This window comes from Miniopterus schreibersii (genome assembly GCF_964146895.1).
Source record: "Miniopterus schreibersii genome assembly, chromosome: 18".
Classification (NCBI taxonomy): Eukaryota; Metazoa; Chordata; class Mammalia; order Chiroptera; family Miniopteridae; genus Miniopterus; species Miniopterus schreibersii.
The window spans coordinates 28,018,941-28,162,407 of NC_138121.1; the positions used below are offsets into that span (position 1 = coordinate 28,018,941).

At 49.2% G+C, this 143,467-nt stretch overlaps 2 protein-coding genes and 1 pseudogene across 3 annotated transcripts; 2 read left to right on the forward strand and 1 right to left on the reverse strand.

Moving 5' to 3' along the window:
• The first annotated feature begins 12,042 nt into the window (after positions 1 to 12,042).
• JPH3 (junctophilin 3) lies at positions 12,043 to 90,633 on the forward strand. Its single transcript, XM_081118001.1, has 5 exons — positions 12,043 to 12,800; positions 40,660 to 41,437; positions 82,502 to 82,626; positions 85,399 to 86,282; positions 88,771 to 90,633. Exons 1-5 carry the CDS (start codon positions 12,419 to 12,421, stop codon positions 88,849 to 88,851), a joined length of 2,250 nt encoding a protein of 749 aa, XP_080974127.1. The 5' UTR covers positions 12,043 to 12,418; the 3' UTR covers positions 88,852 to 90,633.
• Positions 90,634 to 98,586: 7,953 nt separating this feature from the next.
• On the reverse strand, positions 98,587 to 141,091 carry KLHDC4 (kelch domain containing 4). Its single transcript, XM_081117618.1, has 12 exons — positions 140,932 to 141,091; positions 137,930 to 138,021; positions 136,400 to 136,478; positions 135,690 to 135,788; positions 126,229 to 126,365; positions 112,301 to 112,393; positions 111,009 to 111,168; positions 103,718 to 103,793; positions 101,816 to 102,024; positions 100,783 to 101,182; positions 99,738 to 99,848; positions 98,587 to 98,850 (listed from the first exon to the last, which is right to left on the reverse strand). The coding sequence occupies exons 1-12, from the start codon at positions 141,028 to 141,030 to the stop codon at positions 98,678 to 98,680; spliced, it is 1,728 nt and encodes a 575-aa protein (XP_080973744.1). The 5' UTR covers positions 141,031 to 141,091; the 3' UTR covers positions 98,587 to 98,677.
• Positions 126,422 to 127,196, forward strand: LOC308547966 (centrin-2 pseudogene; annotated as a pseudogene). The gene is made up of 2 exons: positions 126,422 to 126,463; positions 126,730 to 127,196. The product of its transcript is annotated as a centrin-2 pseudogene (transcript).
• Positions 141,092 to 143,467: the final 2,376 nt, after the last annotated feature.

Sequence of the window (143,467 nt, forward strand, 5' to 3'; positions counted from 1 at the left end):
CTCAAGAATCCATTGTGGGGCACTAGACAACACCAATATCATTGGCTCAAACACCCCCCCCCCCCCCCGTCTTCAGGGCTCTCATTTGGGAAGCAAGGCCACCATGCTATAAAGACATAGAGCAAAGTGACCAGGGTAAGCAGTCTTCTCAAAGAAGGTGGGTGTGTTAGTTAAGGTCCTTTAGCAACAATACCAAAAGCACCACCAACAAAAGAAAAAAATAAGTACATAGGGCTTCATCAAAATAAAGAACTTGTACTGAAAATAATAGACACCGCATAGAAAGTGAAAAGACCACCCAAAGAAGAAAATATTTGCAAAGCTGATGGATCCGATAAGAGATTTGTATCCAGCATATATAAAGAACTGTAACTCAGTAATAAAAATATAAATTTAGAAAAGGGCAAAGGACTTGAGTACATATTTCTCCAAAAGAAAATATACGAATGGCCAATAAGCACATGAAAAGATGCTCAACATCACTAATCACTAGGGAAATAGTGCAGCTGGTCTGGAAAAGTCTCGCCGTTCCTCAAAAGGTGAAATGGAATTTCAGTAATTCCAACAAAAATGAAAATATATGGCCTCAGAAAAACCTGAATATGAATGCTCATAGCAGCACTATTCACAATGGCCCAAAGTGGAAACTACCCAAACGTCCATCAGCTGATGAATGGATAAACAAAATGCGGTCCATCCATACAATGGAATATTTCTTGGCATTAAGAAGGAACGAAGCCCTGATACATGCTATAACATGGGTGAGCCTTGAAAACATGCTGAGTGAGAGAAGACAGGCTACAAAAGGCCCATAGTGTTTGGTTGCATTTATAGAAAATGTCCAGAGTAAGCGAATCCGTAGAGACAGGAAGCAAAGTAGTGCTTTTCAGGGGCGGGGGGAGGGGAGCAAGTGCTAATAGGTACAGGTTTCTTTGGGGGTGAGGGAAAGGTAAAATTACACTGGTGATCATTTACATCGTTTATGATTATGCTAAAAACATGGAATTATACGCTTTAAATGTATGTATTATATGGTATGTGAATCATATCTCAGTAAAGCTGTTAAAAAGCATCCTTTTGCAGTTACTAAAAAGCCCATCTCAGAGTGATGTAAGCAAAAGGGGAATGTGTTTGCTTCTGTACTCCAGTGAGTGGGTAAGTTCAAACATAGGTCTACCTTCGGGTAATGCTTGATTCAGGGGTTAAAACAGGTCAGCACTCGGATGGAGACTACCCAACACATGGGCCGAGGATCAGGGAGCAATCTGGATGCTTTTCCCCAAGTAAAGTGTAACAGATGCTGAACAGCCCTACGTCCATTGCAAGCTTAAGTAGGCACGAGAGGCAGCAACTAGAAAGGAGAGGCAGGCCTTCCTGGCTCCGTCTACGAGGAAGGCAAGGTTGGGGGACAGAGCTGGGAGAGAGAAAGAGCTATCTCTAGTCCCAGTTACCTCTGAGTCACCTCACGATCCTGAGAAAATGCTTTACCATCTTATTCATTCAGTTACCCCGAATCATATTTACTGAGCACTTACTATGTACAGACACTGAGTTGGGATAGAATGTGAACACATCGGTCACGGTCCCTGTCCTTAATCATCTAGCAGAGAATGCTGCTGATGAAACAAACCTGGACCACACAGTGTGCCAATGCTCTGAGTCAGAAGGTCCAAGGAGCCCTGGGAGAACAGGGCAGGAGCATCCACCCCGGCCTTGGATGGGGTAGGGGGTCAGGTAGGCTTCCTGGGGAAAAGGCATTACTAAGCTGAGACATGAAAGAATGCACCAGGCAGGGGGAACAGAATGTGAGAGGGCAGAGGCTGGCCTAGGCAGGATGGGATATAGGAGCAGAAAGTAGAGAGGAGAGAGGGAAGAGGCAGAAGGGATAGGCAGGCGCCGGTCAGGCAGGTCTTGTCAACCATGTTAAGGAGGCTGGATGCTATCCTGAGGCCAGTGGGCTTTGATGAAACCCATCACTGATAGATGTGAACTCACCTGGCCTGGTCTGCACAGCAGCTGGTCTACTCTGGCCAGGCCTCCAATCTACTACTGTGACTTCCAGATTCACCTCCCCGACCTCTGAGCCTCCGCATGCTGGCTTTGACCCTCTGATACACCCGTCACACTGTGGCAGCTCAGCCCCTGCCCGCAGCCCTTGCCTAGACTCGGTGGCTTTCATCTTCCTCTCTGATGAACCAGCAGGTCCGTGGGCCTCTTCCTGTCACCGCCTGCTCACTAATCTTCCATGGGGATGGAAAAATCAGATACACGGGAGATAAGAAAAAGCCACGAGGAAACCACTAGCTGCCTGGCTCTAATGAGGTCTAATCACACTTATTAGCCCTGGGAGGCAGAGAAGGAGGAAAGAGAAAAAGGCAATGAAGTCGGAAGTGTTTTTCTGGATGTCTTTATGCTTCCAATATACCACCTACTGAGCAGCAAGTGTGAGTGAGGCCTCTGTAACCTTCCCCACTCCTCTGCCTGGAGACTGTGTCCCCAGGTGCCATGTCTGTGATATCAGCCTGTGTCATACAAGGTCCAGACACAGATCAGAAGCAGCCACAGCTGAGTGAATGTCTTAACAGCACCTCTGGGCTCCACAATTCACTTATGTGACAAGCTTCAGTTGAACAAAGGATTAGGGAGTGCTGACTAATCATTCATTTTTTCATTCGTCATTTACTCAAAATGCGATCATCGAATTCCTAGTGTGTGCCAGACATCGTGCTGGGTGTCGAGGGGGAGGAGAGGAACCTGACAGGGTCCCACCTTGCAGCGCTCCCTCTCCCCATGTGAGTGGATGAGGCCATGAATTTAAAGGTAACTGCATGGCAGAGTGACATATGCTATAATGGGAGGAGCACAGGTGCTTAGAGAAGAGGCACCTGGCCTGAGGAGTCCCTGGAGAAGAATATTTATGGTGAGTCCTGAGAGTGAACAAATGTTCCTGGGCAAAGAGATGGGTGCACATGGTTCAGAGTGCATAGACCAGCAAGAGGAAGCAGTCGCTTGTAATACCCCCACACTGGAAACAAGCCAGATGTCCAGTTACAGAGAATGGATATTCATAAAAGGGAACATTACACAGCTAAGAGAACAAATGGACCCCAGAGATGCACAACCATATGGATGAACCTCAAACACAATGTTGGCAAAGAGAATGCATATAGTATAATTCTAATCACATAAAGTTCAACAACAGGCAAAACTGAACTACAGTGCTTAGGAATACATATACACAGGTGATATAATATAAAGACAAAAAGATGACCATAAATTCAGATTAATGGTTTTGTCATGGGGATGGAGAAGGCTATGATTGGGGAGGGGCACATCTTGGGTTCTGGGGGTGCTGATCATGTTCAATTCCTTGGCCTGGGTGGTTGTTTGTGGGCATTTGCTGTATAACCATTCATCAGATTGTGCAAATATATGGCTCGACCAGACAACAGTTCTTCTTACACAATGAAAGGATGTTTATACCTGAGATAGAAGAGTGTGGTGGTTGCAAGCCCGTGCTCTGCTGTTAGCAGCTTGGGCTCATTTCTATCTTGGGCGAGTGACTTGACCTGTCAAAGCCTTAGGTTTCCTCATCTCTAAAATGGGGATAATAATGGTACTAGCTTCATAAGGTTTTAGGGTTAAATGTGATAGCTAATGTAAAGTGCTGAGCACGGAGCCAGGAACATCAATGTAAAATTAATCACCATCAACATCACCATCCTCCTCACCATCACCACCACCACCACCACCACCATCCTCACCATCACCATCACCACCACCACCACCATCACCATCCTCACCATCACCACCACCACCACCATCACCACCACCATCATCACCATCATCATCACTATCATCATGACATCACCACCATCATCATCACCATCATCATGACATCACCATCACCACCACCACCATCATCATTACTATCATCACAACATCATCCTCATCACCACCACCATCTTCACCATCATCATGACATCATCACCGTCATCACCATTATCACCATTATCTTCACTATCACGACCTCACCACCACCACATCCTCTCTTTTTCCTTCTTGCTAATTCATCCAAATCACTTCTTCATTATCCTCCTCTTCATCCTTTCCTCTACTTCTCTCCATAATTGTCTTCATCTAGAAACTGAATGAACAGTGACAGTGCTTGTTTGGGGTCATAGATGATTTTAGTTCTTGGTAAGTAAGGAAGTAAAATTATGCCTACCATTTTTTTCATAGCTCTTCCCTTCTCAATGTCAAATCATCTGTCCCATCGACAGAATACATGTCCCAATTTTTGATTCAGAATGTGCTTCCTCTACTTGCACTAGAAATGTCAATTATGGTTTCTTCCTGCTGTCCTAGGCAGGATGCCACTCCTTGACCACAGCTGGCTAGGTGAGGAATGAATACCTGACCTGCGTTGGCCCAAGCAGACTCTCCCAGAAATCAGGATCCATAGAGTCCAGGTTATTGACTATCAGGGTGTTGGACTGAGAGATGCTGGAAAGAGCAGACTGCGGCAGAGAAAACTGGTGTATGGGGAGCAGAAACATAAAGCATACAGGCCAAGAGGAGAGACAGTGGGGCCCAGGAAAAAGAAAAAACTTGGGTTCTGACTTTTCAGTTCTTGGTTTCTGTCCAGTCTGCTTTTACCTTTATCCTTGAGGTCAGAGAGGTCCACCTCTCTTCCAGTAAATTGCCACACTCTCATCCCTGCTGACTTATTAATTGCATAATATTATTCTTTAAATGTATCTCCCCCACTCTTTATTAAAAAAACTTGGATAGATTTATTTTCAAAGAAAACTTTACATTAGCAATCTAAGTAGAAAAGCTGTAGCATGATATTCTCAGAAGGAAACTAAAAATAAATACAACAAATAATAATAGATATAGACATCAAAAATAAAAATTAAATAGTAAATATAAGTAAAAAATAAGCCTCATTATTTTACAAAGTGTTTATCTAAGAAATGCAAATTAAAATCACAATAAAATACCATTACACATCCACTATATTGGCTAAAATTAAGAAGACTGACATTACCAAGTGTTGGTTAGGATGTGGAGCAACTGGAACTCTCACCCTCTGCTGGGGGAGTGCAAATTGCATCAACCATTTTGGAAAACTAAATACTAAAATTAAATATACATCTACCCTATGTCCCAGTAAGTTCACTCCTAGAAGTGACACGTAAAAGTGTTCACAGTAGCTTTATTCAAAATAACCCCAGATTGCAAACAATACACATGTTTATAAGCAGGGGAATAGATAAGTAAATTGTAGTGTATTCAATGAAATACTATACAGCAACGAAAAGAACAAAGTGCTATTATACATTACAAATCAGATGAATTTAAGACATAATGTTGAATGAAAGAAGCCATACATAAATGTATGATTCCATGTGTATGAAGTTCAAGGGTAAGGCAGAACAGCTGTACCTTGTGCTGTGTGGAGGGAAAGAGTGATGGGAGGTGCACAGGGAAACGTTCTGTATCTTGAACTAGACGCTTCTATTATTGTCGCTTCACTTGATACTTTCCAGGGCTGGGCACGAGGCAGAGCCGAGTGGCAGCTGTGGTGGCAGAGTACCGTGACTGCTGTTATTGCTGCTAGCCCCTGATGTCATGGTTCTAGTGGCTCAGCTGGAGAAGATAGTTTAGGAATGAGGGTGAAGGTTTACTGAGGAGAGTAGGGTGGAAAGGGGTGGCTATATGCCTGCTCTGAATCCACATTGGCACTTACTGGCAGGTTAGCTTTTTAGCTCATTTGCCCAAGGCTCTGACTCTCACCCATAAAGTGGCAACCACCCTAGGGGCATATGTGGCTTGGGCGAGGTAGGGATCTCGAGAGCCCAGCTCACAGCAGGCACCCACTGGCTGTCCTTATAAAAGATGGTCAGGGATGGGCGTTCCTGGCACTCCTGGTGGAGAGGACAAATAGAGTGCATGAGGCCCAAAACGCTTAAACTTGGAATGCCAAGGTTGCAGAACCATTTGTTTAATAATTGACTTGCCTATCTTAGGCAAGTTGCCCCTACTACTATCTGCTCTCTGCCTCAGTTTTCTCATTCATAACCCAGGGATAATAACATCCTCTAGGAACCACTTATTGGAGATGTTATGAGGAACAAATGAACTAAAACTGGAAAATGCTGGGATAGTGCCTGGCAAACAGTTGGCAGTCCTTTTCACCACTGTTATTACTAGCATTTCCTGGGACCAAGATGTGGGCCTAGGGAGCTACAAGGTAAGGGAAAAACCACACCCAGCCATGTCTTAGAGTTGAATTTCAAAGCTCAGATTAAGGTTTTTCAAGTTTTCTCCTTCAACCCTGGAGCTGGTCAGCAATTAATCAAAAACAAAGGACTCCTGCGCCTGACGGCTGGGCTCTGGCAGTGGAGAACAGCCCAGAAGTGAGAGTCCCCCCAATTTCTCCTTGCCTTTTGGGGGTCAAGCCCTGGTGCTGACACCTGCTAGTTGTCTGTTGCCTTGGGCCACTCACTTGACCTGCCTAAGCCTCAGTTTCCCCAGCTTTAAGAAAAAAAGATGCTTTTAGTCTGAACCCCAAAGGGTTGAGACCCTTATGAGCGCCTCCAAGCAATTGTCTCTTCCCTGGGCCTCGGTATGGACAGGTAGAGAGTTACAACCAGAGGCTGTGCAGTGGTGGTTTTGGAGAAGAGAACGGGGTAGAGAGGACACAGGGCACCCCCTGCAACCCTGGGCCATAGGCAGCTCCTATAACAGATGACCATCTTCATTCTTGGGAACAGCCATCCCTGGAGAGGGAAGGAGTAATAACAACTATGAGTTGCTGAGAACCAACAAGGTGCTAAGGACCACGCAATACCTTTCCTACCTGTGTCAAGTTGGTTACTTTTTGCCCCAACCCTATGAAGGGGGAACAGGTGTTGATGCCACTTTAAAGATGAGGAGAGAGAGGCCTGGCCAGTTTGGCTCAATGGTTAGAGTGTTGGCCAGCAGACAGAAGGGTTGAGGGTTCGATTCCCGGTTAAGAGCATGTACCCCGATTGCATGTTTCCTGTCCCCAGTGGTGCATGCGGGAGGCAGCCAACTGATCGATCTCTCTCTCTCCCTCCCTCCCTTCCACTCTTTCTAGAAGTCAATGGAAAAAATATCACTAGGTGAGAACTAAAAGTAAATAAAATAATAATAATAATAAAGATGAGGAGAGAGGCACAGAGATACCCCATAACTGGCTCCTAGCAAGTAAGCAGCTGAGCTGGTTTTTAAACCCAGGCAGCTAAGGGGACTGACTGCATGGATGAGATAGGGGACATCCTTTCTAACAACGACTCTTGGCGCTATAGCCATGTTGACCTCTCACATTTGCATGAGTTTGTGTAAGGGGATCAGTTTTGGGGTGCCACAGGACTGATCAACCAAACCCTGGAACTTGCCCGAGGAGACAACAGAAAAATAACCCCTCTGAAGGCTCCCCTCAGCAGCTCCATGCATGCCACACACACGGCCCTGATGACTAATCCGTGGCACAGAGACCATAAGTAAACTCAACCACCACATAGCAGTGCAGGGTCACACTGGACTGCAGGAAGAGGGGGGACTGAGGGCTGAGGAAAATTCTAGAACTATGGAATCGACAGACCAGGAAAACCACCTGGTTTCCCATTTTATAGGAGAAGACACTGGACCTTGGGAAGCTGGTAGACTTGCCCAATGTCACACAATAAGTTAGTGTCAGAACCAAAATAAAAACCCAGGTCCCCCAGTGCCCAGAGGGTATTATCCCTATCACCAAGCTATTTACCTTTACCTCTTGGGTTGGTAATTTGTGCAACAAAAGTGTATCATACACCCATTGTGTGCCTGCTACTGGGGGAGAGAGTAAACCACAGAGATGTGGTTCCTTCTACACAAAGCTTACAGCTTGTTCTCGTTACTATTGCTGCATAACAAACCACCCCAAAACTCAGTGACTTAAAGCAGGGTTCCACGGATTGAATGTCTCACCCCAAACTTAACATTGAAGCCCTAACCCCCAGTGTGGCTGGATTTGGAGTAGGAAAGTAATCAATGTTAAATGAGGTCTTAAGGGTGGGGCCTGATCCCGTAGGATTAGTGTCCTTATAAGAAAACACACCAGAGCACTCTTGCTCGCCTATGCTCACTGGGTGTCTCTCTCTCCTTCTCTCTCCTGCCTTCCCCAAGGGTGAGGGCACAGTGAGAGACAGCCATTTGCAAGACAGGAAGAGGGTCCTCACCAGAACCCAACCCTATTACACCCTGATTTCAGACTCCAGCCTCCAGAGCTGTGAGAAAATAACCCCCCCTTTATGTTTTTTTGTTATGGCAGCCCGATGAGACTAACACTACACAGAGCTTGGCAAACTCTTTCTGTAAAGAACAAGATGTTAAATATTTTAGGCTTATGGGCCATATGGTCTCTGTTGTAATGACTCAACTCTGCCATTGTTGTGGGACAGCAGCCATAGGCATATGTAAGTGAATGGGGGTGGTTGTGTTCTAATAAAACTTTACTTATAAAAACAGGCCGTGGGCCCGATTTGGCCCCTGAGCTGTAGTTTGTATGACCCCTAGCTTAACATAACAACAGTCACTAATTTTGTTCAGGAATTGAAATTATGATAAGATGTGGTGGGGAAAGCTCCATGGGTGGGGTCTGTGCTCCATGTGGTTCGCCAGAGCTGGAGGATCTAGTTCAAGATGATGTACTCACATGGTTGCTAATATGTGCTGGGCTGATTGGGAGTCCAGCCAGGGTTGTGGGCTAGAGGTCCTGTTTCTCTCCTTGTGTGCCCCTCCATGTGCTGCTTGGGCTTCCTTATAGCATGGTGACTCAGGTCCAAGCTCTAGCATCCTGAGACCATGAGGAAGAAGCTGTGTCACCATCAATGCCCTGACCCTTGAAGTCACATTGTGTCACTTCTGCTACACTCACCAGCTGACCCAACCCTCAGCAGGAGGAGTGTCCATGTCACTTTATAGAAGAGTCCCCAGAATGGGACATCTTGATGCAGAGTCAGGGTAAACACCGGCACCGACAAGACAGGTAACTGTAGATTGTAGCTTAGTTCTCTGAAGGAAACAAGCAGGCTTCTGTGGAGATAAAAGGAGGGTGTCTTCTCTACAAGGAAACCAGAAAACTTCCCAGTTATGGTCATGGGAAGGGGGAGAAGGAAATGGCAATATAATGCCTAGAGGCAAGAAAGGTTACAGGCTGGAAAGCCAGACCGCCTGGGCTGGAATCCTGCTGGGTAATTATCTTCCCCTTGGCCAGACACTTCACTTAGGTAGGCTCCAAGTTGGTCTTTATGAAAAGAGCGTATATAAGCCCAGGTCCCCCAAGGAGTGCCCTTGGGATACTAATATGAGGTATTCATCCCAGAGCCTGATGCACACAGCCATGAAATTCCGCATGGTGGTATAGTTTCTTGGTTTTCTCCCTGGTTTTTGTTTTGAAATTGCTGGGTGGTACTATGTTTACAGCCTTGGAGAGTTTCCTTCAAAATGAAATCAATACCTCCAGCCCCATTTTATGGCAGATTCATTTCCAAATTGCACAAAACGAATGCCTCTAATATCTGCATTTCAGACAGTAGAGTCTGTCATTGCTGGAGCCGATCCGACCATGCACAGGAGAAGAGGGAGGGTCAGCTGGGGGGAAGGTATGTATTACTTAGAGGTAGAAGGTGCTAACCAGGTGCTTGGAACCAATCACCACTTTCCAAAAAGATCTCAGTTGCAATCCACTGCTCCTGTGAGGAAGGGCTGCTGAATCAGCAAAAAACCAGGTTGGATATAAAATGGAAGGAAGTGCAGAGTGTGCAAGAGAAACAGTGATTTGATGTCAACAGTGTTTGGGAGGAGCAGGCTGAAAGCTGGGGGTCCCATGTAGGAACCCATGACCTTTGTTTCCTAATAACAACATAATTTCCTGTTTCTTCAGTGCTTACCATGAGCTGGGGACCCAGCTACTTGAATTCTCACAGCAACTTTATGGAAACTACCATTATGCCCATCTTACCAATGAGAAAACTGAGCTCACAGATATTAAATGACTGCCCAGAGTCACACAATTGGCCAACCCTGGAAGCAGGATTTGAACCTGAATCTTGTAAGGAAAATCTGCAGCCCTTTTGTCTACATATTTACTATATGTAATTTTTCATTTTTACCAAACAGCCTTGAGATGCTATTTCATACCCATTTAGATTGACAAAATAAAATAAATGGAAACCTAATAGGAAGTCCGATAATACCAAGTGCTGACCAGTAAGTAGAGAGTCACAAGTGCAGGTGCACTGCAGGGTTAGAAGGAAATTCTCCAAGTGTTCTGAAGAGCAACGTCTATGTCCAGGATTCGCTCCATCCAACAATTCCACCCCCCAGGCATTCAGAGAAGCACAGGAAGACAGGTGCTTTGAATCTTTGTAACTACAAATCACAAAGCTAAACTGAAAGCTCCCTGAACAACCCTCCCCAGGGGGTGCATGAAGAGGTGACTGCCCTCCAGGCTGGTGGCACTTTAGGGAGGGGGTTTGGGTACCCAGGGCAAGACAAGAAGTCAGAGCTTCAACTTTGGGGGTCGGAGGAGGGCTAGTCTTCCAGTGAGGGCCTGTTTACCTAAAGGTGGGAACAATGCGAGCAAGATAAGGCTGGGCAGAGCCCCTGGCTAATTGGAGGTTTCAACTGCACCCCTTCTGCGGTGCTAAATCTCAGGCTCCACTGCCTGGTTTGCAATTCCTGGCTCAAGGCAGCTCGAGTCACCCGCCCGCACCCCAATTAGCCTGGACCCTGTGCAGTGTCCCCTCTGCAGCACTGGCTGCTGCCATTTGCCACATGCGCTCCGGGAGAGCTGGGAACGCGGGCTCTGCCTGCGGATTTATGGTCCAGGAAATGCATTTTAAATTGGTCCCAGGATACTCGGATCCAGGAATCAAGACAGCATCTCTTGGGGGTGGGGATGGGGGTGGGGGTGGGGGTGGGACTATGTGTGGAGAGAGACCTAGTAACGCCGGAGTGGAGATTCCACTTTATTCCCAAAGCGCGACCACTCCCGGAGTGGGGGGCTACCTGTTGTCCAGGGCGCGGGGAAAGGACAGGATTGGGGTATATTTACTCCAAGATATGTGCGTGTGGCCGGACTTTTTAATTTATAGGGAGGGGACATGTTTTCTGAGGCGAGCGCCCCCCTGCTTCCCACATCTGGAACTAAACCGCTTGTAAGGAAAGGACGGATTATTTGTCTTAGGGGAAACCACCTGTGGTCTGCCAAGAGCCTCTCCAGTGAAGCCAGGGGCAGTCGTCGCGGACCTAGGCGCAGGGCTGGGGATCAGAAACATTCGGGGCGCCCCCGGACCCGCGGGGCCTGCTCAGCCGGGCTTTACCCGCGGCTCCTGGGAGGGGTAGAGAGCGCCTTGGGTGCTAGGCGCCTTCCCATTACGCAGTTCCTGTCCCTTTAAATCCAAGTCCCGGGAAAGGGGGGGCTGGGGTGCCCTGGCTGGACCCCGATTTCCAGGCGGGCACGAGCAAGGGGGGGAAAGCCTAGCGGGCCGGAGCGCCGGGTGGGGGAGAGGGCGGGGCGCCTTGGGTCCCCGCCAGCACCCAGAGCCCTCTGCCAGGCCCCGCAGCGCCCCTCTTCAGGCTGCCGGCGCGCCGGGGGCGGGGGGCCAGGGCGGGGGCGCGCGGGGTGCGGGCGCGCGCCGCGCCGGCCAGAGCGCGCAGGCCGGGCTCGGAGCGCACGCCGCTGCCGCCGCCGCCGCCACCGCCGCCGCCCGACCCGCCGCATTGCTGCTGCTGCTGCTGCTGTGGCTGCTGCCGCCGCCGCCCCGGCCCGGCCCGCGGCCCCCAATATGGTGCAGCCGCCCGCGCCGCCGCCCGTGCCCCCGCCCGCGGGCCCCGCCGCCGGCCTCGGGCGCCCGCAGAGCGGCAGCCGCAGGTGGAGGGCTGCGCCCCGAGCCTGAGCCTCCCTCCCCGCGCCGGCCTGCGCGGCCAGCCCCGCGGGCTCGCCTCTGAGGGGCACTTGGCGCTGAGGTGGAGCCGTTTGCACCAGCGCTGCTGCTCCTGCCCCCTCCCTCCCTTCCTTTCCCTCCCCTCCCCTCCCCTCCCCCTCCCTCCTCCCCTCTGGTCCTGTCTCCAGCGGGAGCGCGAGACGCTGGTCAGGCTCCGCGGCGCAGCTCAAAAATGAATAATCGCCCCCGATTGACTTAAATTCCACCGAAGCCGGCGCCGCGGCCGCCCGCCGCTTGGGATCTGCTCGCAGTGTGTTTGCTTTCTCCATTCTTCCTTAAAAAAAAAAAAAAAATAGCAAAACAAAACCAGCCAGCCAACCAAGAATCCGGTTTGTTGATCGCCTTATTTTTTTTTTTTTTCACCGTTTGCGGGATTTGCAAACCGAATTACATGCATGTCCAGTGGGGGTAGGTTTAATTTTGACGATGGAGGGTCCTACTGTGGAGGCTGGGAGGACGGCAAGGCGCACGGCCATGGCGTCTGCACCGGCCCCAAGGGCCAGGGCGAATACACCGGCTCGTGGAGCCACGGCTTCGAGGTGCTGGGCGTCTACACCTGGCCCAGCGGCAACACGTACCAGGGCACTTGGGCGCAGGGCAAGCGCCACGGCATCGGCCTGGAGAGCAAGGGGAAGTGGGTGTACAAGGGCGAGTGGACGCACGGATTTAAGGGGCGCTACGGGGTGCGGGAGTGCACGGGCAACGGGGCCAAGTACGAAGGGACCTGGAGCAACGGGCTGCAGGACGGCTACGGCACTGAGACCTACTCCGATGGAGGTAGGTGCGCCGGTGCGGCGGGCCGGGGGCTGGGTGGAGGAGGGACCTTCTTTTTGCCTCTTGTGTTTATCTCTGGAGAAGTTGAGCTTCTCCCTCCAGCGGGGCCGTGGGCACCTGGGCATTTCCTGGGGTTCCCTGGAGGCCCAGCTGCCCTGGCTACAGGTTGCCCCACTGCTCGGTGGGGGATAGCACCCCTGTGCCAGCTGAAGGGTGTTGGGGGCTTTCCAGGAGCAGAGCCAGGCCCTTGGAGCTGCGGAGTTGAGCAGGGTGTCGGTGCATCATCCAAGAGCAGGCCAGAGACCTGCGGAAAGGCCAGACTGGGCCCACGGCCTCCTCTAGGACCCACTAAGGGTGGTGGGGGGCTGGGAGAGGGCCCCCTCCCCTTGCTGACCGAGCTCCCTTGGTGTGGGCCTCCAGGAGTCAGGCCCCAGCTTTGCTTCTTGTTTTCCTGCGGTGCCAAAGGGCCTCCCTCAGACCTGATCAACTCAAGCCAATGGAAAGGGAGCGATTGGGAGAGGTATAGGTGGGGGACATGAACCCAAACCAACACAACAAGGCAATAAACTTCTAGGTGGTTGGATGCGGGCTAGCACTGTTGGAAGGGAGGGAAGGAGGGAGGCCCATCTGTTTAGCGAGAGCCCAGGAATCTCGCCGTTCAGTGGCTGAATCATTTTCCCCATTAGTTCAGGGAATGCTCTGTGCCTTCATTCTAAGATGCCACCACATTCAGGGCTGAGCTGGTGCAGGAAGCCAGGGAGCTGCCCACCACTGTGCTGTAAGATGATTTCTGTACATGAAGCTTTGGTGGTCCTGCAGCTACCCCCAGTCCCAGACACTCCAGTGTTCATTCCTTGGTGCATTTGAAAGGCATGGAGCATGTACCGTTCCTGGAAACCAGACCCCAAGCAAGCCTGCTCTCTAGATGCAGCCCCCACCCCCACTCCCACCTCCATCCCACCTCCTCCCCAATCTGGGAGCTCATCCTCAGAAGCGGCTAGGTAATTTTTCAGGCAGGATAAAGGAGTGGGGCATAGCAGTGACTTATGTGCTTCTGGTGGGCATAGAAATCATGAGTGTATGTGTGGTCTTCTCCCTGCCTGCTCGCTGCCTCCAAGTCTCATGAAGCAAGTGCTAAACACCTGCTCCCTGGCCACATCCAGGAGTGACAGAGGGCTGGAGAGTAATTATTATTTTGGCTTATGCAACTGAGAGGCAGGGTTCATTATTCCTCAAAGGGGAGGAGGCGTGGGGGGCAGTTAATTATATAATGCTCCTGCCTGTCACAGCCGTGCCCAGCCCTGGTCCCAGGCGGCCTCTTCTGTGCTGTTGTTTTCACTGATCAGGTTGGAGAGTTCCCTGACCCTGGGGCGTGGGGGCCAAGCAAGCAGACGGACCTTCTGGGTTCCAGGTCGTGGGCGTGTGTGTGTGTGTGTGTGTGTGTGTGTGTGTGTGTGTGTGTGCACCCATGTGCAGGCACAGCAAGGTCTGGGCGGCAGATGTGGGTGGCTGAAGTGGGTGGTTGAGCAGCCTGGCACTCCCAGCTGGGCGCTTTGGGAGCCCAGGAGCAGTTGTCACCTCAGGGCTCAGGCCAGGCTGCTCTGCAGATCCATCTCTCCATAGGTGCTCCCAGATGTACTTAAGCCAGGACAGTGGCTTCACGGTCCTGTGCAGGGGACCCTCACATGGGAGCATGCGGAGGAGAGGAGTCAGGAACTCCCCACAATGTCTAAGGGTGAAGTATAGCACCCCAGTCTGCCCACCTTCCCTGGACATCTTCAGTGGCCTGCGGAATTCTGTCCATCGTTCAACAAGTATCTACTGAGTGCCTACATTGGTCAGGTGCTCTGGACTCTGGGAAAAGAGCAATGAGCAAAGCAGACAGAAATCTTGGCCCTCATGTAGCTTCCATTTAGAAGGAAGGGTGGTAATTACGTTTTGATTACTGGGGGAAGAGAGGATCTGATTCTGTGGTTGGCCATGAGTTTAGGGTCCGACATGTTGATGTGAGAAACGCTTCGTTTATTGGATTTGTCCTCGGGTCTCTTTCCCTGTCCAACCAGCTAAGCAGTGTTCAGCTCCCTAAGGCCCTTCCCCTCTTCATCTTGTTTGGGTGTCACATGATGGAGGGGTTCATATTCATTTTACAGGTGAGAGTAGGAAGGCCCAGGGGCCAACCCCCTAGCCTTTGGTGGCAGAGTTGAAGGTCTGAACCCCGATCTGTCCTCATCACACCACCTGTATGCCAACAGAGGCAGACACACTGATGCAGGGTGCCGGGGCCAGCTGCTCCCTTTTGGTTTGTGCCGGGGCATGGCGGAAAACGAAACTGACCCTTCTGGCCTGGGATAATCAAGCCCAGACATCTGGGGCCACTTTGCTGGAACATGGCCCCACTTCTCATTAGGAGGCCAGTGACTGTGGAGATTGTGTGCCTTTGAGCAGTCCATCAAGCCGGTAGAGCCTAAGTGGGGTGTTGTAATCTGCCTGAACAAAGCAGCGGGTCTCTATGCCTTCTCCCCCATCAGCTGGTGGGCTGTGATGGGTCTCCCTTCTGAGAGGGCAGAGCCTTTAATGAGTTAATGGTTCAACCCAGCTTTTCCTGTGCACAAGGGATGGGAATACTGGGCAGGCATCAGCAAAGCTCCCAAACTTCAGCCCAGCTCCTAGTGCTGACTTGGGAAAACAGTGATATTCATGAGTAATGCACAAACAGCAAATGTATTCTACATTTAGCTGGAATTGGTATGGAATACATTTCAACTGGAGACACTTATGCCAACAACTTTTCCTTCAGGTTCACAGTCCCCTGAGCACAAGGCAGGTGTTGCCCATTGAAGTGAACTGAGCTGCTTCCACAGTCTGTTGGGTGACTCCCAACAGAAGATGGCGAGGCTGGGGGTGTTCGGTGGCAGGAGCTCCTGCTGTGGAGTTTATAGCTGTTGTGCTTGAATTCCTGCTATGCCTTTGCTCTGTGACCTTGGGCAAGTTATTTAACTTCTCTGAGCTTCTGTTTCTTCACCTGTTCAAAGAGTTGATAATAATACCTGTAAATTTGGTGGATTACTTGAGGTGGTGTACATGCTATCCCAGTAAGCATTCATTATTATCCATCACTAATTTTATTACAGTTCAGATGCAATGAATTTCACGTGTAACGATTATTTTTTTTTAGAACCAATAGCCAGACATGACAATGATAATATTGAAAAGGATACTGTATGGCAATATTAAACACTGCGTGCATGGCATTAGGCAAGTGTTTGCGTGAATTATAGCACTTAATCTCTGTACCTTTCCAGGATTTTGTCCCCCATTTCCCACATTGGGGAGTAGAGGCTCAGAGAAGGCTGGTGCGCATTGGGCCACACCCAGATTCACACTCAGGATGGTGATTCCGGAGCCGGTGCTTTTGTCAGGAGCAAATCTCTCTAAACTGCCTGGTCCAAAACGACCTCCTCCTTCCCCCCTCTTCCTCCACACCCATTCTTCTCTTCTGGGTGCAGCAGCCCAGACTTGTAGGCAAGTGCATGTTCGCAGCACATTCCCCTGCCCCCCGCCACTCCTGTCCCACCGAGTCACATTGCCTCTTCTCCACTCGCTGGACCCCTGTGCTAAGCCACACAGGTAAATATTTCCTCCTGGGTCCTGAGTACACAGGATTCCTGGGACCAAAAGTTACCCCCCGCAAATAAACCCTCCCACAGCCTGAAAGATATGAGTCATCTCACACACCCGGCCTCTCCCCCTCATACACAGATTCCGATCACCGGCCCAGATCCCTCCACCCACACAAATCACACACGCCCACAGTCAAAATTCAGATCTCCCGGCGCCTGCGCGAGCAGGCGCACAATATACCTGTCACCCAGAGACGTTTACCATCCTGTCCCCCAAAAACACAGCCACGTGCAGCCTCCCAGCTTTGTTCTCTGGCCAAGTACTCCAATCCCTACTGATTCCTGCTCCTGAGAAGCAGCCCTCCCTGTGAAGGGAGAGCACCAGCCCTGGAGGAGGGCTCAGATTACAGATGGAGCAGACTGCTGCCTTCCCACTTGAAATCCATGGCTATGCAGTGAATGCCCCTTGTAAGGACGAAACCCCTCATCCAAACAAAATAAACCACCGTTGGGCATATTTTTGGTACTTAGCCGTGGATACGTGGAAGTAAATTTTTTTAAATCCAAATGCCCAGGTTAGGAGGAAGTGGGGCCCATCAAAACTCCTTTCGGAAACAAAAAGAATCCAGCACTCAGCTATGGTAGATAAAAGCATCATCTCCTCAGAAATTCTCTTTCAGCCACGTTGGGGAAGGAGAAGGTCCCACGAGGTGAAAGCAGAAGGTAAAAGCAAATAACTAGTTCTTTGTTGCCAATAATAGCTGAGAAAGAAGTGTTACTGAAGACTCCCTCACCCGGCACAGCCCTGGAGCAATTTGACGGGCTTTATATTAGGAAGCCTGACGGGGCTGGTGAGGAAGTGAGGATCAGCACCCTCCGAAAATAGCCACTGCAGCGGTAGTTAGCGAGTAGCCCCCAGCTGACGTTAACAGTTAGCGCAGCTAACCTGATGAAACGGGACTGTGGGCCCTCCTGGCTAGAGAGAGGCAGACCCTGGAAAAACAAAGGGGGGTGGTGGCTGTGGAGGGAGGGCCAGGAACCTCTGCTATTTTTTTTTTTCTTCAAGACTCCCTTTCTTCCTCAATTTCCCTCAGGCTTCCAATACTCTAAAGATAACTAGCTGCCAACTCTGAGCTGGTAATTTTGTATATAAAGCTCATCATGTCCTCAAATGACTACAAGATATTGAGAGTTGTGAGCACGAGAAAAAGAGTGGTGTTTGTTTTAATTTTCCACGATGGTCCATCCCCTCTTGGATCAGCCGCTCCCCCAATTTGTAGTTTTCTGGTTTGTGAGAGGCCACGTGGTAGATGAAGGTGAGCACAGTGGGGTTCGGTGATGCCACAAACAGGCTGTGTGGTTTAGACCAAGGGGCTGGCTCTCTTGGGTCCCCCTGTCTTCATTTAGGAGCGAGCCGTCCCTTCAGCACCTTGGAGAGCACCCCCACAAACTGCCTGGGCGGCTGGCTTTGCTCTAATTCTCTCCAGGCCACCACTTCCAGCCAGTGACCTCCTGGGTCCGACCCCTCCTACATCAGAAATTTGCCTGCTCTCCTTCCGTCAGTGTGTGGGTTCCTTACTCCAAAAAACACCACCACTGGGAGGTGTTTGCCTATTTTTCACTCCAATCCTGTCAGTCTTTTCTAAAAAAAATTGAGTACCTTCCTGGTGTTTCCTACTGAATTGGGAGAGCCTCTCGCAGCTGGTGTAGGCAGGTTTGGGGTGGGGTCCTTTAGTAAGACTCGTTGAAGTCACTCTGAAGTCTGAGGTTGACTTCTGCCTCATGTTGTGTGTGCTCAGTGTCCACGGAGCATGCAGGGATTATAAGTGTACAGCCAGAAGCAGGCAAAGGAGTGATCTTGTCTGCAGCAGCCAATGAAGAGCTACTTTAGCACCGCACTCTTTAAATCAGCATCAATGGAGTAGTCATATAGACCAACCTGCCCAATCCAGTGGCCACTGGCCACGTGTGACTCTTTGAATTTAAATTTAAATTTAAGAGTTAAAATGAAATACAATGTATAAATTTCAGTGTCTTGGCCACACTGGCCACATCTCAAGTCCTCAGGAGCCACATGTGACTAGCGAGAGTACAGTATTGGACAATGCTGAGATGGAACATCTCCATCATCATGAAAAGTTCTCTTGGGCAGTGCTGGTGGAGTGCAAGTGAGCTCCTTGCAGGAAGGGATGTGTTGTCTATGCTGATCACCGCTGTGTGTCCAGGGGCTGTAATAGTGCCAGCATACAGTGGCCACTCGATAAATATTTGTGGACGGGATGAACTGGGAAATGCAGAAGTATTTGATAATTTCATTCACCGCCATCATTTCATACGTCCATCTCGTTGCAAGAACTTAGAACTGGATATGGACCGTTAAAGGGAAGACTTAAAATTCTCTTTAAAGTATCACTTATAATTCCTTGATTCATTTTGTTTTGTTATTGGCTCTGTCATTGCTCATAAGAGTCTCTCCAGTGTTTTACCGGAGTAAGATGAATGGTGTTGGATACAATGAATAATAGAGTGACAGTGTTCTGATGGTGCAAGCCAGTCATGACCAGAAGACATTTTTGGAGCACTATTTAATGAGCAGCGTTCATTGCAAAGTGCTAGCACAGATGAGCAGAAAATAACCTTCTGTCTATTCACTTTCTATCTCTTTACTGCTATCTTTTTCCTGGCTTAATTCATTCAATCGTTGAGAAGCATTTACTGAGTTCCTGCTGTATTCAAGGCACAAAGACAGAAAAGCTCGGCTCCACCTTCAGGGAATTAACCTGGAAATATTTGCTGAGCACTGACTCTGTGTCTCAGGTCTGTTCGGGCTGCTGTAACAGATACTGCAGACTGGGGGCTTATAAACAGCAGACATTCATTTCTCACAGGTCCAGGGGCTGGAAGTTTAAGATCAAAGTGCTGACAAATTTGGTGTTTGGTGAAGGCCCTCTTCTGGGTTACAGACTTCCAACTTCTTTGTGTCTCACATGGTGGAAGGGGGACAAAGGAGCTTTCTGGGGTCCCTTTTATAAGGGCACTAATGACATTCATGGAGCTACACCTTCATGACCTCATCACCTCCCAAATGCCCCACCTCCTAATACTATTACATTGGGAGTTTGGATTTCAATATATGAATTCTGGGGACACAGATACTCAGTCTATAGCACTATGTATGCAGTACATAGTTTGTAGTAATATAGGCTACTGGAATAAATAAACGAATAAAAGATAAAATATAAGAAACTGTATGACATGATTTCTACCAAAGAGCACATGCAGTCTGGATGCAAAACTAAAATATGTGACATAATTAGGGTTTTCTCAAGCCAGACTTTGGGGATCCTGCATGGAAATACTACAGGTGAGAGTTCTGAGATGGGAAGGGAATATGTGTCCTTGAGTGAGCAGCAGGGATATCTAGGGGAGGGGATCCCTGAGTTGAATCTTGAAGGGTGGGTAGGGCAGCTCTTGCTCCAAGACTAAAGTTGCTGACTTTGAAGAAGGCTTGTCCTCTGTCAGCCTCAATGTTCTCATCTCTATGATGGAATCATAACATTTTCCCCCTCTCAACATGTGCAATCTCCCACCTTCCCAGGAATGTCACAGGTGTTAGTTGGGATCCAGGGAGGGTCCCCTAGTGCTTTTGGAGGTTCCCCCAAAATCAAGGGTCAGTTTGTGCTGCTGTAGGAGCACAGGAGTTGGGCAGGGTGTTAGCCTATCACTGTCACTCTAGGCCAGTGCTCCCCGAAGTTGGGTGTGTATCAGGATCGCCTGAAGGGCAGGTTAAAACAGATTGCTGACCCCACCCCTGAATTTCTGAGCCTGAGATCTTGCCCAGGAATATACATTTCTTACAAGTTTCAATTCATGCTGAAGATGCTGGTCCGGGCCCCACCTTTAGAAGCACAGCTCTAGGCTAGTGCCTGTTAACCCCGCTGCACAGTAAATCACCAAGGATGGTCCCCTGGGAGACAGTTACAAATTCAGAATCTCAGGCCCTAATGCAGATTTCCAGGGTCAGAATCCAAGTGTTTGGGAGATGCCCAGGAGGTCCAAGTGTGGGAAGCACTGCTCTAGCACATGAGTTCCAGTCTTGGCTGTGCATGAAGTCATCTGGGTGCTCTGAAAAATGCTGATGCCTGGAATGACTGAGGTGATCTGCATGCAGCCTGGCACTGGGGTTCTTTTGCAGACTGTCCAGGTGATTCCAGTGTGCAGCTCAGGTTGAGGGCCTCTCTTCCAGAGCATCCTCAGCTGCACATCGAAATCACTGGGACGCATCTGGGGTTCCATCCAACACCACTCCAGCCAGGATCTTGGAGGGTGGCACCCAGCCTGCGTATGTGATAAAGGCAGGCAGGGCCAAGAGTCGCTACTCTAGACAGAGGTTTTCAAACTCCGGGTCAAGTGGCTCTTGAAATTAATGTGGTGCTTCATTTAAAAAACTGAAATAGACTAGAAAGTTTCCAAGTGCAAGACCTATATTACAGTAAGGAAAGCACTCTTATTTTGCTGCGTCTGTCACCACATGCCCTTCTCCTCTGTGTCTGTGCCTTCTCCCTCTCTTATCAGGGCACCTGTCACTGGATTTAGGGCCCAGCCAGAACCCAGGATGATATTATCTCAAGATCTTTAACTTCACTGCATTTGCAAAGACCTTTTCCCAAATAAGGGCACATTAACAGGTGCCAGGGGTTAGGATGTAGATGTATCTTTCGAGGGGAGGGGTCTCTATTCAGTTCACTGCAGTGTCTCATAGACTTCACTTTGACAGTGCTCCAAAGCACACACGTGAAACCTGCAGTCACGTATGCAGGTTTTTAAATGTCTGCTTTGAAAGAAGGATGCAGTTTTTAATGTCTGCTTTGTTCCGAGTACTGGGCTGTACACTTTACCATGAATGTTATTTCTTTTATTCCTTAAAGCGGTGCTTTGAGATAAGCCATGTGCTCCCATTTAAGAGATGAGAAAAGTGAGGCTCATGGGATTATGTGGCCTGATGAGGTCATTTGTGGACAGTGGGGCTCGACTGGCTCCAGAACAGTCTCCAGCACCCAGCGATGGAACAATTATTTCAGCCACTTCCTTGCTTTACAGATGAGGAAACTGAGAGGCCCAGGGAAGAGTGCAGAGTCTAACAGTGCAGGAGAGACTGGGAAAGGTGATACCACGGTCTTTGAAACCTGGCCTTCAGTGAGCCTTTATCTAGCAATTCATAAACTTGTGTGTTCTCCCAGGCCCCTCTGAGAGTGTGATGGAGCTATGGGTCCCCTTTCAAGACACATGCATGTCCCTGCACACAGGTGATGTTTTGTGGACACTTGTGAGGTTCACAGACTTCCTGGGACTTATCCATGGACCCCAGGATAGGAACACATCCATTCTCCACAGATGGCTAAATGTGCAGAGATGAATCTTATTGAGCACAGAGTGGGAGATGGGAGGAGGGTGAAGCCAGCAGACTCCTACAGGCCTGTGGATTCAAATCAAAGGCCAAGAGTGGGAAGAGCAGGAGATGCTGGACCAGGGACTCAGCAACATGTGGCCGCCGGTCTTGATCGCCTGGCCCGGGCCCCTTTACAGGCTCCTCAGAAGAGAGCTCAGGAGTCTACATCAGGATCACACACCTGGGGCCATCCGATACAGGGGGTCCTAAGGACACACCTTGAGAAGCACCTGTGCCTCTCCCCATCAGTCTATGCTTCAGGGGTGAGGACTGCTAAAAAGAATATGAGGCATTTCTGGGTGTAGGGGGTGGCAGTCAGACTATAGGGAGGCCCAGGAGGGCATTTCAACGGGGAGGATTTCAGAAACTAAGGGAGGCAGGAGGCCCCTCTCAGAAATACTGGGGGGGATGCCTATCTGGTAGGCAGGTATCACATCCTCACCTTACTTGGAGGTGAGGGGCCATGAGCTGGCATGTGCAAAGGCTCAGAGGCCGAGCAAGCTTGGCTTGTTTCAGGAACCAAAGGAAGAGGCATGTGGCTGCAGCAGACTGAGGGGGAAAGTGTTAGTGAGCCTGAGCGCAGAGATCTTCCAGGCCTCGAGAGGGACTTTGGATTTTGTCTGGAGGCCAGGGAAGGGCACTTAACAATTGAAGCAGGGCAGCAACACTATCTGGTGTTTGTGGTTTTATAATTAACCTTTTTTATTTTGAGATGATTGTAGATTCACATGCAGTTGTGAGAAATAATACAGAGAGATCCCCTGTATCTTCTACCTAGCTTCCCCCATCGCACTTACCTCCCCCAACCCTTGACAACCACTAATTTACTTTCTATCTCTATGGATTTGCCTGTTCTGGATATTTCATACAAATGGAATAATACGTGATTTCTTTTATTTAACACGATATTCTCAAGGTTTATCCATGGCACATGTATCAGAACTCCATTCTTTTTTAAGACTGAATAATATTCCATTGTGTGGATGGACCACGTTTCGTTTATCTAGCCATCGGTTGCTGGACATTTGGGTTGGCTCCACCTTTGGGCTGTTGTGCATAGCGCTGTTATGAACATTCTTGTCCAAGTTTTGTGTGGGTATATGCTTTCCCTTCTCTTGGGTAGATACCTACAAATAGAATTACCGGGTCATGTGTTTCACCTTTTTGAGGAACTGTTTTCCAGGGCAGCAGCACCAGCCTACACTCCCATCCGCAGCGTGTTGGAGGATTCCAGTTACTCCACAGCCTCACCAACACCTGTTGTTACGTCGTATTGATTATGGCCGTCCTAGTGGGCGTGAAGTGGTATCTCACTGTGGCTTTGATTTGCATTTCCCGGATAAATAATGATGTTAAGCATCTTTTCATCGGCTTATTGGCCATTTGCATGTCTTTGGAGAAATGTTTGTTCAGATCCATGCTCACTTTAAAATTGGGTTGTCTTTTTATTGTTGAGTTGTAAGGTTTTTCTAAAAAAAGATATATTGTAGATCCCGCAATGACTGAGATTTCAGCTCCTGACTCCTGACCACCCCCCACACTGCCTGTTTGTATGTGGGGTCCTTGAAATAAACTGTGTAGACACCTTTCTGTTACCCCTAGAGTACCTAGCACAGTGCCAGGCACACAGTAGATGCTCGTGAAGTGTCACCTTACTAGAACCTGGACCACTGCCCACTGGCCAGTTCTCACTGCAGAGGCTTTGGTGGGCTGCATTTATGGTCTCCTTTACCAGCTAAGAGGGAACAGCCATGGTGTCTGCCCAGGAAGTTGGGACCCACAGGCTTATTTATTGAGTACCGATTGTATGCCAAGCAATGAGCTGACTCCAGGGACAGCAGTGAATAGATAGCCCCAGAGCTCTGTATGGGACACAGCTCCCCAAGTTTTAATGCTGATGGAGAGGGGGCTGGGCCAGGCTAACAGAGAGACAGGCAGGCATCTGGGGTGTCTGAGAAAAGCCTCTAGGGAAGTGACTTTCTCACGGGGACCTGAGGCTGGGGGGCATCACAGATGCTCCAGGAGGAGCGTTATTAAGCACCTGGAGGCAGAGGGAGCAAACCCACCTGGGAACCAGCATGATTTTGGCTGTGTCAGAGCACAAGGGGCCCCATCTGTGGGCCAGACCCTCCTGGGCAGTGGAGGTCATGCCTGACCCTTTGGGTCTGCACAGAACCCAATAGTTAGTAGAAATAAGACAGGAGGTAAGCCCACTGGGGATGAAGGTCCCAGCCCACAGCCCAGCTGGGAGTCTCCCTCAGCTCCAGCGTCCCACACACAGAATGGGGACTCAAGCTTCCTGCATGGAGGCTGAGTGGCTGCATCCATGGTGCAGGGCCCAATTTGGAGGAAATTGTGTGTATGTGTGTGTGTGTGTGTGTCTGTGTATCCTCAAGAGAATGTGGTAGAACTATAGCAGAGGTCAGGGTTTTCTCAGGCTGGAGGCAGCTGTGGTGACAGTGACCATGAGGTGATCACAGGCACAGTGTCCTATTAGCTGGAGGCCTGAGCCAGAGGAGAAATGCAGTGATGTGCGAGCCAGGGGAGGAAGATAGTGGAGAGACAGTGGGAGGGGCGTAGGGGAGAAACGCAGAGAGAGACAGAGACAGAGGAAGAGGGACCAATGGGAGGGAGAGAAGGAGGGAGGGACTAAGGAGACAGGAGAGAAGAAGGAGAAAAGGGAGGAAGGGAGGAGAAGGAAGGGGAGGGAAGGGGGAGGAAGAGACAGAAAGATGGGGTAGAATGTGAAGAGAGGGAGGCCAGAGGGGTGCGGGTGGGGGGGGGAGCCCGAGAGAGGGAGAGTGAATCACTCCTCCCCACCCCACCCCACCCCACCCTGTTTGTAAGCTGCCATTTCTCTCTCACTTGCACCGCCCGGCACCTCTCCTTTAAGTCCAGCAGCAGCCTCTGCAGCAGGGCGCCCTGTTGCACAGAGGAGGAGGCGTCACCCTTGTGGCCACATGGTCCCCAATACACCGCAGGGGCCAATGGGGGCTGGGCGCCCAGGCTGTCCCAATGCCCTCCCTGCCTCAATTTCCAGTCCTGCGCCTGCCTCTCAGGACAGTGAGGAGCATTAACTAGAAACGGGGTCCCTGGAGTGTGGCGGATATGGAGGTAACGCTCAACACTGCTGCCGTCTGGTCAAGCTGGGGTTGGAGTTGTCTGGAGTCATTCCGAGCTTGTGGGAATCAGAGGTGGTAGGCTGAGCACTGGTACCTGTGACCCTCAGGAAGGCAGCAGCCCCTGCCTCCAGGCTCTCCCTCCGCCCGCGGTGGCCAGAGTGGGGGAATCCTGTGGAAATATCCAGAACTCCCTCAGGTGCTGAAGCCTTCTCGCCAAGACCCCCAGGAGCTTGCCTGGGGTGGAACAGTCAAGTTTACTCTGTTGCAGCCAGGGCGGACACCCCCCAGGGGAATGTGCTGAGAGGGGGAGTTAGAAGAGCCTGGATGGTGCCTGAGTGTGAGATGACAGGACAGAGGGAGTTGGGCAAGAAGGGGCAGTGCTAACTCTGGCAGCGTCTCCAGCTGACCGTGGCCATGACCACCAGGTGCTGGGGCCCTTGGAGGGCAGCAGAGCTCAGCAGGCTCCTCCCCCAAGGGCCTGTAGCCTGGGGGACCTGGCACTCCTGCCTGTGTAACCGGGACTGTGACAGGTGCCTGGAAGGAGTGCTCTGCCCGAGCCAGTGTCACTGGGATGGAGTCTGGCCAGGTTCCCTGAGGGACTAGGGGTTGGGACCTGAAGGCAGAACCAGGTAGAATTGGGGATAGGGGGACCCCAGAAAGGGTCAGGGTCCCCAGTCTGTTTATCAGACCCCACAGAGAGCCCTCGGTGTTCCCTCTGCCCTGGCCAGCAGCATCCTGGGGTGTGAAGGCACAGTACTGGATGTTCCTTCCCCAGGCCAGGACAAGCTTGAAGTGGCATTCATGAGGCCACAGAGATGGGCATGGACTGTGGGCGCTGTGTGTCCTTGGCCTGTCACCCTTGGCTGGCCGATCTGATGTCCGGAAGGGTGGGTGTGAGGTTCATCCTGAGCTCTCCGGCCCTACCCTGGCCTGGACAGGCCTGGATGTAACACTATCTCAGGGTGCTTGCAGCCACTCTCACAGGACGTGCCATTTCTATTGGTGACAAAATCACAGGTTTGCCCTACACCACAGTGGTTTGCTGCCTGTCTACATCTCAGGTAGAGGTTAGTAAAACAATAAGGCTTAATTTCTCTCCCCATGGTCTCTGGATTGTAACCATGGATCCCTGGGAGTCTGCACACCCCAGGTTGGGGGCCCTTGCACCAACCCTGCCCTGGGGAACAAATGTTATGTCTGAAATTGGCACTCCACCTCTGTCCTGTGGGGAGTCTTGAACCCAGCCTTCTCTCTGCATAGGCCAGTTGGGCACTCTGGGAAGATTTTAGGGGTGCTTTGTAGAGGTTTGGGGCACAGATTGGAAACACACCCCAGCTATGGGGGCCCCTGGTCTGCTGAGCAAGCTTCCTGAGAAATACTCATCCTGTGAGGGTTCCCCAGGGGGCCTGGACAAGGAGGGGGGTTGTGATTAAACAGGCTTTTGGCATTTACAGGAAGTAGAGGGTGGGCAGGGCAGCTGTGGTGTCTGTTAGGAGGGGCAGAGACCTCTGTGCCCCTCCCTGGGGCAAAGGAAGGCTGGAGCTGCCTCTCACCAGGCCCACTCTTTGCCACTTGCAGAGAGGGGGCCACTAATTCACGACTCTACTTTTAATGGTTTTATTGAGATACAGTTCACACACCATACAGTTCACCCACTTAAAGTGTGCAACGTAATGATTTCCAATGCATTCACAGAGTTGTGCAGGCATCACCACAGTCGGTTTTAGAACATTTTCACCACCTCAAAAAGAAACCCCACACCTAGCTGTCATTTCCCTCTCCTCTCCCCCAGCCCCTGACAACCACTAATCTACCTTCTGTCTCTATGGATTTGCCTATTCTGGACACTTTATAAATGCCATTATGTAATGACCTCTTGTGACTGGCTTCTTTCACCCACCATAATGTTTTTGAGGTTCATCCCTATGTCATACGTCAGTGCTTCATTCCTTTTGAAGACTGAGTAATATTCCAGTGCACAAGTAGACCACGCTTAGTTTATCCAGTCATCCAATGACGGATACATGGGTTGTTCCCACCTTTTGGCTTTTATGGTAACGCTGCTGTGAATGTTAGTGTGCAGGTTTTTGTGCAGACATGCGCTTTCATTTCTCTTGGGTAGGCACCTCAGAGTAGAATTGCTGGGTCATATTGGTCACTCTAGGTTTAATTGTTTGAGGAGCTGCCAGATTGTTTTCCAAAGTGTCTGTACCATTTTACATGCCCATTCAGCTTCTTTTTACAAGAGAATTCTGGAAGCTGAGAAGTGCTTGCCAGTTCCCCCGGTGGTGGTGGTGGTGGGGGGTTATCCCTGGATGTGGGGGAAATCCTGACACAATGGAGATCGCAGTGACTTGTTGAGTGTACAGTCTGCCGGCATAGGAACCACTCGGTGTCACCTGAGCAGGTGGTCCTGACCACATTCCTGCCCCTCCTCCCTCCACCCCAAGCCCTGCTCTCCTCTCTTTTATAGGATTGGTGCTCACAGAATGTCTGTTTCTCTAAACCTCAGACCCAAGAGGTCCTTGTTCTCTGTGTACTGTCAGCCCCTGGCACGTGGTGGGTGCAATATCTATGTGGTAGTAGATATTGGTTAGGAGAGTAAACAGGCATTTAGAGCAGGGGGTATTATCTCCGCGCTGCAAGAAGCTGAGACTTGGGCAGGGGTTGAGGGCAGTGATGGAGCAGTGACCAAGCCCTCTGCATCAGAGGTCACTGGGAAGGAAGTTACGTTGAAGGACAAGCTGCCTCCCAATCACTCTTTCATTTTTCTCAGGACAGATTCTGGGAAGAACCTCTATGAGGAGAGACAGAGACCTGGGGGACCTCCATGAGGAGATGACAGGCACCTGGGGGCTCCGTGAGGCTAAAAGAGCACACAGGGACTGAGACTCTGTTGGCGGGCTGCCCCAGTCACGGTCTTGCTGCAGCCCTGCCAGTTAGGAGCTGTTATCATCACCATTTATAGCCGCGGAAACTGAGGTTAAGTCAGTCACCCAGTTAATGGGGGAGCTGGACTTGAACCGAGGGGTCAAGAAGGCGACTTCCTCTACCAGTCCCTTTTGAACAGGAGCCCCATACAGAGGCCCCGTCCCCTGCCTCCCAGGAGGTCGTCTGGTTGAGGGATCTGGAAACTGAGGCCTGAGGAGGTCTCGATGGGGCCCATAGACGGCCTTGGGGAGGTTTGGAGCCCCTGTGTATGGTTGTAGGTGGACATGCGTCTTTTCCTGCAATTATGGCTCATAAATCATGTCACAGGCCCTCCATCTCAGTGCAGATCCAGGGCCTGAGGCTGGGCCAGTGAGAGTGAGACTTCCCCCGAGAGTGTGAGACAGGTTGCCAGCTGAATTGACTGTGAAAGCTGGACCCACAGGCAGCTTTTCAGCAACAGGATCCATGGTCCTCAAAAAACAATGAAAAAAATAAACAATTGTTGGTTCTGAAATAAGAATCACCTGGGAGTTTCAAAAACCATGACCCACCGAATCTGTGTCTCTGGGAGGGCTGGCTATCAGTGATTATTTGTCAAAGTTCCCCAGGTTTCTAATGGGATATCCTGGGTTCTTGACTTTGAGTGACATCAGTGCCACCTGCAAGGTGTGTTACGTCTCTGGGTGTCAGTCCTCACTCAGAATTTTGGTGGATCTGAATCCAGCTCGAGAATCTGCATTTCAACAAATTCCCAGGTGATGCTGATGTTGCCCGGACAACCACGGCATGGAGTAGCAACTGTCCCCACTGTTTACCAGGAGCCATCCAGATGCCTCCCTCGGTACCAGTTCACTTACCAGACTACGAGGGCCTCCTAACATATTTAAGCACACAGGGCTTGTCACATGCTGGCACCATCATAAAATACTTTGAAAACACAAATCAGCCTGGCCGGCGTGACTCAGTGGTTGAGTGTCAACCCATGAACTAGGAGATCAGGGTCAGGGCACATGCCTGGGTTGCAGGCTCGATCCCCAGTGGAGGGCATATAGGAGGCAGCCGATCAATGACTGTCTCTTATCAATATTTCTATCTCTCTCTCACTCCCCCTTCCTCTCTCTGAAATCAATAAAAACATATTTTTTAAAAATTATTAAAAAAAAGAAAATACAAACTAATATGAACCATATATTCCTCACAAGCCTATGGGGTGGATATTGTCATTGTCCTCATTTCATAGAAGGGGACACTAAGGCACGGTGAAGTTAGGTTTCTTGTGCAAGCTTGTACTGCTGTTAACTGTCAGTCTGGCTCTCCATCCCTTTGCTGTGCTCCTCTCTCGTAGCTCAGAGGGAAGTAATTTTTATCCCCATTTTGAAGATGGGGAAAGCAAGGCTTAGAGAGGTCAGTGAGTCTGTCCAGGGTCACAAGGCCAGGATCTAAGCCCAGACCTGCCTGATTTCCAGCCACGCCAGTGAAGGGTCCTCTCCCGTGAGAGGGGCTCCCTCCCTTCCTCCTGCCACACTCCTCGCTGCCCTACCTCCAGGCATTTCTCTTAACCCCTGACCTCTAAGAGGCCAGCCCTGTGGGCCTCAGGCAGCGATGAGCCTCCGTGCCTGCTGGCTGACCAGAGAGGGGAGTGTGGGTCCAGGGAAGGAGCCCCCTAGATAGCAGGATACAGAGTGGCACCCTCTGGTTCCTGCAGTTCTATTCCGGCCTCCTCTGTTCACGCCCAGAGGGAGAAGTGGAGGGAGAGGCAGCCGGGGTTGGGCGAACAAGGGTGGTCCCTGCTTGCTAAGGACACCTTGAAAAATTTTAATCTTTAAAAGATGCTATGTGCCTATAGTTTAAGATGTCAGTTAGTGCTAAAACCAATATAGTGCTTAGAACAAAAATCAGCAGGACCCTGGCCCCCTCCATCTGCTGCGGCCCCAGACTACAGCTTCGAACTTTCAGCTGCGTCTTCAGAGCCTTTTCTCCAAGTTGCTGCAATATGCTTTCACTGCTTTCTTGGTTCATAATCACTTTTAGCTGTTATCAGTTGGCTTCTTGCTGTGGTAGATGAAGATTTTCAGTCTTCTAGACTCCTCTTCCCCTTACCTTCCCTAACCGTTCCAGTATTTTGTCACAATTTTTTGTTAACCACAGTCAGTTTTTTCATTATTAAAAGACTATGCAAGTATTTCTTACTGTTGAGCCAAGCAATACACTCTGATTCTATGTACTTTTCATGCACAACTTGAATTAGTAATTGCCTCATTTTTGCAATTGCAGAGTTTTCTTTAAATCACTGGTGAGTTCTTTCCCTACCTTCCAAATGCTCAGGAAAACACAATGCAGCTTTTCACATGAACAAACCCACCAGATTCTCTACAAGTAATATATACACACATGTATACGTACTTTTTATATATTTGTATATTTTCATGTATTGCTTTCTGGAAGTCATATATACATAAGGGGATATCTACCTATATGTAGCCCCATTTACACTAACCCCTCTTCCTGGAAATTTCCTTCACCTCTCCTGTGTTGGACCTCCTCTGTGTCTTCCTCTTTCTTGGTTTACTCCCTCGTTTTTGGTGGAGTGCATTCTGCAGTAGCTTTCTGAGAAAGGCTGCATGGAAGATATAGTTTTGCTGGCTTGAAAACTTGATTGGTTGTGTGTAGAATTCCAGATTGATAATTATTTTTGTTCAGAATTTGGTGGTGGGGTGGGGCAATTTCCCGCTGACTTCTAGGTTTTGGTGTTGCTATTGAGAAGTCTCATGGGGTTCTGATTCTCAGTCCTTCACATGCAGTCTGTTTTTCTTTTTCTCTGGAAGTGTTTGGGATCTTTGCTCAGTGGAGTTCTGAAATTTCACAATTCCATGTCTCGGTATGAGTCATTTTCCTTAATTGTGCAAGGTGCCTGTGAACCCCTTTTGCCTGGACACTCACATCCTTCAATTCTGGGACGCTTCCCTATTTTACACCTTTGGTGATTTTTCTTCGTTGATCTCTGGAACTCCTAATATATAGACATGGTGCCTTCTGGATGACTCTGATCTCGGTATTTCATACTACTTTTCTCACCTCTTTGTTCCAGTTTATTGAAAGATTTTGTTGAATTTATCTTCCAGCTCATTTACCAAAATTGTTATTGTAACCATCATACTTTTAATTTCTAGGAGTTCTTTCTTTTTCTCTGATGTTTCCTAATTTTTTGATTCTCATTTTGTGGATGTAGTATCTGATTTGAAGATATAATTTCTGGCTTCTCTGATGTCTTCTTCCACGCTTGGCATTTTTCATGATTCCCCCAAATTCCTTTCCCATTTATTTGTGTGTTTTGGTCTCTGTCTTCTCTGTTGAAGGCTTTCTCCAAATGTCTGATGGTCTTGGCTGTTCATTTATTAAAGTAAAGTACCAGAAAGCTTATTGGAAGTTCTGCGTGTGGCAGCCTTCACTGCTGGCCGATTCTATCTCTTCAGAGGAGTTCTCCTCTCCTTCCCAGGTGTAGTAATTCCAGCTGAAGTGGCCAGGGAAGCAGGCAGGGTCTCTGTTCAGAATGAGGACTTCCTTCTGATAGTCCTGTGTCTGGTCCATGCCTCACCCCACCCTCCTCTCTGCCTGGTGTCCCCCGGGCATGACTTTCTGGTTCTTTTTCTCCAGAAACTTTTCTTCCTGTGTCCCAAAGAAGGGGAGAAGGCTCTCTTTTAAAATGTATTGTTTATATGTTCTTAGCAACGTGACTTTTCATCCTTTCCCTTGGTTTTCCCCCCTAACTTTTACTTCTTACTTACATAGTTACATCACCTGCATAGAGACTGAGAGTCCTGTAACAGTTTTCCAGGGCTGCCATAGCAGAAAATCACCGTGGGGGGCTTAACCAACGGACATCTACTGTCTCCCAGTCCTGGAGGTGGGAAGGCCAAGATCAAGGTGCCGGCAGAATTGGGTTCTCCTGAGGCCTCTCTCCTTGGCTTGCAGATGGCCACCCTCTCACTGCCTCTTCACATGCTTGTCCCTCTGGCACGTGCCCCTGGTGTCACTTCCTCTCCTTATAAGAACATCGTCCTATTGAAGTATGGCCCACCTTAATGATCTCTTTTTTAAATGTGGTAAAATACACATAAAGCTTACCATCATAACTGTTTTTGTTTTTTTATTTTATTTATTTATTTATTTATTTATTTATTTATTTATTTATTTATTTATTTATTTATTTATCTTTATTGTTGAGAGTATTACAGGTGTCCCATTTTTCCCCCCAATTGATCCCCTCCACTTCGCTCCCACCCCCTCCCTAGGCCTTCACCCCGTTATTAACTGTGTCCATGGGTTATGCATATATGCACATAACTTCTTTGGTTAATCGCTTCGCTTCCCACCCTCCACCCCCCCTTCCCTCTTTCCTCCGAAATATGATCGTCTGTTGCATGCGTCAGTGTCTCTGGATCTATTTAGTTCCTCAGATTCTTTTGTTCATTAGTTTCTTCTTAAAGAAGACTCTTCAACTTTTCCTGTAGTGCTGGTCTGGTGGTGATGAACTCCTTTAGCTTTTTCTTATCTGTGAAGCTCTTTATCTGACCTTCAATTCTAAATGATAGCTTTGCTGGGTAGAGCAATCTTGGTTGTAGTTCCATGTTTTTCATCACTTTGAATATTCCTTGCCACTCCCTTCTGGCCTGCAAGGTCAGCTGACAGTCGTATGGGTGCTCCCTTGTAGGTAACTAACTGCTTTTCTCTTGGTGCTTTTAAGATTCTCTCTTTGTCTTTAACCTTTGACATTTTAATTATGATGTGTCTTGCTGTGGGCCTCTTTGGGTTCCTCTTGTTTGGGACTCTGTGTGCTTCCTGGACTTGTAAGTCTATTTCTTTCCCCAGGTAGGGGAAGTTTTCTGTCATTACTTTTTCAAATAGGTTTTCAATTTCTTGGTCTGTTTCTTCCCCTTCTGTCACCCCAATAATACGAATGTTGGGCCTCCTGAAGTTGTCCCAGAGGCTCCTTATACTATCTTCATATTTCTGGATTCTTTTTTCTTTTTGCTCTTCTGGTTGGGTGTTTTTTGTTTCCTCATGTTCCAAATTACTGATTTGATTCTCAGTGTCCTCTACTCTACTGTTGATTCCATGTAAATTGTTCTTCATTTCAGTTCGTGTAGCCTTCATTTCAAATTAGTACTTTATTATGTTATCGATTTTCTCAGTTATTTCCCTAATAATATGCTTAAACATCCTTATAAACAAAATTCTGAACTCTGTATCTGTTAGCTTGCTTGGATCTATTTCATTTAGTTCCTCTTCTAGAGATTTCTTCTGTTCTTTCCTTTGTGACATGTTTCTTTGCTCCGCTTTTTGGCTGCTTCCTGGTGTTTGTTTCTATGTATTGGGTAGAGCTGCTATGTCTCCTGGAATTTGTAGAGTGGCTTAGTGTAGTAGGTGTCCTGTAGGGTCCAGTGGCTCAGCCTCCCCAGTCACCTGAGCTGGGCCTCCTAGGTGCTGCCCTGTGGGCTGTGTGACTATCCTGTTGTAGTTGCGTCTTGGTTGCTGTTGGCGTCACTGCGAGGAACTGACTCCTAGACCAATCAGCTGTGAGGACCAGCTGCAACTACAGCCAAAGAGCTGCTGTGCTGGAGGCACCCCTATGGAGCAGGATTTACTTCAGTGGAGCTTTGGTGTTCACCAAGTGCACCCCTTGAGTGTCACTCGTGGATGTGGTAGGGTTGTAATCCAGCGTGGTTGAGTTTGACTACCAGGTGCACTGTCTCTGGGGCCTCTGGGGAAGTGCAAAGTCAGCCTGTGCCTTGCCCGGGGCCACCCAGCATGAGCTGGTCAGCAAACTGTAGTTGGCTGCTACTTTGCTGGCCTTGGAGGTGTCCAGGAGAGGCCAAGCTATGAGCCAGTGCTGCTGCTGCTAGTGCCAGGCCTGGGGCCGCTTATCAAGCTGTATGGGGCCGGCTGCTGCTTGTTTGAGAGATTTTAGGAAAGCCCTAAGCATGAGGCTCGAGGGGCCACTTGCACAGAAAAGCCCCTAGAAATGGCCTGGATGAGCTGCAGGTGGGGAGGGGCGGGACCATTCACATATGGCGCCTGCCTGCCGGCTGTGTGTGGGGAAGACTGGCCAAAGGAGCAGCGGCTTCACCAGCCCTTCTGCCTGGGAGGAAGCTGCCCCTCCGCCTCTCGCCCCGACTTCAGGCAGGTTAGTTCCTCCCCGAGTGTCCCGGGTCCTTTCAGGCTGCTGCCCGGCGCTGGGCTCAGAGGGAGCGCGTCGGAGTGAGTCCCTGCGCCGCCCTTTAAGAGGAAAGCCTGGGGCTCCCGTAGCCTCTGCGACCCTCAGGGACAGTCCCCACTGGTTTCACAGCCTGGAGTTGTGGGGACGTCTCTTCCCAGCCCTGGAGCCCTGGGCTGGGGGCCTGCTGTGGGGCTGGGACCCCTCGCTCCCCCAGGAAACCTCCGCCGTCGAGATTCCCTCCTGCAGCTGCGTCTCTGATTCAGCCCCCATCCGCCCGCGTCTCCGCCCCTCCTACCTTCTCGGTGCTTCTTCAGCTCCCTGTTTGTGGGGCTTATGTGCAGCCGGATTTCAGAGGCTCTGAGTGACGGTGGTTCTGTATTTTAGTTGTAATTTTGATGTGGTTGCGGGAGGCGGCGGGCGCAGCTGCTACCTACGCCGCCTTCTTGTTTCTCTCGTCACCGTTTTTAAATACCTTCAGAATGTTGTGCGGCCACCTGGGGATGGGTGGTGGGGATGGCCGCACAACATTCATCTTGTGAAACTGAAACTCTGTGCCCATTAAGTAATAATTCCCCGTCACCCCCCCCCCAACCCCTGGCACCACTTCCTACCCTCTCTACTACTATAAGTATCTCGTATAAGTGGAATCATACAGTAATTGTCTTTCTGTATCTGGCTTATTTTTCTTAGTATAATGTCCTCAAGATTCATTTGTGTTGTAGCGTGTAACAGAATTTCTTCATTTTCCAGGGTGAGGGATAATCCACGGTAGGGATGGGCGCTTTTGCTTTATCCATTTATTCTTCCGTAGGCGCCTAAGCTACTTCGGTTGCTTGCACCTCTTGGCTGCTCTGAATGACGGGTGTGCAAATATCTCTTAGAGACCCTGCTTCCAGTTCTTTTGGGTATATGCCCAGAAGTGGAATTGCTGGATCGTATGGTAATTCTATGTTTAATTTCTTGAGGAACTGCCAGACTTTTCCACAGTGGCCGAACTGCTTTATGTCCCCACCAGCAGTGTACAAGGGTTCCTGTTTCCCCACATCCCCTCCAGCACTCGTTTCTTGTTTTGTTTTGTTTTCATAGTAGCCGTGCCAGCGGGGGTAAGGTCGCGCTCAGCCTGGTTTTTATGTGCATTTCGCTCGTCATCAGTGATGTTACGCACCTTTGCATGTGCTCATTGCCTGACAACCTCATTTTACCTCAGTCCATCTCTTTAAAGACCACGTCTCCAAATACGGGTACATTCGAAGGTACCAGGGGTTAGGACTGCAACATATGGACTTGGGGGGAACACAGTTCATCCTATAACAAATTCCACTGGCTATCACTCTTCAGAGCCCAGCTAAAACAGGTTTTTTAAGATGATACTTCCTAGTGTTGGTGGCGACGTGGGGAAAAGAATCACTCTTGCCTTGTCTCTTCCGAGGGAAATTTATCAAAAACCTTTAAAAAAAATCTTCCTTTGACTAGGCAACTTCATTCTAGGGATTTATCCAAGTTTATAACTTAACATTGCATACAAAGATTAGCTATCAAAAATGAGCACTACCTAAGTACCCGAAGGATGGGGTTGGCTTGTAATTTGTATGACTGTGGAATGTTCATGTGTTGGATTAGTTGCAAACATTATTGATGTAGAAAAGGTAGAGACAGGTCCAGTATTTAGTGTAAACTAAGGAAGTTTCCAGAACATTGTATACCCACCTGTGCCATGATGCTGCTACGCTGGCTCTGCTGCCCATGAGCTGGGTGACCTTGAACTAGTTGCCTCATCTCCTAATCTTCCTTCTCCAACACCCAGGGATGCCCTGATGAGAAACATTACCTGGGGCTGACAGTTATAGGTCACCCGGTCATTTACAGTCATCCTGACTCAGGAGGTCAGAGTTGGGCCTGGGAACTTGTATTTTTCTTCCTCTCTCTCTTTAAAAAAAAATACAAATACAACAGGTGACTTTCATCTTATCTTCAGGGACATTTGGGAAGCGGTAACTTCCTCACCGGTCATTTCAGGGCCCTGCCAGCTTGGAGATTCTGGAGTTGGCCCTTGAGCTGTGAAGCTGCTGTGCTGGTCTTTCTAACTCTGGACCAAGTGCACACTGACAGTTGTGTCCACAGACTCTGGGAAAACTTCTTCCTGGTTGGACTACTGAGCAAAAGAAATAATGAAGTGTTGCTCGGTGCATCCTCACGCTGGTCAAACGGCCCCTCTGTCCACCGTCTGGGGCTTGGGACAGATGAGACAGGAAGGTGGGGCAAGGGGTGTTCGGTCCATCTGTGAAAATAGGGGCCTGGAGCTTTGTAAATGCCATTTGTTACCCGCAGGGAGATATCCTTCAACGTGGGGTTCTCGCGGCCAAGTCTAACGGGTGTCTAGGGCCTGGTGCTGCAAGGGGTCCAGAGGCCATTTCATCTTGCTGGTCATCTCCAGGCAACTCTGGAGGCCAGCATATAGTGAGACTGCATTTTCCACAAGGCTGGTCCTCTGGGCCTGTGGTGAAGGCTTCAGAACTTCAGCTAATGGGTATGGGCTGCAGAAGAGAAAAATAAGAGTGTGTGTGAGGTGTGTGGGGCCCTACAGAGCTGCAGATAACTTGGCTAGAGCGGACTGTCCACCATACCCAAGATGTGGGGGGCTGAGGTTGAGGCTGGATCTTAGCTGGCTGAGCAGCGTGGGCTGAGCTGGCCAGGCTGTGCTCCAGCCCAGGGCTCTGGTTTTCACATTTGGACCCAAGTGTTTCCTGAACAAAACAACACTGGTGCCCACACAAGCCAGGTGCTGCTGTGCCCAGTGCTGGAGTGAAATGGAGTGGGGTCTTCGGAGCACAGCCTCACCTGGGAGCTCATTAGGAACGCAGACGCCTATGTGCACCACCACCCTGTGGGGTTGGAAACTTGGGTTTTAACACGCCTGGTGAGGGATGCTGATGTTGTTCAAGTGTGAGACCCACTGGTGGTCTTGTCTCATCTGCTCTTCCCCGGGGTCTGGGTCATTGTAATTGGCATTTGACAGGTGAGGTTTAGGGAGGTTTGTTTCCTCACCTGAGTCCACTCAGAGCTCTGTCCAGGGCCTGCTGGTGTTCTGGGCAATGTGGACCTCCACCCCACCCACCTCAATGTCAGAGGGGGAGAAATAACATGAGAGAGGAAGCCCGATGAGGGTGGGCACAGGTGCCCCGGGAGCCTCCCTTTGGGTGGAACCATTCCTGCAGCCACCTCCTTGCTGAGCTGGCCTGCGTTCTTTCTCTTGCTCTTTACCACCCTCTGCTGTGGAGCCATGAGGCCAGGCTGCCCAGGGCAGTCATAAGAGAGCTCATCTGGATTGTGTTTCTGTATTACTAAACCCATTTTCTTACTGACGTCAGCTATGAAATCAGAGATATGTTCCCACTGGGGACAGAAACGCAAATATAACAAGATTGCAAACTCTGGGCAAAGTAGCCTTAGCTGCCCTGTCACGCCCTGCGCTGTATTTGTGTACATTGCAGAATTTGAACCTAGCGTGTGGGTACAGTTGTTACCTCCATTCTACAGGTGAATAAACTGAAGTCTGAGAATTGAAGTGGGGTCCCCCAGGTTGTGGGCTTCGCTCCCCCAAAGCTCCAGCCCGTCTGAGGGGGACCGCCCCAGCAAGACCCTGTTGGCCACAGGAGTTTGTTTTAAAGCCCACGTCCCTGACTCTACTCTCAAGAACCCCTAGAACTTGATCAGCTCTTCTTTGTCTCGTTGCAAGAATTTGAAATTATGTATACATAATTTTTTTCACTGTGCTTCATTTCTCTGCCTCCAATCATTTTATCTTTTTTGAAAAACTGATATGAAGTCTACATAATGTAAAGCTAATAATTGTAAAGTGAGCAATTCAGTGGCATCTAACACATTCACAGTGTTGTGCAAATACCACCTCTCTCTAGTTCCAAACCATTTTCATCACCCCAAAAGGAAATCCCGTCCCCGCTAGCATTCACTCCCATCCCCCAGCCCCAGCCATCGCCAGTTTGCTTTCTGTCTCTGTAGATTTGCCTGTTCAGGACATGAAATGGTGTACAGGTCCTTTCTCCTTGCTGGTCACCTTTGTCTTTGGCTCAGTACATGCCCTGTGCACACATTTTGACCCTCCCCAGTGCTAGCTAATCTGTCAAGGGAACTCCGAGGTCACAGAATTCAGGGATAAGTTGCGGAGTGGATGCCCTCATTTCACTGATACAAAAACTGAGGCTCACAGAGGCTGTGGTTTGTCTGATCACTCTGCCCCTCAAGGACACAGTTGAGCAGCTCGTGGAAGGCCAGGATGACATGACATGGGAGCTCAGGGAGAGTGGGAGGGACAGCCCGAACCCCAGATTTGGAACCCTTGCTCCTCCCACTCTGTCACTCAGAACAAGCTAGTGTTTGCCTTTGGTCTGTTATTAGATACCCTCTGTGAGTAAGGGCAGGCTGTGTGGACAAGGTCTCAGAGACAGAAAAGCCCATGAGTGGTTCAAGACCGGTTCTGACTTTGGGGTGATGGCAGTGTGGAGTGGTGACAAATCAGTGACAGATCATTTGGGACCATGTATTTGGATTCCATACTCAGTTTGGACTTTACCTCCAGTGCAGGACACATAAATAAAGGAGATGGTCCAGGTGGGAGACAATAGGGAGTAGTGGCGAGTGGGGCAAACTGGATGGGGTGTGCCTATCTAAAGGAGGCAACTACTGCTGCACTCCAGTCCATTTTGCTGTCTGTAAATAAAGACCCAGTATTGCTAGATCTTGTACTTTTTAGGAGAAACAGAAGATCTGAGCTTTTATGTGAAATCTCTAGATTTTGAAGTGTTGTCAATTCCAATTTTTTATAAAATTCTCTGTGGGACAAATAAAGCCTGTATATTGGGCAGGTTTTAGCCTCTGAACCTCTGGTTTGTAGCCTCTCTACAGTGAGTTGGAAGAGTGATAGGACAGACCTCCCCATTCTAATCCAAAAGCCCTTACCAGGTGGAGTGTCCCCTTATTGGTGCCTTGCTGAGGCCTGGTAATAATTCTAATAACATATAGGACAGATGTAGATTGAAGTTTACTTCATGTCACCATGCTGAGGGCCATTTAATTCTCACAATGACCTATGATATGAGGAATTTTAGACTCCTATTATAGATGAGGAAATTGAGAGTGTTCCAGAAATTTGCCTAAAGTCACACAACCAATAAGTAGAGCAAAAATATGAGCCCAGTTTTGCTGATATTTTTCTTTATATTTTATTGTGGTAAAATATAGATGATGTAAAACATGCCATTTAAAAAATATATATATTTTTATTGATTTCAAAGAGAGGGAGGGAGAGGGAGAGAGAGGAACATAAATGATGAAAATCATTAATCAGCTGCCTCCTACACGTTCCCTACTGGGGATCAAGCCCTGACCGAGGCATGTGCCCTGACTAGGAATCGAACCACGATCTCCTGGATCATAGGTCAATGCTCAACCGGGAGCGGCACTGGCAGGGCAAAACATGCCATTTTAATCACTTTTAAGAGCACAGTTTAGTGGCATTAATTACATTCACAGTGTTATGCAACCATCACCTTTATTTTCAAAACTTTTCCATCACCTCAAACAGAAACTCTGTTTCCATTAAACAACTCCCCATTTCTTCCTCCCCAGCCCCTGGCAATTACCATTCTGTTTTCTGTCTTTATGAATTTATCCTAAATACCTCATATAAATGTAATCATATAGTTTTTGCCCTTTTGAAACTGACTTATTTCATTAAGCATAATGTCCTCAAGGTTCATCCATGTTATAGCATGTGCCAGAATTTTTTCCTTTTTAGGGCTGAGTAATATTCCATGGTATGGATAGACCCCACTTTTGTTAATTCATTCATGTGTCAATGGACACTTGGGTTGTTTCCACCTGTTGGCTATTATAAATAGTGCTGTTATGAATGTAACAAATATCTCTTCAAGTCCCTACTTTTTGATTCTTTGGGGATATCAGGCCTGCCAATTTCAAGCCCTTAAGGTCTCTAAGCACTTAAGGTCCCCATGCAGTTAAAGATGTCCCCACTGAGTGCTCTTCCAAACTTTTCTTGGGTACCTCTGGCAGCAGTGTCATCAGTACTCAGTCGGTAGCCCAGATCTGTGTCCCTAAAGCTGCCGCTCACCCAAGGATGTGCTTCTGCTTTTTTCTTCACTGCGTCCCTCCCTGGTCATTTCTGGGGTGGCCTTCTGCCCATGTACAGGGAGGGCTCTTGATTCTGTGCGCCTGACTGTACATCACAGACTCTTAGGCCTCCCTTCTCCCTCCCCAACTTCTAAGGGAGAGAACAAAATGCAGCTGTGGGAAGCAGGATGGAAGTGTCTTTAAAAACAACCATCAGTGATATAAACTGTAAAAATGCACCATGGACTGTCTGCCTCACTGTTCTCACCGAGTTGTCCCAAGACAGAGCGAGCCACGGGGGGTTCCGCCCACCGTGAAAGGTGCCCATCTTCCATCGCTGTCTTGGGAGCTCACCCTTTCTCCTTTGTCTCCACAGGGACCTACCAGGGCCAGTGGGTCGGTGGCATGCGCCAAGGCTATGGTGTGCGGCAGAGTGTCCCCTACGGCATGGCGGCGGTCATCCGCTCGCCCCTGAGGACATCCATCAACTCTCTGCGCAGTGAGCACACCAATGGCGCGGCCCTGCACCCAGACGCCTCCCCAGCCGTGGCCGGCTCACCAGCTGTGTCCCGAGGGGGCTTCGTGCTCGTGGCCCACAGCGACTCCGAGATCCTCAAGAGCAAGAAGAAGGGGCTGTTCCGGCGCTCGCTGCTGAGCGGCCTGAAGCTGCGCAAGTCGGAGTCCAAGAGCAGCCTGGCCAGCCAGCGCAGCAAGCAGAGCTCCTTCCGCAGCGAGGCTGGCATGAGCACGGTCAGCTCCACGGCCAGCGACATCCACTCCACCATCAGCCTGGGCGAGGGCGAGGCCGAGCTGTCGGTCATCGAGGACGACATCGACGCCACCACCACCGAGACCTACGTGGGCGAGTGGAAGAACGACAAGCGTGCGGGCTTCGGCGTGAGCCAGCGCTCCGACGGGCTCAAGTACGAGGGCGAGTGGGCCAGCAACCGGCGGCACGGCTACGGCTGCATGACCTTCCCCGACGGCACCAAGGAGGAGGGCAAGTACAAGCAGAACATCCTCGTGAGCGGCAAGCGCAAGAACCTCATCCCGCTGCGCGCCAGCAAGATCCGTGAGAAGGTGGATCGCGCTGTGGAAGCGGCCGAGCGGGCTGCCACCATTGCCAAGCAGAAGGCGGAGATTGCAGCCTCCAGGTAGGAGGGTGAGGAGGGGGCGTCGGGCGGGCAGGGTGGTCCTGCGTTGCCAGCTGGGCCTGGTCTGGTCAGTCATGCTCCCTGCTTGGCGGCCTGTGCTGACGTTTCTCAAATTGTGCCCCTGGGAACCCTGGGGTTCCTCAGAGGTTCTCAGAGGTGAGGTGAGGTGAGGCGAGGAAATGGGTGACCTGGGAGGTCCTGGGTTCTATGGCCCCTCCTCAAACAGAGAGGTATCTCTTTTTGTCTATTTTATATGCTGGTGTTTAATGTAAAATGTTGATGGATAAAGAGGGTGGGCCATTCTGCTGGTAAGATGCTTAGGACAGTTCCGGCTAAGAGAAAGGTGCAATGCCACTGTGGCCACATTCCCTGCCGGGCATGGAGTGCCCAGTATTGCTGGGACGTGGGAGGATGGTGAAAGCTGCCCTGGCCAGCTGGCCTCCAGCCCAGATTGTCCTGGGCCCTGGGAGACAGCACCAACTGGACAGATCAGCTGTGGGCGCCAGGCGAGACTTGGTGCTATGGGCCAGCAGCTGTTCAGGATGGGATGCGGACTTATTGAGGTCGGGGTCAGCAAGGCTGCAGGACCCTAAGCAGCAGGTCCTGAGTTGATGTGGGTGGGCGGACGCCATGTTGGATTTTGCGGTATCTTTGGCGTGGGCGCAGCGGTAGGGGCTTCAGAGCTGGAAGAAGGGTGCCCAGGGACTGTTTCCCTGGGAGAGTAAGCGTGTAAGCCCAAATCTGGTCCTGGTGAGGCTGTGGACAGCAGGAACATGGCAGGTGCCTGCCGCAGGTTAAAGGAAGTTGCCCTGTTGAAACCCAAGGGCCACTGGTTGCCACACTCCTGGCATCCAAGGAACAATTTCTGACTGAGTTAACCAGAAGCTTCCACCATATGTTTGCTTTCCTGGGTCGGGGTAGAGCCCTTGGGGTCTGCCCCGGTCGGGGCTTGGGACAAGGGTCTGGAGATTGCTTTAGGTCCCTCAGGATGCCCAGACAAGAGGCTTCTAGGACAGGCGTCTTTCTGGATGATTCTGTCTTCCTAGCCAGGAGCAGGCCTAGAGTTACTCCAGGAAAGCTCCTGGCTCAGTTTTTTGTTGTTGTTGTTGTTGTTTTATATATCTTTATTGATTTCAGAGAGAGGAAGGGGAGGGAGGGAGAGATAGAGACATCAATGATGAGAGAGAGTCATCTATTGGCTGCCACCTGCACACCCCCTACTGGGGATGGAGCCCGCAACCCGGGCATGTGCCCTGACCGGGAATCGAACCTCGATCTCCTGGATCCTAGGTCGATGCTCAACTGCTGAGCCACGCCCGGCCGGGCTCTTGGCTCAGTTTTGCTCAGACCTTCCCAACCTTGTTACTTAATTAAAATTGTAGTCCATTTGGTTCTGGTTTCCAGTGACCTTTGATCCACAGTGAGGGACAAAAATGGTGGCTGTGGTTTGTTGGCAGCATATCTGCCACTCACAGGACCTGAGGCTTCAGAGGGAAATGGAACCCATTCCAAGAAACCGAAAGAAGAACGCTATTACTACCTGAGCACCGAGGTGGAAATTGCTCTGTCTTCCCCCCTCTCCGCCCCCAGAAATGTGCAGGCAACAGAAATAAATAGGACTCGCGTTTATGACTACTCACCCGGTATTTTAGGATCAGATTTGGTTTCAGTAGTTCTTTTTTCCATTATAAATGTAATACTTGCCCCATATAGAAAACCTGGAAAATAGAATGCAGAAAGAGAAGCGATTTTAGGTCTGGTCCACTATGTCACCAGACTCTCGTTGGCATTTTGCCCTATTTCTCTCCTTTCAGTGTTTGTTTATCTTGTTACCATTTGTATTATGTTTGTTTTGTTGACCTCAATGGACAGAAGCAGTTACAGGGCAGGGCACGGCATTGTCAAAGATTTGGGGTGCTCGTGACAGCTCCCTTCTGGCCTACAGGTTAGTTCTCAGGCAAGGGTCTGGGAGCACAGAATTCAGTGGACATGGAACTGGTTTGATTTTTAAAGCCTGATGACCAGGGGAACTTCTTAGGACTGAGGAGTTTCCTGACAAATCCCACAGAAGTTGGGAGCCGAGGTGGTGGTGCGGGCAGAGCTAGAGTCAGCATACCCAGGGAGCTCCACCCAGGCAGGTTTCAGCATTTCCGAGCCTTGGTTTCCTCATCTGTGAAATGGGCCCAGTAGCGCCTGCCTGCCGTGAAGGCCTGGGAACAAGTGAGGACAGCTTCATCCTGGACCTGGAGCCTCCTGTCTCCTCCGGGCAAGGGGACAATGTGGGGTTTCATGAGGGCTGATTGATGAGCAGCATGGACCAAGGAGAAGACCAGGGCACTGGGCCAGAAGGACAAGAGGGGCACAAAGAAGTTGGGGCAGCTCAGGACCCGTGGGGCATTGGCAGGCCAGCCTTGGTGCTCCCACATCTCCTGGGGAGGCCTCTGCTAGTGCATTACTTACGGGGGTGGGGATTAAGTCTGGTCAAGGGTGTGACCGGCACCTAGGAAGGCACGTACCTGCTGCATTCGGGGCTTTGGAGCCCTGCCCCTTGGTGAGAACCAGGCTGGCTGAGTGAAGTGCCCCACTCTGTACACACACATATTTAGACACATACCCCCCCCCCGCATGAAACTCAGTCATGCACACACTCATAACACATTCACACCACTCACACACACACAACTCAGACAGGCACATACACGCTCAGACGCACATGGAGACGGGCGCTGTGAGAGGGGTGATGAACAGCCTGAACCTGTGCAGTGCTGGGGTGAGGGGTGTAGCCCTTTGTCCCCTCCATCTCCTCCTAGGTGGGTGTCCCAGGTCATGGGAGCAAAGTCACAGAGTCTGGCTTTAAAACATGTCTGAGAGGAGGGCAAACCTCAGGCGGCATCTGGAACTGCTTCCAGCCCCCGGCCTTGCAGGGAAGTGGGTATGTCTGCACATCCACGGGTGTGACCTAGCCGTGCTGGCCTCCTGGTGCCCAGGGTTGCTCCTTGGAGCCCAGAAGTGACAGTGTCCTTGGTTTCCATGATGGGGTTGAACATGAGCCTTGTTCCAGGCTGTGGGTGGAGCTGCGTGTCCTGCATTTTCTCAGTGGGCTTAGATTTGAAAAAACGGGGGAGGGAACAGAGGCTGCATCCTCAAGAGCTAAGTCAGCAGATGGACAGCTGGGTCAGTGCCCCCAAAGCCCCAAGGCCCACCCTCCACTGGAGCGTGAAAGTGGCTACAGCTGCCCCGTGGGGCTGTGAAGTAGCTGGCTTCGGGTAGACTGTGGTCACTGTCACAGCCAAAAAAAGAGACCACCAGGCAACAAGGGAGCTATGGCTGGCTGGGCTCCAGTTACTGAGCTGAGTCAGAGAGAAACAGTTTGGTGTGTCCTCAGAGCACCTGGGGCAGCTGCTGCCAGGAGGGCAACACAGGCTTTCTTGTTAAATAGGAGTGGCACTGAGTTTGAGTTCTGAGAAGTGGTCCATTCTCTCCATTTCACAGAGTGGACCGAGGCCCACAGTGGCTCAGGGCCAGGACTGGCCACACAGCTAAGAGGGAGCTGGGATTCCTCCTGGGACAGTGTCTGCAGCAGGTTCCCAAGCCCTCCTCCCCCCTTGTGTGTGCCGGAATGGCCTGGGGTGCTCAGACACATGCCAGCCACTCCGAAATGCCAAGTTCCTGGGCTGCAGAGGCCTTCAAGTCTCTCCAGGTGATTCTCAGGTGTCCTCAGCACGCTCAGGAGATGTATAAAATGCAAATGGCTGGGCCCCACCTCCAGAGCTTCTGATCCAGCAGGACTGGGTGGGGGCCTGAGAACCTGCATTCTTGAGGCACCCCCAGGATGCCGGCACTGCTGGCCCGAGAACCACCTCTCTTCTCCCTCATGGGAGGCCACAGGGCAGAGGAGCCGCTCGCAGATGTGCCTGTGACAAAGGCAGAGGTAGAGGGTGCCCTGACCGAGTTTTCAGTGTGAGGGGAGTGTGAGGGTTGATCTGGATGAGATGAGATCAGAGCAGAAGGCACTGCCATCCTTTACCTGTGACTTCCTCCTGTAGGGTCCTCTACACTCCATTGTGAACCCCCATTAGTGACGGGCTGTGATGTATTCCATTCTGTCACCCAGCCAAGTTAGTCCCAGCCAAGTGGGAAACTCGGGGGCACTCTCAGTTAACCTGCTGTAAGCCACATGTATTCCAGTGGACCACAGGTAGAGCCCTCTGTCACCTTCATGCACTCGGGACACTTTTATGAAGTGTCTTCTACCTAGATAGCAAATATGTCAGCTTTGCACCTGCTGCTTCTCACCCCTCACCTCACTCATGGCAGAAATAACTAGTCAATCACTGTGCTCCTAGCTGTTGACCTGGAAGATGAAACCTAATGGCCATCATCTGTTGCTCAACAGAGGTCCTGGTCCGGCCTGTGGTTGGTTGGAAATAAAAATACAAACCTGTCCACCTACTAGAGAACACCTAGCCCAGAGGTTGTCACACTTTACCTTTCATTTGCAGAGCCCTTTGTCATGCGAACTCTTACAGCTTCTGGAGGTATAGAACGGATGGAGGCACTGTTCAGAGTCAAGTTGGGGGCCAGTCTGGGGCAGATTGTAGCCTGTTTGCCTCTCCCCTTCCTACCTTCCTGTGGTGGCCCCAGGACATTCAGCAGTGTCCTGGTTGATGGTTCATGCTTGAGAAGGTGCCTGACGCTGCACCTAGTACCGGGCGAGAGAGTGCTGGGGTTGACTAGCTATATCTCCCCAGAGCCAGGGCAGGGAGGGGTCTGGCCGGTGTGAAACCCATGACTTATTGGACCCTCCAGACCCTGCGAGAGTTACATGGGAATCTGGTGGCGTTCCTTTTGCTGGGACCCCCCCCACTCTGTCTTCTCTGTGATTTATCTCAAATGTTACTGTGAAGAGATGTCAGAGAGTTTTGCAAAGTGGTAAAAGCAGAGAGGAGGTGTTTATTATCATGTATTGACTCCATTCTGTTGGTACATGAACTCCCCCAAGCCAGGGATTCATTGCTGAGTCCCTGGAGCCTGGGACAGTGTGTGGTTACCACCATAGTATCTGCGCAATAGTTCTGTGTTCTTTTTTTAATCTTTATTGTTGGAAGTATTATAGATGTCTCCCTTCTTCCCCCTATGACCCCTCCACCTCACATCTGCTGCACCCCCAGGCCTTCCCCATACTGTTGTTTGTGTCCATGGGTTTTGCATTTATGCATAAAAGGTCTTCGATTAACCTCTCCCCACCCTCTCCCTCTCCCCGCCTTCCCTCTGAGATCCCTCAGTCTGTTCCATGCTTCTGGGTCTCTGGATGTATTTTGTTCATCAGTTTATTTTGTTCATTAGATTCCACATATGAGTGAGATCATGTGATACTTGTCTTTCTCTGACTGGCTTATTTAATAGTTATGTTTTGAATGAATGAATGTATAACTGCTTAGGCCCCACTTTCATTGTCAAGGGCCCTGGCTACTTCCTTTGGTTCTGGGGACCTCGTGGGATGACTGGGTCAAGCTCATGAAGAGCAGGGGTTGTCACAGCTGAGTGTTCAGTCCTTTCCAAGGGGACCGTGGGATCCCGCTTGCCCACAGATTCTTGAGGGTGAGAGGTGGACCCTGTGGGTCCAGCAAGGCAGCATCTTCTGGAAAAGTTCATGGGAGAGAGAATTGTGTGCTCCTGATGTTTTGTTCAGTGACTCAGTGCCTGGGCCCCGACATCCCACAGATGTGGTCCAATTCCTGATGTGCTGGCTTGCTCTGTGGCTGTGGGCGGGTCACCGACTCACTCCGCAGAGGGTGGTGCAGGTAAATTGCCCTCAGGGTCCTGTGTTGTGGGGATCACACGAGATGGTGTGTGTGCAGTGTGTAGCACAGCACCCAGGCACGGGGTGTTTGTGAAGGTGAGAATGAGAACTCACTGTGTGGTCCCTGCAGGGGACCAGGTTGGCTCCTGAGCTTGCTTTTTGGGTTGATTGTGTGGCTGGAGTGGTGGGGGACAGATCGCCAGAACATATTGGGCAGGATGATGCCCCAAACACTCTGCATCTCTGTGCCCCCCCCCCCCCCCCCCCCGCTTCTTGGCCTGGCTCCCCTCTGGCGTTCAACTTGCAGCCTAGAGCTTGGAGCCAGCTCTGCTTCCTGGGAGTGACCGCTCACTGCGCTTGGGCGTGAGGAGGAGGTGGACAGGGGTGGCTGTGCTTTTCGAGGATCTCTTCTTCCCCTGGGATCAGCCCTGGATGAACACGGGTGTGTGGGCAGGAGGTGGGGTGAACTGGGAGCCTGGGACACAGAGGGCATCTGTGTGTCCTGGTGGGGGCAGGAGCCTTCCCGGAGGTGGCTGGGTGGATGAGGGCACCTGCTCCTGTGCATTGAGACTGGCTGGGTCGTCATGGCAGTTGACAGGACTGTAGCAACAGGCCTGTGTGCCAGCTGTCAGCTGACTCCCTGTCTTGTGATGCTTTGCTGAGTGAACAGAATGGCAGGCAGGTGGAGCCAGGAGGGACCTCGATAGGCATTTAGATGGGAGGTGACAAATTCTTGGCACATTGGCAGCCATTCCTCCCTCCTGCAACCATGGCAGACATGGCTAATTGATTGTTGCACTCAGAATCCTCACTCTAGGCAGGTAGGCCCTATGAAGGATGGGGCCTACCTCTGCCAGCATGGTGGGAAAGGGAGCCCAGCGGGCTGTATGGCCAAGAGCCAGGCCCTCTATATTACAGGGCAGTGCCAGGTCTCAGAGCCAGGACTAGATATGGGTGCTGCTTCCCGCCCTGCTCTGTCTCTCAGCCCCTTCAGACCTGGACCAAATTCAGGGACACCCCACCCCCCCAATCATGAACATGAGGGTGTTGGCTGGCTCCCTTAAAATGTTCTCTAAATACTGTGTTGCCTCTAGAATGGGAAGGATTTGGTGTACAAACCCCAGGTGTGGCCTGCTCAGGAAGGGGCTCCCAAATGCTTGGCCGATTTTTGAGCACCTGCTGTATGCCAGACCCTGAGCTGGTATCTGTACTGCCAGGTCTCAGGGCACCCTGCCTCTTTGCTGTCAGCTGTCCGCAATGGCTCCGCTGCTCCTGTGAGTTGCAAATCTGCACCAGCCAGGTCCCAGAGCCAGGTGCAGGGAGACCTGCACAGAGCCCCAGGGTCCAGGTGGAACCACCATTACCTGCCTGGAGATTTCCTGGGGCTCTGACTGGGGCATCTTTGCATTTTAAAGGAAACAGAATCTCTGAGGATCTGAAATTGGGGGAGGGTAGTATTTTTGGTTTAAAAATATTATTAAAATGATAATATATTCTTGCAAAATATTAAAACAATAAAACAGATTGGGATGAAGTAATTGTGTCCCACCAGGACCTGCTCATCTCCTTACAGGTGTGGACAAAAAGGGGCCACATATTAAACCTGAGTGGCAGCCTTACATAAACTCAGAGACTTAACCACAAAGGATGGTCTGAAATGAAAACTTTTTAACTAAAAGCAGTTTATGGTGGGTAGCCATGTCCTAGGCTAGACTCTTCCCTGACAGAGGTCAATTTTCACCTTAACTAAGCCTGTCTGTGGACTGTCAAAGTAATTTCCTTTTTCCAGACCCCTCAAAGCACAGGCACGGCTCTGCAGGGACCACAGATCCCCTCACCGTTACTGAGTTAATTGTTGACGGTTAACTATCCTGTACCCACTTATGTAAAAGAAATATGTCTTATCATTTTACTTTTTACTCAATCCCAGAGGTTTCCCCGCTTTGCTTTCTCCCACCTCCCTGATCTATCGCCAGTGCGTTTCATGTAACCCACCAGCGCCTCCTCTTTTGATCGTGATGTATAAAACAAGGTGCAAAACCGCCATTCTCCGGAGCATTACCTCAGGCCATTGAGATTTTGTTTCCCGGTTGTCGACAGTTTGGCTCAAATAAACTCACAAAAATTCTCTACAGGTTTGAACGTTCCTCACGGTGACACAGGGAAGTACAGGTTTTTCAGACTTTTCCAACACACGTGCGGATAGGCGTGCCCCGTGCATGATTTCTGGTTACAGGGATGGAATCGCACTGTCGTGTTGTTTTGTAACTTGCTTCGCTTTTCTCCTCACTTATGCCAAGGACGTCTTCCCACGTCAGCATACCCAGGCTTGTGTGTTTCTCTAGTGGCTCCGTAATGCCCCGGATTGGACCCTTACTCTAGTTATGAATGTTAAGGATACGTCCGATCTTTCAGTCTTACAAACGAGGCAGCAGAGACTCTCCTTGTCCACCCACCTTTGCTGCTGCCCTGGGCGTGTTTGCACCGTGATCTCCCAGAGCAGGCACTGCAGCTGAGCGGTGGGTGCATTTAAAGTCTGTGGGAGATGCTGCCACGTTGCCTGGGGAAAGGCATCACCAGTTTACCTTGTCTGGGAGAGAGGTCTGCAGGAGGAGGCAGTGGGGTGGCCTTGACTGCGGTGCCACTGAGGGGGGCTGATAATGGGCCCCAAAGACGTCCACGCCCTACTCCCTGGAATCTGTGGCTGTCACCTTCCATGGCAAAAGGGATTTTGGAGAAGTGATTAAATTAAGGATCTTGAGATGAGGAGATTATGCAGGATTATGTGGTTGGGGGTGGTGGTCAGTGTAATCACAGGGGTCTTTACAGAGGAAGACAGGAGGCCAGGTAGAAGCAGGAGCTTCTGATAGAAGCAGAGGTTGGAGTGATGTGGCCACAAGCTAAGAATGCAGGCGGCTTCTAGCAGCTGGGAAACACGAGGACATAGATTCTCCCCTGGAGCTTCCAGAAGGAACCAGCCCTGCCGACACCCTGATTTCAGCCCCAGTAGATTCAGTTTGGACCTCTGACCTCCATAGCTATAAGGTGATCAGTGTGTATTGTTGAAGCCACTGAGCATTCAGGGATTTGTTACCGCTCCATAGGAAACCCATGCACTCCCCATTCTGGCTGAAGACAGGGCATGTCACCCCCGAGGTCCCCTGGTGTCCCTGGCCAGAATGAGCATGCCCACCCCTTCCTGCCCCCACCAGGCAGCCCACTCTGTAGCAGCGCTTCCAGGTCCTGTGGAATTGGGCCCTCTGTGCAGGGTACATGCAGCTTCCTGCCTCAGGGGGAGGGCCAGCCACATGTCACACAGGCGACAGCCATCTGTTCCAACTCTGCCCTCCAGACATAAAAAAACAAACAAAACACAGAGAAGGAAAGACTAGGGAGTGGGTGCACCGTCTTGGGAAATGACCAGGTGCCGGGCCGGCCAAGGGCTCGGCTGGGGGTGAGAAGCTGCTGCCCCAGGGCCGGGTGTGCCCGCAAACCTTGGGTTCCATCCCAGAGTTCCAGGAACTCTTGACCTTGGGCCTGTGTCTAGCATCTCTGTGGTGCTTCTCAGGGGCTGGCAGGTGTCAGGGGCTTGGGACCTGAGGAGCCAGCTCCTGCCCCCACCTCTACCACCTCTGGTCCTCTCCTCATGGTGTCTGGTCCTCTAGCACGGGGTCAGGGGATGCAGGCTGTCAGATGCGATTAGGATCTGGCCCACTTCACCCTGTGCCACTTGTTAGACAGAATGCACAGAGCCTCTGACTCACCCACAGGCAGCTTTCCCACTTGGCACTTGGAAGGCACCTTGGGTTACGTGAGGAAACAAGAGCCAGCCCTGTGCTGGCTGCATCCAGGACAGTCCCAGGCCAGGGGTCCTGGGGCCCAGAGTAAGCCCAGGGGCCCTGGAGCCTTTTATCTGCCCTCCCCTGAGCTCCCATCTTCCCAAAAGAAGCTTTTGCCTTTTACAAGGCCCTGGAGAAAGGGACTCCAAATGGTCTTGGTAATATGTCCCCAGACTTGGTGACTGTGGGAATTTTACCTGTAAATCATAACCCCAAACTCTCCTGTTGCAGCTGGAGCCCGTTTCTCCTCCATCTTTGAGAGAAATGGTAAGTGGTTCTGCTGTTCTTAGCTCTCTGGCCTCAGGAAAGGTGCATACACTCCCTGGGCCTTCTCTTTCAACTCTGTAAAGTGGGTTGAAGATAGGGTGTGTCCAATGGGGTTGTTGTGAAGAGTAACAATGTCTCAAGGAAAGACAGGACACCAGGTTGTCTTTCCCTTGACATGTTAGAGCAGGCGGGGAGAGAGGCACAGAGAGGACTCCCCTGCTCTTGACTTCTTGGAAGTCACCGAGCCTCAGTTCCCCGACCTGAGTGAAACTGCACTCAGTGCCTGGGACAGCCATATCCACACTGGTCAGATCTGAGAAGTTTAATTTCATTTCAGTTCACTTCAGTCCACCTGGGTACCTGAAGGTGCTATGGTTCCCCATTCCTCTCCCCGATGCTGAGCCCAACACGCCCTTTGCCCGGTGACTTTCAGGCCCTCCCACTGGAGGCTTTGTTCGGTCAGTGGAATGAGACGGCAGTGATGATATGCCAATCCCAAGCCAAGGCCCTGGGAGGCTTTGTATACTTGTATGCTCGCCCCCTCTTGTACTTCTTCCAATGTCATGACAACATGCCTTGGGGAGTGCCCATCTCCCACCACCGCCGTTCCCTGGGGATGAGGGGCCCTTGGGATGACCCAGATGCACGAACGAAAAACATAAATGATTATTTTAAGCCACTTGCTTTGGGGGGGATTGTTACAGAGCATTATTGTGGAAATAGTTGACTGATACAGCATTCAGTGGGTAGTTCTCGAAAGAATGTCTTTGCTGTGTTTGTCCCCACACACCGTGAGCTCCAGCCACACTGGACCATTGGTCCTTTTTGAGACACTCCTGATCATCTGTGTGTGAGTATTCTGGGGCTGCCATAACAAAGTGCCATAAACTGAGGGGTGGGCACCTAAAACAACAGACATTTATTCTTACAGTCCTGGAGGCTGGAAGTCCAAAGTCAAGGTGTTGACAGGGCTACTCCCTCTCGAGGCTCTAGGGAAAGATCCTTCCTGCCTCTTCATGCTCTTGGTGGCTGCAGGCATCCCTTCGCTTGTGGCCACATTACTTCAGTCTCTGCCTGTATTTTTACGTGGCCTCTCTGTGTCTGCTTTTATGAGAATGCATCATTGGATTTAGGGCCCACCCTAATCTAGTATGACCTTATCTTAATTACATCTGCAAAGACCCTATTCCTAATAAAGTCACACTCTGAGGTTCCTGGTGGATGTAAATTTGGTGGCTCATTCAAGCCCACTGTAGGGCACACTGCCCCACAACCAGGCTGTTCCTGTGGTTGCAAATGCCTTTTTTCCTGTTTCTTCGCCTCAACTCCTCTGTAAATCACGGCTCCTTCCTTTGAATCAAGCCTGCCCTCCAGGGAGCTTGGGTCAGAACTTCCTATTCACCTGGACAGCCCAGAGTCAGCTCAAGTCCCATACCCCTCCCTCCCCCCCAAATTTATTTGGTTCTCAGGTTCTTGCGTGCTCATGCATTGTGCCTCCAAGCTTATTGGCATTGCCCCAGCTTTCCTGGCTTTTTGCTGAGCATGAATTTTCCATGAAAAATGACCTACACAGGCGGGTGTGTGTGATGGACTTTACAGGTGGTTTGGTGAAATGGAAGGGAGTGTTATCTCAGTTACTGAAAGAACCCGCCACTGCTTACAGATGTCACTATTCTCAAAATGCCCCAGCCACTCTTCCAAGGTGAGGTCCAGGCTTTGTCTGTTGTCAACTTCTCAGACTCTGCCCTAGATGACCTTTTGCCTCCAAAGACCTATTAATAGATTCTGCCAGGTAGTGGGTCATCCATCCCAGGTCTCCCTCTGCCAGCTGTCTAGAGCCCAGAGAAGTCACATCATTGGAGCATAAAAGTTATGGGTTCAACCCTACTAGCTTGGAGGCAGGAGGGAGAAACAGAGGCAGGTATGAAAGGAACAAGAGGGGCCTGCTGGCGTGGCTCAGCGGTTGAGCATCAACCTTTGATCCAGGTGATCTAGGTTTGATTCCTGATCCGGGTGCATGCCCGGGTTGCAGGCTTGATCCCCAGCAGTAGGCAGCCGATCAATGACTCTCTCATCATTGATGTTTCTATCTCTCCCTTTCCCTTCCTCTCTCTGAAGTCAATAAAAAAAATACATTAAAAAAAAGAAACAAGAGGGGAAATGGAAATTTCTCATTGCCTAAGCACCTCACTCAGCTTAGTTTCCATTGTTTTAAAGATCTATGTATTTTGTATAACAGAACCCTTAAATATATAGCTCTAGGTGATCTTGAAGAGCAATTTGAGCACTTGAGGTTTTCTCTGAACCTGTGTCTGTATAAACTGTGATTTGGCTGTATTAATCAGGACTCAATTGCAAGCAACAGGTTCACAGCTCAAATAAGCTCAAGCAAAAAGGCACCTTTACTGGCTCTCATTCTTCAGTTGGCTTCAGACACAGCTGGGTCAGGGTTCAGGTACTGGCAGGGTCTGTCTTTCTCTTCCTCTATGTGATAATTTCACTCTCCAGCAGGTTCCCCACATATGTGGTAGGAAAGACCCGCAAGTTTGTTCTCACAGAACCCTTACAGTTCTCGATCCTGGAGGCAAGGAAAGTCTGTTTCCTCCCAGCACCCGGATAGCAGTGACCTGGAGAGACTATCAGTTCTGCTGGAGTCACCTGCCCACTCACTGCCCACGAGGGATGGGATTTTCTGATTGACTAGGCTGGGTCACGTGCCCACTCAAATGTGAGGGGGTGATCAGAGGACAGAAACACTGACTGACACCCCACTAGGACATGGAGTCGGGGAGAGTTATTCCTTAGTGAGGGATGCTGGGCAAACAAACTTCGGAAGTGAGTAGTGTAGAGATTCATTTACTCACTTAGCATATTGTCCTCAAGGTTTGTCCGTATTGTAACGTGTTAGTGCTTTATAACTTTTTTTATTTTTAAGATTCTTTTATTGACCTTTAGAGAGAGAGGAAGAGAGAGAGAGAGAGAAACATCGATTTGAGAGCGAGGCATCCACTGACTGCCTCCTGCACGCCCCCTACTGGGGATGGAGCCTGAAACCCAGGCATGTGCCCTGACCGGGGATCAAACCAATGCCCCACCAACGGAGCCACACCGGCCAGGGCTGCTTCGGTCCTTTTTAACGTTGGAAAATAATTTATTGTTTGGAGATACAGGAGTTTGTTTATCTATTCATCCATCAGTGGACACTCAGGTTACTTAGACCTTTTGGCTGTTTTGAATAATGCTGCTGTGAACATGGGTGTGCTGTTTATTTTAATTTTATTTTTACCCTGTATTATGGAAAATTTCAAACATATACAAAACTGGAGAGAAGAGTCTAATGAACACCATGGCCACTCACCTGGCTTGAACCATTAGGAGCTCATGACTCATCTTGTTTTTCTGAACCCTGACCCACCCTTCCCCCTAAGGTTACTTTTGAAGCAGATTTCAGGCATCATACCATTTCATTGATACAGATAAAAAATAATTTAAAAATAAAACCATAATGTCAATATCACCTCTCCTAAAAAATAACACCAGTATCATTAAAACTCCAGCCAGGCTTCTCATTCTGCTGGCTGCCTCATTTTTAATTATTTGTTTAAATCAGGGTTAACATAAGATCCATATGTTGTCCTTGGTTGATGGGTCTCTTAGATCTCTTTTAAGCTCTAGGTTCCCTCCCTACCTTTTTCCTTGCAATTTTTTGTTGAGACAACCAGGTTGTTTATCCTGTAGAATTGCCCAGGCTGAGTTTTGCTGAGTGCCTTGTGGGGGTGTAATATGTTCCTCAGTCCCCTGGATTTCCTGAAACTGGTAGTTAGACCAAGAGGCTTCATCAGATTTCAATAGTGTTTGCTTGTTTGTTTCTACAAGAGCATTTCCTAGATGTGCTGAGTAACTCTGAGGACAGTGAGCACATGGAGTGACTGGGACAACACTGGGCCCCTGCGGGTGCCCTGACTTGCTGGGCTGACTACTTAGAGCATAGGGGTATATTGCAGGGGTGGGATCCCTGCAGCAGGGAGCACATGTCCTGGTCTCCTCTCCTATCCTCATAGAACAGGCTAGGACCCAGGAGGTCCTTAGGGAGGGCTCAGGGCTCAGGGCTTCAGCCACGAGCCCCCTTGAGTTGGCACCCCGTCCCTTTCCTGGACCGTGAGGCTGTGACAGCTGGTGCCAGCCCCTGACTGTGCCAGCCCCCGGCTGTGACCGCTGGGCTTTGAGGTGAGATCTGCAGGCTTGCTCTTCTCGAAGGGGAGGAGCTGGCTGGTGGCACTTTGGGAATAAGGGAATTGTAAGAGCAGAAAGGAGATCTGGAGTCCGGGTCCAACCCTGTGGAGGCATTTTCTGTAACTCCCAGGCTTGGTTGTCAGTCTGGTCTCCTCACACCCCTGGAAGTCCAGAAGTACCAGCCAGGACACTAGTTGGCATGGGACCAACTGGTATCCAGTCTCAGGGGTCTGGGATCCAGCTCCATGGAAGGCCTACCTGGTGCAGAGAAGGGAGAACAGAATGGGGCACGGGGACCTCCGCTCCACAGCGCCCTCCTCTGGAAGAGCTCACAGCTGCCTGACATCAGTGCCTATGTCCAGTCATCTCTGCAGTAGACTGACAGGCAGATAGCAGCTGTAAGAACAGGAATCTGATCTCTCTGTTCCAGTGCTTCAGATCCTCTGGGATAAAGGCCAGATTCCCAGCCAGATGACCAGCTTCCTTGTTTTCTGCGCCCCCCCCCCCCCACAGTCCCGCACTGCCACTCCACCACCCCTAGGAAGCCTCCCTCTTTGCACACGCTGTTCTCTCTGCTTGGAATGCCTTCCTTCAGCTCAGTCAGTGAGCTCCTATGCCTCCCTCAAGACCCAGTTTAAACCCACTTCTCTGAGCTCATCCCCAACTCCAAGAGGGAGTCAGCTGGTCTCTTTTTGTGATCCCAAAGCACTTTCTTTCCTTCTCTGTGTTGGCATCTATTTGTGGTACAGGAGTTTTTTATTTGTTAGGACTCTATGAGCTCCCTGAAGTCAGGACAGTTTCCTTCTCAGTACCCAGCAGGTATGGGAGTGAGGAGGGTCAGGAGGGGATCTTTCTAAGACAGATGATCACGTCTCAGTAGTAAGTGCTCTGAGCCTCAGTTTCCTCATCTGCACATCAGGCATGACAGACCTCACCCCTGGGGCAGCTGGGAATGGAATAGGAGGCTGCGTGTGGAATGCTCAGCATGTCCCTGCCACTGGAAAGCCCTCAGGGATTGTAACAATCAGCATTGATATTTCCACCTTGAGATCCTGGGAACCAGCAACAAGCTCACTAACCAATAATTCAACTGCCAGGAGGGGGTTCTCCAGCCGGGCTCTAAGTCCTGTCCCACATACGTAGATCCTGTTCCCGAGAGTTCACAGAATCGTAGGTGACCCCACACACCTGCACTGGTCACCTGGTGGGTGACCCGCTGCTAAGTACTCCTGATAAAGCATCCCGGCTCCCATTTGGCTCTGGGAAAACACTGTCTCACAGATGAGTCTCTCTTTGTTGCTAAGGGTTATATCTTAGCTAAGGACTGTGTGGCACTGTGAGGCTAAAAAGGGCTTGGGGACTGACCTGCATTCTCCTTGAAGCTCTTGTGATTCTATACACCACAGGAGGTGGGGCCCCCCAGCTGCCGCTGCTGCTCACCCTTCTCAGCCCCTCCTGCCACCCTGCCAGAGCAGTGCGCTTTCTAGGAGTGTGGCCCACAGGATGGCCGCAGGGAGACTGCCACACTGGGCCTCCCCTGCCTCCTCCCCACTCAGCCACCCGACAAAGCTGTTTCCCTGTCCATGGAACAAGAATCATTTCTTAGTTTTAACTTCCATTTCCAGTTTTTCCTAAACAATCATAACTGTTCCCAGGGGTGACATTCAAAATATTTAATGGCCGATACAAACAGCACCAGCCCATGCCCTGTCCTTGCACAGAGAACAGGGTAGCTGCCCCAGGTCCAGACTTCCGGCCCCATAGGAGGTCCTGAGTTAAATGAGGCGAGGGGACGTGCACACACGCACCTGCCGCCAAGCACACACTCAGGAATCTCGGCTGCTGCTCCACTGCCATTGCACACCCTGCCCCTCCATGTCCGGTGTCCTCCCTCCATGCTGTGTTCCCTTTGACCACCTGCCCACCCGGCCTCTGCAAAGTTGTCCTGAGCGGGGGCTGCCGAGGGTGGGGTTCACTGCTCAGCGGTGAAGCCTTGAGCCCACCCCCAACAGAAACCCCGTACTTACCTCTACTGCACTTTGTGTCTTCTGGACATTTCATACGAATGCAGTCACACAGTATTTGCCCTTTTGTGCCCGCTGCTCTCACCAGCAGCGTGTTGTCAGGGCCCATCTATGTTGCAGCATGTATTAGACCTTAAACAATGTGATTTTGGGTCTTGTCAATCTGACTTTCCTAATACACTATCTGCTGTGGACTGAATTGTGTGCCCTCCTCCACCCCCCATTCAAATGTCACTCTATTTGGAGATGGTACTTTTAGGAGGTAATGCCATAAGGGCGTGGCCCTGACCCTGTGGGACTGGTGTCCCTTTAAGAAGAAGAAGAGAGAACTAGAAGTGAAAGTTACTTCCTGAGGTCGCAGCGAAGGCAGGATTTGAACCCCAAGCTCAGCCCATCCAGGTGGAGAACTCTGTGTTCTCTATCTTCTGGTGAACTCAGGCATTAGGACAAAATTCCCTCTCTGTATCTCTAGCTCTCTGTCTCTATATCTCTGTCTTTGTCTCTTGATTTGTCTCTCTGTCCCCCCTTTGTCCCCATTCCTGTGTCTTCTACCTGTGCATTCTGACACAGACCCAGGGGAGGACAGTGAAGAAAAAGGGAGGACTTCCAGGTGGCCCCAGGTGTGGGCGCTGGCAGGCCAGGAGGTGGCGTGCGGGGCTGTGCTCCCACCACGGGGGCAGCTGGACAAGCCAGCTTTGCTTCCCGACCATCTTCCTTCTCCAGGCTGCCTGCTCGGGCATGACAGGGTTCTACAAGGGCCTGAACCCTCACCACAGTCGCAGGCCGGCAGGCTGCGTGCAGTCTGGGCTTGCTGCGGGGCTGGAGCATTGCCGTCTGCCCCCCACAGCCATGCGTCCCTCCCCCTTCTGACTGGAGCTCCCCTCTTAGTTATTTACCCAGCAGGAGGTGTGACTGGCTGGTGCTTGGCAGGGTAATTACAGGAGGCGTCTGAACCAGGAGTGATCACCGCAGGGCCATTGGTTATCACTGGCGCTGGCCAAGGTGCTCCTCTGGGACAAGACAGCCAAGGCCTGAGACAGCCCGCCCTGCGTCTGGAGCTGGTTCTGGTTTAGACTAGCTGTGGAGGAGTGGCTGCCGCCATCTCTGATGGGCAGTCACCTAGGGCTCTGGGTTGAGAAGGATTCTGAGGCCAAGTCTGGGTCAGAGGAAGTAAAGCCTTTCGTGGGCACACAGAAAGGAGGCCACCAAGAGAGGCACATGTGCTCATCCCTGAGCTGTCCCTGAGGAGGGACTTGCAGGGAGGCAGGTACTGGTGCTCCGGCGGCTGGGCTGCACTTCTCTAGAGCAACTGGTCACCCTCTTTGACCCTTGGTGGCCAAGGCATTTTTAAAAAAATAATGTATTTATTTTAGAGAGAGGAAGGGAGAGGGGGAGAGAGAGAGAAACATCAGTGATGAGTCATTGATCGGCTGCCTCCTGCATGCCCCCGACTGGGGATCGAGCCTGCAGCCGGGGCATGTGCCCTGATGGAAATCGAACCTCAGTCCCCTGATCATACATAGGTCAATGCTCAACTGCTGAGCCACGCCGGCCAGGCAAGGCATTTTTGTTTTCAATTTTTTAAACTGTGGTAAAATAAATATAAATTTTGCATCTTACTGTTTTTAAGTATATGGTTCAGTGGTATTGAATACATTCATAATGTTATACAACCATCGCAACCATCCATCTTCAGAATGTTTCACCTTCCTGAACAGAAGCTCCGTCCTCATTAAACACAAATTCTCCTCTCCCCCCTCCCCCAGCCCCTGGAAACCACTATCTGCCTTCTTTCTATGAATTGGACTCCTCTAGGGGCCTCACGTAAGTGGAAGCATACAGTATTTATCCTGTTGTGACTGGCTTCTTTCACTGAGCGTAATGTCCTCAAGGCCCACCCCTGTCGTCGCCTGTGTCAGAGTTCCTTCCTTCTTAAGGCTGCGTATGATTCCACTATATGTATGGAACACAGGTTGCTCATCCATTCACCTGGCGATGGAAACTTGGGTTGCTTCGTGTTTCAGTTACTGTGAATAATGCTGCTCCGAACATGGTTGTACATACATGTCTCTTTGAGGCTCTGCTTTCAGTTCTTTTGGGTGTGTCCCCGGAGGTGGAACGGCTGGGTCACATGGTAATTCTGTGTTTCTTTTCTTGAAGACTCATCAGACTATTTTCCACAGCGACGACACCATTTTACATTCCCCCCAACAGTGCACAAGGTTCTAATTTCTCCACATTTTTGCCAACACTTGTTATTTTCTGTTTTTGTTTGTCTGTTTTTTATAGTGGCCATCCTAGTGGGTATAGCATTTTGTACCAGCTTCTGTTAAATCTAGGTTTCCCATCTCAGTAGAAGGTACCACCATCCACCCAACTGGGCAGCACAGAAACCCGGACTTATCCTGGACCCCCTGCCTCCTCCAGCCCCAGCCGATTCCCGATCAAGCCCTGCTGGTTCCCTGTGACTCTGCCTGCAGAGTGGCCCTCAGGTCCCTCCTTCCTCCCGTGGGTCCCATCACCATCCTGCCTGGAGCAGGCAGCAGCCCCTCCTGGTTTTCTTCTCTCCATTCCCACACACTCTCCTCCTGTAGCCAGAGCAGGCTCCCAAAGGGCAGATCTCACTGTCCCCGGCGTAGAGCTGCCAGTGCTTCCCACCACCATGAGGGGGTCCCAGAGCCCTGGTGGTGTCTACAGTGTGGAAGCATGTCTTCTGACTGCCCAGCCTCATCCTGGCTCTTTCTCATCTGGGCACCTGCCCCTGCAGCTGTGCTATCAGGCTCTGTGACCCCGTAGACAGTTGCCCCACCCACTGTCCTTTACCTGTGGCCCGGGCACCACTCCTTTGGGGGGCCTTCTGGACCCTCCCCCAGGCCATGGGAGGTGCCCCTTCTCAGAGCTGCCACTGCCTGACTACTAGGAGTTGCCCCTCCTAGTCTATGGGCTGCCTTATGGGTGGAGAGAAGTCTTGGGAAGGCACAAGCTGGCCCCGCCTCTCTGCTTCTGGGCCATCCCTCCCTGCTTGGAGGAGACGCCTTCTTCCCATGACTCCTGGAGGTCATGCACCGGCCGTTTTCGGCCCCCTCTTCAGACCACGGAAGTGCTGACATTAGCTGACAGTTAGGCAAGGTTTGCCTAGGTCTGTATAGGGTGATAGGACCGTTTCAAGGTTAGTTAGCTTCTTAATAGCAGTAGTTATACCGTCAGTTCTGCTACAATGCTTGTTTTGAAAAGGAAAATTGCCTGCAACACGATTGATATATGAGGGAACAATTTGAACATAACATAATTTGCGTGTTTTTTTATGCATCGTTTCATCCACCAGAAACACTGTGTGAACACAGACAATGGCAGCAGGGAGTCGGGGGCGAGAGGAGAGGTACAGGTAAAGCCAGGAGGCGAGGGCCTTTGTCACCCAGGTCGCTCACGCCAGGGAAGCTCACGGCATCGCAGGGCATCCTGGGAGGCTGATGAGGAGAGCCCCAAGAACGGGCTGTCCGAGAGCCAAGGGCCAGGCCCCCAGACTCTGCTGTCTCTGGAATGAGCAATCTGGAAGCAGATCCCCCACCTCCTGGCGTCTTCCTGGGAGCTCACTCAGAGCAAGACTTTGCTGACATTATTGCTCCTTCCCCCAGCTCTGCTCTTTCACTCAAGATGTATACTTCCCAAAACAATTCAACACTTTTACAAGAATTTAAACTTCCCTAAGACTTTTACCCAGGCCGTTGCGCTGCTTTTAAGCCCCTCCCGCCCACCTCTTGGCCACTCTCAGGTTTAAGGTCTAGCTTAGTGATGAAGTAGGAGCAGTAATGCAGCGGCCCTGGCCCAGCCATGTGCCCCACCAGCTCCACACAGACTGTTTGTCCCATCCGTGTGCCTGTTCGCTAGCCTCTCCCACCCCAGGGCTCTGGCTCTGCAGCGCCCATGTCCTCGCTCTGTGGCATGGGATGTCTGTTTATAATCATCTCAGTTGTGCTTGACCTGCCATCCAGTTACTGTCCCGCTTCACAGTTGAGAAAGTGGAGGCAAAGGCCATGCAGCTGGTGAGCACAGGGGGCTGTTGCTGAAGACTAGGCCTGTGTCTCTTTCACCTCTGTCCCCAGGTGTCTGGCTTGGTGCCACCACCTGAAGGCCCAATGAAGATCGAACCAATGGACCCTTCCTGGAAGCCTGGACAGGGGTGGAAACTGCTCATCCAGAGGCAGTCGCTCAGGGCTGCCAGTGCAGCAGTCTTGGCCTCAGCAGCTGGACCGCCTATTGGACAGACTGCCATCACTGAATAAGTAACTTCAGTGGAGGCCAGTGGCCAAGCAGGAGGGCACACCAGAGCCAATAACCCTTAAGTGCTGGCCACATGCCCTTACCATCCTCACAAGGCCCGGGTGAGATGAGTGTTATGATCAACATTTCACATATGGGGAAACTGAGGCCCCAGGGGCCATGTGACTTGTCCTGGGTTCCAGGTGGCAGAGCTGGAGTCAAACCTGGGCACTCAGGTCACTGCTGCTGCTCCAGGGACAGCCTTGCCCCTGGCCCAGCCTTGTAGGTTTGTCCTGCCCCCCTCCCCCCCCCCCCCCCCCCCCCCCCCCCCGCAAACCTCCAGTGCACAAAACTTTGAGCATCTTGTGTACAGGAGCTGCCTTGTCCACCTCTGGGCTCATCTAGCTCGCTCCGAGCAAATAGTTGGCACTCAGTGGTTGCTTCTTGCATGGATAAACCAGAGAGCTAGTCACCCACCTTGCTCCCCAGCCCCAAGCTCTTTGCTGTGACATGGAGAAGGAGACGCTGGTGGCCTTGTCTTCTGGGGGAGGTAATGAGCTTGCTGCAGAGTGGCTGGACTAGAACCTTCTTCCTGGGGCACACACTTAGGGTGCCAAGCCAGTACTCCTGAGCCGGTGGCTGCCTGGGACCTGCTGTTTTATTTCAGCCAGGCTGACCTCTGAGACTGTCACCTTCCTCCCTGCCTGCATCTCGCTTCTGCTCACACCCCTACCAAGCCCAGCTTGTGCCTGGCAGACCAGATACTTGTCCCGCACCTTTGATGAGGCCATTTGACAAAGCACTTTGTCTGCTCTCCAGAATGTTCTGTCTGCAGTTGGAACTTTGATCAGCATGACTCTGTTCTCAGTGTTGATATCGGATCTCATCATTGAGCCCTGACCGCAGGCAGCCAACGGCCCAACAGCCTCCAGTTAACTGCGTGCTTTCCGGTGCTGAACTGCGGGCGTGCAGGGTCACCATTAGTCCAGAGTTAGCACCACAAACCAGGGTGTTTAGTGATATTTGAATCTCAGGTAAACACTGAAAAAATTTTTTTTAAATATATCTTTATTGATTTCAGAGAGAGGAAGGAAAAGGGGGAGAAAGAAAGTTGAAACATCAATGATGAGAGAGTCATTGATCGGCTGCCTCCTGCATGCCCCCAACTGGGGATCGAGCCCACAACCCAGGCATGTGCCCTGACCAGGAATCGAACTGTGATCTCCTGGATCCTAGGTCGATGCTTAACCACTGAGCCACGCCCAGCCGGGCTGAATAATTTTTAATATAAGTATGCCCCATGGTGACCTTAAATCCAACTGTCATGGCCCCCCCTTGAGGTGGGCAATATTGTTATTTCCATTCTATAGATGGGGAAACTGAGGTGAACTAGGATTGAACCCAGGCCATCCAGCTCCAGTGCCTGGGTGCTCCCCTGACAGCTGAGTGTCCTAGTCCGCTCAGGCCACTGTAGCAAAACACCACAGGCCGGGGGCTTAACAGACACTTATCCTCTCACAGCTCTGGAGGCCAGCAGGCTGAGATGCAGGTGTGGACAGGACCATGCTCCCTCCAGAGGCTCTAGGATAGGATCCTTCCTGCCTCTTCTAGTTCTTGGGGGTCCAGGTGTCCCTTGGCTTGTGGCCGCATCACTCCCACTCTGCCTCTGTGGCCACATGGCCTTTTCCTCCTTTGTCTCAAATCCCTCCCTGCCTGCCTCATAAAAAGGCACTGTGATGGCATTTAAAGCCCACGTGGATAGTCCAGGATGCTCCCAAAATCTTGAATATAATCACTCTGGCACTCAATGCTGCTCCTGCATGGTTAGTTGATTGCTTTCTCTTGGATGTAACTGTCCTGGGTTTGGGGTTCCACATAGGCCCTATCCCTGGCTTGCAGACAGAAACACTCTTTCTGGGTCATTTTCAAATCCCAGCCATTGGCAGGACTTGGGTGGGTAAGCTGGTGAGCATAGCCAAGCCTTAGTTCCTCTCTGTTAGATGGTAACACTCGCTGTCTGTCATGCGTGGGTCAGGGGAGAGAGCTCACTCAGCACAGCGCGTGGCTGGGCATACTGGCTCTGTGTCCATCACAGCAAACCACTTTCCTGTCCTGCAAAACTGGAGAGAATCACCTATCCCTGCTGTGTGTCTGGAGCAGTTAGAGGAGCTGATTGAGGCCTGGGCAATGCTCACATTTTGGTCTTGTCCCCTCCCTCTCTGATGGAGTAGGGCCCACACGTTGGCTGGTTGAATGGATGGTCAGTCTCTAAATGGGTCCTTTCATGGCTGGTGCTGAGCTTCTGGTGCTCTTGATGTTACATACCAAAGAGCTGGGCAGGGTTCCTCTACCTGGCACCTTGCACATGCCTGGATCTGGTCTCCAGGGAGCTCCAGACACTTTATAAACATCTCATTAAGCCTCTCAAGGTCCCATGAGGTTAAGCTCATGCAACTCTGCCTTCGGAGAACTGAAAATTAGCAAGGAAGTCTCTCCCAGCTTCTCTGGATGGACGCAGAAGCGTTGAGATGCTGCTGCTGTCTCCTGTCTCATGCCAAGTGGGACAAGGGACTTCTGTAGGCTGTGAGGTCTGCCCTGGCCCTACACAGGGGTGGTGTCCACAGCAGTGAGTGCAGGAAGCTGTTAGCTGTAGGAGTGGAGGTAGGCTGAAAGCCCCTGGTCCCCCCTCCCCTCCTGCAGGAACCTGGTCATGTCAGTCTGTGAGGGATTTGGGATCTCGATGCCTGCCTGCTGGGTGAGGCTGAGCCCAGACCGGGTGCCTCATCTCCACACTTGACTTGGGAGGGGCTGAGTAAAGGAGAGACTTGCCTACCTTTAGGTTAAAGTTGTGCCCGGACGGGTGCTGTAGGATCCCGTCACCCCTTGGCCTCTTGCCTATTGCCTTGGGTGGATTGCAGAGCCTCTTTTGTGCTGTGCCTTAGTGTCCTCTTCAGTGAAGTGGGGTGATCCTAGCACCAGGTGCTCTGATGGGTGCTCTGTGGGAAGTGCAGGGCATTGGGGGTCCTCTGCCTGCAGCGAAAGCTCCGTCTTCCTCACTGGTCCTGCTCCAGGCCTGGCTCCCAGTCATGGCCGGTCCCAGCAGGATGTGTAAGAGCTTTCCGGCCCTGAGGGGAGCGGGAAGCTGAGCCGGTCTGGGAGGAGGGAAGAAGAACATTGGTTGTAGCAAGAATAGTAGCAGCAGCAGGTGACATCCACAGGGTGCATCCCTGATGCCTGGCCCTGTGGGAGGCCTGACTCCCTGGGCCTCACCCCTCATTTTACATTTAGGGGCTCAGAGAGGCTAGAGGAATGTGCCAGCGTCACACAGTAGGTTTCCAGCTGCACGTGGAGCCCGGGCTGGGTTGTCCACAGGTGCAGCCACGACTCCGCCTGCCTGAGGACTGCATCTGGTCACCTCTGGCTGTTGGAGCCTCTGGGCCAGCCTGCTTGGGGCTGTGTCCAGCAGGTTGTAGGAGTTGCTCCTTTCACTCTGCCCCAGAGCATCTCAGCCCCTTCCATGGATAGAGACGTGAGGTAGGAACTTTCTGTAGCAGGTCAGCATCAGCTGGGTCACCCCGCTGCCGGCAGCTGGTCGTAGAAGCCCGAGGCCTGACAGACTGGTGTGCACTCCACAGGAGCAGAGAGGATGGCGGGTCATGAGGAGGGGGCTGAACTGGCACGGGGGTGATGGCTGCACCCTTGGGTGTCCAGCAGTGGGTACAGTGGCCAAGGGGGAATCTGCTAGAATGATGGCTCCTCCTATAAACAGTCTTTTCCTCCATTTATCCTGGAAGCCAACCCATAATCTACGTTGAGTCAGCTGGTGGAAGGCTCTCCACCAGGCTGGGAGCACGGAGCATGGCATCCCTGCTTGCTCTCCAAGGTCCCCTAGGGCCGGGCCTGGCCTTAATTCATTTATTCTGTCAACAAACGCTTGTTGATTTTGCCATGTGTACAGCACTGTGCCAGGTTCCAGGATCCATGTGGGTGGGCCTCGGGCGAGGATCTGCCCACCCCAGCGGCCTCGTACTCTGTCAGCCTCCTGTCGGTCGTCCGTCTGTGTCTCTGCTCATGATCTGTGTCTTTTCCATCCAGTCGTTCATCAGACACACCTCCTGAGCACCCACTGTGTGCCAGACACTGCCAATGGGGCCGTCAGTCCTGCCCCGGAGAGCTGGTGGGAAGGGGACATGTGAAGGAGAACCACACAAATACATTGATTCCTCAGTTCAACAAGTGCCTGTGAGGGGCCCGCCCTGCGCCCGCCACTGGTCTTGGTGCTCTCACAGGGTGGCCATGGTAAAGCAGGGGCACACGCTGGGGTAGAGTCCCAGGCTCTGGGAGCTTCTAAGGAGGGTGGGGAGAAGTGGGACAGAAAGGACTTCCCAGAGGAAGTGGCATTTGGTCAGGGGTAGAGGGGCTTTCCCTGAGTTAGGAGGCAGAGGGTGGCAGTGGTGGTAAGCAAGTTATGCGGGCATTGCTCTCGCCTGGGACCCACCCCCAGAAGGGTCCTCAACCTGGGGTTTAATGCCTGGGGTCTGCATCATGACATTCCCAATCACTGCAGCTTTGAAACTGTGTGTAAGTGAAGTCTCATGGGACAGGAGCTGGGGTCTGGAGCCTCTGCTCACAGGGCCAGGTTCTCAGCTGCGCACTCCTGGGGCAGGCCTCCCTTCATCCTGAGATGGTGACCGATCCCATGTTCTGCCACTGCCCTGTGCCCTGGCAGGGACCTGGGGGTCTGGAGAGTCAGGTCCCAGAGCACGGCCCACCTCAAGCTATTAGGGTCACAGCACATCTGGTGGGCGGCATCGACATGGCAGGGGCCCCCTGTCCCACCCCATCCAGACACCAGCACTCCTGGCTAGGAGGTTGCCCTCCTGATTGCCTGTCTGCTGGGTGTGGAGGTGGCAGGCCTATTAGAGGGGAGTCCAGCAGCCCTGGGCCCAGTCCAGACTTCTTGGACAGACTAGACTGGCTCCTTTTTTAACTGAATATAACTAAATTATTTCAAAGATCACGTTTCAGAAAGGGCATTGAGTAGGAAAAATAAAGAAGACACGGATGTGAGCTTCTCTGACTGGTTTTAAGTAAATATGTCACCAGCCCAACCTTTTTGCGTCTAAGACAGTACCCAGATTTGATTTGGCTCATCCTGCATTCAGTATCTGTCCCTGCCCTGGCGCCATGACCCCATCCTGTCCTGGTCACGCCCACCCTACCCCCTGACCCCGTCTAGGCTGTGGGGTGAGGGAGAAGAGAGGGTCCTCGGTCGAAACATAGACTGTAGCCCGGAGGGGAGGGGAGGCAGGAGGAGGCAGAAATGGTGTTGGGAAGTCAATTCTTTAGGAGACTCGTTTCTAATGAGCAGGAGCTTGTGCGCCCCTCTCCACCCCACCAGGACAAGCTGGCCCAGGGCCTAAGGGTAATCTCTATGGGCCGACCTGGCTGCCATCGATGGCAGCTGGGCTTCCAGCTGGAGATGGTAAACACACCAGCCACAGGGCTTCACCTCCAGAGGCCTCAGTTTTCTCACCTATGAAACGGGGGATGGCCGTGGCAGCTTCGTAGAGCTTTTCTAATGAACACTTCTACAAATCAAGGGGGAAAACCCACCCCCACTGCTAATAACCAAAGTGCAAATTAAAACCACGAAGAGAGAATCCGAGGTTTCACCTGTAAACTCGGGAAGGTAAACAGTTGCTAACCCACTGAATTGGAGAGGATGTGGGGCAGTGGCCCTCCGTGTACTGCCCCGTAAATTGAAATGGCCTCTTGGGATGGCAAAGTGTTCCCCTCTACTGAAGTTCAGGCTGTAGGAACACCTGAACTTCATTGTTGATTCAGCAACTGCGCTGAAATGTCGAACGCACCAGGGTATTACAGGACCGTGATTTGTAAAAGCAGAAAGTGGAAAACAGCCTACATGTCCCTCAATGTATTTCCACAAAAAACCCATTAAAAAGAGCAAGAAAGCCCTGTGTTTGCTGATGTGGAACACCCTCCAAGGTACGGTGTTAGGTTGGAAAAAAACACACCCAAAACCAAAAAAGACGCAGGATCGTGTGGTATGCTAACACCTGTGTCGAGATTTAATGATATTATGCAGGCATTTAAAAAAATGAGAAATATCTTGGTGAACTCATAAGCTGAGACGTCCCTGACATGTTAAAGGCAAAAACAAGTCATAGGAAAAAATATGTAGAGTATGACCTCATTTATTTTTCAAAAATAAGATGTGTATGCCCTGGCCAGTGTGGCTCAGTTGGTTGGAGTGTCGTCCTGTGCATCGGAAAGTTGCAGGTTCGATTCCGGGTCAGGGCACATACCTAGGTTGTGGGTTCAATCTCTGGTCGGGGCATGTACAGAAGGCAACTAATCAATGTGTCCCTCTCACATCAATGTTTCTCTCTCTTCCTCCCTCTCTAAAATCAATTTTAAAATAAATAAGATGTGTATGCCTAGAATTATATAGAAAAAGAACTAAAAGAGAATCCACCAGGATTAAGGATTGTTACCTGTGGGATCTTGAATAGATGGGGAAAGTGTTGAAAGGGGAAATTTACATTTATTCTTTACACTTTTTATTAAAAAAAAAAACTTTTTTAAAAGACCCATATTTTTGTATATTTTTAAAAAGAAAATATCCAGCCACAATAGCCAGGCAGTGAAAGGCTTTTTTTTAAATTTATTTTTTATCTTCACCCGATGATATTTTTTCCATTGCTTTTTAGAGAGTGGAGTGGGGTCGGGGGAGAGACACATCGATATGAGAGACACACGCCAATTGGTTGCCTCCCACACGCTCCCCAACTGGGGCCAGGAATTGAGCCTGCAACTGAGGTATGTGCCCTTGGCCGGAATTGAACCGGGACCCTTCAGTCCTCGAGCTGATGTTCTAACCACTGAGCAAAACCGGCTAGGGCTTTAATTAATTTTTAGAGAAAGGAGCGGGGTAGAGAGAGAGGCTGAGACTGATGTGAGAAACAGTGTTGCCTCCTGTACTCGGCCTGACCTGGGATCAGCCCAAAACCTTTTTGGTGCACAGGACCATGTTTCAACCAACTGACCCCACCCCCACCCCCACCCTGGCCAGGGCAACAGTGCAAGGTTTTAAACTCAGTGTCTTAGGGGTGTTTCTACTACCCCACTCCCTCCCCACGAGGCATATGCCTTTGCCTACCCCACCTCCCTGTACACTCTCACCTCTCTCAGGTCCCTGACACGTTGCTCCCTCCCCTGCCTCTGGGCCTTTGCACCTGCTGTGCCTTCATCCTTGAACTCTCTTCTGGCCAATCCTTCCTTGTCTCTCAGGCCTCGGGGGCTTGTGTCCATCCCAGAGCATTGCCAGTTCTCACTGTTCGTGGTTGTGTCCAGACCAGCGTTTCCCATCAGACCTTCCACTCCTGGTGGGCAGGACCTGCCCCTGTGCTTTGAGTTCCTGATGCCTGCACCTGTCCAGCCCGCCCACCCCGTCAGTGATCCCACCAGACCTACCCTCCCAGGTTGTGGCTGGTGACCTGCAGTGATTGAGTCGTGCTGTGGATGTTTGTGTCTGGAGGCGAATTTTCTACACTCCCCTCTGTCTTCTGTTTTGTTCCAGGAGCATGGTTTTCTAGAGTTCTGTCAGATTTTATAGCAAAGAGTATCTTTTAACTCAAAAAAACCCTTCATAATGAACGGAGTTCAAAGGCGACTCAGGCTCAGTGGGAGAGGGGGCTGCAGCTCTGGTCCTGCCCCACGGTGTCACCTGGTCCTACCTTTCCCTGCACACCCCCTCTCCCACCCCTTCTCACCCCACCCCCCAGCTGACACAGATTCAAACACAGCTGCTTGAACCTCTCCCTGCCAGCCCTGGGCTCCTTAATTTCTCCCTGAGAGAAATTCTCAACAAAACAACAACACAAAGCAGACTGGCAGGTGACAGGAGCTGGGGGAAATGGGGAGTGACTGCCGATGGATATGAGCTTTCTTTTAAGGGTGATGAAAATATTATAAAATTAGATTATGGTGATGGTTGCACAACTCTAAAAATACTAAAACCCATTGAATTATACCCTTTAAACAGGAGAATGTTATGGTATGTAAATTATACCTCCATAAAGCTGCTAAAAAAACACCTCACACACCAAATATCCACTAAGAACCACAGGGCTGCGTGCTGTCTCATTACTCTTTACAGAGATCCTGCATGGATCCTTATTACTGTACCCATTCTACAGTTGAGGAAACAGGTTCAAAGAGGTATAACCAGCCCCTGATAAAGTAGCTGGTGAATGGGGGACCTGGACGCCAACACACTCGGCCCCATCACACCTTCCTGGGTCCTGACACCAGTCTTATGAAGCCCAGAATGCTCATGGGGATGAAGGGTGGGGGTCAGGACTGCTACCTGGTGGTGACATCTGGCCTAGGATCAAAGGTTACAGATAAATGGAGCATTAATACCCCATAGTAGGTTAATGGTGGACCCCGAGAGATATGTCCAGCCAGAACCTCAGACTTTGGCCTTTTTTGGAAATAGGGACATTGCAGCCCTGGCCGGTGTATCTCAGAGGTTAGAACGTGTGCCTGCACACCGAAGGGTCGTGGGTTCAATTACTGGTCAAGGGCACTTACCTGGGTTGTGGGTTCACTCCCCGCCCCCAGTCGCCCCCGGTCGGGGTGCGTGTAGAAGGCAGCCAGTCAATGTGGCTCCTCCACATCGATGTTTCACTCTTTCCCTGTCCCTTCCTCCCTTCTACTCTCTCTGAAAAGCAATGGAAAAAATATCCTTAGGTGAGGATTGACCAAAAAAACAAAAAGAAAGAAATAGGGACATTGCAGATGTAATTAAGGTAAGGATCTTGGGATAGGTCATCCTGGATTAGGGTGCGTCCTAAATCTAACGGGTGTGTCCTCTAAGAGACGAGAAGGGGAAACACAGAGGCCATGTGAAGACAGACACTGGAGTGATATGGCAGGAGCTGCCCAAAATCGCCAGCAACAGCAGAGTTGGGAGAGACCTGGGACAGATCTTCCCTGGCGCCTTCAGAGGGAGTGTGGCTGTCTGGCCTCCAGACCTGTGGGAGACTCATTTTATGCTGTTTTAAGCCCCCCAGTCTATGGTCATTGTTACTGCAGCCCCAGGACACTTGTCTTGTGGGTAGAGGCAACTCCCAACCTCAGATCCACTCCACCACCCCACCTCCTGCCCCCAGGCCCAAACCTCAGACATCTGGGGCCCTTGCTCATCCCAGGCTCCGGTGCAGAGTGTCCCTCCGAGTTGGCATTTCCTTGACCCCCGTCTGTGTCCGGCTGCCTTTGTGAGTCAGCCTGGCTGAGCCCGCTGGTGCACCATTTCTTTCATTACTTTGGGCTTTCATTTTTCTTTCTTTGAAGATTTTTTCATAGGAGAAAAAATGGGGGTAAGGGAAGATGTGGCAGGAGGAGAGGGGCCAGCTGTCGCAATCTAGAATGTTTTCCAGCTTTTCTGGCAGCTGCACTGTGACCTGCCCCTCTTTGACGTTGAAACTGGGTCTGGCCAGATGAACTACGCATTCCAGGGACCCCGGTGTGATTCAGGCTCCTTCCCCCATGTCCTGGCTCTGGTAGAAAATCCCATTAGAACAGTTGCAACAGGGGACTTTGCTTTCATTTTATACTGTTTGGCTCTGTTTGAATTCTTTTTTGACTTTAATAATTTTTTTAAAATCCTGCCAATCCCCTGCCTTACTCATGTGGATCAGCTTGGGCAACCGATGTGGATGTCATATACACTGCTGAGGGCGGTGGTCTGTAGGTCTTGTGACTAGTGCAGCGTCCGATTGTGTTCCTGAGAGGGCCCCTCTCAGTGTGTACCTCAGAGCCGGTCCTGCCCACAACCCTTCAGAGGCTCTTTCCTGGCCTTGGGATGAGTGAGGCCTCTATGAGCCAGCTCCTGCCCCGGCTCCTTTCTCTACTTGGGCCCCTGGGTGCACCGTGCCCCATCCAGCTCCTTGCACTCATCTTTACCACCCTCTTGCTAGTCCTTCAAAGCCTAGATCACGATCACCTCCTCCAGGAAGCCCTCCCTGACCAGGTGTGAGCCCCTGGGAATGCATTCTCAGCTCTCATTCTCTCTGCAGCGCTTATATAACTGGTTACAGTTATAACCAGTGTGCTGTGGTTAGTTAATGCCTGTTTTGCCCTCTAAGTCCCCTGGTGCAAGTGCTGGGTCTTTCTTCCTCTCATGCCCTGATGCCTGCACAGGGCCTGACACAGTGGTAGAGCTCAAGGAAGGTTGCTGTGTGAGTGACTTAAAGTCAGTGCCTTGCCCTAGTCGGGTTGCTCAGTGGTTAGAGTGCCGGCCCGTGGACTGATTCCTGCCAAGGGCACATACCTCGGTTGAAGGCTTGACCCCCCGGCCCCACTCAGTGCAATCAATGTGTCTCTCTTACATGGATGTTTCTCTCTCTCCCTCTCCCTCTCCCCTCCCCCTCTCCCTTCCACTCTCTGAAAAGCAATGGAAAAAATATCCTCGGGTGAGGATTTAAAAAAAAAAAAGCCAATGCCTTTCCCGTCTCTGGTCTCAGTGTCCCCTCCTGCCACCTGCCACCTGGAGTGCAGTGGACTGACCCTACACAGACATTGGGGGTTCAGCCTTCTTGTGGCACTAGAAGAGCTCAAGGGTGGACGCTTGACCTTTGTGACTACCAGCTGTTGGCAGAAGGAGAGACGGGAGGTTTGCACCATTGGCCCCGGAGCGTGTGAGATCCCTGGCCGCAGTGCTCAGATAATGGAAGGGTGGGAAAGGCTGCTGTGAGTTGAGCACATACCTAAGAACCTCCGCCTCTCTGTCTGATGGGTCTTCCCAGCCAGCTCGCCTGCTGCCCATAACAATATAGCAACACAATGTGAATGACAAACAGTGGGGATGTCCCTCAGTAATTCCCATGTGCCAGTGCCGGTTGTGAGCGCTCAGGGTGGCAGGATGCCCAGGAGATGCACGTTTCCTGTGGGGTGCACAAGCTGGGCCCTGAGACAGAGCCCCAAAGGTGTACAGAAATGTCTCACTAGCAAACTGGTTTATTTGTCATCCCTGACCTGGTTGGAGCGCCCAGGCCTACCTGGGAGGGACATTGGGACCAGGTGGGCCCTGGGAAGGCTGCTCTTTACCCGTGCCTGTGTCACCATCTCTTCTGTCCCTGGGAAAGGCCTTCCGTGCAGGATTTTATTTTTGAAGATGTGACTCAGTCAGATACAGAATTGAATTAACCTGACAGCTCATCTTCACCCCCAGGTGTTGTTCCAGCTTTGCCGACCCCCACTTGCCTGAGCTGGGCTTCCCTTCTTTACACACCTCTCCCTGCTCTGGCCCCCCACCCCCAGGAGCAGATCTCAGGAACCAATGAGGCACAATCATGAGGGCTTTAACAACATACCCACGTGGGCATTTTGTATTCTTTTTCTCAAAGAAGGCCCAAGCCACATAAACTTCAGTGCCGAGAGCCCCAGCTCCTCCCGTGCCCCAGCTTTAGCCTGATCAGGGCCGTGGTGCAGGACCACGCAGGCCTTTTTGGGGCACAGGTCTGTGTGTGAGAGTCCCCTGGAGTGCTAGTTCAGGCAGACGTCTGACCTTATGGAGTCAGCAGGGTGGGAGGGCCTGAGAATCTGTATTCTGTATGCCCCCAATGATGCAGATGATGCAGATTCAGGGACCTAACTGTGAGCAGCACAGGTGAGCCCTTGACCATCTCTGGCAGGTGCATCCCAGTCTGGTGGGGTCAGGCACAGTGAGTGAGTGGTCCCTTTGGATGGTGTCTGCACTGTTCACAGGGTTTTTATGGTAATCATACTGGCCCAGGGTTCCCCATGAGCTTATACAGAAATAAGTAGCAGTCTGCCCAGGAAGCCACCTAGCTCACAGCTTATCAGCTGATTCTGATTGACTGGTCAGGGCGGCTGAAACACAGAGGGTTCCCAGGCTGTGGCCAGAGCCTGGGAAAGAAGGCAGAGGTTGATTAGTGATGTCTGCTCAGGAAGGGCCATGGGAGCTGCCCCTGGCCTGAATATTAACCTCATTTCCAAGGCACCCTTGTCTATTGGATTCCTGAGATGAAGCAGCCTCAGGGCTGTGCCAAGAAGGGATGTTTCATTTGCAAATGGGAGGGCAGGGCCTCAGGGCTCCAGGGCCCTCTGCGTGCTCTGAACACAGCAGCTCCTTCTAACACCTGCTCCTTGCCAGTGCTGCTCCAGAGCCTTGGGTGGGCCGTACCCTGTGCCAGCAGGCCCAGGGAGGGCTGGGGGACTGTCTACATTGGGTCTATTGTTACAGGCCTGTGCCAGGAGCTCCATTGGTCCTTCCAGGGGTCTACTCCCTCTCAGCTCCGTGGTGGGAGCAGGGGGGACACCTGGGGAAAATCCTGCCTGAGTCACATGAGGGCAGCAGGGAAGGGCCCTGGGGGGGGGGGGGGCGAGCACTCCCATCCTAGGGAGGAAGCAGGGCTGACTCAGGCACCTGCAGCCCCCTTCCCCACACATGTGCAGGGATGCCACCCAAGGTTGAAAGAATACAGCTTCCAAATCCTCCAGCATTTACTGCGTGCTGGGAGCATGGCCTGTGCCATTTTAGTTAATCCTTGAGATGGCTCCATTTTACAGACAGGAAAACTGAGGCCTATGGGGTCTGGTGACCAGCCCAGGTCTTTCCACAGGTAAAGGGTTGGGCCTGTCAGGAGGGTCCCCACCTTTCCCAGCACCCTCTGAATCATGATAGGCAAAACCCTGGACTTGGAGGCAGTGACCTGTCTATGCCCCAGCAGGTTCACAGGGACTCTCAGGGTGTCCTCCCTCCAGTGTGTGGTCTGGGATCCACTTAGGGGACACTCCAGGCAGAATGTGAGAAAGGAGTGGGAGTTCACACTCACCTATGCCATCAGCTAGTACTTCTGAGACCTTGCCAAGCTTACGAATCCCCCTTCAAAAGACAGGTTCTGGCCCGGCCAGTGTAGCTCAGTGGTTGGGCATCAACCCCACGGTTGCTGGCTCAATCCCCAGTAGGGGGCGTGCAGGAAGCAGCCGATCAATGACTCTCTCATCATTGATGTTTCTCTCTCTCCCTCTCCCTTCCCCTCTCTGAAATGAATAAAAATATAAAATAAAATAAAAAAGACAGGTTCTGATTCTACAGATCAGGCAGGGTCTGAGAGCTTGCATTTCTGACCACCTCCCAGCTGGTGCTGCAGGCCCTGGCTCCCCAGGAGGAGCAAGGCTGCGGCTGCTTGCAGCTGAACACACTCAAGTGTGTAAGGTCGTCCTTGAGGCCACTGGCTCCCTTCCAGCACCTCCCCCTCCCCTGCCCCGACCCCTACTTCTCACAGCCCAGCCTGGAAAGGGTCTGCCTGCTTATGGACGATTCACCAGTGCTTGGACTCTTGGAGAGGAAGTCACAGGGCTTGCGAAAGGTACAGCCCCTCGTTCAGAAGGAGGATTGGCTCCAAGCTGAGTGGGACCAGCAGCCTGTTTACCAAGATACATTTCCTCAGGCAGCAAGGGGACAGAGCTGGCTGGGGGGTGGGCAGGGAGGCCCTGGAGGCAGGAGGAGGCTGCACTGGCAGGCTGTCCCTGGCTTCCTTGCTGAAGGACCCTGGGAGGTGAGGTTTTGGTCCCCTGAGGAGATGGGGGCTTCAGGAGAGGTCATAGCACCGCACAGCAGACATGCAGAGCAGGGGGATCAGGTTCGAAAGCTGGCTTCCAGCTTCTCTGGCCTCAGTTTCCTCATCTGTAAAATAGGAACAACACTAATTCTATTTGTGGGCTGAGCCCTCTGTTAGCTGATACTTGGCTGCAGGGCCTGGGGATCCCAAATCCAAAAGAGATGGCTCTAGTCCTCCAGGGACTGACCAGTGGGCCTGGCCTCCAGGGCTGGGCTATGCTCTGGGCACTGGTTCAGAGGGGCAGGAGGCCTGCTGCACACCCAACCCTGGTTGTGGGTCCCTCCCTCCAGGAGGCAGGGTTGCCTTGGCAACCGCAGCTGAGGAGGAACAACTTGCTCTAGGCTGGGCTGCCTCCTGTTCAGCACAGTGGTCCCAAAGCTGGCGTTGCTTTGGAGCCAGGGCGAGAGGTTTTCTTCCTTTGCCTTAGAATTTAGTTTAGTGGGAGCACCCCTGAGCCACCAGGTCAGTGGGACTGGATTGAACCAAAGGCCAGAGTGTAACTGCAGGATTAGCAATGGCCGGTGAGGAAGAGATGCTGCAAGTAAAAGGAATCTGTGGAAAGAAACCGCAGATACTGCGTTCACATGCTCAGGCTGCTGGAAGCACCCCAGACTGGACGCTGAAGCAGCAGGGGGTCTCTCTCCTGGTTCTGGAGGCTGCAGGTCAGAGATCCAGGTGCTTGCTGCCTGCTTCTGTCTGAGGCCTCTCTCCTTGACTAGCAGATGGTGGCTTTCTCCCCTGTCCTTCTCTCTGTGTGTGTCTGTGTCCCAGTCCCTCTTCTTATAAGTGGATTAGGGCTCACCCCAAAGACCACATTTTAGTTTCATATCCTCTATAAAGACCCTACTTCCAAACCAGGTCACATTTATAGGTACCAGGGGTTAGGACTTCAACATGTCTAGTTTGGACACAATTCAACCCATGACATACACATATATCCTTTGTAAAGTTTAAAGATCTTCCAGGGGTGAGAAAGGGAAAAAATAACACATTTTTAAGATAGGAAGAAAAGTCCCCCCACCTCTCGGTGGCTGTCAGCGCCTGCTTCACCACGTGGGGGCCCAGAGCCCCTGGGTCTGAGACCTCGACTCCACTTACCCTTGTGCGATGCTGGGTGGTCCCCTCATTTCCGTGGGCCTTGGTTTCCTCATCTCTGAAATGTCACATGGAGATCTGATCATCAGTGCTCCTGTCCTGTGTCACGAGCCTCACCCTCTCGGCTGGGTCACCCCTGTCTGTCAGCATGCTCTGGCCCACATCTCTCCTAGGGCAAAGCCTCAAAGGCACAGCCACCCATTTCCTGCCATTTCTCCTCCATGGCTGAGAAGATGTGGACAGAGAGACAGACGTGGTAGGGGTCGGATGGGGGGATCCTGATTCAGGGAACCTAGCCAGCTGATTGGCGGGAGGGACCGGCACTGCTGTTTCTATTCAACAGTGGTATATCCTTCCTTAAAACTCGGAAATCTGTACTGTACCCGACCTGCCCAATGCACCCTGGACTCCGCCACCACTTTCTGGGGGCCCCAGGCAAGTCACTCAACCTCTCACGCCCCAAGTTTTCTCACCTGCAAGAGAGGGACTCACTGACCTCCTGGAGTCGGCGTGACTCCAGGAGCGTGTGCGAGGGGCCTGAGCACATGGAGGGTGGGTCATCAGACCTGGTGGCCGTCCGTGGGCAGGAGGTCAGACAAGACAGCGTGGGAGCCCGGCATGGGGCCAAGGGGCACCCAGAAGTGTTGGCTCCGTTGTTCCTGCCCAGGCTGGGGCTGACCAGCTGGCTCTTAGCCCGGCAATGGGGAGCCGAGTGGGTGTGACTTTCTGTAAAGCGAGCGCTCTGCTCATTTACTTACATAACAGGCCTGATCGCATTTCCGTGTATTGATCGTTTATTGAGACACATTAGGCTCTGGCTGGAAGGCAGCTCCTCAGCACATATTTAACGACGCAGAGACAGTGGGTGAGCGGCACGGCGCTGCTGCGAAAGGAAGCATTTTCCGCTAACATGAAATTATCATTCCCGCACTTGTGTTTCCCTAAATCCTGCTCTGAGATACTAGCTTTTCTTCAAGGAAACCACGGTTTTCTATTTTGCCCTAAAGATGCCTGTCCTCCCGCAGGCCCTGTGTGGGGTGGGGGGGACATAAACAGATCTGGCACCGCCCTCTTGCAAGCAGGAGGCCACCTTGCACACTGACAGACAGAATGGAAAAGTATTCTGTGTCAGGCAGGCACCGGCCCTGCCTCCTCCTCCAGCGACCCCAGCCAGGCAGGAGCACGCCTGGCACCCCCAAACCGGGCTGAATGGTAGCCCCCAACAGACGGGTCCACCAGGAGCCTGCGAATGCAGCCTTCCTTGGAAAAAGGGTCTTCACAGACGGAATCGAGTGATAGATCTGGAGATGCAACCATCCTGGGTGAGGGACGCCCTAAATCCGATGGCTGGTGTCCCTGTAAGAGACAGAAGAGGAGCCACAGGCACACAGGGGAGAGTGCGTGTGAAGATGGTCTTAGAGTGATGCAGCCACAAGCCTGGGGACGCCTGGAGCCCCCAGGAGCTGGAGGAGGCAGGAGGGACCCTCTGGCATTGTCTCTGGCGGGAGCACGGCCCTCCCCACGCCTGGAATTCCAACTTGGTGGAGGATTGGGTCTCAGTCCTGGGCCCCACAGGAGGCTGGTCCCGCCTCCCTCCCCCACACGGATGTATGTGCTTTGTCTCCCGTAGGTGCTTTGCCAACCAGCTGCCTTGCCCCTGGTAATAACGAGGGAACCAGCTCGGCAGCAGAAATCCTAACCCGCCAGCCCTGGCCAGCCATCGGCGTCCAGATCAGAGTGTAGAAGTCTCAGAGTCAGTTTAACTCAGAACAGAGGATAAGAGGACACCCAAAGATGGAGACAGCTGGGCCCAAGCCACCATCCCTCAGCTCAGAGACCTGTGTGGCACTTGGGGCCAAGTGGGGGAAGGAAAAGGAGGAAGGATGGGGCGGCAGGAGGAAGGAAAAGAGGCGAGGAGCCTGGGGGGGGGGGCCGGAAAAGGGAAGGAAGGGAGAGGAAAGAAAGAAGTTGTGGGGGGAGCAAACGCACGTCCACACAGCCGCGCACAGCCGTGTTCCCAGCAGCACAAGCGCCAAAATGTGGGAGCATCCAAGTGCCCACCGGTGAATGGCTGGATAAAGTACGTGGGGCACCTCCATACAGTGCATTAACCATGCTGTGGAATATTATTCAGCCCTGAAAAGCAATGACGTGCTACAACGTGACACTCAGTGAGGGAAACCAGACACAAAGGCCACATGTTGTCTAATTCCATTATGATATGCCCAGAACAGGAAATCCTTAGAGACAGAAAGTAGATTGATGGCTGCCAGGGTTGGGGGGGGGGGGGAGAGTGACTGCTCACTGGTGGAAATGTTCTACAGTTAGACAGTGGTGATGGTCGCACATTTCTGTGAATGTGCAGCCATGGAATTGTAAGCGGGTAAATTGTGTGTTATGTGAGTAAGCCTCAATAAAGCTGTTATAAAAAAACAGGTAGGAGGTGGCAGTAACGAGGTGCAGAGGACACCTCCACTGGGACCTGTTCTGGGTCCCTTCTGAGGAGTCACAGGGTTCGCCTCAGAGGCTGCTGGGAAGGATGACAGTGTAAGCTCTGGAGGGCAGAGGCTGGTGTTGTCTCTCTCCACAGGCTGTGGGGACAGTCATGCGTGTGGAGCCTGGTCGCTGGCCTTGTGCAGGAGGGGAAGGAGAGGCCCTGGGCAGCCCCCCCGGGTTGTCTGGCAGACCAGGACTCCCTTGTCCCACCTTCCTTGGGGCCTCATCGAGGCATCATCAGCCTTGAGGCCGGAGTTCCCGCCAGTCTCCTTGGACTTTGGGGGGCTGGCAGGGAGGAGGGACTGGGTGAGGCGGGACCTCATAACATCTGACATCTGTTTGGTGCCTTTTCCTCTAAATGTACCCAAAGCACATCTCCAGTTCTGAAAGATGGCCATTCACGTGGCCTGAGCAGCATACGTGTGTCTCAGCCCCGCTTCCAGCTGCAGCCCTACCTGGGCACTCGGGAGATTTGCAAAACCGGCTGCTGCTTCGCTGGCACAGGGAGCCTCCCAGGTGGGCCCAGCTGTGTTTGTGCCTGTAGCTCCCTAGAGTCTCCAGAGGCACTTGGGCAGGATCCTTCCTGCCTCTTCCAGCTCTTGGTGGCTCCAGGCATTCCTTGGCTTGTGGCCACCTCACTCCAGTTTCTGTCTCTGTCTTCACATGGCCTTCTCCCCTGTGTGTCTCTGTGTCTCCCCTCTTCTTATAGGGACACCTGTCGTTGGATTTAGGGCCTATCCTCATTCAGTATCATCTTATCTGAACTAACTACATATGTACTATTTCCAGATAAGGCCACGTTCACAGGCTCTAGTGAATTTGCGGGGAGACGCTGTTCCCCAGTACACGATCCTTCCTGAAGCAGACGGCTGGGGAGGACAACACCCCGAGTTACACCTCGTGTCCTAGATGCCTGGCCCTTTTCTGAGCTGGAGGAAGAGAACTTGGGTCATTGACTAGGCCAAACCCCTAATGGAATATGGAAACTCAGATCTCCATGCCTCAGTTTCCTCAGTTGTCAGAGGGGAGTGATATTACCTGTGCCTGTGTTAGGGTGGCCGTGGATGCGAAGATGAGCGCTTTGAGAAACAATGTCAGGCGTCCTGTTGCAGTGTGTGGGAGACCTCTGGCCCCAGGCAGAGTGTCTGCTGGAATACGGGTTGAGGACCAGTGACAGGGCCCAGCACAAGCCCCCCCACATCCCATGGCCCCTGTGCTGCACCCATCTTCTCTAAGCTTTTTTTTTTTTTTTTAAATATATCTTTATTGATTTCAGAGAGAGAGAGGGAGAGAGAGAGAAACATCAGTGATGAGAGAGTCATTGATCGGCTGCAGCCTGCAACCAGGGCATGTGCCCTGACCGGGAATTGAACCCTGATCTCCTGGACCCTAGGTCAATACTCAACCGCTGAGCCACGCCCGGCCGGGCTCTATGCTTCTTTGTCTGCTCCGCCTCTTTCCGTGGCTCTGGCACCACAGCAAGCACACAGTAGGTGCTCAACAAGTGCTGAATACGGGCATGAATGGGTGGGAAGGCAGATCTCCTTTGAAAAGTCCCAGGCCCATTTTAGTCCCTTGGTCACCAGCACTGCTGACAGCTGGGTGGCCAGGGGCTTCGTCCTAAGGGGACCCAAGATAGAGCATTGCAGGCCATGTCAAGCGGACCTGCCCTCTCGGAGCTGACCCTGGTTGGGGCAGCACACATGAAAATCCAGTTCTGAGCTGGGGGGGGGGGCTAGGCTGGAGACCCACCAGGAGATCACATGCCCACTCCTCTGCAGAGGAGAGAGGACAGTGCTGGGGACAGGCGTGCGCTCAATCCGGAGTATAGGGCAGGCTGAGTTAGTTCACTATGGCGTGTGGCCCAAGGGCAGAGGGGCTGATGCAGCAGAACAGTAAATAGGCAGTGAGGGGACACAAAACTTAGTGTCTCCCCCTTGTGTGCAGCGGTTCTCAGACTGACATCCCCGGACCACCAGCAGCATCACCTGGGAGTTTGAGGAATGCCAATTCCAGGTCCGTCCCCGACCTGCTGATCAGACACGGGGGGGCAGCCAGGCTGGCCGGGTTTATTCGCACCTCGAAAGACCCTATTTCCAAACTAAGGTCACATTCCCAGTTTCCAGAAAGGCAAAGCTTGCGAGGACACCAGTTCAGTACAGGTGCTAAGGGTGGACCTTGGCGGACATGGGCAGGTCACCCCAGGCCCTGCCTGTGCATATGTGACCTTATCTGTTGCCCCTGAGGTTGCATATCCATCCCCTGAGCTGCCTACAACGGCTGGCCTCCCGTGTTGGTCATCCCACCCTCTGGTCAACAGCAGCAGAGAGGGTTGGTTTTCATGACCACTGCTCTGGGGTCCCAGCTGGCTGTGGGAGTGGGGGGGGGGGTGCAGGCCTGATGAACATTGGGGGCGGAAGGAAGAGTGTGATTTAGATGCAGCCTGTGGAGTGGCCAGCAAGTGAGGAAGCCCCAGAGCTAAGTGGCCTCCCACCCCACCCCCACCCCAAAGGTGTCAGCCAGAGGGGTCTCGCCCCCATAGCCCTCATCCATCCAGGAGCTTGGCTGCTGGCAGAGTCCTGAAAATCTCATTTAAAATTAACCTTTGCGCCCAGCCAGGTGTGGCTCAGCGGTTGAGCGTTGACCTAGGATCCAGGAGATCACGGTTCGATTCCCAGTCAGGGCACATGCAGGAGGCAGCTGATCAGTGACTCTCATCATTGATGTTTCTCTCTCTTTCCCTCTCCCCTCCTCTCTCTGAAATCAATAAAAATATATTTTTTAAAAAAGTTAACCTTCGCAATGCGCTCACTAGGTATTCTTTATTAAAAGCACTTGTTTTATTTTAGGGTTGGCACAGCATATCCTTTTTATACATGTGTGAACGTATGTATGTAAATACACGTATGAGGTTGGTGAGTTAACGCTTGTGGTGTATATACTAAGCGAAGCTGTGGAAACCAATAGTGGCCCCCTTACGGGTGTTTCCCATTCTCTCACGTGTGCTGCGTGCGTGCTGGGGAGCTCTGAGCAGGTGGGGAGCAACATGCCCTCCTGTCTAGGAGTGCACGGTCTCGGTGGCATTCATGACAGGCACCCATCAAGGCGGGTCAGTGAGCACTGTGATGACAGGGCCACAGGACCCAAGGGGTGGAAGGACTCAGCAGACCCCACCATGCTGGCAGTCTCTCTAGCCTGGTTGATGCCCAGTGATGTTCGCTGAATGAATTAATGAGAAATCTGGAAATCTGAGGGCACAAATCCCTGGGCGACCAGCACCCTGTCCTGGCCCAACCCGCTGTGGGGATCGGGCTGCCCAGCCCTCTCTGCCTCCTGCGCCTTCACTGTCCTCCCTGTCTCTCCCCACCCAGGACCTCCCACTCCCGGGCCAAGGCTGAGGCAGCTCTCACTGCGGCTCAGAAAGCCCAGGAGGAAGCACGGATTGCCAGGATCACTGCCAAAGAGTTCTCACCTTCCTTCCAGCACAGGGAAAACGGTGAGTTGGGTGCAATGTGGGGCGGGGCAGCTGGGTGTCCTCCAAGGCCACATTCCAGCAGGTTCTGCCCGCTGCCATCTCCCCTTGTGTTCACTCTCCTTCATGATGATGCGTGTCCCTGCAAGGGGCCTTGGCACATGCCTCCCTCAGACACACGTTGTCGGAGCGTGTGCGGTTTCAGCATCTCTCCCTGCCTCCAGGGCTGTGTCCCTGCGTGCACGCGTTTCCATGCATCACTCTCCTGCTTTCTGTGATGGTGAACGTCTGTGCTCTGCTTGTGCATGTGGCCTCTCTCCCTGCCCTTCTCCCAGTGTTATTCTGCAGCTTCGTGATGAACCAATTATTCTGTAACTGCTCTGTCCAGCAAGGTGGCTACTGGCTATGTGGGAACTGCAGCTAGTGTGGCTGAGGACCTGGGTCATTAGTTTCACTTGATCATAATGATCTATATTTAAATGTAGACAGCCATGCCTGCCTACAAGCAGCCACGCTAGACAGAGCGGCTCGGGAACAGTGAGGGGAGCTTTGCCCATGTCCTTCAGTGGGAGCTGGGAGGAGCTAGAAGCCACTGCAGGTTAGCCAGATCTGTGACCCTTGTCCTCTTGGGAACAGACCTGAGGGAGGCAGAGAGGGCTGGAGAAGGGGGGTATTTTTTTTAAAAAAATATCTTTATTGATTTCAGAGAGAGGAAGGGAGAGGGAGAGAGAGAGGTAGAAACATCAGTGATGAGAGTCATTGACTGGCTGCCTCCTGCACGCCCCACACTGGGGATTGAGCCCATAACCTGGGCATGTGCCCTGACCGGGAATCCAGCTGCGATCTCCTGGATCCCAGGCTGATGCTCAACCACTGAGCTATGCCTGGCTGGGCAGGGGTATTTTTTTTTTTTTAAAGGGAGAGAGAGAAACATCAATGATGAGTCATTAATCGGCTGCCTCCGGCACGCCCCCCACTGGGGATCATCCCAGGCATGTGCCCTGACTGGGAATCAAACCTCAATCTCCTGTATCATAGGTCAATGCTCAACACCTGAGCCACGCGGGGTGGGTGAGAAGGGGGCTATTGATGAGAGGCCTGCTGAGGCTGAGGTCCTTGCAGGCCAGCCAGCCACCCTGTCTCCACCCTATTTCCCTCTGGCCTCACTTAGAAGCTTCCTTCAGCAGGAAGCCCTGGAGAACGGGTTAGACTGCTTCCCTCAGGCCATGCTCCCAGTGGGGGGAGAAGCCCTGGAGGTTTTAGGCTGGAATCTGCTATGTGCCGTCTGTATCCTGAGGCCACGCCCTGAGCTCTCCTCCTGGAGCCCTGGGGCTCCTGGCCTCACTGGGAGGGTCCTGGCCTTTGGGGCAGCTGAGGGAAGCCAGGCTGGCTTCTGGGAGGCAGGAGGACCCAAGATAGGGGACAGAGGTGTTGGAATTCAGCCACACTTGTTCTTTGCATTTTCACAAGGATGCTTCCAGGAATGTCATGTGCTTAGGAACTAATTTTAGCTGAGAACAGTCTCCAGGTTGGTGGCGCTGACAGGGTGCTGGAGCGGAGCATGGGGGCACCCTTCTCTGGGGGGTGGGGGGTTCCATGGGCTGTCCAGAGTTGCCCCCAGGGCTGTTAGTGGATAGACAGGCTCCCTGGAAGGCCACAGGACCCTGCAGGGTTGGACGTCCAGACTCACCTGGGGTCCTAGGGTGTAAAGCGCAGGGGCCTGGCCTCCAAAAAGTCCAGATCACAGGCAGGTCAGGAGAGTGATCATGGGAGTCCTGTAATGGGGCCAGGGTCTCCCACACAGAGCTATAGGGCCCCCCACAGGGAGGACAGTTCTCCATGTGGTTCCTCAGACACCCTCTGGCCTGGGAGGCGTGGGGGGGGGGCAGCCCAGCTCGTGTCCCCATCCCATGGCCTCAGAGGTATGGTAGTTGAATGAGACCTGGACTCACCTGCGCTGCACCCCCATGTGACAAATCGGTGCAGAAGCAGGAGGACTGACCATTTGCCCTGAGCCCCATACATCTGCCTCCCCAGCACTCAAGGGCCTCAGATTTCCCCCTCCAGAACCACGCAGGGCTCCCCTTGGAGGCCTCTGCCCTTTGGAATAGCCCTGGTGACTGTTCATGGTTGTTTACAGCTCTGTCTTGTTCTGGTCCCTGCTGTGTGTCAAACCCTGAAATTAGAGTAGGAGCCTCAGGCCATGTGTGCCACCAACAGCATGGTGATGTGTCTTCATAAACGGGGCGCCTGGCCACACTGAGGGTGCCATGTCCCCTAAGGCTTTCTCCTGCCCTGGTTCAGAGGATCCAGTATGGAAGCAGGGAGGGGAGCCCAGCCCCAGGTAGGGGGTGGGGCAAGAAGACCACCCCTGCTCTCTCGGGACAGGCCAGGCCACCAGAAGGCCCAGTGCCCCTAAGATGGAGGTGTCCTAGGTAGACAGGGCTCCCTCCCCAGGCTGAGACCCCATAGAAGGTCACTTAGGATCCTCAGGAGGGCTCCATGGGGGGTGGGCCCTGAGACACCCCCCCAGAGTAGGCTGGGCCCAAGGCCTTGCGCATGGAGACCAAGGTGCACTGGTCTGCCCTGCAGCCGGAGACCAGGGCCAGAGCTGCTGTACACCACTGCCTGTCGTGATCCTCAAAGCACCTCTGGGGTTGGTGCCTTGGGGGTCCGTGGAAGGACTTTGGGAACCACTGTGTCCCAGTCTGTTCTGCCATCCTCAGGTGAGACCTGGCCTCTGCACAGAACAGCTGAGTAACCCAATCTCTGTGTGCCACCCACTCCTCCATACAGGGCTCGAGTACCAGCGGCCGAAGCGTCAGGCTTCCAGTGACGACATGGAGGTGATCTCCATCGGGACGCCCATGCAACAGGAGAGCCCGGAGCTGTACCGAAAGGGCACCACCCCCTCGGACCTGACGCCGGATGACAGCCCCCTGCAGAGCTTCCCTGCCAGCCCCTCGGCCACCCCACCACCAGCCCCTGCCTCCAGGAACAAGGTCGCCCACTTCTCGCGACAGGTGTCGGTAGACGAGGAGCGTGGCGGGGACATCCAGATGCTCCTGGAGGGCAGAGGAGGGGACTATAGCCGCCACTGCTGGGGCGAGGAGAAGGCAGGGGGGTCCAGGGGGGTACGCAGCGGCACCCTCCGCAGTGGCCAGCCCGCGGAGGACTTCCGCACCCGGGGCTCGGGCCACAAGCAGCCCGGCAACCCCAAGCCCCGGGAGCGGCGGACGGAGTCGCCCCCTGCGTTCTCCTGGACTTCCCACCCTCGGGCCAGCAACCCCAGCTCGGGGGGCGCCAAGCTGCTGGAGCTGGATGAGGAAAAGCTGAGCAACTATGAGATGGAAATGAAGCCCCTGCTGAGGGTGGACTCCCACGTGCAGGAGGCACACCCCCAGAAGAGACGCTACAGCAGGGGGGCTCCCTGCCGGGGCCTGGGCGAGGACCGGGGCTTTGGGGCTCAGAGACTGAGATCCAAGTCCCAGAACAAGGAGAATGTCCGGCCGGCTGCGAGCACGGAGCCCGCGGTGCAGAGACTGGAGAGCCTGCGGCTGGGTGACCGGGCTGAGCCCCGGCTGCTGCGCTGGGACCTGACCTTCTCCCCACCCCAGAAGTCCTCGCCTGTGGCACGGGAATCAGACGAGGAGAACCCGGATGAGCTCAAGTCCAGCACGGTAAGTGGACGCCCGGCAGCCCTGGGGAGCAGGAGACTGAGTCCTGAGACTTCCATGGAGTCCTCCTCTAGTCAGGGGTGGGGTGTGTGTCAGGAGTGGCTTTTAGGGTGATGGCATTTGCTTCCACAGGACCGGGACCGGGACCCACCCCCACAGAAGCCATGCAGGGCTGGGGTGGCATTTCTTTCAGACAGGTCCTCAAGTGTTATTCCCAGGCTTGATCCTTATAGTGAAAGCACTTGGACGGTTTTGGAAGCTCCCAAAAAGAAAATGGGCAGCATGGGACCCCAGCCTTGCCCAGATCTTCCCCCAATGTGCTCAAACTTCCCAGCTGTGCAGGGGGTCCTCCCCTGTGCTAGAGAGTCCCTCCTGGTAAGAAGCCCTCACCATCAGTGTCTCTAAGAAGTATCCCAGTCCTGGAGGGGGACAGGGCCAGACACAGCAAATGGGCGTTGGCCTGGGTCAGGTCTTCTTTGTCCAGGCCACACCGATTACTTATGGACCAGGCACTGTGTTCCCATCTGCCAGAACACATGTGTGTCCTGCTCCAACAAAGCCTACTTTCTAATGGGCGAGATGGACAGTTCTGTGAGCCTGTCCATCCCACGACCCCCTTCCTGCCAAAGCCGTGGTTCTCTGTATGTGCCAGCGCTCTGGAAGTTTGTTAGAATGAGGCCTCTGATCCACCCCAGGCCTGTGGGATCAGTGGGTCTGGATGGGGCTCTAATCCAGGTTGATCAGGCCCTGTGCGGGACACGAGATGCTCAGGAGTGAGGATCGTGTCTTAGGTGTGAGACTCACAAGTACTACTCCCAAGGTGGGTGGGTTGGAGGAAAGAACAGAGACCCCTGGGCAGGACTCCATGTCAGGGGCTGGGGAGAGCTCTTGTACCCAAAAGGTACCACCTGGGACCCTTTGCCAGGGAGCTTCCACCTATAAGCGGACATACTGGTCCCTTGGCCAAGTGGCAGCAGGAAGGGCCAATGGGACAACTGCAGACCCACCCCCCAGGGTGATGCCCCTGTGTGGTCCCACACGATCCCACCCAGGACTCAGTGTCAGCCTGCAGGGCCTCCCTCACTTGCTGGTGGGCACCATGTGCTGCAGTAATACTTGTCTAAGAGGAACACTGGGGGCCTGTCTCATGGGCGTAGAGCCCAACACCTGCACTCCACACATCCAGACTGGGCCCCTGGGGCTTAGTGCTGCTGCAGGGCAGGGGTAGTGTCTGTCCACCCCCCAAGAGGAGTCCCACAGTGTCAGGATGTAGTGTCCCTTGGAAGAGAAGCTTCCTATCAAAAGACGGGCTGCTGGCTGGCCCTTGAGGGCATTTCTGCTTCCCCTTGAAACCACTGTAAGCATGTCCTTCTTGCTGGTCGGCTGGTTCCTAAAATGCTTCTGCCCTCCCCATGCCCAAATCCCTCTAGACCCTCCTGGAAAACAGCCCTGGGACCTAAAGACCAGTTGTCACAACTCGGTTTCCCTCATTCTGGCAGCTGGAAGTGTGTGTGCATGCACACCCGCACGTATGTGGCGTATGTGCATGTGATGTGTACCACCCATGTACAGCTGTGTATGTATGGTTATTTTAGGAATAGCCAAATGATGGGCAGGGGTGGGAGATGTAGGAAGGGCTCCATATTTATCCCACTTAACCATGCTGGCACATCTGGGTGCTTTAAAATGGAACTCCCTTGGGGAGAGGTGCAAGGCTTCCAGCTGGGCTCTTGTCCTTACTACGCCAGACCAATACCTGGTCCTGAGGGGCAGAAGGGGAGGCTTCCGGCACAGGCCTCAGGTGCGGCCCCTGCACCCTCGCTGAGGCTTCGAGGATGGCAAACTCAGAGGAGAGCCTGTAGTCTGAGTGCCCAGGCGGGCTGGGGTCTCTGCTCCAAGGGCGTCAGGTACTTCACGCCCCAGGAAAGGCTTGAAGGGAAACAGTGCTCCTTCCTGCTCTCGAGGGAGGCCAGGGCTGCAAAGGATGGCAGTTAGCACAGAGCTTGAGTAGCTTACGGGAAGGTGGTTCTTACTGAGGAAGATGTGTTCAGGGGCCTAGTAGAGGGTTCTCCGGCTGAATTTAGGGGCCACTCTTGGTGGGCTGCGTCTGAAATTCAGTGACAATGTCTTAAGTCCCAATTGTACAGAGCTGGAGGCAAAAATAATGTGGGTGTGGGGATGTTTACTTAAGGAGAGACCTGGGGCACAGGAGGGAGGGCAGACGAGTTTCCAGAGCCTCAGGGGTTCCACGGGCAGTGACTGCAGACAGAATGGAGCAGGCCGCCCAGTCCTCAGCTCTGACCGCTGAAGGGCATCGTGCTCTAAAGAACTTTGTCTTCCCACCGTTTCCCTGGTGGTCCATTACCCTCCCACGCTGAGGGACCTCCCAGTTTGGCCCCAGGCTGGGCGGTGGGGGTGGGGTATGCCCAAAGAGAGTGAGCGCTCCAGACCTGGCCTCGGGCTCACCTCTTCTCTCTCCCTTCTCTTCCAGGGCTCCGCGCCCATCCTGGTAGCCATGGTGATCTTGCTAAACATCGGAGTCGCCATTTTGTTTATTAACTTTTTCATCTGATGAGACTGTCACATTAGCAAAAATACCAGTTGGTGTACAAAAGGGGAACGTTAAAAGCAAAACAACAGAAAGGAAAGGATCATAACTCGGACAGCCCACAGCTACTTCCGAGTTTCTTCACAGGACAACACGATTGGGTATTACTCACAGTTTGCCTTTTTTTCTGGGTAATGTTTTTTGGATTTTAGCCAAAATTCTTTGCTTGTATAACACTATGCTGTGTGGCATGGCAGAAGGAGGCCAGCACGCCGACCCTCCAGCTTGAAGTGGAGAGAAAAGGGATCCCGGCAAATCAGCGGCAAAAAAAAAAAAATCATCACTGTCGTCATTGTCATCACACTCCCACCTGGGATGGAAAAGGAGGCAGCCGAGGAAGACCCCTCTGAATGTCCTGCAGTGCCCGGCGGGGGGGAAGCAGCTGCTGTGAGGTGTGACGTGGGAAGCCAGTTAACTCTGCTTCTCCTCTCTGTTCTGGAATAGCGGTGACAAGTATGGGCGCGAGGCATGGGGAAGACAGTGTCCCATCCTGGCTGGCAGCAGCCTGGGCCTTTTTCTATTTTAAATCTGCTGCATAGTTAAGGAAGCAGAGGTCTGTCTTCTCTTCTCTTCCCCATGAAACAGGTCATAGCCCTGCCCTTGTCTCGGCACTGCCCCACGGCTTTCCTCGCAAGGCCAGATGCCCACACCAAGTCTTACAGCGAGTCCTCATTTCCCTCGCTGTCCTCCCCACTTCACCATCCTCCCACCAGACCCCAGGGGAGCCGCGCTGCAGATGTCGAGGTGCGGAAGCCCAGGACTGGTGCCGGAGGACAGGGAGCAGTGTGGGCCCCTGGGCTCTCAGCAGGTGGCATTCTTGCACTTACTGTGCAGGACAGGTATCCAAGCTCTCATGTCCCTGTCAGACGTCTGTGGCCCTTACATGACATCACCTCTCACTCACTGAGCCCATAGGTTTCAACCTCTGTCCTGTGCCTGCAGTTTCCCCACAGATATGCCTATTCTTTCCAGATGCCTCATTCATCCTCCGGAGCTGGTCTGGTCCCAGGACAGGGAAGTGGTTGAAACCCATGGGCTTGAAAATTCCTGAGAAATCGTTGCATATCCATCTCCCCCAAAATATGATACAAAACTTGTTTCAGTCAAACAAAAACAGGTTCCTGGTGTTTCTGCCTTTTCTACCAGCGTTGCTCTGTCATCCAAACAAAAGAACAAAGCTCCAGAATGCTTGAGTGCTCTATGGTCCAGTTCTGGAGCCAGCCTGGCCAGCGTGTATGGACGTGTCTATGGGGCCATGGGCACGTCCATATACAGGTCCCCCTGTGCTCACACCTGAGAAGGTCCTTAAAGTGAGTTCCCACAGTAATCCTGGGTACAGCCCGTCTATGACTCTGCCTTGCTTTGCTTATGTTTAGCTGTTTCTCTGCTACCTTTCAAGCAGATTTCTTTACTACACTGCACTGGATTGCTATATTTTTAACCAGAAATAAACTAAAGATTAGAGCATGTTCCAGTTAAATTCAGTTTTATTTTTTTCTGTTACACATTCAAGCCCTGTTCCTTCTCACAGTTTGGTTTAGGTTGGGGTCTTTTGGGGGGCGTGGGGACATGGGAGGGAGGATCCGTAGGAAATACATTTCTGATAATATTGCTTTCTAAAGGGATATTACATCTTTTTGTACATCTTATTTTCCGTTCCTCTTTTTTAATATCAAGTGGTTGCTGCAGACCTGAAGTGAACCAAATAAAGATGCCTGCTCCTTGCAGCTCTAAGAATCACCCATGCTGGGATATGTGTTTTATAATTCTGTTTGCAACTCTTTGTAAAGATTACAGACTTTTTTTGTACATTCCAATAACTGCATGACAAAAACAGTACCTACAAATGCAGGTTACATATTTACATGCAAACACCATGAAGTTGTGTTAGATGCATAAAAGCAACAGCACAGAAGAACATCATTCAACAGAAGCAGTAGTGGTTTCATGACTAGGTGTCTCCATCACTAGTCCAGCTGCCAATCACACACGTGAAAACCAAATCAACACCCCTCAGCACCCGCAGAGGGCGGTGCCAATTTCCCTGCACTCCCAGTGAATTCCATCTAGACCAAAACATACTGGGTCTGAGACTCCGGAAAGCTCCTTTTTAATTGTTCCAAACAGTGTGGTTAGAGACCAGGCTGCCTCACAGCATCCCTGCACACAAGCCGAATGCTTTCGCTCAGCCCAGCTTGCTTTTCCTACCTGCCCAGAGCTTCAGGTTTGCCCAGCAGGTGCACCAGTCACCTCACTCCAGGGCCAGGTCTGCTGACATGCTTCTCTTATGCACGTTCCTGGTGCATGTAAGTGTGCTGAGCTTGACAAGGACATGTGGGACTGTGGGGAGAAACAGACGTGTCACGGCTGGCCCCAGTGGTGCAGAGCACTGACAAGTTTTAATCAATCTGAGAGCAACCTCATGAGAGTCATTCCTCCCCTGACATGCTCTGGATGTGAAAACCAGAGGCAGAGAAATTGAGATACCCGAGAAACTGGGCTGAGGCCAGGGGGATGAGGGGTCACCACCCCATGCCCACCTCTCCTCACCACCCAAGGCTAGGCACCTGCACTCTCACCTTACCCTGAAAGAGCCGGAAAGGACACTGCCCTCTAAGGTCACCAGGTGACGTGTCGGCCGGTGCTTCACTGGTTCCACTTACCACAAATGTGAGGAGCCTTGTACACCAAATTTACTTGTGCTTTTAAGTCTGCTTAGTGCCTGTACAGTGCCTGGATAATTTCAGGCCCCTGAAAAACCCTCATCCATCCTTTTGAATCCTAAAATTTGCAATCATTAGCACAGAGATTCCCAAAGACAGAGATGAGGTAGGTAGTACATAAGCCAAAATAACTGACAAGGAAGGTGATGTTGATATAGAAGAATTCAATGCATCCACAAAAATGCAATGCCCATTGCCAAAATCATTCTAAGACACTCTGACTGGCTTTCCTAAGAAGCCTACAAGCACATGTACCAACCAATACACTCAGGTCTTTGCTGAAATGCCATGGTGTGTGGTGTGAGTAAACACATACATGGTAGGATGACAGGCTCTTTCCGACATGCACTAAGCCCAAGTTAAGTATGAGGTCTCGCAGTCCACAGACTCCCCTCAGGGCCTGTCTGGCGCCCGGGGCGCACAACTGGAGCAGCCACCTGATGTCCCAGCCTGGTCATGAAAGCACTCCCGTTCCCTTTCAAAAGGTTCCAGTTTGGACCATAAGTTACATGTTCACCCCACTTACAGACCAAAGGGCATTAATGAGAGCCCAGTGGAGGTATTCAGATCCCACAAGTCCAAGACACTAAGGACTTGTTAAAGGAGATGAATATTTGGGGACGTGAATGAAATAGTTTTCTGGTTTTTGCAATTTTTTTTAGTTTGGGTTTTTGATTATCCTTTAAAGACACCCAAGCATCTAGAATCACCACTAGTATTCTCTCTCTGGGCGGGGTTTTCCTGGACCCAAGGGTGGGGGGAGAGCCCTAAGAGGCCCTGTAGGTGCTCCCAGAGATGAGCACGGTGGCCTCCTCCGGGGGAAGTTGCTTATTTCATCTTCACGTGCACAATAAGACACTTTTCAACACTAAGGGTGGAAGGAGCAACCTCTTTTCTACAGTAAGCTCAGTTTCTTTAACTCTTATAGGTCTTGTCTTCCAATTTTTCTTGACTTTGGTCTCAGAAACTTAAAGGCCTAGATTTTAAGACATCTATTTCCATAGCTGGATGTACTGCCTGACCCTCACAATCAACGGACAGTACTGAGCTGACAAGACCTCGCTTCATGATGCTGAGTAAACACCAGGGTCATTTTTAGTCTTGCCTCGGCCTAGGATTCGCTCCCAGTCAATTCGGAATAGAAGTGATGTGACAGGATCAAGAACCCAGAGGAGAGAGGAATGAGGGTGAGGCTCCAACTGTCCGTAAACTTCAGGTGTCTGGTTAGTTTTGTTCTCCAGCCAGGGCTGGCCACAGGTCAGGTGAGACTGTCAGTAAGCAAAAACTGAAAAAATGACCTGTCCCAAATGCCCGGAAGTATCCCTAACTCAGCCTTAAAAGAAGTGCAGCTGCCTTATTTATACAGTGTATCCATATGCCTGGACAATGTCAACAGAGAATATTCAGAATGTCTGAAAGCTATGGAAACACAAGGGTCGCACCAACACGTGAGGGACAACCCGTACTGAGGAGCCAGGGGAGGAGGTGCGCGGCACCTAGCGAATGCAGAGGGAGACAGCGCGGCGTGCCGCCCAGGAGAGGTGAATACCTGAGGGAGACAGAAGCAATGCTCTGGAAGATGGCTAAATGTTCTCCAAACTCAGAGAACACGCACTGTTTTGGGAGTTTGCTTCCGCATGAAACCCCACATGGAAGTGCCTGAGACAGAAATGTGCAAACATGTTTCTAAGAGAAGCAGGCAGCCACCAGGGGCAGAGCAAGGTGTGGACGTGAGCTTGCCACGGGCAAGTCAGGGGCAGTGAGCCAGGTCCAGGGTTTTGGGGGATGGCGAGCAGGGCAGGGTGAGAGCCGCAGCCCTCACACACCTACCTCACATGGCTGCCCCACCACACCCCGCTGCTTGAGACAGACACGCAGCTCACTGTGGGCCAGGGCTATGGGTTCAGGGCCCACACTTCCCTTGCCTGTCGTCACATCTGTGCACACCCTCTCCTGCTGCCCTTCCCATCTTATCTGTGCCACACAGGGACATAGGTCTCCAGCTGTGCTGCCACTGCTTGGTGATGTGGTGACAGCAGCAATCCAAGCCCATGAAGGCAGAAGGCCCCAAGGAATGGCGGAGGCTGGTCTTGGGTGGACCCCTGCCCCCTCCACCCTGCTGGCAATACCAGCCTTGGTAATTCATCCATACCTGCTAGGTCAGAGAAGCACCAGAGCTGCTTCCTTACAGGTCAGTGCTTGACATACCCAATGCAGGCGTGATTAACTAGAACTGTTGAAATTAAAGTTCCAGTCCCTTAAGATTAGAGCACTCATATTGCAAGAACACTTACACAGCCCAAGAATTTCTTTTTCTCTAAATGTTATTAATTCCAAAGGGGCAGACACACTATGCACCCACTGACCTTCCATGAGTGACGTCTACACCATAGCATTATATGAGCCTGTGAGAGGCAGGAAGTGAGTCAGGAGGAGGGCTGCCCCACGTGGGCCTCCCAAACAAAGGAACAGGTCAGGAACAAGACAGTGTGATGCTCAGGAGGAAGGAGTCAGGCCCGAGGGCCAGCACTGTGCGTGCTCCCTCCAGGCTACTCCGGCACCCCTCGCCCAGGGCCCAAGCTCTCCCCACTGGGCCTCTGAGTCTGCTCTTTAGCGTGGTCACTGCCACCATCAGAGCACATGGCCTGCAAGCTCACCCCCACCTTCCTTGGCCCTCACGCACACTCAGTGGCTTACACAGGAATGCACGTGCCCAACCCCTGATCTGCCACTGCCTCCTGAACACTGAGCTAAACCTGACAATGGTCTCCAGTGGCCCCTGCTTATTTGTACCAATCACCATTTCCAAAGACATGCCACCCAGTGTAGCCTGAAATAAAACGGTGAGCAGCAGCGAAGCTCATCTTCACTCTAGACATGAAACCACTAACCATGACAGAGATGTCTTTTTGTGAATGAACTCTAACATAAATCTGTCTCAATCTGCAGTTTCTTTTTCCCATTTTTTCCCATGGTGCATGTAAACTGTTTGCTGATACTGTGCAATCATTTTGTGCATTGACAAAAGGGAATGTTGACTATGTTCTAATTTTTCTTATTAATGAAGCAGCTAAAAACATTACCTCGGCCTTTTTCTTTCAGCTGGAAAAATAGCTTGGTTACTTACAATTAAAATAAAATAATTTTCTTTAATGAATGTGTTTAAATCATACCACTACTATATATTTCACTATATGAAAACAAGGGACACTGTTGAGATAAAATAATTCCTAAAGGTTTGCTCCCTTTAATAACAAATATTGTTATTTGAAATTTGGGTAACTTGGATCATTATATTAGTGCCTTTACTGTAAGGTCCTTCTAGTGACAAAATTTCAAGATGGATAAATGCCACTTACAGAACTGAGCCTCTGTCTCACTTGGAGGATATTATTTTGAGTAGGAAAGCTCTGTGAACAAGAATCTGAAACGTGTTTCCCACCTGCCTGCACCAGCATTTCCTATGTGATTAGACAGTCCCCTGTCCACCATCTCAGGGCCCAGATTCCTTACCATAAACTGAGTGCCTGAGGCCTCCTACCCTGTCCGGTGCTCACTTCCCTCTGCCAGCTAACGGCCCAAGGTTCTCACAGTATTGTTTTTTCAAACCTGTTTTAATTTTCTTAAACTTCAACATCTATATTTCTCTTTCTTTCCCATGAGAGCTTCTCTGCCTCAGAATCCTCCCAACCCACTGTGGTCTTTCCAGGCCCAGCTCCATGGCCCCCTTCCCCACACAGAGTCCCAGTCCCAACATACAGCTCAGCATGCCAGTCTTTAGCCCTACAGCAACAGCTCGCATGGTGGCTTCTCACTGTGGTCCCACCACCTGTGGCCACCAGCTGTTCTGGTCAGTGCCTTAGCTTCCTGCTGGACACCATGGTCAGACCCCTAATGACCAAGCAGGGCCTGGACTCAGAAGGCACTGCCGAAGCTCTCTTGCACAACAGAAGAAAGGATAACCATGGTCTATATTCGGGATAAGATGAGACTGGTTTCTGGCGATCAACCATCTACACACAGATTGCTTCCTGGTTTAAGACACCTGGGAAAGCAGCAGTTATTAGGAAGTTCCTTCCGTACACATGGAACTAAGCAACAGACAGGAGGATTTCAGACTCACTGGAGCTAATGCTGATCACTTTTCCCTCATGCCAGGGAACAAGTGTCTCCTCCCTGCCATCCTCTGACATAATCAATACTTGTGTCACCTTCTCATTGCAACACACTTGGGGGCTTCTAACCAAGCGAGCTCCTAATCTCACATGGGGCAGCATCTTGAAGATGCTTTCACCGGCAGGCCCGTCCAATATCTGGTTCCTCAATGTACTTCTATTGTCACCTTAGCCACTGGCTTTCTGCTTGTACCAACTTGGTTAAAAAAAAAAAAAAAAAAATTTAAATCAGATGTCAAATTGCAATAAAAACCACTGTCAACACCTTTTAAAAATCAACACTTTAAATGATGACTACTCCCAAGCCTAATTGATAGTTCCTTTGATATTTACTCAGTTCAGCCCAATCCCAAGAAAGCCACTGCCTTTGGCCAACCCCTTCTAATTCCTCTTACTTCAGCCTGACCCAGACAGTGGCTCAGCTGCTCCTGGGAAGTAGGGAAAACGGAGAACTCATCACACTCAGAACTCCACGGAATCCTGAGGAGCTCTGGCACGGTGTTCACAGGATTGTGGCAAGTTGATGGGCACCAGTAAGAGAAAGGGGTTGAACCCACCAAGGGGGTGGAAATTAAGGGGGGGCTTACCAACAACAATCAGCCAACCGAGGGCCTTTCCTGACCTGGACATGGCCGTCTCCCAGCTGTTCCAGCTCCAGCAAGGCAGGGGTTTCATACTGACACTCATGGTCAAGGTGGCGAGCGGGTGTCAACAGCATTCGGTTAGGCAAACCAGTGACTGACTGACAAGGGCTGCAGGGTGTTGGCCACTGAGCTGGGGCACCTTGCGGTCCTGTGTCGAATTTCCACCTCCCTGGCTGCTGCAGACTGAAGGCACACTGTTACTGATGTTTTAATCACAGCAATTAAACAGCAGAGACAGCAACTCTCCTGGAAGCTTGTTTATTTAATCCTCGTGGGTTCTGATTAACCTCTTTACTCAAACTGCATCTTTAGCAACAGCCCCATGGACATGACAGCAAAATGAATACTTGTTTATGCAAGAAGTTTCTTCTCTGGAGGTTATTTCTCTTTCAACTTGATTAAAAATTACCTTCTTTCAAATCTCATTTAGCTACACGCTTCTCTAAGAAAAGTGGCCTCTGGTAACAGACAACTGCGTTGGAGCTGGCAAGATCTTCCAATTATTTCCTCCCAAAGTCTCAGCAAAGCCTTAGCAGCTGCACCATCAAGCCTGGTGTGCTAATGTCACAGGACTGGGCAGAAAGACTGAGGGACCCCTGCGCTGTTGCTGTGGTGTTCACCTGGTTTTTTAGCCCTGCCCTAGAAGCTTCCAGCTAGACTCTGCCCAAATGTCAGAAAAGGACTCAGACTGCCCCAGGACCCAAGGAAAGTACCACAAATAAGAGGGTAACACCAGAACACCTCACCCTTCTACCCAACTCCACCCATGCCAACCAGCCAGGCGCTATGCCACCTAACACCCCCCTGGCCTCTCCCCGATGATCAGGGTTCCCATGGGCACTACAAGGCACTGCACCCATAGGGAGGCTCTGGTGGGCAGATATGGCAGGCAGGCTGCTGCAAGAGAAGAGCTTCTTATTTCTTTTTTTAAAATGTTTTTATTGATTTCAGAGAGAGGTAGGGAGAGGGAAACAGAAAGAAACATCGATAAGAATCACTGATCGGCTGCCTCCTGCATGGCCCCTACTGTGGGACTGAGCCCACAACCATGGCATGTGCCCTGTTCGGGAATCGAACCATGACCTCCAGGTTCATGGGTCGATGCTCAACCACTGAGCCACACCAGCCAAGAGCTTCTTATTTCTAATCAGCCTCCAGGAGCCCATGTCCCCTCTGGGTCCCATTACAACACAAGGTCACACCCCTGGGAGCTAGTAGGGGCCAAAGTCATGAGAAGATAAAGGCAAAGTGGAAGGAGGGGCTGCTGCTGGAGCACATTGGCCCCTGTTCTTCCATTGAAGCTTGAGCCCACGCCCTGCTCTGCTGGAGGCAGGTATTCCCACTCTTTCTCTTTTTTTCTTTTTTTCGAACAGGTAATGAATGGGATGTTGGCCCCATTACTAAAAACTAAGATCCAACATTCTCATTGTTGAAGATATTTAAAATGAGAAAATACAGCAAGGAGTAATTAAAAGCCCAACTTCTGACCCCAATTATACAAGTGAAAAGTGGTCTCCTGTCACTCACATTGGAGCAGGCACCAGCCAGCATGTTAACACACCACGACTTCTGCAGTGAGGAACCCTTGCTCCCAGGCCAGGCACTACACAGCAACATGGCATGGGGACGGTGCGATAACTTCCCTTCCTCTCTGTCACTTTGCAAATGACTACCTTGAGCCCTAGGGGAGAGGCATAGAGGATGGCTCCACTACCTCCTCCCCAACAAGACTAAGGGAGCGGTCCCTGAGGTTTCAAGTACACTTGATTGCCAAGAGAGCCCCAAGAAAAGCCAGTGACAGAGAAGGAGCAGAACTGCCCAGCCAACAGCTATTTTACTTTACAGATAATAAGAACACTCATACAGGCAGTCTGAGGGCTACTCCTGACCATTTTTAAGAGTCAAAAAGCCAATCTCCAGGTTGATGATATCAATCAGAAAGCTCATCTCCTAGTTTTGCAGAAGGGGACCACACACACACACACAGCCCAAATATTCCAGTTGTATCAGAACAGAAACGTGCTTTTTGTGGACACTTCATATTCAAAGTGGTACCTGCTGTGTGGGTGGCCCACCCTCTGCCTGGCCCTGCCCTTGAGAGGCCCCACCAGGACTTTGGTGCATGCAGGGACACACAGAAGACAATCTTTGCAGAGGCCTGTTCCAAGTCCAGTTTATTTTAAATCACACCGGTGACGCTGAGGGAAGATAAACCCACTCAGTTTAACTTGTGGCCCAGCCCAGCGGCTCATGATGAGTCATCGAAGAAAGCTTTTGCCCTGGCGTGGGCTACCTTCAGCACTCTCTTCTCTTGTGCTTCTGGCCCAGCATCGTCTTGGGCAAGCCTCACCCAATACTGCTCAGTCCTAGGCAGGTAGTCTGTGAACTGCTCACCAGGCATCACCAAGGGGTGCTGTGGCTCTTTCATGGAGGAGGAGAGTAAGAAACACACTCAGTGAAGGAAGGCCTGGGTCAGGCAGCGTGGGCCACCTGCTCGTGGCCCGATGGAGCAGGTAAGTGAACACCAGGGTTTACAGAAACATACCATAAAGCCATTCTGCACTTTATCAACGGAAGCACGACACTCCTCAAAGAGCAAGCTGTTCAAATATACTCCAGATACAAATACTTTCTAAAAACCTCAGTGTGGACAAAAGGGGCCACATGCTAACCTGACAAGCTCAGGGATCCTGCGTGGTGGCCTTGCAAACTCAGAGACCTAAAGTAACCACAAAGGATGGTCTGAAATTAAAACTTTTTAACTAATAGTGATGTCCTAGACTAGAATCTTCCCTGACAAAAGTCAAGCTTTACCTTAACTGAGTCTATTATCTTTTGCATCTAAGATAGCATACCTTTGGAATGGCAGAACTTTCCTTTTTCTGGACCCCTCAGGGTACAACCAATGCACCAGAGCAGAAACTACAAATCCCCTCATTGTTATTTTTATCCTGTTAACTGTTGACAGTTAACTACCCTGTACCCACCCATGTAAAAGATGTATCATTTTACTTTTTATCCAATCTGAGATTTCCCAGCTTTGCTTTCTCTCACCTCCCTCATCTATCGCCAGTGCATTTCATGTAACCCACTTGCGTCTCCTCTTTTGATCGTAATGTATAAAACAAGGTGCAAAACCGCCATTCTCCGGAGCATTACCTCAGGCCATTGAGATTTTGCTTCTTGGTTGTCGACAGTTTGGCTCAAATAAACTCACAAAAATTCTCTACAGGTTTGAACGTTTCTCACGGTGACACTAGGCTCACCTCTAGAGCACATCTACAAAGCAGCGACATTTACACACTCACCCCCGTGCTCACTACCGTCCTGGTCCTCGTCGTCGTCCTCGTCGTCCTCTCCACCCTCAGCACCCTCGTCGCTGTCCTCCGAGTCAGTGTCCTCCAGCCACTCCTGAGTTTCTTTAGAGCAAAACGAACATCCACAGAGCATCAGTGCACCAGGGCAGGGGAGCCGAGAGTGGGAGCTCCTGAGGATCCCACCTTCTCATGAAAGAAACTCAACCTGAATGCAAGGCTCCTGACCCCAACATGTCAAAATGTATTGTTTTCCCTGGATCTTAGCGGAGACGGTGAGAAAGAGATTAGCAAAACCAGAAAACTCATCTTGGAGTTTTCTCCAACCCCCCTTTGCTATAAGACAGGAAAGCGATCTTACACCAGCCATTTTATACCTATTCCTAAATATGTAGATTTTAACTTTATTTTTAGTCTCAGATCTTAAAGAAACTAGTGACTTAAGAAATGAGCATTGTAGCCCGGCCGGGCGTGGCTCAGTGGTTGAGCATCGACCTAGGATCCAGGAGATCGGGGTTCGATTCCTGGTCAGGGCACATGCCCGGCTTGCGGGCTAGGCAGCCGATCAATGACTCTCATCATTGATGTTTCTATCTCTCTCCCCCTTCCTTTCCTCTCTCTGAAATCAATAAAGATATGTTTAAAAAAAAAAAAAGAAAGAAATGAGCATTGTACCACTAGCGACAGCCTGTGGTACAATGTGAAAGTTAGGAATGAAGGATGTTGGGAAGAATTCACAGGTAAAATCTGCTTTGCAACCATATGAGCAGCCTGGATAGTTCTGAGGCTCACAAGAGTAGTGTCAAGAGTGAGCCTGTGTCCTGTGATGTAACCAGCCTCGCTCCCCAAGCTCCCAGAGTAGAATGGGTGTACACAAGGAGGTGCCTCCTCCGTGACCAGGGCCTGCCCTCAGCCAGAGAGCACATGGCCCATTGGCATAGAGGAGATTTAGGTGGCACCTGGGGGCAGACTTCATGAAGATGCTTTTAAGAGTGCCCTCACCCCAACATCAGGTGGTGCTTACCCCACCACAGCTCACCTGGATCTGCCTCCACCAAGACCGTCCACTGGTCCATCTTATGCAGGTCAAGGCAGTACAAGTCGCTGAGGGTGACCTGGCGGTCACCGGCCTCAAACATGCCGCCGTAGAGGTAGAGACGGCTGTGCTTCACAGCAAGCATGGCATTGGAGCGGGGGCAGGGTTCCACCAAGGGGCCACCTGCCTCCTCAGGGCTGTCGTCCTCATCTGACTGTGGCTGTTTTAATGGGCCTGGGGCAGCCAGCACCTGCTTAATGGTGACCACAGTCCCATCCTCTGTGACCACCTCTTTGACCACCTCCAGGGGTTGGGCGCTGGCCTCCCCACACTCCTGCCTGTCAGCACCCTCAGGCTCTGCCTTCGTGCCCCGCCTGCGCTTCTTCTTCTCTGACTTGGGTCCCTGTTGACAAAAAGCAGGGCAGCCCACTTTAGCAGCACACAGGGCGGGACGCAGGGCGGCCTGAGAGCTCCAGAGTGCAGGGGGAGCATCATCCACCCTGGTGCTGGGCAAACAGCTGGAGGGCTGCACCCCTAATCCATCTGCTGGGGTCGCCCCTTGAAGACCACACCCAGTGTTGCCTCTACCCAGTGTCACCTCTCAAAGACAGAAGGAGGTGGTAAGCCCAGAAATAGGCCCTCACACTCACCCAACTCTCAGCAGAGGCGCCGAGGCCCTTCAACCAGGGCTGAGTCTGCCTCCCTCCCTCAGCCTCGGGCCGTTTCTGAGCCAGCAGACCTGACCCCATCAGCTCTAGACCCAAAGCCCCTGGGGGCATCACTAATGAGACAGAGCCCACTATGTGCTTCTCTGGGGCAGAAGTGATCAGTTCCCTGCTTACAGTGACAGTAAAGACAGTGACAGCTCACAGAGCCACAGAGACCCAGGTGTCTCAACAGCTGGCCTGGAAGGCAGAACTGCCTTCCACACAGCCTCTACCCATTGTTGCCTATAGAGGTGAGAGCCAGGTGCCATGTTAGGTCGCGTGTCTCATGCAGGACACACCATGGAAACCACTTTGGAGTCCAACTCTACCTTCAGCTGTCCCACAAACCAGCGATTCTTGGTGGCATCATAGAAGTACAGGTCGTTGAGGAAGTCGCCGTCCAGGCTCTCCTCCTCTTCCTCATCACAGACACCCCCGAAGAGCAGCGTCTGGTGGTTTGGGGCCATGGCCACGGAAAAGCCAGACCTGGGAGTGGGCTTGGTGCCTGAAGGGTTAATACGTGTCCACACCCATCTGCCTGTCACGGGAGAGCAGGAGCTGAGGTAAGATGTAGGGATGGAGGGGTACCAAGAGCCAGCCAATGGCACAAGTGTCCCTGCCCCCCCCCCCCCCCCCCCCCCGTGACTAGGACAGATGAAAAGACACAGGACTGTAGGTAAAACAACACGAAGTTCATTGTTTTGCTTCCTCTGCAGAAACAAAACACAATTCAACACCCCGTCCCAAGTCTAATTCTTCTCCTTAAGGCTCAGTGTGCACTGGGGTACCTTTTTCACAAACCCTCCAAACACTGCCGCCTAAAAGCACTGTCCAGCAGTGGGTGGAGACAGGGATGAGAGACCTGGAGGCTGCCACGCCCAGTGCCGGGAGAAGCCCCTCTCACCATCCTCCCTTCCTCCTGTGTGGGCTACACAGTCATGGCTGCAGGCCTGGCCCTCCTATAGGCAACACCACTTGTTCTTCTCTCTGGCTTGTGTCTAATTTCTGTGATCATCCTCAAAATGTAACCTAGCATGAAATGTAGGGGAAAGTTTTCCACCACGTCTAGAAAGAAGAATCAAGATTTTCCCTCTAACAAACATTAAAAAAAAACTTAACAGAAGCAGCAAATGGAAACATTCTACTAGGTCCTGCCCACATGTGCTCCATCGGCACACAGCGCAGGTGTGACTCCAGGCTGTGCCCACTAGAGGACCAGGAGATCAATTCATTACCACCAACACTTTAATGCTTTGAGGAATAGAAAAGAATACACATCAGAGTGCCCTGCACATAGCGAAAGTAAGGCATACTTGTGTGACACATGCACACGAGCATGTGCTAGTTCATGACAGAGTTCCTTCTCATGGGGGGGGGGGGGGGGGGGGTCAGGGCCTAGTGGCCAGGACGCAGGGGCAACATACAAGCTTGAGGTCTCACTGCCTGGAACACAGTCCAGCTTTCAAGTTCAAGTCCACTGCTGTGTAAACTGGGCAAGTTACTTCATGGCTCTAAACCTGGTTTCCACTTGGAAACACAGATGTCCTCATCAGTCATGCAATGCAGTTTAGTTGGCACTTGAGAAGGCCCTGGGTAGGACCATTTCTGAAGCCTTGGCTTAAAGAATTTTAGAACAGGAAAGAGATAAAGGTATTCTGCACAACCACCCCTCATTTTACAGAAGACAGATCTCATGGGGAGATGAAATAATTGCTAGAGGTCATAAAGCAGACCTAGGTCATACTGGATCCCTTGGGTACAAGACCTGCATCACACAAATGAACCACAACCTTGCTTTCTGTAAAGGAGCTTTAAAGAGTGAATGTTGGGGATGTCAACCCCATAGTAAGCACTCCAGAAGTCTACATCCCAACATCAGTCACTTGTTCTTGAGCAAGGACAAGAGAAATGACGAGAAAGCTGTGGTTCCCATTCTCTACAAAGGGGGGTTATTGGTTTGACACAGTTTTCAAGCCAGTCCATCCTGAACTCCCCCCGAGGGTGAGCACTCCTCAGCCTCGTCGGCTGTGCAGACAGGCAGCCACTTAGGGTTACTTTGGAGGGGGCTAGCCTGGCTGGCTCAGGGATAAGGGTGGCTTGTCCACAGCTCCAAGCACAGGGCCGAACACCAACCCACGACCACAGGGGCATCTGGGCTTCCATTTCCCTGCCCTGCCTTTTGCAGCAACATGCAGGCCAGCCACGGGCCCACCCTCTCATGGTGCACGAACCTTCTCTTTCCTCCTCAGATTTCAGCAGGAACATATCTGAATGCTGGGTGCCTTTGTCCACATCTTTCTTGACTCTCTGCAAAGGGAAAGGGGAGTTGTGTGAGAATTAGCAGGGTACCATCTACAACACCTAAGAACAGATTTTAAATTTCAAACATCTGCCATTCTAATAACCACTATCATGCTAGAAACACTCTTGTGCTCTCTTACTAGAGCTTCCGGTGGTTCGCAGCAATCCTACTTTAAGTGGAAGGGTGCTCTAATGGAGATCGTGGGACTGCTGATGACATCACAATATTGCTATTCTTCCATTTTCAGTCCCTGCGTATCTTCAGCGCCCATCATCTTTCAAACTGTGATTCAGGCTTCACTGCAAGGATCAAATTGATGTTCCAGCAGAAGCCAGCCAGTACCCAGATAAGACTTTTCTGAGCTTCTAAAATAAGCAGCCCAGGTGCCTGAACCCAAAGTATTTAGCGTCAGATCAGTGTTATTAGCCAGCCAGACTCATTCTCAATCTCCAGGCCTCAGGACGCAACTGTTACCTAAACACTAAAGATGTCCAGAAAGCTACTTGGCAATTATTATCCTGGGTGGAAGGATTTCAGTAAATCTTAACTTCTTTGTATTTGTACTTTCAATTCTCTATTTTTAATAAAATTTTAATTTCAGAATAGCTTTATATTTGCACAAAATTTCAGAAGTACTGAGGATTCCCACATGCCCCACACCCAGCTTCCCCTACAGTTAACATCTTACAGTGGTGAGGCACATTTGTCAGAATTAATGACCCAATACTGACAAATTACTATTAACTGAAGTAATTCTTTATTCATATTTCCTTAGTTTTCCCCTAACGTTCTTTTCTGTTCTAGGACACCACGCTACATTTAGTCATCACAAATCCTTAGGCTGCTCTGGACCATGACAGTTTTTTAGACTTGCCTTGTTCTTGATGACCTTAGCATTTTTGAGGAGTGCTGGTCAGGTGTTTTACAAAATGCCCCTCTATTAGGAGATGTGTCTGGTGTTTTTCTCACCATCAGACAGGGTTGTGGGTTTTGGGGTGGTAGATCCTAGAGATACAGCACTCTTTTCGTCACATCATATCAAGAGTGCATGCTGTCACCATGACATCACTGCTGATGTTGAACTTGATCACTTGGCTGAGGTATTATCTGTCAGGTTTCTCCACTGTCAAATTACCCACCCCCACCCCACCACCAGCTTTCCACACTATCCTCTTCACAAGGACACTACTGTGAAGCCCCCACTTACGGAGAGGGAAGTCATGCTCCACCTCCTGGAGTGCACTGTCTCCTCAGTCTCTGTGGAACTCTGTATAGGAGCTTTGTCGCTTCCCCCAATTTATCTACTCAATCATGTTTATAATCATATGGATTCATGGTTTTTTATATTACACTGTGAGCAATAATCCAATACCATTTCATTTTGTTACTCAAATGGTTCCAGCTCTGGCCCCTGGGAACTCTTTCAGTTGGCTGCTGTGTCCCTTGGACACGCCCCACAATGTGGGTTTTTTACAAATACTTCCTTAGGATCTGGCACTACAAGATGCTCTTTTCTTGCCCCAGCCCTAGAACTGGCCATTTCTCTAAGGGGTCCTGGCTCTTTTTACTGGAGGTAGTGTTAGAAACCAAGACATGAGCATTGGTGCGCTCACTGCTGGGTGGTTTCCTCTTCGCCTGCTCAGCTGACAAAGCCAGGAAATGTGCCTGTATAACCCTATTTTTTCTAGCCAATGAGTATGTATTGTGTTTACCATAAGGGGGGTAGTGGCTATTCTCCTTTTGGAAACAAAGCAAACAATCCAATGCCCATGGATTGGACAGGTGACCTGAATATCCTAAAATCAAGGAGGTTCAACATGGGCCATGAGTGGGAACAGCAGGAATCTCAGGAAATAAAAACTGGCGCAAGCCTCTCAATTTCCTTCTGGAAATCCCTGCACAATCCAAGTGACGCAGTGTCTGCGTGTTACAGTTATTAAGACTAGATAGTCTCCTCTTTTCCTCGCAGGTTAACAAGAGGAAATGACTACCACCACACCTCCATGCCTACCCTTTCAGACTGAAAGACCCAGCATTCTCAGGAACTAAATTCACACCACTGGGGGGACAGGGAAAGAATTCAGTGACATCTCTATTTGTCATTAGAAACTCAGACAACAGCTATGCTTCAGCCAAACTCTTTCTTGGCCTCCTTGTCATCACTCCACCTGCCAACATTAACTGTGCTCTTTTGCTAACAGCAATGATTTCTGCTCAGAATGGACAAGCTGGGGGGGAAGGGGATCTTTTATGCCATAACATTTAGATACATCCCCTTCAAGGCCTTGATAGCCAGAACCCTTCCTAATAAGGGCTACTAGCTCGCTCAAGTCCACAGCTTCCACAGAGCCAGGAAGAGTTCTGGCTGGGGAACAAGAATGCCATACGCTTCCGACTGGAACTGACTAGTTAAGGGGTCTGCATGCCCAGCAGGTTTCTAACTCCTCGTTTATAGCAGTTTCTTTCCTTGAAGTGTTGTGTGACTTCACCCAAAATCCAATCTCCCTGTCCTCAAAGGGAACAAAAACCTACCTTGTATTATTCTCTTAACATGGGTGACCTGTGCTACACATTCTATCCATGCTAATCACACTGGCTTTCCATCCACCCACCTAGTCCTTCCATGGATTAAACTACACTAGAAGAGGAAACAATTTGCACAGATTTTTGGAGATGTCAAACTTCCATCCAGGGAGTCAAAGCTCTGAAGGGGGTCCAGCCTCTTCAGAAGGGACAAACCTCCTCTTTTCAGCAGCTCAGGAGACTGGCGTTAGTGCCACACAGCAGTAACCGGGCGTCCACTCTATAGAGCAGAATTTATTCCTCCACTCCTAACTTTCAGTCTAGCACAGCATTAACAGAATCCAAAGACATCTGAGAGATGTGTACCAAGTGTTACAGCATTAAGTTGAAAAAACCCTCAATTGTCTCTGAAATTATTCAGTCTGTCTGAGACTCAAGAGCCCAGCTCTGGGCTGCACACACCAACCTCCCCCACCCCAACCCAGGGCCCTGTCCTTGCAGCCCACACCAAGCTCTAAACTCCTGTCCTCGAATCAGCAGCTCTGGCTCCCTCAGTCTCAGACTTAGAGATGGACTCATTTCGACTGTCATGAGAGCAGACACCCTAGGCCACCCCAGACTCCCACTTTCAGTGCAGTCCAGTCCCTGGAAAAGGTGGTAGCAGCTCTGAAGTGAGCAAAGGCCTTGTATTCCAGAGAACCAAACTCAGCAACCGTGCTCTGAAGAGCTCCTACTTCTCCTGTCCACTCTCTGGGGCATTCCCACATTTATCCCCAAAAGGCAGGGGAGGTTCCATAAAAGTAGTTGCAACCTGGCCAAGATTCAATCAAAATGAAAAGCCCTGAAAGGGAGAAGTTAGCTTTAAGTTAACTGCTTTCCCAGGGTCAATTAAAGTAGCCTCACAACACATCCAAACCAGGGACTGTGCAAACACAGAAAGCTCCTGTCCTGAGAGCTGAGAAACAGCACCACAACTGACAGCGAGAGAGGAGGCCCCGCCAGCTGGGCAGTTCCAATTCACAGCTGACTGACAGAAACAACCCCACTCTGCATGTGTGCTCGAGACACCCTCCCAGATAGGAGAGGATGAGCTACAGTATCCCCTTATCCACGGTTTTGCTTTCCCCAGTTTCATTTACCTGTAGTCAACCACAGTCCCAAAATATTAAACAGAAAGTTCCCCAAATAAATAATTCATAAGTTTTAAATTGCAAGTCATTATGAAACAGCATGATGAGACTTCACACCGTCCCACCTGAGATGTGACCTGTTCCTTTGTCCGCCGTCTCCACACTGTATACGCTCCCTGCCCATTAGTCACTAATCAAACTGGCTATCAAACTGACTGTCATGGTATTGTGGTGCTTGTGTTCCAGTAACCCTTATTTTACTTAATAATGCCCCAAAGCGCAAGAGTATTGATGCTGGCAATTTGGGTATGCCAAAGAGAAACCCTGTTTCCATTAAGTGAAAAGGTGAAAGTTCCCGATTTAATAAAAAAAGAGAGAGAAAACTGTATGTTGAGGTTACCAAGATCTACAGTAAGAAAAATCTTCTAACCGTGAAATTGTGAAGGAAAAAGAAATTCATGCTACTCCTGCTGTTGTACCTCAAACTGCAAAAGTTAAGATCACAGTGCAGTAAAGTTAGTTAAGATGGAAAAGGCATTAAATTTGTAGGTGGAAGATATAAACAGAAAATGTGCTGCAATTGATAACATGTTGTGCCAAAAAGCATTAAGCCTATAGAAAGACTTCAGCAAGGAATCCCCTAAAATTAGCGACATTAAGCCATTTACTGCCAGGTTACTGAATGGCTACATAGACTCAGGAATAGGTTTGGACTAAAAAATATAAAAGTTACTGGAGAGAGAGAACAGAACATCCACGTAACTTTTATTACAGTATATTGTTACAACTGTTCTATTTTATTATTAGTTATTGTTACTTTCTTACTGTGTCTAATTTATAAATTAAACTCTCATAGGTATGTGTGTATAGGAGAAAACATAGTACATATAGGCTTGGTACTCTCCATGGTTTCAAGCATCCCACTAGGAGTCTTAAAAGGTATCCCTCACACATAAGGGGGACAACTGTACTTCAAAATGCCATGGATTCCTCTTGGCTCACATGTCTGGAGCAGTGGAAATGGCAAGCTGCATTCTGTTCTCTAATCTACAACCCTCAGCACCTTGGCCAATGGGAGGTTGGATAGATAAAGTTATCAGAATTTCGTCCTGCTTCCCCTGGATTTACAATGGCAGTAATTTTTCAAAACCAGGCACAGTGATGGCTGACGTCCCCAGCTGGACCACTTGTGAAACACAGAAACCATTAAGACACTGTCCTTTCTGACACCTCATGATTTAAAATCCTACTATGCAGGCTGCTCTGAGATGGTTCCAAGGCATTTTCACTGGACAATGCGCTAGGCATGTCGTCAGCTCACCATGTAGGTTTATCAGCAACCCCACTTTGCCAGGTGGTGACGCCAGGCGAGGAGGCACTCTCCCACCCAGGAGGCTCCCTGTGAAGGATGTTCTGATCGGGACTTGAGCAGACCACTGTCAGTTGTCCCATGTAGCCCACAGTCTACTAAGACTAACCACTTTTTAATATTCCATAGCATTCACAACTCAAATCTTTCACTAATTCTGATAAATCCCCCATGAATCTCAACGGATAAGCTTTTCACTGCAATGCAAATGCCACAGGCCTGGAGTAAGTGGACTCGGATTATCCACCCAGTTTGGTGGCGGGCTGGAGAAAAGTAGGCACCAAGATTAGGCACTATTTTGATTAACAGCGGCAACAGCTTGACAAGATTACACTCTGTTTACCATCCTGGTTACTCTGTGAAGCACCTGTTGTGATAAAGTACTGGATCTGGGTACTTTGCACAGCTTTTGCCACATCAGCCTGTTTCTCAGGAACTTCCTGACTTTCAAACATTTTCTCTTTCCAAAATAAAGGCTGACTGTTCACTGGGGTGGGTGGGGGTATGGAAGAAGGTGGGTGCAGGACACCTCCCTGGTGCAGGGCACCTCCCTGCCTCAGCTGTCCCAACCACCCTACAGGCAGCCTACTGAACCACCAAGTCAGAGGGCCCATTTCATCTGGGGGAAATGAGAATGAAAACCACATGAGCTGGCACACATCCACCAGAAAGGCTGAAAGTAAAAAGTGTGGCACCATCAGGTGCTGGCAGGATTGCGGTTTGGGTGCAACTACTTTGAGAAGAGGTGCAATAGTTTATTAAATTTAGTTACACTCCTCTGTGGCCCAGCAGGTTCACTCCTAGAAATCTACCGAGATATATCAAAATGTGCAGCCACGGCCCAGCTGGCGTGGCTCAGCAGTTGAGCATTGACCCAGGATCCAAGAGATCATGGTTCGATTCCCGTTAAAGGCACATGCCCAGGTTGCAGGCTCGATCCACAGTAGGGGACGTGCAGGAGGCAGCTGATCAATGACTCTCATCACTGATGTCTCTCTCTCTCTCTCTTCCCTTCCTCTCTCTGGAATCAATAAAGATACTTTTTAAAAAAAAAAAAAAAAAAAGTACAGCGCTTTATTCATAATAGTCAGAAAGTGGAGAGAGACCAGGTATTCACCACTAAAAAATGGACAACTGTGGTGTGTTATATAAGGAACACTACTCAGCATGAAGCAGCAGTTAACTGAAATGTGCAACGTGGCCAAATCTCAAAACATTCTGGGTGAAAGGACACTTCCTCTAAAGAACACATATTGTATGACTCTATCTGAAGTTTCAGAATACGCAAATTGAACATATGGTGGGGAAAACCAGCACAGTCCTTGCCTCTGGAGGGTGGTGAGGACAGGGGGTGGCTGGGAAGGGCTCAGCAGAACCAGAGCTCACAGGTGCATCCGTCATAACCAGCGAGTAAACACTCAAAATGTGTGCACTTCACTGTAGGTACATTCATGTGAAAAATTAAACATTGAACTCTACTCAATGATATACACATTCTGGTATTTAGGGGGAAGTGTACAGATGTCTCTAGGCTTTTCTTTGAAATACGTAAAAAAATGGGTGGAAAGCAGTATAGATACAAATATGTGACGAAACAAGTATAATGAAATATCAATGGCAAAATCTAGGTGAGGGGATATATTAAGTATTCACTAATTCTTTCTGGTTGGTGAATGTTAGAAAAGTTTTCAAAATAAAAGAAAAAGCCTATAATGAGATACCAATTCATCCCTCTCAGATTCACACCCGTTTATACACTGATAGGCAATGGAGAGAGAGGAATGTTGGTTGGTTTTGATGGTGTGAGTGGGCATACTATGTGGAGGACACACGCCACGAGCCAGCAAGAGACCCTCTAGTGCACGTGAACCGAGAGATGTGCACGGGAACGTTCATGTCATGTCAGCACTGCTTGCCGGTAAGAAAAGAAAAGGCCCATTAGCAACAGAGAGGAGAAACAAGTCATGGTATATTCTACAATAGACCACCACACAGCGTTAGATCCCCATACACAGAATTATTCACTACAGCGCTGCTGCACATGCAGATTAGAACGTAATAGAACTGGAGCAGATTAACACCATCTTTGTCCATTTCTAATTCAATAAAAGGAATTATTTCTATGAAACTAATATACAATGTTTCATTATTGATGAAAATACAGAAGTTACCATATTTTCCTACATGCCACGTCTTACCTGTTTCGAGTAGCCCCCATAGATGACGATGCTGCCCTGGGGAGTGATGGACATTTGGCAGCCAGATCTGGGTGTGGGCCCAGTCCCTGATGGGGACAGCTTGCTCCAAGTGAATGTGTCCAGGTTAAAGGCATACACGTCATTGTAATAGATGTAATCTCTGGTTATAATAAAGTCACATGAACAAAAAGACAGTGACATTAAAAACCAAACTTAATTTAAATTATAGGTAAGTTTTCCACCATTTGTACTATCATCAGTATAATTAAAATTTAAATTCATGGGAGGAAAAAAAGGGGACATCTGTAATTCTTTCAACAATAAAAATAAATTTATATGTGTACATATATAAATTTTAAACTCATGGCAGGACTGGAAGCATATATGAGTTTGCATTTGAAAATAGAAATAATGCTAGACCATAGAAGCACAGTAATTTGCCTGGATCTGAAAGACTTTTTAATCTGAAAGTTACACTGTATTTCCTTACACAGTTTATAAAATTACAATCTTGCAGCCCTGGACACATGGCTCAGTTGGTTGGAGTGTTGTCCTGTACACCAAAAGGTTGAGGGTTCGACTCCCAGTCAGGGCACATACCTAGGTTGTGGGCTCAATCCCTGGTCAGGGCATGTACAGGAGGCAAGGGATCGATGTTTCTCTCTCTCTCTCTCTCTCAAATCAATTGAAAAAAAACAAAAGCATATCCTCGGGTGAGAAGTTTTAACAAGCCCGTCAGGCTTAAGTTTGAGAATTCTGTGTTAAATAAGATGACCACATCATCTGCAGGGCTCAGTCATCTGCAAGGCTCAGTGGGGCCTGTTCAATAATTATTAAGAATATCAAACAGTGCCTGATCAAGCATGGTTCAGTGGTTAAGCATTGACCTATGATCCATATCGAAGAGTTCGATTCCCAGTCAGGGCACATGCCTGAGTTGTGAGCTTGATTCCCAGTGGGGCGCTTGCAGGAGGCAGCTGATCAATGACTCTCTCATCATTGATGTTTGTTTCTCTCTCTCTCTCTCCCCACCGCTTCCTCTCTATGAAATCAACGAAGATATATTTTTTAAAAAATGAATATCAAACAGTGACAGAGGAGCATTAAACTAAGCTCAGGCCCTCTTGAGTGTGGGGCCCTGGTTGGCTACTTGAGCTGCATGTCCATGAAGCTGGCCCTAGTGTTAGGAGATGGGCAGCACTTTCTGTGTGTATTCAGAATGATTCTTCCCATTAAAAACTCCCCTCATTACTACTCTAGGAAAGAAAAATCTTTCTCCTATTGGCACTAACCTTGTACTCTCATGGAAACCACCAAAAAGGATTAACTGTCTCTTCCAGGCTACCATCCGATGTCCACTCCGACCTGAAGGACCCCCTGGTGATCTAAAATTTTTTAAAAAGACCACTTTTTTAGACCACTTTCTGTTTCACAAGCACTTAGTACCATTTAATTTAACCAGGAACTTTTGCAGATTTCAACAAGCTCAAATATGCTGAAAACATGGACCCCAACACGAAAAGGTTTTCTTTAATAGAGAGGAATGTTCATGGTGCGTTATCTGCTTACAAGTAAATTTATAATGAAAATAAGAAACAAACCTATCCAACCACCATGGACATATTTTTGAAAAGAGTGACACCTCCTCAAGAACCTCAGGCAGGTCCTTCAGGAGGTGTTCCAGAAGAACAGAAAGCATTGTTATCACAGGAGATGACAGCTCCAAGAGTGTTACTGCCCCTGAAGACCTTTCAGTGGGATAAGATGCGGAGGTAGAAGACAGTGATATTGATGATCCTGACTCTGTGTAGGCTTTAGCTAATGTGTATGTTTGTGTCTTAGTTTTTAACAAAAGTTTAAAAAGTAAAATTAAAACATTTTAAATGGATAAAAGCTTACAGAATAAAGACATAAAGAAAACAGATTTGTAAAGCTATACAATGTGTTTGTTTTAAGCCAAGTGTTACTACAAAGAGGTTGAAAAGTCAAAAAAAAATTTAAAGTAGAAATGTTCTAGTAAGCTATGGTTGATTTATTTTTGAAGACAATAAATTTTATATATTTAGTGTAGCCGAAGCATACAGTAGTGGACAGTGATCCCTAGGCCTTCTCATTCACTCACCACTCACTTGCTGACTTACCCAGTGCAACTTCCAGTCCTGTAAGTTCCATTCATGGTAAATGCCCTATTCAGGTGCACCATTTTTTAAATCTTTTATACAGTACTTTTACTATAACTTTTCAATGTTTACATGCACAAATACTGAACACTATTACAACTGCCTACAGTATTCAGTACAGTAATAGGACGTACAGGTTTGCAGCCTAGGAGCAGTAAGTTGTATCATATAGCCTAGGTGTGCAGTAGGCTACACCACCTAGATATATGTAAGTGCACTCTGTCATGTTTGCACGGTGACAAAATTGCCTAACAACACATTTCTCAGAATACTTCCCCATCATTAAGCAATGCATGGCTGCAGACATGCCCTGCAAAAAATGTTAAAAAAAAGTTCTTCAGAGAAAAGAAAAAGAATATAGGTCAAAAATTTGGATCTACATAAAGAAAGAGCACTGAAGAAGGTAAAAAGAAAAAAAAGAAAAAGGTAAACTAAAATAAAAATTTTTACTTAATTGATCTAACAGATAATAATTTGGGTTAAAATAATAGAAATAATGTATTTGATTATATAAGCTTTTATACACATACACATACACACTTGTGTATGTTTATATATCAGTGAAATAAATGACAGCAATACTATAAGGAATGGAGGTATGGAATTAGAATTATTTTGTTATTATAAAGTATTCACATTACTCTTGAAGTAGTATAGTGTTATTTGAAAGTGTACTTGGGTTAGTTGTAAATGTGTATTGCAAACTCTAGGGCAACCACTAAAAGAAGTAGTACAACTGATGGGATATGCTAAGGAGAAAAAATGTAATCATCTAAAATACTCAATTAAAACCACAAAAGACAAAAAGAGTGAAAGACAAGCATAGGAACAAAGATCAAGGGCAACAAATAGAAAACAGTAATGAGTATAGTAGAAATTAATCCAACTATATCAATAATCACATCGTCAACAGTCTAAATGCACCAATTTAAAGTCACAGACTGTCAGAGTGGATTAAACACAACCCATAGTTGGCCTTGACTGGTACTCTGCACGGTGGGAAAGGGCTCTCCTAGGAGCTAGGCCCACTCCGCAGGCTGAAGCAGATGGTACGCCATCTCCAGCCCCTATGTGCTTGCTGGGTGCTGAGGAAACAGGCCACACAGTACAACTGCACAATAGAGAAGCTGAGAAGAAGGAAAACGTCACATGTGCTGGGCAAAAAGCAAGCTCCCTTTTGATAAATTCTCCAATGTAATACTTTAGAAGTACAACCTGGGCAACAGGTTTTCATTCAACAACTAGCATAGCCCAATTGTACTGCAAAAATATTTACACGGGAGAGCTGGAATGCTACTGATGTTAGTCCAGTACCAGTGAACTAACTAAAGGCCCAGAGACCTACGGAAACGGTATCAGCAAGCTGTCGTCTTTAAATGACTCCCAGCAGCTGAGATGTACCAGGTAAGGGCCTCCGGTCAGCTTATCCCGCACAAATCTGATGGGGGTTTCGCCTTCCAGTGATCCAGGCACCAAGAATTTAATTTACTTTTTGCAGCAGCCACCACATACCACTGTGCTTTGTAACCAAAATGGGAAAATTTTTCTATAAAAACACTTCACATACCCCTTTAGAAAAATAAAGCCACCCAAAAAAGCCTGTCTATATTTGAATCTCCAACAGGCCTTTTCAACTGCCATCACTCCTAAATATGGAGTCTTAAAAAAATCCCCATGTCATACTCAGCCAGATCTATATGCAGCACAAAAATACATGTGCAATGCTGTGGGAGTGAGTGCTCTCAGTGCAGCTGAGTTATGTGCAAAACGGCATTCCAACAGGGCAAGATGCCACTCAGCGTCACCCAGGCCCTTTCTAATGGGCCACTGTGGTGACATTTACGGAAAATCACTAGCATCAAATAACTCCACGGGCTTAGAGTACAAACAGAGTGTTAAGCACTCTGCACGAAAATGTTTCCCTGAGGTAATTCAAAGTTTATACCTTACAAAATTACATGCTATAGTACCATGCCATACCACGCAGCCCCAAGACATTTACTGAGCAAAAAACACAATTTCTCTCATAAAACCTGAGAGTCAACATCACACAGGCACACCGGACAGGAAACAGTCTAGTGGCTCATGCTCGGATCAGAAAAGCCCCTACTCCAAGAACAGTTACAGCATGGCCCAAGCAGGAACCATGTGCAAAAGCACTGCTCTTTTCATTTCAAACAGTGTCCCTTTGGCATTCGGCCCCACTTTTCCAAGTGTGAAATTAATCAAATAATGAATGTGAGGCTTAGGAAATAAGTATAGGGTATTTTATCACCTTGTACAGACTAATTAATAGCTGTCTCTAGAATCCAGGTAGCCTATCAAACTGTGTTCGTTTTATTTTTATTTTAACTACTACTGTTAATAAGAAAACTATTTGTGGAATGTTTATTCTATGCTATATGTATTTATTCCTCACAATAACTGCATGGCACAGACATTATATTTAATCCCATTTTACGAATGAGAAAATCAAGACTTAAGAAATCAAGAAACACACTAAGCTAGTCAGCAGCCGAGCCAGAACTTAAATTGAGGCAATCTGGTCCCATAACCCGCACTTTCAACAGCGAAGTAAGACACTAAAGAAATCTATGGGCCAAAAAATTACCACTTACCCTAATGGCAGTCTTCAATTTCATAGATCCTTGTCCTTACCCCTTGATTTTCCTACAAATCAGTCACACTGTCTCTATGTGCTGGTCTTCCTCCTTATACACAGCACATCAAGACGATCGTCAATCAGCAGTGAAGGAACAGGGGGGTCCACACAAGCTTCCACTCCCACGTCTAGGGTTTTCTGGCTTCACTCACAGTTGCTGCACAGCTGTTAATAAAGCCTGCCCATGAAGTCCAGAAAGCCTCAGACCATGAGCCCAACCAGCTCATGGGAGGAGCCAGAGAGCAGAGCACATCTGTGTTTCCATTTCCACGTGAATGTTTCACACTCCAAGATTCATGGTCTGATTTCAACTTACTCATCATTGCCTTTTGCAACAAGATCATAAAAAGAGCTCTGAATCATTTTGCTATTAATTCTTCTTTTCTAGGATGTCAACTTTTCTCAGACACAGCTTTAAGATACATATACTAAGTGGGTTTAGCTGAAGCCTCCACAAATGTTGGCTCCTTTCCCAAATGAAGAGAAAACAGAGTGCCTTCCAACATACACACACACACAGTATATTATTTTTCATTCAACCAATTTTTATTGATCATGTACTAAGTACTCTGATGCATATAAAAATGTATTAGTTGTACACAAATGTTCATAGAGGCATTATTCTCAAGAGTGGAAATTGGAGACAACTCAAACATCTATTAGTAAATGAATGGATAAACAAAACATGGTATATCAAAACAATGGAACATATTCAGTCATAAAAGAAATTCTGACACATATGGCAGAATGGACAAACCTTAAAAACATTATGCTAAGGGTAAGCCAGTCACATAAGAATACTGTAGGATTCTAATTACATGAAATATCTAGAATAGGCAAATCCACAGAGATAGCAAGCAGATTAAAGGTGACCAGAGACTAGGGGAAAGGACAAATGTGAGGTGAGTGGGCAATGGGAATGTGATCTTTTTGGGGTGATGGAAACATTCTATATTTAACTAGCAGTGGTAGTTGTACAACTCTGTGAATATGCTAAAAACCATCAAATTATGTATTTTGAAAGGGTGATTTTTTTTTTTAAATATGTCTTTATTGATTTCAGAGAGAGGAAGGGAGAGGGAGAGATAAAAACATCAATGAGGACAGAGTCATTGATTGGCTGCCTCCTTGCACAACCCCCGCTGGGGATGGAGCCCGCAATCCCAGCATGTGTTCTGACCAGGAACTGAACCGTGATCTCCTGGATTATAGGTCGATGTTCAACCACTTAGCCACACCGGCTGGGTGAAAGGGTGATTTTTCAGGAATATGAAAAACATCCAAAAGTAGCTGAGTTCTATAAGAAGCCTGACCTCCTTGTTTGTGTTTATGGAGTCACAGATGACTAGTTAGGATGGCACTGTTTTTAGAAATAAATGGAGAAAGGGTGTCAAAATATTTCTCCCCTTACCCAACTGTATCTCTTCCAGGGGGTAAGAAAGGAAAGTGGGGTTCACCTTTAGAAATGCTGGCTTTTCAGTGTGGCAGGCTGACCTAACTAAACTTTAACAGACTGGAAACCTGAACTAGTAGGACAGGCCCGCTATGACTGAAGAAGGGGTTAAAGATGCCTGAGCACTCTGTCTGGTTACACATTCAGTTCCCCTCCATGACTCCCAGCTTTGCTCACTATCAGAGAAGTCCCACCAGAACAAGCAGCACCAGCGGAATTTTGGAGGTACACAGAGAAGGAAGGAAGGAAGGAACCAGGGCATGGCCCCTTTCCTCTGCCTTGGGAACTTCTCAGGAGCATTGACATCTCCTCTAGCCCCAGAATTGACCCCACCCCCAAAGCCTAGCAGTGGGATGTGGCTTCTAGCTGTCCCCATTGGTTTGGTTTTCTTCACCACAGGTGCAACCAAGCTCCTTCCTGTCTTCCTGATTAGAACTTCAATGATACACCAACCTTTGTCAAATGAAAGATGTTTGAAAACACCAGATGCTAGCTATTTTAGGCTGAATGCTTGTGTCCTGCTCACCCATCCCACCCCTGCCAAAACCATATGTTGCAGCACTAACCCCCAGTGTGATGGTATTTGGAGGTGAGGCCTTTGGGAGTGATTTGGTTTAGATGAAATCATGAGGGTGGGGCCCCCATGACGGGATCAGGGCCTTTATAACAAGAGGAAGAAAGAACTCTCTCGATGAGCAAAAAAAGACCATGTGAGGACACAGCAAGAAGACAGCCGTCTATGAACCAGGAAGTGGGCCCTCACCAGACACCAAATATGCCAGAGCCTTAATCTTGTGGACTTCCAGCTTCCAGAACTGGGAGAAATCAATATCTGTTGTTTAAGTCGGGATATACAGTATTCTGTTATAACAGCCAAAAAAGGCTAAGAAGATAGCCTTTCTACTGTTTCACTATTTCAAGGTTGTTTCTGCTGATAATCACAAATACACCTTCAATGATCAGCCACTCATTTGCTTAAATGGGAAGGAAAAAGTAATTCTTTCAATCCCTTTCCTGTCCCTAGCCCCTCTGCAGGTCCTCCGCCATGAAACATGGTAAAAGCTCCTATACTGTGAGTGACAGAGCAGGCAGGGCAGATGCTCACAGTCCTGCCTTTGGTGTCTAACTTCCCTCAAACTTACGTAAGTGCACATACATATAAAACACAGATACCCACCCACCCACTTTGCTTCCCTACCCCTGAAGCAAATGCAGCTGGGGAAGGAGAGATTGACTGTATATTTTATAAAAATAAAAAACAGTTAGTGCCTGGCCAGTGTGGCTCAGCAGTTGAGCAATGACCTAGGACCCAGGAGATTGCAGTTCGATTCCCAGGCAGGGCACATGCCCGGGTTGTGGGCTCAATCCCTAGCAGCAGAAGGCAGCCGATCAATGACTCACTCTCATCTTTGATGTTTCTATCCCTCTCCCTTCCTCTCTCTGAAATCAATAAAGTATATTTAAAACAAATAAACAAACAAAAACCAGTTAGTATACAGAATCAATGTTGCCAAATCAGGCTTTTTTCCTTAAATTACCAGGGCAGTTTTGCAGGCACCTCCCACTGAAGATAGATTGAAGGGAATCTCAAAATATCTGCCAAAAGCTGGTCATACACTTCCAATGTACAATGAGGAGGCCAATGCTGGCATTTCACTTAACCTTTGGTCTTTTTGATGATAGTAACCCTATGATTTTTCCTTTCATTTTCAAACTCTTACGATGTTGAGTAAACACCTATTGCTAGAATGGAGAATGTGCATAAATGAAGACAATTAATGATTACTCAGTGTCCATTTGTTGTCAAATGTGCTACAGAAACACCACCAAAATGGCAAGAACCAGAGAGATGAAAATGTCAAGCACTGGCCTGGATGGAATAGCAGGAGTGCTCCTGACCAGCTCATGGTGCTGTAAATCAGCACCACCAGTGTGGGAAACAGTTTGCCAGGGCAGGCTACAGCAGAACCTGTGCAATCCTATGTCCCCATCGTCTTATTCTACTCATTAGACATAAACGCAATGGAAACACATATATATGTTCATCATAAGATGTGTAAAAGAATGCTGACAGCAGCACCATTTGTAAAAACTGAAAACTGGTAACTTACCAATGCCCACCACCAGTCAAACACACAGTGGCCTATTTCTATAATGGAGTATTATACAGCACCAAACCGAACAAACTATTACCATATGCAGCAACACAGATAAATCTCACAAAGATAATGCTCAGCGAAAAATGCCAGACGCAAGAGTCCATTTGTATGATGTTCAAACCAAGCAAACCTTATCTGTGCTTGGGGGTGGGCACTGGGGCTTCTGGGGTGCTAATAGCACTATTTCCTGGACTTGAGCAGACAGACACATTTACTTTGTAAAATTCATCAAGCTGCATGACTGTGTATTTTTCTTTATATACAGTTTACTTCATTAAAGTATACATTTCTTTAAAAAAAAAAAAAAAAAAAAAGCACTTTTACAAAAACCGAACCTGCCTTTGGTCCACTTGGAGCCATAAGCACCATTTGGAGAGGCCATCCTCTGAGTAGACAGTGGCTGCAGAGGTGTTTCAACCTGCAGGGTGCTAATGGCTGCATTTGGTCCCTCTTATGCCCACACACAGGCACTCTGACAACACTTGGGGTGGTAGCAGGACCTGCTCAGGTCACTCAGCTTCCAATGGCAGGACAAGGCATGAGAAGGATGTGATCAGAGCCTGTGCTCTTGTCTCCACATTCACTGACCAGTGCCGCACCCCTGCTAAAACACAGAAGATTCAAGGAACCCCTTCCGTCACCTGTGAGCGCATACCACCTGACCTCAGACCGCAGGAGAACAACTCTTACCTAACTACTCCAGGCAGGCCCTGCCTCTTCCTGCTATCGTGTCTTCAGAGCGGGCCATACAAGGATAGGCCCGCTGTATCAGAAGCCTAGCTTAAATCAGTATCAGAAAAAACATGTATTATATAAATCAAAAAGTTGCCAGCTAGGAAGAGAGAAATCCATCCTCTCCTCCAATGAGAAAAACCTGTTTAAAAGCCAAGAAAGGGACTAAGTAGAGGTGCTGATTTAACTTGGCCTCTGTTGGCCTATACCAATATGTAACCCTTCTCACTCGCAGTTGTAGTCTCTCCAACTATAAAACTACCCCACGAGAGTGAAAAATATTTACAAAAAAATGAGTGCAGAGTGCCCAGCCAAATTCTGTTAACAAAATAAATTCAGTTCATAGTGAACTCCTCCTGTGCTTTTCAGATGATACAAGCCAACATCATGTGGATTCTCCCAGACTGAATAGTCTTCCCCGGAAAGGGAAAATCAGCCTTCATTTTGGCTAAATGTCCTTACCTTTTCTTTTAGATTAAAAAAAAAAAAAAAAAATTACAGAGGATAAACCGTCAGCAATCATCTTCTTTCAATAGTGGTCATTACGTCAGTGTACTAATAATCAAGCCCAATTATGAGCAGCAGCAGCAGCAGCTCCAAGTCAAAATCCCACATGCTGTAACCTAGCCCACAGACTCCAAAGGCTGACTTTAATAATTAGTCTACCTGCACTTTCCATGGTTATATTGGGTTGCGTTAATTAAGCCTGCACAGCCCTGCTGAACAATTAGGTGATGCTTTCGTTTTGGAATAATTAATAAATTACAAAAGCAATACCTTCATGATTTAAATTGTTAAGGATCTGAGAAGCATTTTATGTGAGTTTCCTAACTTCTGAAGGGACAGCAGGCATCTTCACAACAGTGAACAATGCTCAAAATCAGCACAAGACCAATCAGCAACCAAGGCTGATGGACCAGTCAACGAGGCCTACAGCTGTGGTCTAGGGCCACCTGGATCAGGGTCGCTAAGGGGGCTGAGAAGGGGTTAATATAAAATACAGGTTCCTGAGCCCCATCTTAGAACGGCTATGAATCAGACTTGATATTTGGGGTGAGGGCAGGAGTATGCATTTTAAAAGCTCCCTAGGTGCTACTTGGACATGAAAGTCTGAGAATCACTAATAAAGTAACATAGGTATTCTCTCAATGCTGAGCCATCTCCCCAGGCTGACAAGTCTCCCAACCACTCCTGCTGAGAAACCTACCTTAGGGTGACCCTTCCAAATGCAGATAAGGCCAGAAAAACTGCTTATTCCATGGTACTGCCCACCGGAAGTCTAGCACCTGCTACACTCTTAAATGAGAGTGAACACTGAACAATTAAGACCACCACCCAAACAAGAAAGCTGTGTGCTGGAGGAGCACTAGGAAACAGACCTCCGCACACTCAGTATGGGGTGCCAAGTAGTGTCTTGGGGAGAACAATGAGACACAAAGTAAAGGCTTTAGGAACACACACCTTTGACTTTGCAAGTCTACTTCTAGGTTGGTTTGCACTTTACTAAAGGATAAAAAATGAATCTAACTAAATGGAGATAAGTACAATGTTCCTGATTGGGAACAGTGAGGATTAGAAAGATGCCCACTCTCCCTAGGTGCATCTATAAATGAAAGCAACCCAATAACAATCCCACTGAAATATTTAAAAACAGAACTTGAAAAACCAATTCTGAAGTTCATATAAAAAAAATGAGTGCTGCCTGGCCGGGCATGGCTCAGCAGTTGAACATCGACCTAGGATCCAGGAGATCGCGGTCAGTCAGGTCGCATGCCCAGGTTGTGGGCTCAAACCCCAGCAGAGGGCATGCAGGAGGCAGTCAATCAATGACTCTCTCATCATTGATGTTCCCATCTCTCTCTCCCTCTCCCTTCCTCTCTTGGAAATCAATAAAGATATATTTAAAAACAACAACAAAAAAGAGTGCATGACAAAGAAATTTTTTAGGTAAATGGGAAAAACCCGCCAGCTACCAAATTATACCACAGAGCCATAGCAATTAAAATGGAGTAGTTCTAGAACAGGTGAAAATAAAAGATCAATAAATCAGAAGAAAATCAAGAAACAATCCAGACCTTCCTTGTGTATGTGCACACACCTGCACACGTGTGTTTGCAGGCACCGGGGTTTCTGGCCCACTTTGCAAACACACATGCACGTAATTCACACTCAAACTTTTTTCTCAGGCATGTGTTTTTGTGCATTTTGTTTGTATGTATTTTTGTACATGCTTTTCTGTACAAAATAAGAGTATTTCCTTAAGGTATAGTCCTAAAAGTGAATCTGGAGTCAAAAGGTATGCACATTTAAAAATATGATAGAATGACAGATGCTGCCAACATTCTAACCAGAACCAGTTTGTTTTCCCAACCCTCACTGGCACTGAACAGGACTCCTCTTTTTAGTGTTTGACATTTGTGACTTGCCTTTTTATGCCCTTTGCTCAGTTTTCTGTCAAGTCACTCACTGCTTATTACCTTATAGAAGGCCTCTATTTTGAATATGAGCTCACTTTATGATGTAGGTACTGTCTCCCCATTTGTTATTATTCTCAACTTTCCTCGCAGCATCATTTCCCATACAAAAACTTAAATATTTCATATGGTCAGATCTATCAATCTCCTGTGGATCCTGGTGCAGTGACTGACTTAGGAAGCCCTGACCAAGATATACTTGTTTCCTGTGCACAGACTATAGACAACTGTAACAGCAAGAGAAGGGGCTACACCCAAAGTGTGCTCTCAACAAGGCAGGGTGGTTGGGAGGACGGCAGTTGTGGGGCTGGTCAAGGCACCGAGCATTTTAGGAGGGCAGGAGGTCAGCACCCAAGATGAATAAGGGTGGGAGACAACACAAACAGGGAAATGGACATCTGTCAAATAGTATCTCATACATACCACTTATGACATTTTTGCATTCCATCAGGAGCCTTAAAAACTGAGCAAGCCTCAAATATAAGGCATCTCATAACCATAAATATGTGAAGGAGTAGTATCTGAACTTTACTGAGCAGCAGAAACACAGAAATTAAACTGGTCATTTAAAATCTCCTGGCAAACAAAGTAAGAAGCAAAGCTGGGGACAGACCCTCCCAACTTCCAGATCTGTGCTCAACAGGCTTCACCTTTCTAGTCACAAGGGCACTCCCACATGGCCCTTAGGGACTATAGGTTCAAGTGAAATGCACTCGTCACACCCTGGCCACCAAAGCGAACAGCTCAAAGCAACACTCTGCCAGTCTCTCTGCTCTTCTCACCCATAAAGAACTAGAGACCACCACCCAGAAGGCAGGCTTGAAAAACAGCGATTTAGACAAAAAAAAAACAAAGCATATAATCCTTTTCCTGCCCCACCACTCTATTTAAACTAAAATCAAGAATAGCAACTGACCCGGCAGGGCGTGGCTCAGAGGTTGAGCGTCAACCTAGGATCCAGGTGATCGGGGTTCGATTCCTGGTCAGGGCACATGCCTAGGTTGCAAGCTCGATCCCCAGTCGGGGGCGTGCAGGAGGCAGCCAGTCGATGACCCTCTCATCATTGATGTTTCTATCTCTCTCTCTCCCTCTCCTTTCCTCTCTCTGAAATCAATGAAGATAGCCCAGCCGGGCATGGCTCAGCGGTTGAGTGTTGACCTAGGATCCAGGAGATCGGGGTTCAATTCCTGGTCAGGGCACATGACCTGGTTGTGGGCTTGATCAATGACTCTCTCATCATTGATGTTTCTCTCTCTCTCTCTCTCTCTCTCTCTCTCCCTCCCTCCCTCTTCTTTCCTCTCTCTGAAATCAATAAAGATGTATTAAAAAAAAAAAAGAAATCAATGAAGATATATTAAAAAAAAAAATAGCAACTGAATTTTATCTTTGTAGTTTCACATTAGTCTTTAATAGGTTCTACACTATGCCTTCAAAAAATATTCTCATGCCCTAGCTGGTATAGCTCAATGGTTAGTTAGAGCATTGGCCTACGCACTGAAGGGTCCCGGGTTAGATTCCAGCCAAGGGCACGTGCCTCAGTTGCAGGCTTGACCCCCGGCCCTGGTTGGGGCTCATGAGGGAAGCAAGCAATTGACGTGTCTCTCTCGCATTGATGTTTCTCTCTCTCTCTCCCCATCCACTCTCTCTGAAAAGCAATGGAAAAAATATCCCCGGGTATTATAATGAGCAAGTACTCAGGTAATGAGAGAGATGTTTATCACAGACAATTTCTGATTTAGGACAAATGCCTCAAATGCTGCATAAGCATAATTGAGCCAACAGCATCAGAAGGCAGCTGGAATCGTGTGCTAAGCCGAGGGCAGCCATCTCTGGCTGGGTAGGGGACAGCAGCCACAGCGAGCTGTTCAAAGGGCACTACTCAAGTGGCCACACATCAATAGTGCCTCCCTGCTTCTTTGGAACAAACACCCACAATACATGTTATAGAACCAGAAAAAGCTGAAGGACACAAGAAAGTGTGCATGTCATAAAATACCTCAGAGTATCCCCTACAGGACCACCCCACAGATGTGCCATCATCAACACTAGGCCTAGCCGAGTAGCAATAAGACGTGTACATATTCTTTCATGGAGAGGTTTATTGTTCCTCATCCATAAATTTGGAAATATAGCAACCAAAGCTGATAAAAATGCTATGAAAATAACAATAATCATCACCAACAATGAACAAGCAAATATAATTGGGTTTTGAAGAAAATAATTGATGCAAAACCAGACAACACAGACTGCATACTCTGGGCCTAAATACTTTTTAAATTAAGGGGAAAATGACTAAGCTTCAATATACACATAATGAAATCAATTTTAATATGAAAATAATTTCCTGACTGCTGTGCCTACTGAGATAATGAAGCTTTCCCAAAGCAAGTAAGAGAAAGGGAAGTGAAGTCAGTAATTGGCAACGCACACCAGGCTCTTCTGGTTCCGATTTTATTCAGATTGCCACTAGGCCCTTCTCCAGCAGGTTAGCCCGGTTTGGGCACTCTACTTACACTTTGCACTTGCACAAAGGTCTCTTTACATAGTTAGTTCCACTCCAGGCCTGAAGCCAATCAGATCAGTTCTCCACAGCCAGGCACTGTGGTCTCCTAAGAGGCTCATCATCAAACAGCCAAGCACACCCTCCAGGGAGGGATGCTTCCCTTCAATGAAAAGTCCCAGGACCTGAAAACACTTTTCACCACCACTGAATTCCGCAGTGCAGGTGCCTGCTCCACTGAAGTGAAGAAACTCTGGTTTGCTACTTTAGCAGTAGAGAGGGGCACACTGCAACATGGCACACAGCCCAGCAAGCAGGCGTGCACACCAGGAGAATGAAGCCAACTAACTCCTTCAATCTGTCACTCTCCTAGGTTTTTTCTCATTAATAATTTATATGCAGACATAATGTGTACAAATTATGTCTTCACACAGAGAGTCAGGAATACAGCACTGACCACTGACACTAGTGGTGAAGTGCAGTGGTAAATGTGACAACCACATACCAACATCACTGAAAGATGCAGAAATCAGGCTCCAATAATGGCTGAGCCTAGTTTATTGAAGAGCAATATAAAGGCTTTCCTGTTCTTCATCTTACTGGCTCCACTGTTTCTATGTCAACTAGACCTGGAAAGAGCACTCCCTTTTAGTAAATGCCACAGCTCCATTCCAGCAAGCTGAAACCCAGGGCACGTTTAAGGAGATAAACAGATGGCCCAGGAGAACTGCATTAAAATATCATCAGTGTAATGCAGAGAAGGGAGGAACAAGACAATAAGCCCGGATGCGGGGCTGCTCCCAGCGACCCTGGCAACACCTTCAACAAAGCCAGGTGTCAGGCAGCAGTGGCCAGGCTAGGCTTCTCTGTGAAGGATGCAGAGAAAACTCAAGCTCTTTTCTTACTGCAGTTACCAGTGAAGCTGGGCCCTCAGGGCTCTGCAATCCGTGCTCTTCAAAGCCATGGAATTCTACAATATCTGATTCCATCACTGTGAACCAAGCATGCTGGCATGGACAGGAGCTGGGCCCAGAGGTTGACTCATCAACCAGTGCCTTACCTGACTTGCTCCCAGGTCTTGGTGGCCAAATGCAGAACCCAGAGATCCTTATAGTGGTAAAACTGCTCTCCATCGGGAGAAGCAAACTCCCCCCCAAAGATCCACAGCTGCCCGCCACCTTGAGGCACCACCACAGCCTGTGAAAAGAAAGGTGACAGGTAAAGGCAAAGCCGAACAGCTCTTGGCCAGCTCCATGGGTGCAGCCCAGCGTCTGCACTATCCACCAGAATACATGGTAGTCTTGGCCAGCACCCACAATCCCGCCTTGAGGGAAAAATTCCTGGAAAATCCCTCACCAACAAATCCTCCTAAGTCAAAATCTAATAAATTTTCAGGCATTCCTAGGTTATGCCTGAAATTAACATCCACTTATATTTAGACAACCCCACATCCCATCAGAATGGACACAATTAGAGTTAGTGTGTACTCTGGTTGCTGTAACAATGCAGTGAGGAGTCGGTCGCTAACTTTAAGGCGGCAAATGTGGCATTATCTACCCAGCAAAAAAGGATGAGTCCTAAGCCGGAGCTTACCACAGGGGACAGAAAATCTGGCAAGCTTTTGATCTCTTCGATACTGATGCAACAGGGACTACTGATGTTAAGGAACTCAAGGTGGCAATGAGGACACTGGGCTTTGAATCCAAGAAAGAAGAGATTAAGAAAATGATAGGTGAAACTGATATGGAAGGGACAGAAAAAATGAATTCCAATGACTTTTTTACTGTGATGACTCAGAAAATGTCAAGAAAGATACCAAAGAAGAAATCCTGAAAGCTTTCAAGCTCTTCGATGATGAAGAAACTGGGACATTATCATTCAACAATCTCACACGCACTCAAGGAGTTGGGCAAGAACCTCACTGATGAGGAGCTGCAGGAAATGACTGAAGAAGCTGATCGAGATGGAGATGGAGAAGTTAATGAGCAAGAGTCCCTGCGTATCATGAAAAAGACCAGACTTTATTAAGATTATTCTCCTTTCCTACTGCAAGCACACATAACTAGGTTCAGTGTGAAATCTGATTTTTGAAACATAAACAGTTTTTCCCCCAACTAACCTCCCTGTGTAACTTTAGTAACAACCTCACATCTATTTTAGATTTTTGCAAGTGTTCACAATAAAGTTCTTTGTAAGATGAAAAAACAATAACACAAGAATGGACACAATTATGTCAAAAGTTAACATCAGTTATAACACAAACTGCGTAGTATTTTCCTTTTATTAAATACCTTTAATAAAGCTGTTTACCGACCCTCATTAATCCCTTTCCTAACTATTAAGCAATGTACACCTAAAACCACACTCATGAACAAAACACGTAATACGCAATATTACATGTAATTACAAGTGTTATTAACACTTATTTTTTTAAAGACTTAAGCATAACAGGAAGGCACAGAGAAGCAGTAAGGACAATGTCCTTTGTACCACACCTGCAGAAAGCTCTCACACAAGAGGACAGAGTGGCACATAGCCACGCCAACCCTGCACTGTACCACATCAAACTTTCAAGAACCACACATATATATTTCAAGGTATTACTGGGGTTGGTGGAATGTCAAAGTTTTCACAGAACAAATGGTCCACAGGCCAAACATTCCATAAATTAATGTGTTGGTCTGAGTGGTAAAGCAGCTGAGAACAGGGACTCCAGGGCTCACATCCCATGAGAATTACACTTCACATTCCCAAGGTTACTAACTCAACAAAAATGAAGGGAGAACACCCAACAACCCAGACCCTGCCTTAGTATCAGAAATGCAAGGATGAAAACACAGAAGTTTGTTCAGGCCATCTTGGTGTTTTAGAGAACCAAACACTTGAGTTTCCCATCACCCCAGTGAAAGCTCTATCTCCATGGGGCAAGGGTAACATTCCAGACTCTAGACTGGGATTGCCATGCTAGATCCCCGCCAGAGGAGAAAAGCAAGTCAAAGTGTGTGATTAAAAATGCCTTTCCAGAAGAGGAAAATATTAGGTGAAGGCAGCAATTTTCAACTGGTGTGCCGCAAGAGGAACACACACAGGTGTGCTGCAAGAATTTTTAAAAAACATGCAATACGTGACTAGTCAGGGGCACTGGCCTCTCTTGCCTTAGACTGTCAAATTTAAAAAATGACAACAGCCAACACAACAATAGCCATCTGGTGTGAATGAATCAAAATTATACTTTTTTTGTCAGATCGACAAAAAATATATTTTTTGGTGTGCTGCAGAATTTTAGTAATTAGTTTATATATGCCATGAAATGAAAAAGGTTGAAAATTGCTGGGTAAGGGAATGTATTTCAGGTAAGAGTGGATCCTATTTTACATAAAATAACCTTTACAGATGCAAATACAAGAAATACAGATTTTGAGAATTTTAAAGGCAATTCATACACTACCTAGTCCAGAGTTTTTAAGCTTTCGGACTGGATTTTGTCAAAGATTGTTGAAGTGAAAACTAAAAGGTAACACACAAGACTGGGAACCCTCCTGAGAACTCCAGGTCGGCATCCTTCCCACCCGCAGACACGTAGACTCCAAGCTCCGCCTGCCCTGCCCACTCTCCTCAGGGCCTGCTGCCCCAGTGGTTTTGCTGAAGACCCAGGACACAAGAGGCCCCGACAAAACCACCCAAAATGGCCCGGCTCTCCAAGCCACACACCCATTGGCTAGCCAGTGGCTGAGAGAGCCCGCCCTCCACTGAGAAGTTCAGGGGTGTGCCACCTGACGGACAGTAGTTTCAAAGACAGCCATGATGTGGCTGGTTTTGCGGTTAGCTGACTTATAAACTGCATATCTGAGGGGACAGACTTCACAAAAACTTCTCCTGCAAGCGCCCCACACATGTGGAATATAACACTCAGTTGATACCTGGCACAGAGCGGGCACCAGGCAAGCCCACCCTGGGAGTCACTAGCCACAGGGTTCAGGCAGTGAAGCAGAAAATGCGACCATATCCTTCACACCAAGGGCGTGTGGACAGGAAACAGCCAAGAAGCCTCCTTGGCAGGGAGCTCTGAAATGGTGGCCACAACAGCAAGCACAGTGTGGCAAGGGAGACCTGGGTCTGGTGCTACTGGGCACCAGGACACTCTTAGGCATTCCATGTGAATGCCTACTTGCCCTCACATGCCTCCACAGAAAAGTTCACACCGGGAGGGTCAGACGGCGATTCTCAGGAGCTCCACTCCAGGCACCCAGAGCACCTGCTGCAGTTTTGTGTGCACTGTCTCAGCACAGATGACAGATCTAAAGAGGGACAAGCCAGTTTCCTATCACTCTAAAACTGGGGTGGGGAACCTTTTTTCTGCCAAGGGCCATTTGGATATTTATAACATCAATCGTAGGCCATACAAAATTATCAACTTAAAAATTTGCTATGGCCTGGCCAGCATGGCTAAGCGGCTGAGCATTAACTGATGATCCAGGAGATTGCAGTTCGATTTCCCGGTCAGGGCACATGCCCGGGTTGCTGGCTCAATCCCCAGGGAGCATGCAGGAGGCAACTAATCAATGACTCTCATCATTGATGTTTCTCTCTCTCACTCCCTTCCTCTCTCTGAAATAAAAAAATTTTTTTAATTAGCTATGAAAAAAGCCCCTAGATTTATTGAACTTTGAGTCCCCCCTGCAGTTGCCTTGGCAGGGCCAGACCAAATGATTCTGTGGGCCAGATACAGCCCGCCGGCTGGATGTTCCCCACCTCTGCTCTAAAACCTCAGTAGTTTCTATAAGAAAGAAACTGATCGTTTCAAATCTTTAAAGCAGGTATGATTATTAGCCCAGGCCCAAATCTAACGTATTTTTTCAGTTTAATGAAGTTAGGTAATACATTCATGCTATGCAATACAATGGAGTTTTGAAACATAATAATACAGAAGGCTATTTAATGGCATGAAATAATACTATAAATAATGCATCAACTGGGAAAACCAATATACAAAAGATATATACATATATGTGTGTTTGTATGCATATGCCAACTAATGTGAAATATAGACGTGAAGAAATATAAATATGCAGAGAAAAAAATGAAAAATGTAAATGAGCAGCTCTAGGATGATGGAAAATGAACTTACTTTTTTTATTCTTTCACTTTTTTTTTTACAATGAATGTTACATACATAATCAGTGTTAAAACCGTTTTTAAAAAATGAAGTCCAACACCAGGCAAGAAAAAAGGCTGTAAGTCACAGTTCATCTTCTACATCCTAACCCCCATCTTAATCACAGTATCAGGCCTGTCGCAGTCAGAAGTACAGGGAATATAGGAAAGTGGATCAATAGTCAGTGATCTGGGGGATTTTACTAACCTAGTCCTCAAAGAAAAAATAATAATGTATTATTCAAGAGAAGATTAAAGCTATAGAAACAAGCATAAGACTTCCACTTTTGACCGGGATGAAGCAACCTGTACCACTCTAGCCCTCCCACAGTAAATGAGAAAACTGGACAAAATCTATGAAGGAACTAGAATCAGGCAACAGAAAGTATTGGACTGTGACCCTGAGGACAGTAAATGAGAAAGGTGAGACCCATGCCTCTGGGGGCAGTCTCTGTACCCTGGTGCAGAGAGAGAAGCCCAACAGAGCAAGTAGTCTTATTGAGCTGAGGAGGCAAAGATCAGAGTTTAGGAATACTGAAGTAGCTAGAATTTGCAGGCAGAGTATTGGAGAGAGAGCATCCTAGAAATCCACATGGGGTCCCCTGGAGCCTTTGAGCACTAAGCTGCACATCTGCAGGAGAGGCTGGGAACAGAATCACCACTGTGAGGCTGAAAGCTTGAAAACGACCTGCACTTACACGAGGCTTGGAGACAGGCAATTTCCAACCAGAATTAGTGAAAGATGTCACCAAACAACCAGGGCATTCAGTAGAGACCCAAAAAAGGACACACCCTAGGGTTAAGCCATCTCAAAGATCTGTAAGTGACTTAACCATCTGCCAAAACAAAACTCATCAATTGCTGATAGATGAAAACAAAATCCAGATAGTCAACAGGCAGCGTTCACAAAGTTCTGCATCTAACCACACAATACTAGTGGGAAAATGTGATTCATAACAAGGAAAAATGTCAGTCCATAGAAAGAGACCCAGAAATGACAAAGATGAGAAAATCAGTAGACAAGAACTTGAATACAGTTATAAATATGTTCAAAGATTTAAAGGAAAACGTGAACATAATAAACAGACATGCAAACAATAATCAAGACCCAAGCAATTTCTAGAGCTGAAAAATACCATACATAAAATTAATAATTCACAAGTTCACAGCATATCCACTTACCTTGAAGAGCAATAAAAACTATCAAAATGAAAAGAGAAAAAAGACTGGGAGGAAAAAAAGACAGAGACTCATTGCCCTGTTGGATATTAAACAGTCTAACATACATATAATTGGACTTCAAGAAAATCACAAAGGTACATCAAAATCAAAGTGCTGTAAAATCCATCTTTTAAGCTGTCACGGGGAGGGGGAGAAACAGACTGAATACAGAAAAATTCAGAAAAAAATGACAGTAACTGACTGCTCCTTAGAACACTATAAAAGAAAAAGAGAGAACACTTTAAGCCAGAAAACAGAACATCTTTCAAGAGCTAAAAAGAGCTGTCAACCTAGAATGCTGTATCTAGCAAAAATATCCTATGAGTGACTATAAACTGAAGACATTTTCACTTAGGAAAAAAGCTGAAAAAAATGTGTTGCCAGTAGATTTGCACTTCAAGAAATGGTAAATAAAGTTTTCGGCTGAAGGAAAACATTCCTACATGAAAACATAGATCTAAACAAGGAATGAAGTGTGCTGAAAATGGTAAATTTATAAATCAATATAAGATATTTTTCTTTCTCATTTTAAAACTTCTTTAAGTAATAACTGTCCAAAGCAAAAACAATAGCATTGTATCACTGTGGGGCTTCTAATATATATGGAAATAAAATATATGAGAACAGCAGCACAAAGAATGTCTTAAAGAGTTTACTTTAAAAGAAGTCAAAGCATTTCAACAAAATTACTACCTATAATATCCTTGTAAGATAAGGATTCTTTTGCATATAGAAGAGATAACTGAGGTATAAGTTGGCCTATGTCAGTTCTCCAGAAGAAAGATGGCTGGATTCTAGGAAGAAACGAAGTCACTGGCTTGACTGAGATAGAAGCAGACCTTTCCCCTACTCACTGCTCGCCCCCCTTTGCACTGTCAAACTTACAGAAAGAATTATACCCCCAGGTTCTCTTATGGGTGATTAGTTTATGTATTTTGTAAAGGAAGCTATAAAAATAAAACAGCTTTATATATATTCATGCACAAATACACAGAGTGGTTTTGAAGTAACTGTTTAGACTAACTGGCAACCAACATTCTCTGTCTAGATATAACGCAGGCAAAGCACTATGCTGTGACCAACTGAATGAAGTAGGACAGCACTGCTCGGGGGCAAGGCAAGGCCATCCTTCCCAGCATCTACTGTCCTATTTGTCCCATGAGGCTATTTGCTTCCCAAGCATTTGAGTTTGTTGTCTTAAATGGAATAAAATCATGCCTGAAAAGCTTTAAGTTAGCAACTCTCCCTTCAAATAAAAAAAAAAAAATTAAATTAAAAAAAAGCCCAATGGAGTCCAAAATAATACACAGGCTCTGAATGGATTTTGACATCAGACACATGCTTCAGCTTCGTGAAAGCTGAGTCCTAAAAACATGCAACACCATCAGGACCAAAGAAAACACAAAATATGGGACATCATACGAAATGGCAGATTTGTCTTTCTTATATGTCCCAGCCCGAGAATGGTGCCTTACACTTAAAAGATACTCAGTATTTCCTGAGTAAAAAAAATCTAGGAGTCTTACAACACCTGCTCAGATGGAATGTAAAGAAGCTATTATTTAACTGGAAGTTAACACTTGCAGCAGTTCAAATGAACACTGCCAATGGAATTCCACTTATTTCATGAAAAAACATTTTGTATATAATAACTTTTCTCCATAAACTACTTACTGCTCTTTAATGCACAAAGGCCAATAAGAACACAGGTGACATTTTTTATTAACCCATCTGAAACTTTTTCTATTTTTATGAGAATGTATTTTGTTTCAAGGGAATTTCAGTCATTACTTTGGGAGATACAAACATTAGATGAAGAAGACAACGACAGGAACTCACGACATTTGCCGCCTGCTTCTTACCCAGCCCTCGATTCTCAAGTCTCACTGCGTGTCCTCCACAGTCCAGGCAGGAGAGTCTGACCTCCCGTCTTCTCTCCCAGGTCACTTAATCACTTTCAGCAGATGTTACTACCCTTCACTTTCTCTCATTGGGCTGTATTCATTTTCAAAAGGCCATCTAAACTCTCCAATTACACACTAAAATAAACTTCACCCCATTCCCAAATCCAGAGATCCTGGAGAAAAGAATAAAGGGTACATGCACAAGCTCTCTCTTCCTACTCCTTTGCTCCCTAACTGGTTAAGATAAAGACCACTGCTCTAACGTCATATTCATTAAACTAGTCTATAACGAGGAAACTTGTCTCAGATTTAATGTGGTAGAATTTGAACTGTAATGACCTTTAGGCAAAAGACTCTATAACCAATTTTCTGTTTCTCATCACTATGATTTATTGTGAAATTCACAGCATAAATAGCAAGCCAACCTTAACTACAAGGATATTATTGAGCCGCAGACTAATAAAGTCCTCATCAGGCCTGCACATGAATCACAGCCTGCTGAGCACCCTACCAAAAAGCTGAATTTAAATATCTCAAAGACTTTTATGACTCTAATTCCTCAAGGACACAGTTAATAACTGTGATGAAGAGAGAAAAGAGCCTGGCCGGGCGTGGCTCAGTGGTTGAGTGTCGACCTAGGATCCAGACGATTAGGGTTCAATTCCCGGTCAGGGCACATGCCTGCGTTGCAGGCCCGATGCCCAGTCAGGGGCATGCAGGGGGCAGCCAATCGGTGACTCTCTCATCACTGATGTTTCTATCTCTCTCTCTCTCTCCCTCTCCTTTCCTCTCTCTGAAATAAAGATCTATTTTTAAAAATTTTTTAAAAGAGAAAAGAAAGCCCAGCTGGTGTGGCTCAGCGGTTGATCCCTGTTCGATTCTGGTCAGGGCACATGCCCGGGTTGCGGCCTCAATCCCCAGTAGGGGGCGTGCAGGGGGCACACGATCAATGACTCATCATTGATGTTTCTAATTCTCTCTCCCTCTCCCTTCCTCTCTCTGAAATCAATAAAAAACCAAAAACAAAAAAAACAACAAAATAAAATAACCATTAAAAAAAAAAGATAGAAAGGAAAATAAACACAAAAGCAGCTCCTAGCCTGTGTTATATGACATGGGCATGAAGCTTGACTGCTGCATTGGGACATCAGCATTCTTAGAACCCAGGAATCTGATGGGACATTCAGGAGGATTGGGGACTCCAAGTGCTCACCACTGGGGCAGGACAGGACTTAGTCCTCAGCTTAGAGGCCAGGGACAGATTATTCACTTCAGAACTGCAGTGGGCTCTGGTAAACAAACTTGAACTTATCAAATCCCTTTATTAAAATCCAAGCTTACTAAATCTAATTTTTAAACCTGAAAGCAAGTGCATTCCTCTTTTCCAGAGGATAAACCAGTCCAAATACTTACAAGCCTTCTTGTGCACAAGATGTTCACACACTTCAGGCAGGCAGGTCCTTCCTCCCACCCAATTTCAGATCAGTAGGCTATTTCTGAGTACAGAATCATACAAAGGAAAATCACAAATGCCATGGTGGGTTCATGTAATCATCTTCCTCACCATGGAGAGGTATCTATCACTCATTCAAATTGTTTTTCTGAGCCCCGACACTGTTCCAAGTACTGGGTTATAATAATGAACAAGACCAAGTGCCTGTCCTCATGTAGCTTTACAGAAACTGAAACCAGGAGCCCTTCCCAGATAGGTGAACAGGTCTGACAGAGCTCTCCTGGGGTAAGCTGAAACCAATCAATAACCTGCTGATATAGTGCTACTCCTTCATTATCCCCAGTTATGACTCATTCCTTCCAAAATAATTATTTTCCATGCAGCATTTACACCTATTTTTGAACCCTGTTTTCTCGTTTTCATCTCTCTAGTCACCAGAGCTTGGGCCTACGGGAGCCTCTTTCACACCAATGGAGAAGAAGCAATTTGCTGACTACTGTATGCCAGGCACCACACCAGGTATTTTCACCTGGATTACTTCATATGATCTTCGTACCACCTGGAGCTGTAGGCGTTCATCTCCTCACCTTACAGGTAAAGACAATGATGTGTGAAGAAGCTCAATAACAAGTCCAAGTTAGAAAACAGCGAAGTGAGGACCATGTGCAGGACCCAGTCTCTGTACCAGGCTGCCTGTCATTTACCAATTCTAAAAGTCTCTAACAGGATCCTCAGAGTAAAGCCCCAATAGGAACAGAGGGAAGGCTAAGGGTCAGTACTGACACATACCTGGTGAGCACAGCGCCTCGGAGGTGGATTGGGGATTTCTACCTTGGTCCAGGTGTCCTTCCTGATGTTGTAGATATAGAGTTCATTATATAAATGCGTCTGCAGGAAGAAAGAGGAACTTGACTGTCATGAATGATGCTTCCATGCAAGTGACAGTAACTGGAAAAAAGGATCTCAATCACTAGCCTTCCCTGGAAAATATATTTCCTAAAGAAGTTTTAATGCAGGGTGGGTGCAGCTGGTCCCCTGGATCCTTTGGGATGATGACAAAAAGTAAAAGACCATCTGTCCACCATGCAGGGAAAGTGAACTTTATGCTTTTGTAACTGTTTCATATACAACTCTGAAACATCAGTCTTTCTGGCCTGTTTAAAAATAAAAATTAGATCTAAAACTGATCAGTACTTTTCCTGTTCAAAACAACTTTGGAAACCCATCACGAGAAAGAACAGCATGAACAATCCACCTGAATAAGTAGCATGTTGGCCAACCTCAAGCAGGCAGTAAGAAGAGTGACCCTAAAGGTCACTAAAGGATGCTGACAGCTTGTCAAGGACAACGTCACATGCCTGTCCTAACAGCTCAGGAGGTGGGATACATGGGAGGGGAGTTAAAGGACCAAGTATTTGCTATAACTGCTCTAAATAAATTTTACTCCAAATGAGACCCATGGAAATTTGCAAAGGAAAGAAAAAATATATATACTTTACTTTTTGGCCATTGAAATATTCACCTCCAAAAAGGATTAATTCATCTTTCTCAGGATGAGCGGAGAGAGAGGCATTTAACCTACAAGAGACAAAAGCAGCAGATCAACACAAAACCAAACCATTTAATGCCCAAGCTGAGAGCTATTCTCTCTTCCACCAGAGTACTTCACCAGGAATGAGGCTTTTCTAAACTTTTGTGGCAGAGGAGCCTGGGGTGAGAATAGAGGCGAAGGCACCACCCTTTAAAGTAGTCTGGGCCATGATACTAATACCCAGGATCCCTGTCCCAGGAGGGCTGGACCTGGGCTACTCCCACAGTATCTGGCTAAAATCACCAGGTAGTGACAAGCCTAGATACTCCTACTTATGTGCCAAATTTTCCAGAACTGTCCTATTTTAAGGGCCTATCCTCCTAAGTCACAATCAAAACTGCTCTTAAAAGTCCAGTATTTAAGCATTTCCATATACATCCCAGACACCTTTGATCTAGAAAAAATGGCAAATAACTTTCTACTTATTTTATACATGACGGCAAAAGAATAGCTATAAGGAAATTATACATACATCCTGACCATTTCAGTGAAAACTAATGAAAGCTATTATGGTGAATGAAAGGGTAATTCACTGGAAAATGCCCTTCCTTCAAAATCCCGAGTGGTATTCCCCAAGGTGCATTCCATAACGCCAATTCCAAAAGATGCTTTTCGAGGGGAAAAAAAGTTTCAAGGTCAAGTAAATTTGGGAAATCTGAAAACTATTTTTCTCTTGGGGATTTATTGTATACAGAAACATCTTACAGGCTAAGAAATTTTGCAGTAAAGAAACCAGTGTTAAAATAGTGCCGCTGCTGTGGCAAACAGTCTCTTAAAAGTTAAACAGAATTCTCCACTCCTAGGTGTGTAGTCAGGAAAATTGAAAACACCAACGTTAATTACAGCACTATCCACAATAGCCCCCAAATGAAAACAACCCAGCATCCATCAATGGGTGAATGGATAAAATGTGGTCCATCCATACACAGAAATCCTACAAAAAACTTTGGAGTTTTCACATAATTTACAAATTCATTTAAAATGGCTTATACACAATTTATATTTAACAATCACATTTTTCTCTAGAATTTAAAAGCATTACAAACAAACGCAGCTAAAAGCTATTGTGATTTTAAGTTTTCCACCTGTGATAGGCACTTTTAAAATACCTTAAGAACCAAAGAAAAGCTCATTAGGACAACACTTTAGTCCACAAATTGTTACCAGTTGGGGAGCTTTCAAACCTGGCACAATTTCCCAGGTGAGCACCTGTGCTGAGACCTCAATTCCACGTTTCTGCATGACAAGAGAGCTAAATAGCCTCATGCCATCTTCAGGAGAAAGTAAAAAAATGTTCTGTGGGAGCTAATAAGAACAGGTTTTAATGATGAAGATGTCGCAAGTACCTGGTTATTTATGAAAACGTTGCCTATTTAAAGCGGTTTTCCAATTTATACAAGAAAACTGTCTGAAGCTATAAGAGTCCTTCCTCACTTACCTTGGTGAAGGTGGAGAGCAGGGTGTTTCCACAATCTGAGTCTTTTTGGCATCTAGTGTCTGGAAATGGGCTATGAGAGCTTCAAGGTCTTCCTAAAGGCAGACAAGCAATCACATGAGATGTTTTCTTAAATCCTACTGTGGAGTCCAAAGCCTGGGTCAGCTTTCCCACTGCCCATTGAGAGAATCTGACATGTGCAAAATACTCAGAGCTTCACCTTACAGGTAATTTTCTTGGAAGTGTGGATGCTTGCACATGTCACCTCATTCCAAATCCTCACACTCCCCATGAAGGGCCTTCCACTTAGACAAGCCAACCCTGACTTCACACTGGCATCTTCAACCGCCTCTCAGAATCCCAACCCTGAGCCACCCAACCAGCCTGCTTCGCTGTCTGCACAGCAGCATCTGATATAAGAATTATTGCTCATTTATTTTCTATTTTCTGTTTCCATCTCCCTCCCACCAAAACACTAAGAGCTCCAAGCAAGCAAGACTCGTCAGTCTGCTTAGAACAGCCTTCATGTGCAGGTTTGGCAACTATGGGCTGCAGCCACTCTGTGTAAAAGGGTCTCTATTTTTACAACTGCAGACAGGATTTAAGATTTACCTATCTAGCTGGGTGGCACTGGAACCTGGTTTTCCTACCTCCAGACCAGTGCCTATTTCTCTGTATTAACCACCCTCCAGTGTCATGGGGAAAGTCCCCTTCTAACCCTATTCTCTCTTGAAAACTCACTCCCCCACTTTGCTTATGATGAGACCTGGGATATGTCCCCTGCCTTCCTTCCTACCCACCCCCCACATATGCGTAACCACAGCCCTCTTTCCCTGGTTCCACATCTCATACTGAAGGTAGATGTCCTTCCTGCACCTACAGACACTTGCAGACCATTCTTCCTTCCTCTCCAGCCTCACTTCCCACCCCATTCCCCTCACTACAAGCTTCACCGGCTTCCTCTCAGTTCCTTTAATCGGAACACATTCCCTTGGCCTAAAGAACCACTGGGACCATCCCTCCACTTCCCCCCAGTGTAATACCTTCACCTCCCTGAAATAGCCACTATCGGGAACTGGGTGCTCATTCCTCTCCAGCACTTCTTTACATTTCACTACACGTTATGTATCCCTAAGCGCTACACACACACACACACACACACACACACACACCCCAACATATACATTACAGCAAGTCCTCAAATAACATTATTTCATTATAACGTTGATGAGATACCATAAGAACTTAACTCTTGTTTATATCAATTAGCACAGAGTAAAACTAGTTTCAGTATACAATCATACCTCAGAGATACTGCGGGTTCAGTTTCAGACCACACAATAAAGCAAGTATCACAATAAAGACAGTTGTAATCTTTTAGCTGGTGGAGGGTCTTACCTTCAACTCATAAAAACGCAACACCTGTGAAGCGCAATAAGGTATAATAAAACAAGGTACGCCCATCTGTCGTTTTGCTTAAAGTCACAGAACCTATGGACGATGTTGAGGACTTCCTGTGTTGTTTTACATTTTTCAATCCTATGTAAATGGTATCATACTGTATATTCTCTTGCAACTTGCTCTGTTGCTAAACAGTTTGATATACTGAATCCACTCACTTTCACTGTCACAAAGCTACCATTCCATCACAGCTTCTCTATCCAGCCTGTCAATGAATGAATGTCAATTTCAATCTTTTGTTTACATAAACAATACTACTATGGCCATTCTTTTTTCCTTTTTTTTAAATATATCTTTACTGATTTCAGAGAGAGGAAAGGAGAGGAAAGACAGACAGAAACATCAATGATGAGAGTCACTGGGGATCGAGCCCGCAGCCCGGGCACGTGCCCTGACCAGGAATCAAACCTCCATCTCCTGGATCCTAGGTCGATGCTCAACCGCTGAGCCACGCCTGGCAGGGCTATGGCCATTCTTGTACCTGTCTCTGTGTAGCTGGGGGAAGTTTTTCCAAGGTAAACTTTTAGGTGCATAACTACTGGGCTTCCACTATGTCCAGATACCTGGAGTTTTACAGAAAGACCTGGAAGGAGGAAGGAATGCTGGAGTCACAATTGGTTCAAGAGCTCCTGGCCCAGTGTAATTCGTCTCAGAAATTATCTTCCTTAAGGCAGATAAGGTGGGAGGAAGGAGTGGCTGGAATGAGGAGCAACAGGTGTGATGGGAGAGCTGTTTTATCAGTCCCAGTGCAAAGTGGTACTAAAGCCCACCAATATGCAGTTAATCCCAGTCACATGAGGATAAGCGTTATCACCGGTGTGTCTGGTTGGGAGCAGGCTTGGTTGCTCTACTCATCAAGAGCACAGGCTCTGCCTTCTGGAGACCCACCTCAACTCCCACTTCTTGCTACTTGGCAGCTGTGTGATCCTGAGCAGTGTATTCTGATTTCCTGTCCTATGGGGACGCCAAAGGTACCTAGGTCACTTGGTTGTGAGGGTTAAAACCCAGAGAGCACAGTGCCTGGCACACAGCAAACACTCATGAACCATTACAAATTGCCCCAGGTTAGGGAGCGAGAGAGCAACAGTCAACAGAAAGCAGAACGCTCAACTCTTAAATTCATCCCCGTTCCATCTGCAAACCCTGCAGGGGGGGGAAGGGGAGGCAGAGAAAGAGAGAGAAGGGAAGAGGGCCTGAGAAAAGAGAGAGTGGCGGTTGCCGTCAACTGCTATGGAACGCCCCAGAGTTTCACTCGGTCAGTCCACGGACGCTCGCTGCCCGGGGCTGCTGCGAGAATTACAGTCTTTTAAAGATGAGGAGGAAAGCTCAGAAGTCAAGCCCCTGTCCTCAGATCACGCCCCTGGCAGACGCGCGCCCGCTCACCCCCGGGTCCTCTTACACTAACTCCCGGCCCCCTCCAGCGCCGGGCCGAGCGAAACCCGGCAACGCCAATGGACACCTGACCGAGGAGGCGGCGGACGGAGCAAGGCAGCTCGCGCGGAGGAGTACGAGCGCACGGGGGCCCGGCCCGCCCGCCCGCTCACCTCCTCCTTCCGTGAGCGCTTGGACACCTTCTTCTCCATTTTGGCGGCCGTCTTCTCCGCCCCGCGGCCCTTCTTCTCCTTCTTGCTCTTCTTGCCCATCGTGAGGGTCTGCGGCGGTGCCGGGATGCTGAGGATGGCCGAGAGCAGGGAGCGGCGCGCCGGTAGTACGTAAACGGCCGGCGCGCGTAATGCGTCACTTCCGGGGGCGCGGCCCGCGCTCCGTTGCTTCTCTATGGGTCGGGGAAAGGAGCCTGGGGGCCCAGTGCGCCGGCTGGCGCCGCCCCAAAGTGGCGGGTCTGCGCCCGGTCCCCTCCGCGAGACCTTAGCAGCCCAGAGGGCCTCAGCAGTTACGGTTTTCCCAGCGACCGAGCCTGGCCTTGAAGACTGGCTTCAGTGTTTATTGCATTTGGGCAAATTGCTTGGCCCTGTGTGGAATGACCCAATGGTGACTGTAAGGGAGCGACATTTTTTTCTACCTTGGGCCCTTTTGTGTTCTTTTTCTTTTTTTTATTTTTCTTTTTTAAAAATATATCTTTATTGATTTCAGGGAGAGGAAGGGAGAGAAAGAGAGAGAAACATCAATGATGAAAGAGTCATTGATCGGCTGCCTCCTGCACCCCCACCCGCACCCCCACCCCGCCTGAAACCCGGGCCTGTGCCCAGCCTGGGAATGGAACCGTGACCTCCTGGTTCATGGGTCCGTGCTCAACCCCTGAGCCGTGGTGGATGGAGGTGGGCCCTTTTGGAAATGAAATGATTGTTGTGGCTTCAGCCCCAGAAAGACGTTCATGCTCCTGGAAGGATTTGCAGGCCCTAAGTGAGGACAATCCCTTCTCCCCCCACAAAACGGCCCAGTACTGTGAGGCGCTGAGAATATTTTGCTCATCAAGAAAAACAGCCCTGCTGTTCCGCTTTCTACGCGACTTTTCTCCAAAGTCCTGTGTTACAGGACTTATTTCTTCATGGGTAGAATGGGACTGATGGCACCTCCCCTCCAAGGGTAGTCAGTTTTTCAAGCCTGAGGAATTCGAACTGCCCACTAGGAAACTGTGTTCTAGTATTGGACTCAAATAACATAATACATGGGAAAATCACTTGTAGGACATGGAATGCTAAGGTTTGGACAAAGCAGAGTGGAAATGCTTATCATTACTTAGAAGACAGCAAATAATAAAAGAAATTGGACAAACTAAGGACAATCGCAAGCAAACATCTGGCGAAGGGAAAACATACATCAGGATATGATGTAGTTTCTTTGTGGGTGAACCGCCACAGGGCTCCGCCTTCAAGCAGTTACCTTAGATCTAATCAATTTGCTAATCACTGAACAGCCAGGGAGCAATGCTTTCCAAACAACTCCAAGCCTTGTCCAGAAACTTACCTCTTTCAGAAGAAAATGAAATTTGGGGAAATTATGGGAAGAAAAGGTAGAATAGAGTTCTGGCTGCCACAGTCTCCAGCACTGCCTGTCAAAGAATAGGAGAATACCTGTGAGGATGGGAAAAGGAACCAGTTAGAAGCTGATCAAGGTGGAGCTGCAGAATTTCACAGAAACCTGGCTCCTGAGTCTCCAGACATAATCATCTTCAACAATGAGCTACAAAAGGCCAAATCCTCACTAGTGCCCTGTGGAAATCATTACTTTCCTTCTAGTGCAATATGACTCTAAGAACATGCCTAATCCTTTTATACTTTCCTAAGAATATAAGGTAACCTTGAGGCAATGCACTTGAAGCAGGATGGCCCTTCAGTCACAGCACACCTGTCTGCAGTACATTACACAGTCCCCTCTTAAGAGCTGCAAAAGGGGAGCACATTCCCTATTGAACATTTACAAGGATCTGGGAGATGCAGGACTTAATACTTTTATTATCCAAAAGAATCTTGAAGCTGAATTGGAAGGCTCTTGGGTTATGTGTCATGGTCACTTACGTATAAGTTTGAAATTCTCATTACTGAGAAAGAAAGAGAACATTTAAAATGAGATCAGAATCCTAAAATAGTAAAAAAGATTAAGTACAGGGTCCTATTTTAGTGAAATTCACATTTTTAAAACTTTAATGGATTATCTTAAATCTAATAATATATCAGCTTTCAAAGGTACTTTTGTGTGGTCAGATGCCCTCTGCTGTCTTCAAGTTGAAATCCAGAAGAGAGAAAAAATATAATGGACCTAACTTCTGAATTACTGTCACCACCAATAATCAGTGTCATTGGGAAGTTCTCTCAAGTGTGGTATAGATGAGGTGATTCCTTTTATGTTTCCCATACGGAGAGTAAGAATCTGCCCACCTACTATACAGAATTCTTGGGAGAATCAAGAGAAAGCATCAGAAAACTTGGAAAAATAAAAAGCAAAATGCAAATTTAAGAGATTTTATGTGCTGTGAAATGAGGTCATGATTTGAACTGGCTGACAATCATTTCGTTAATTGGATATACAACTTATGGACATTGAACCAGGTCACCTGAGATACAAGACAGAAAACCAGCCACTAGCTTCAAGGTTTTGTTCTAGTGAGAAAAACATGATGTT

Bases quoted from the DNA above. Each gene is read 5' to 3' on its own strand.
- KLHDC4 (XM_081117618.1), bottom strand. From the start codon at position 141,030: ATGGGCAAGAAGAGCAAGAAGGAGAAGAAGGGCCGCGGGGCGGAGAAG. The intron at 135,789-136,399 runs GTAAAGTATATA...TTCTTCCTGCAG, and splicing joins AATATTTCAATGGCCAAAAA to ACGCATTTATATAATGAACT. The intron at 103,794-111,008 runs GTAAGACGTGGC...TTCCCTTTGCAG, and splicing joins ATGGGGGCTACTCGAAACAG to AGAGTCAAGAAAGATGTGGA.
- JPH3 (XM_081118001.1), top strand. From the start codon at position 12,419: ATGTCCAGTGGGGGTAGGTTTAATTTTGACGATGGAGGGTCCTACTGT. The intron at 41,438-82,501 runs GTAGGAGGGTGA...CTCCCCACCCAG, and splicing joins GCGGAGATTGCAGCCTCCAG to GACCTCCCACTCCCGGGCCA. The intron at 86,283-88,770 runs GTAAGTGGACGC...CTTCTCTTCCAG, and splicing joins ATGAGCTCAAGTCCAGCACG to GGCTCCGCGCCCATCCTGGT.